Source organism: Bos indicus x Bos taurus, chromosome 4, assembly GCF_003369695.1.
Source record: "Bos indicus x Bos taurus breed Angus x Brahman F1 hybrid chromosome 4, Bos_hybrid_MaternalHap_v2.0, whole genome shotgun sequence".
NCBI lineage: Eukaryota > Metazoa > Chordata > Mammalia > Artiodactyla > Bovidae > Bos > Bos indicus x Bos taurus.
The window spans coordinates 50,715,436-50,850,340 of record NC_040079.1 but is presented as its reverse complement, the minus strand read 5'-3'; the positions used below and the strand labels follow the sequence as shown (position 1 = coordinate 50,850,340).

General features: G+C 47.4%; 9 protein-coding genes and 2 long non-coding RNA genes across 19 annotated transcripts; 9 read left to right on the top strand and 2 right to left on the bottom strand.

Annotated features, from left to right (window-relative positions):
• The first annotated feature begins 5,792 nt into the window (after window positions 1–5,792).
• On the top strand, window positions 5,793–10,275 carry HOXA10 (homeobox A10). Of its 2 annotated transcripts, none has more exons than XM_027539394.1 (2): window positions 5,793–7,525; window positions 8,736–10,275. In XM_027539394.1, the coding sequence occupies exons 1-2, from the start codon at window positions 6,556–6,558 to the stop codon at window positions 9,008–9,010; spliced, it is 1,245 nt and encodes a 414-aa protein (XP_027395195.1). In that variant the 5' UTR covers window positions 5,793–6,555; the 3' UTR covers window positions 9,011–10,275. The 2 variants fall into 2 exon arrangements, 1 of the variants encoding a protein (XP_027395195.1); XR_003510753.1 differs by lacking the exon at window positions 5,793–7,525 and adding an exon at window positions 7,560–8,184.
• Window positions 10,276–15,128: 4,853 nt separating this feature from the next.
• Window positions 15,129–18,462, top strand: HOXA9 (homeobox A9). Of its 3 annotated transcripts, XM_027539397.1 has the most exons (3): window positions 15,129–15,712; window positions 15,886–15,975; window positions 17,057–18,462. In XM_027539397.1, exons 1-3 carry the CDS (start codon window positions 15,154–15,156, stop codon window positions 17,293–17,295), a joined length of 888 nt encoding a protein of 295 aa, XP_027395198.1. In that variant the 5' UTR covers window positions 15,129–15,153; the 3' UTR covers window positions 17,296–18,462. The 3 variants fall into 3 exon arrangements, with proteins under 3 accessions (XP_027395198.1, XP_027395196.1, XP_027395199.1); XM_027539395.1 differs by having other exon boundaries at window positions 15,886–18,462; XM_027539398.1 differs by having other exon boundaries at window positions 15,303–15,975.
• Window positions 18,463–19,827: 1,365 nt separating this feature from the next.
• Window positions 19,828–27,157, top strand: HOXA7 (homeobox A7). The gene is made up of 4 exons (XM_027539392.1): window positions 19,828–20,387; window positions 23,524–23,815; window positions 24,061–24,648; window positions 25,613–27,157. The coding sequence occupies exons 3-4, from the start codon at window positions 24,270–24,272 to the stop codon at window positions 25,948–25,950; spliced, it is 717 nt and encodes a 238-aa protein (XP_027395193.1). The 5' UTR covers window positions 19,828–20,387; window positions 23,524–23,815; window positions 24,061–24,269; the 3' UTR covers window positions 25,951–27,157.
• Window positions 27,158–28,245: 1,088 nt separating this feature from the next.
• HOXA6 (homeobox A6) lies at window positions 28,246–35,340 on the top strand. Its single transcript, XM_027539393.1, has 2 exons — window positions 28,246–33,523; window positions 34,901–35,340. The coding sequence occupies exons 1-2, from the start codon at window positions 33,082–33,084 to the stop codon at window positions 35,158–35,160; spliced, it is 702 nt and encodes a 233-aa protein (XP_027395194.1). The 5' UTR covers window positions 28,246–33,081; the 3' UTR covers window positions 35,161–35,340.
• On the bottom strand, window positions 28,444–40,657 carry LOC113891401. The gene is made up of 3 exons (XR_003510752.1): window positions 40,311–40,657; window positions 29,114–29,222; window positions 28,444–28,533 (listed from the first exon to the last, which is right to left on the bottom strand). It is a non-coding gene; the product is annotated as an uncharacterized LOC113891401 (long non-coding RNA).
• On the top strand, window positions 28,455–73,101 carry HOXA3 (homeobox A3). Of its 5 annotated transcripts, XM_027539384.1 has the most exons (6): window positions 28,455–28,539; window positions 40,665–40,768; window positions 53,792–53,971; window positions 58,185–58,267; window positions 69,326–69,971; window positions 71,396–73,101. In XM_027539384.1, the coding sequence occupies exons 5-6, from the start codon at window positions 69,446–69,448 to the stop codon at window positions 72,196–72,198; spliced, it is 1,329 nt and encodes a 442-aa protein (XP_027395185.1). In that variant the 5' UTR covers window positions 28,455–28,539; window positions 40,665–40,768; window positions 53,792–53,971; window positions 58,185–58,267; window positions 69,326–69,445; the 3' UTR covers window positions 72,199–73,101. The 5 variants fall into 5 exon arrangements, with proteins under 5 accessions (XP_027395185.1, XP_027395188.1, XP_027395187.1 ...); XM_027539387.1 differs by lacking the exon at window positions 53,792–53,971; XM_027539386.1 differs by lacking the exons at window positions 28,455–28,539; window positions 40,665–40,768; window positions 53,792–53,971 and adding an exon at window positions 61,286–61,513 and having other exon boundaries at window positions 58,189–58,267.
• HOXA5 (homeobox A5) lies at window positions 36,674–39,812 on the top strand. The gene is made up of 2 exons (XM_027539391.1): window positions 36,674–37,761; window positions 38,783–39,812. Exons 1-2 carry the CDS (start codon window positions 37,200–37,202, stop codon window positions 39,031–39,033), a joined length of 813 nt encoding a protein of 270 aa, XP_027395192.1. The 5' UTR covers window positions 36,674–37,199; the 3' UTR covers window positions 39,034–39,812.
• Window positions 50,024–52,320, top strand: HOXA4 (homeobox A4). The gene is made up of 2 exons (XM_027539390.1): window positions 50,024–50,732; window positions 51,285–52,320. Exons 1-2 carry the CDS (start codon window positions 50,120–50,122, stop codon window positions 51,629–51,631), a joined length of 960 nt encoding a protein of 319 aa, XP_027395191.1. The 5' UTR covers window positions 50,024–50,119; the 3' UTR covers window positions 51,632–52,320.
• A 3,675-nt stretch (window positions 73,102–76,776) lies between the features above and the next one.
• Window positions 76,777–79,851, top strand: HOXA2 (homeobox A2). The gene is made up of 2 exons (XM_027539381.1): window positions 76,777–77,989; window positions 78,625–79,851. Exons 1-2 carry the CDS (start codon window positions 77,611–77,613, stop codon window positions 79,362–79,364), a joined length of 1,119 nt encoding a protein of 372 aa, XP_027395182.1. The 5' UTR covers window positions 76,777–77,610; the 3' UTR covers window positions 79,365–79,851.
• A 132-nt stretch (window positions 79,852–79,983) lies between these two features.
• LOC113891394 lies at window positions 79,984–83,914 on the bottom strand. Its single transcript, XR_003510751.1, has 2 exons — window positions 83,709–83,914; window positions 79,984–80,333 (listed from the first exon to the last, which is right to left on the bottom strand). It is a non-coding gene; the product is annotated as an uncharacterized LOC113891394 (long non-coding RNA).
• A 137-nt stretch (window positions 83,915–84,051) lies between these two features.
• On the top strand, window positions 84,052–86,844 carry HOXA1 (homeobox A1). 2 transcript variants are annotated; one of them, XM_027539383.1, is made up of 3 exons: window positions 84,052–84,530; window positions 84,734–84,828; window positions 85,316–85,401. In XM_027539383.1, exons 1-2 carry the CDS (start codon window positions 84,183–84,185, stop codon window positions 84,791–84,793), a joined length of 408 nt encoding a protein of 135 aa, XP_027395184.1. In that variant the 5' UTR covers window positions 84,052–84,182; the 3' UTR covers window positions 84,794–84,828; window positions 85,316–85,401. The 2 variants fall into 2 exon arrangements, with proteins under 2 accessions (XP_027395184.1, XP_027395183.1); XM_027539382.1 differs by having other exon boundaries at window positions 84,052–84,828; window positions 85,316–86,844.
• Window positions 86,845–134,905: the final 48,061 nt, after the last annotated feature.

Genomic DNA, 134,905 nt, shown 5'->3' with positions numbered 1-134,905 from the left:
GGCTGCCTTTTCCCTTTGGGGAAAGAAAGATGCTGGTTTTCTTTGTTTCCTGCCTTTGAACTTCTGCCTTAAATTTGGACATCACCCATAACCTTGAGGGGCAGGGTGAAAGGCCAGTGCCTTTTGTTTGTCCACCCCACCCCCACCCCACCCTCCACCCCCATCCCACCCACCCCCACTGCCCCCCACCCAACCCCACCCCACCCCATCCCATCCCACCCCATCCCATTCTCTCTCCCTAGCCACCCAGGCAGGATCAGAGAGAGCTGCAGAGGGGATGGAATTTGGAGAGAGGCCCCATGCCCCAGACCCCCACTTTGTTTATTTGTTTGTGTGTTTGTCTAACTGGCGCGACTGGGGAAATCAAGCTCAAATGGGAATGGGACAGACCCCGAGATGAATGTCTAGGTTGATAGACAGACACACAGAGGTGAACAAGGACTCTCCTGCGGGGCAGGGAGGGAGCGGACAGGGAAGCCTAGGATTTAAGGAAAGACTTCCTTTGGGACGGTTAAAGATTAACCAAAGTCTCACAAGTTGCTAGGGAGAGTCTAGCCAGGAGGACTGTTCGAGGGCGGGCGGCGGCGAGCGGGCGCGGGTTTGATTTCTGAGCCCTATAAAAGCCCATCCTCCGATGGCTGTGACAATGTGGTCGTAAACCCGTCCGGGGCCGGCCAATTTGCATATTTGGAATGCGCCGCTATAAACCCGGCTGGGGTTTTGCAGCAATTTCTTAGATGTAAAAATGAGATCTCTTTAGCAGCGGGCTGGGCACATTCTCTCCTTCTTGTCTCTGCCTTGAGACTACTCTCCTCTCCGGGCTGCGGGCCGGAGTTTGGGCCGGGTCTAGGCGCTCGGTCGCCACGAGATGGCGCACTTCCGATCAATGTCAAAGCCGCCGGGGAGCGGGGAACCCCAGCGCGATTCTTGGCCTTTGTTCGCTTCTGATTCTAAGAGCAGCACGTTACTTTATTTCACTTGTCCCGCTCTCCTCCGTATCAAAAAAAAAGGGGGGGCTCACCTTCAAGAAGTGGTTGGTGTTGTAATTTAAAGCAGCGCGCCTTCTCTAGGCCTCGCAGGCGTCGCGGCGCGGAGAAGCCAGCTGTCCCTTGGCAGTGATTTCGGAAATGTGTCAAGGTAAGAGGCCACAAGTTTAGCAATTTCAATCTGGCTGTGGCGGGAGCGGGGCCAGGTATCTGAGCAGGGCTGGGGAAAGTGGCTGGGTGTGTGAGCTCGGGGGTGACGCTATAGGCGCTCAACTCACCCCACCCCCCTTCTCCCATCGCTCCCTAAGGTTGGAAAGCAGGGGAGGCCCCAGTGGAGAAGTTGACGGTTTTAACTCCCTGCGCCAGCATTTCACTTGAGGCGATCTTTAGATTTTGTAGAAATACTCAGAACGGGATGAACCAGGGATGGGGAGCATCCTCCTGGCTGTGCTGGCATACCGGCTTATGGTGGTTAAAAAAAGGGGCGGGGGGAGGAGATGGCGGGACTGGGGGAAATAGAGTTTCTCCTCGAAACAATGAAGTGGTCAGCGACTGTGGTCACTGGGGCAGGCTTATTCCCTGGGGCAGAAGTCAGGGAAGTAGCTGATTTCCTACTAGATGCGTTCTCTAGGTTTGTCCAACAGACTGGAGGTAATCTTTGTTTCGAAAAAGGCCAATTCGGAGAAGTCGCATTATATTTTTGAGGCTGCCAGAGAAACCTGTGTTGCTTATTTTGACTGTACTGCTATAAACCTGGCTGGAGGTTTGCAGCAATTTCTTATATGTAAAAATGAGATATTTTGCATATTCTGCAAACATGCAAAAATTGTATTGGTAAATACCTATACATTTCCCCAAGGCTAGCAGTGAGGATAAACTCTGATCAAACAATCTCTCCATCAGAATTGTCATAAAACAAGTTTAAAATAATCATGTCACTTACATTTCGGAAGCCAAACTCAAATTCCCTCTTTTTCTATATTTAAATTTTTCATTCCAGTGTGTTTTCATTAGTTTCTTGAAATGGTTATTTTCTTTTTACAAATATACTGTGCATGGGTGAGTGGGGTGGGGAGAATCTCAGAGAAAGTAGATGCTACCGTGTATGAGTGTATAATTTTGCCGATCACAGTCACCAGTCTTTGTTGAGTATGGTCTCTCAAACTCTGCCAGAGTAAAGCAAGAAGTGGGCGCCCAGACAGTGCTCTTTGCAGCCTGAGCCTTTCCTGATATCGTTTCCAGGCCAGAGGCAGTTTATGATGGACAAAACTGAGGATACTGCAATTGAGGGGTGTATGTGAGGCGTGTACGAAAAAAGTCTCCAACACTTCCCCCATCAGGAGAGAAGGGCCAGTTCAGTGGTTGGATTTAGAAAAAACTTTTAAGCAGGTTGCTTAGGGATAGACTGATTCTAAGAAGACACATCAAATACTGTATCCCTGAAAATGTTGACATTCTTAAAGACGAATGGGAGAATCAGGTCTTTGCTCCTTCCAAAATTTAAACTATGCTGTAAATACATGAATTGAAAAAGTCCAGAATTTTTGTTAAAGCCGAATATGTCAAAGTAGCATTTATTTCCCTCTCCGGGGCTGCATCTCCAACTCCACAGCCGATCAGATAATACTGCGCCCAGAAAGCACTGAGAGCAACCTCCAGATAGGAATTGTTTACTGGCTATCTCAATCTCAGTACCTGGTATTCTTTGTAAGAATTTTTTTTGTAATAACAGTTTATTATTTCTCGTAGTTTGCAAGGGCCTACTCGTAGGAGAGGGAATGCACTATTTGGTAAACTGCAGGGTAATTCTCAACAGAGGGCTTATTTCACTAGCCTGGCATTTACTTCAGCTCCATAGCTGAATGGGGTGTAATGAACCAGGTAGAAATGAGCAATATTTACTCCTAAATAAAACATGGGCCCCGGCAACTGCACAGGCCTGGTTGAAGCAGGCAGACACTTGAGAGTTTTAGGTCAAAGGCATTCTGACCACCAAGAGAGAAATTCGGCAGCTGGGAAAGAGGAGGAAAGAGAGAAAAAGAAGGCAAATGGGTGAGAGGGAGACACTGTCCAGAAGCCGACCACTGAATTGCTTTTCTTAATTTCTTGGGGGTGGGGAACCCTGGGAAAGCTGAGATGATCAATAAATGGAATATTTTATTGAGGAAGCTAACACCTCGGTGTTACAGTCTGGGGAGTGTGGAGCCTTGGGGCGGTCGGGGATGCTGGGAGCTCCGAGACTAACTGAGAAGGTAGCAGGCATTTGACTTGAGCTTCTGCTGTGTGGATATCTTCTTGTCCAAACCAGCGGGGCAAGCCAGTCTGTGTCCCAGGTGCACCCATGGGCTCTCCATTCACTCTCACTCTCGGCTCAGCAGTGGAGGGAGAGTGGCAGACCTGAGCCAGAGAGAAGATCCCACACTGGCTTATGTATTCTGTTTTGGTTTTTTTCCAAGCAAGAAACAGCACAAACTCAACATCCCATTTGGCTTATTAGAAGGGGGTAAAAGATGCTAGGGAGAAACATCCAACTCTCCCCAAAGGTCTCTGAAGACCCAAGTGCCAATGCCATGGTCTGTGAGCTCACAGCCGGCTTTCCACCTTCTCTACTCTTCAGCTGCGGTGGCCTTATCATAACAGACACGGCACCAAACTGATATTTGTAACCTTGGTTGGAGCGTGCATGCTCTTGGATCCCATTCAGCCTAGAAGGCCATTTGGCCACCCTACAGAGCTCTGACTAGACGGGGCCTGAGCTGTCTACGGCCCGGAACCCAGCTTGTCTTACCAGTCAAACTGGCAGGGCTACTGAATTCCCAGAGTCTTGGAACATTCTGGAGAGGCCAAGGAAAAGGCTTTGAGGGGCGGAAGGGGGGGGGGTGTCTGTGAATTCCCTGAAAATGACTGGGTCAAATTGTGGGAATGCACAGATTTGCGTTTTTCACAGGGTAAGTCGGAACATGCCCTTAGATTTACCAAAGGGGGTCCAACTTTCAAAAATATTGAGAAAGACAAGTTTAGATCATTGTCTTTCACTTTATTTTATTTAGCCTCCACTATCTTAAGCATTTTTCTCCTGTGGCCACTGGCCCTTCTGAACCTGTGGCCTGGGAAGATGCTTTCTGCATCAGTTTAACTGAAAAAGCACCCAGTCCTGGCCCACTTGCCTGCTGGGGCTCATTCTTCTCAAGGGACCCTCTCCTATGCTCGGAACCTACTTCCGCCTGGGCAGAAATTTCCTGATAGGCATGAACAGTACTAAGGGGCAAAGCCCCCTTCTTAGCCAGTCCTTGGCTTTGTGGCATTTCCCAGTAGCACTGCTGAACACAACAGTCCCAGTCAGTTTCACTCTCCTGACAAGCTGGGTAAGGACCAAGCTCATCTGGGGAAAGGTCCTAAGCTGCCTTACTTTCAAACTTCTGGTCCTCAAGTTCGTTGACCTCATGGGCCTAGCCTGATGAAAATTTGCCTTGGCCTTGTGCGTTTGAGGCGTTTAAGCAATATGGAGAGCGAAGGACATTTCCTGATCTCGGCACCGACCCCTCACTTGATTCGGCGGCGATGCTACTGCCACCTCAAGATCCTGTCGAATTGCAGCGAGTTAGCGCTCTCCTTTTCTACCTCTTTCGCTTTTCTTTCCCTCTGTCTTCTCCTCTTTTCCTTTTTTCTTTTTCTGTTCCTCTCTTCTCCACCCCAGAGGCCCAGTCCGCGGAGCTGGTCTCCGCGGGGCGCAGAGGTAGAAGTGGCTGGAGCGCAGCGCAAGCGGTGGCGCGGCCTCCGGGTGCTGCGCGCCGAGCCGAGCAGCCGCTGCCGGCAGAGACCGCAACTGCGTGCTTTACATCTCAGAAGCCAGCGCCGGGGCTCTGCCGCCTGCTCTCCCGTAGGCTCTCTCTAGGTCCTCTCAGGCTCAGCTTCCTCCTCCGACTAGGTTCGTGTTGGGAAGAACAAGGCCAAGTGCCTGGCAAATCACTCGGGATGCAAGGGTCTTTCCCTGCCGCCGCCCGCCGAGGCCTGAGCGGTCTGCTTCTCGGGATGCCGGCGTCAAGCCCGCAGCAGGGGCCGGAGCTGGCGGAGCGGGCAGGCCTGGGGCATCCTGGAGAGCTCTAGCCCTAGCCCTCAGGCCCGGGACAAGGCAGCGACCACCTGGGCTCCCTGGATCCGGCCGGAAAAGGTCGCGTTTCCTGAGACATGTATGAGGCCCACACTTGGCGGGTAGCACCCTAGGCCGGCCGTTTCCAGTTCATCAAGAGCGCGGTCCCTACGACCAGGGAAGGAGAAGGCCTGGGTGTCTGTTGAGCAAAGGGCCTGGCCTCCGAACGCGCCTATAACTGGGCCACAAGCCCAGCCAGGCCCCACAGGGAACGGATTTCCTCACCGCGGGCCTCGTTAAAATGCTCACACCACGGGAGTGAGGGCTGCCCCATCCGTGGGTTTGGAGGGGAGGGGGAAGGAGGGGAGGGGACAGAGACAGGAGTGTGGTGACACTGGTTCTTGTAGCCTCCTCTGCGAATGCCAAGGCTAAAGGGAGAATTCGAGAATTGGGTGGCAGAGGTGTTCGTCGGCCTACCCCACCCAAGTTTCCCCCTCCAGGTCTTCCCCTCTGGGTAAGCCAAAGACCCTCAAGATCAACACTTCTTTCACTTCCCCCCAAAGGCGTATGAGCTTGGAGGCTGCAAGGGTGATGTGGCTGTGGGGTGCCTGGACCTGGCTCTGGCCTTGGAGTAAGGGTGGGGAAGTCTTTCAGCCAAAGCTGTCAGTCGCCTCAACCCCCCTCCCCCCCCCCCCCGCCCCCACTGATGCCAGCCCACCAAGGTTCACCAACAGGAGCTGCAGAGAAGGCAAGCCAGGTGAGCACACCATGGGCAAAGATCCTAACTGGATCTACCCACTGGCAGAGGAGGAGTGGAGGGTTTGGGGCTAAGAGGCCAGGGCACTGCATTTTGGGGGAAGTTCGGTGAGGGATGCTAGAAAGAAGTGGTGATTGCCAGTTTCCAATCTCCTCTGGATTTCGGAAACTCTGAAAATCCTGGTGATTTTAGGACTAGGTCCCCACCCTGTGATAGAGCTCCGGGTCTGGGGCTGAATGGGAAGAACTTGAGGCACTGAGGCCTCCGCCGCTTAGTATTTTAAGAGTGCACCCAAGTCTGGTGGCTGATTCGAAAAATTAAAACAGGGAGCCCCCAAAGAGGGCCGGGGTGCGCACCATAAACACCCCACTTGTTAACTGCATGGGGCCCAGGGGCCCTTCAAACAGACCCCAAAGGAGGGCGCGCGTCCGGGCATGGGCGGAGCGAGCCCAGGGGCCAGGCCCCCCACCAGCCACGTTGGGGCAGCCCCCGTCGCTTCTGGCCTTTGGGTTGAGGTATCGGGTGTGCGTCTTGCGGCCCATCAATACAGATTACATATTTATATCAATCGCGGGCTCGGAGGGCGCCCTCGGAGAGCGGCCCCGCGCCTACGAAACCAAACTGGGAGTGGTCGCGCGGAAACTCTGGCTCAGGATTGGCTGCGGGCGCCCGCCGCGGTGCGGGGGGATTGCTAATCGTATTCAGCATGTTTTGCACAAGAAATGTCAGCCAGAAAGGGCTATCTGCTCCCTTCGCCAAATTATCCCACAACAATGTCATGCTCGGAGAGCCCCGCCGCGAACTCTTTTTTGGTCGACTCGCTGATCAGCTCCGGCAGAGGCGAGGCTGGCGGTGGTGGCAGCGGCGCTGGGGGCGGCGGCGGCGGCGGCGGCAGCTACTACGCCCACGGCGGGGTCTACCTGCCGTCCGCCGCCGACCTGCCCTATGGGCTGCAGAGCTGCGGGATCTTCCCGGCTCTGGGAGGCAAGCGCAATGAGGCGGCGTCGCCGGGCGGCGGTGGTGGCAGCGGGGGCCTGGGTCCCGGGGCGCACGGCTACGCGCCGGCGCCTATAGACCTGTGGCTGGAAGCGCCCCGGTCGTGCCGTATGGAGCAGCCCGAAGGGCCGCCGCCGCCGCAGCAGCCCCAGCCGCCGCCCCCACCGCAACCACCCCAGCCCCCGCCACAGGCCACCTCGTGCTCTTTCGCGCAGAACATCAAAGAGGAGAGCTCCTACTGCCTCTACGACTCGGCTGACAAATGCCCCAAAGGCTCGTCCGCCGCTGCCGAGCTGGCCCCCTTCCCGCGGGGCCCGCCGCCCGACGGCTGCACCCTGGGTACCTCCAGCGGGGTGCCAGTGCCCGGCTACTTCCGTCTCTCTCAGGCCTATGGCACCACCAAGGGCTACGGCGGCGGCGGTGGCGGCGCGCCGCAGCTCGGCGCCGGCCCGTTCCCGGCTCAGCCCCCGGGGCGCGGCTTCGACCCGCCACCCGCGCTCGCCTCCAGTTCGGTGGATGCAGCCCGGAAGGAGCGAGCCCTCGATTCGCCGCCGCCCCCCACGCTGGCTTGCGGTGGCGGCGGCGGCGGGGGCTCGCAGGGCGACGAGGAGGCGCACGCGTCGTCCTCGGCCGCGGAGGAGCTCTCCCCGGCCCCTTCCGAGAGCAGCAAAGCCTCGCCCGAGAAGGACTCCCTGGGTAAGCAGGGCGCGCTGAAGGGCTCCGCAATCAGGCGGGCTGGCAGACAGGCAGACCCAGAGAAGGGAAGGAGCAGAGAGCCAGGAGTCCGCACAGCAGCCGGCCGGCCTTGGCCCGAGCTGCAGGCAGGCTGACCTTGTGAACTTGCTTTTTTAATATTTGGGCGTGGGGACTCAGTAAAAAAATTCATGTCCCGGCTTAGCGCCCCACACCGCGACGTTCTCTGCTCTCGCCTCCCCTCACTCCGACTGGAGCCGAGGACACCGGCGAGCAACTCCCCTCTTGTGCATGCCCTTCTCCGTGCCCCAGAGCACCCAAAACCGAGTCTGGGCCCAGCCTGCGAGGCGCGGCCCACGCGGGGGGGAGGGGGAGGGAGGGAAAGTGGCTCGCCCGCAGATAGCGCGGATGTTTGTAAGGCATCCAAAATAAGCAGCCGCCAGCACCAATAAATAAGCCCATTAACCGGCGAAGTTCGAGTTTACGATCCCCCTTGCTTTTTTCAAACTTGCTTGAGGGGCGGGAATCCTCGTTGCGGGGAGAAGAAAAGGCAGATCCGTCCCGGACGCCTGGGCCCTGATCTGAGAGTCAGAGAGGGGTCATTTCGCTTCCCCTGGAACTCGAAACCGCCCAGACTGCACGTCCCTGGCTCCTCGAGAGACGTGAGGGAGGGCCCTTGACCCCAATCAGTTTTTTGTGCCTTTTCTAGCTCCCAGCTATGCCCTTCTCCCTCTCCTCAACAGGCCTTGGGTAACCACGGGGCTGGAGTGAGACACAGCCACGTTGCCTACCCGCCCCCCCCCCTTCCAAGTGAGCACCCCTGTCCTCCCAGCCTGGGGGTTGCAGGAAATGCTTGTCTGCCTTGGGGCGAGAGGCAAAAAAAAGGCGTTAAGTTCAAGATATACAGCCTGCCCTCCCAGTCCGTTCCTTCTGCAAGCGCATGGCAGCTTTGTGCTAAAACAGGTGTTTAGGGGGAAAAGTGGAGGAAAATGTAAGAGAGTAGGTGTAGATAGGAGGCCCACTCGATTTTACACATAACTTTTGGAGGAACTGCTCTCCCTGGGCAAACTAAAAGGGGCGGAGGGCGGAGGGATAACTCTCTCTGGGTGACTTAGGGCATCCCTCATACTGTAGAAACGACCCGAATTCCACTCTGCGTGCAGCCCGCATGGCCTCGATTTAACCTTCCCCTCTTTATTCTCTCAAATGCCAGGCAATTCCAAAGGCGAAAACGCAGCCAACTGGCTCACTGCAAAGAGCGGCCGGAAGAAGCGCTGCCCCTACACCAAGCACCAGACGCTGGAGCTGGAGAAGGAGTTTCTGTTCAACATGTACCTTACTCGAGAGCGGCGCCTAGAGATCAGCCGCAGCGTCCACCTCACGGACAGACAAGTTAAAATCTGGTTTCAGAACCGCAGGATGAAACTGAAGAAAATGAACCGAGAAAACCGGATCCGGGAGCTCACAGCCAACTTTAATTTTTCCTGATGAAGCTCCAGGCAATGTGGTTCATTTCGTCCAGAGAACCGTTCTCCTCCCTCTTGTCTTCGGCTCTGCCCAGGAACTCGCACCTGTGCGGGAGCCCCCCCATTCTTCCCTCCCACACTCGCCATCTCGCTGGCCGTTACATCTGTGCAGGGCTGGTTTGTTCTGACTTTTTGTTTCTTTGTCTGTTTGCTTGGTGCTGGTTTATTTGTTTTTTTCTGGGGGAAAAAGCCATATCGCGCTAAAATTCTATAGAGAATGCTGTCCTAAGTGTCAAGTGGTGACTGGGATGGTTTGCTGTCTCGGGGTTCCACTGCTTGAAATGGCCTCTGTCCTCCGGGTGCAGCTGGTTTCCTGCGGGGCCAGCAACCTAGCCGGAAGGCGGAGGTCCCATTGTAGGCAGCTGAGGTGTCTGGCCTGAGGTCAATGGTGCAAGGAGCCGCCACCGGGCTTGCCTGCCTGGAGTGCAGGGCTGTCTTTAATCAGGGGGCACAGGCCCCTGGGTTTCTTTTCTCTTTTTTCCTTGGCAAAGAGAAGGGCTTGCAGAAATGTACATGCAGGTTGGCAAAAGGGTTGACTTTGGCTGATTGGTAAAATTGAGAAAATCAGAAAGATTCATTTTTCCTTCCCCTGTAAGATAGCTCAGCTTTAAAAGAAGAAGAAATGACCAGGAGAAGGAAACGTCTCTTCCAGTTTGTGTAAGGTCTTGCATTGTGGGACTAAATTATTTCAGTTACTTTGAATTTCCATGTCCTTCTGGCTGTAGATAAATAATAGAATGTAGTTTTGTTTATACATGCAGGTTTAGTGCATTTTTTGTCATTAAATAATTGTTACCACTGGTAACATAAGACAAGCACACCACAATTCTCCCTAGTCTGCAGAGGTTCCCCCCCTTTCCCCCCCTTTTCTTTCCAAAATTCACAGAAGCCGAGGAGGGCTGGAGCAAGCGGAATAGACTAGAGAAGGGAGACATTGCTGGGTTTCCTTTATACTGTGAAGTTACATGCATAAAAGGGTCAAACCTGTAGGTGCAGAAAAAGAAAAAACTATAAAATACAAATCTGTATAAATGTCTATTATTATGAAAAATTGCCAATCTTGTTTTATGCAAATGCATTCTATCATTATTATAAATGTTAGTTCTAGTTCTATTTACTTCTAATCTTAAATCAGAATAAATTAATATTGTAATGCTGCTGTGCGTGGAAAAAAAAGATGTTTATGTTCTTATAGAAGAATAAAAGCTGTGGAATGAAGCTTTTTAATTTTACCTCTTTTTTTGACTTCTTATCTTCACCTTCCACTTTATCCCGTCTACCGCTTTTACAACAGGAGGACTAGCCCGCGCCCTCTGCAATTACTTTAGGCATCTATTTAAATATTACCTAGACGGTCGTAATTTGTCTGGGCCCTATAGCCCTGGTGCCGTAAGGTTTGTCGGCTTTTGTTCAGTTTTATGACTTGCTAGTATATCTGGATTGTGGCTGTCTTGGACCAGTGGTTTCAGTTGAGAGGGGAGCTGCATAGACAGAGGAAGCCAAACAGGATTTGTTTCTGGAGCCCCCTGGGAGGTTCGCAGAGGCTGGCTATTTCGTGGGTCTCTTGGTCCTCGACGACCCCCAGCCTAGGATTCCGGGGAGCAGGATGGGCCCACAGCGGGTCACTAGCGTCCGCGGCAGCGGTTAGGTAGACCGCGGCGGGGCTGCACGGGTCCTCCCGCCCCCAGCACGGCCTCCCCCACCTGGTCGCCCTCGGCGGGGCCACGCGTTTCCTGCTCGCGGGAGGCGGGGGGGGGGGGGGGGCGCGACAGCATGGGGGAGGGGGCGCGGGAGCGCGCGCCCCGGCTGGCTGGCTGGCGGGGAGGGAAAGAGGGGGAGAGCAAGTGGCGGGGAGCGAGCGCGGGAGGCCGAGGCCAGACAGGGAGCCGGGCTCCGAGCTGTCCCTGGCGCTTGCGAATCGCCCTGGGCTGCCGCCGCTCGGCGCCGCGCCGGCTCGCTGAGCTGCAAGATTTGGGAAACAAGCGCGCACGCTGCTCTTTCCCTCCTCTCTTCTGGCTTTCTCTCCTCCTTGCATTTTCCTCTCTCCTTTACCTTCCTTCTCCCAGGTTTACCTTACCCGGGCCGGTGGCTTCTTCCTCCTTGATGCGTCAGCGGCAGCGGCGGGCGCAGGTTGGCGAGGGGCCAGGCGCGATCGCAGGGTTCTCACTTGGCGGCGGTGGTGGCGGCGGCAGTAACGGCGGCGGCGGCGGGCGAGGCAGCGCCAAGCGGGCAGCAACAGAACTGGTCGGTGATTTAGGTAGTTTCCTGTTGTTGGGATCCACCTTTCTCTCGACAGCACGACACTGCCTTCATTACTTCAGTTGAAATCGTCTCCAGGTACCTGTGCGCGCGGAGGCCGGGCCGGGCCGGGAGGGGCATCCAACCCCTGGTCGTGCCAGGCCTGCGGTGGCAACCTCGGCTTATCCCGCACAGGAGCCTGGACCCTGCCTCCTCAACGCTCTGCCAGGCTGCCGGCCTCATCCCCCCTTCCACCCCCCCCTACCTGGCCTGGAGCAGGTACAGTCAGGTTACCTGCTCCTTCGCGGATGCCAGGGGCGTGGTAGGAATTCTGAGCCCCGGGCCTTTCAAGGTCAGGGGCGCACGCCTCTGTCCTGGCTCTCTCCTGCTCCCGGCCTGCGCCTGGCCAGGGACTCTGCCATCCTCCTGCAAGGCCGGGGCACCTCCAGCCCAATCCGGGGCACCAGATGAGGAAAGATCGCTTTGCCAGTGGAGATTCAGCCTAAACTAGGAAGCGGACAGGGCTGACAGGGGCTGGGTCACTGGCCTTGTCACTTACCCTTCTCTCTGTAAACCTCTGTCTACTCCCAAGAGTTGCCTTTGACTCTTTCTTCTTTCTTACCTTCCCTCCTTCCTTCCTCTTTTTTCTTGTTTACTCCTTCCTTTTTTCTTTCACCTTCAGTCTGTGTCCAGTTTTCTTTCTTTCTGTCTCCTCCCCAACTATTCCTTTGGGAGGAACCCGGGGGAGAGATACAGGGCTTGTTTGGGGAGAGCGGGGTGGGGGGTGTCTTATTTTTCCATGCGCCTTCAATCAGAGGTGGCAATCTGCTGAGGAAGAGCTGGAGGGGCGCGGCTGTCTAGGGCTATGGATCTCGGCCTGGTGTGCCGTGGCCCAGGCAAGGCCTCGGTTATGATCACGACCGGATGGCGGCGGCCTGGCGTTCCTACTCCGCGGGTCCTGAACAGCAGCCTAGGCGTTCTGATTGGGGGGAATTCACGTCGTTTTTGTGTGCCCATTCCGAGGGCAAGGAGGCCTCCGCTGACTTCATTGGGGAGATGAGGCTGAGTCCTGGGCTCAGCCAGGCTCGATGGAACAACACGCAGGGAACTGCCACAAAGCTTCCTCTGCTTTCCCGGCCTGCTGGTCCAGGCTCCGGCTTTAATCGCGATAAGGGAGCCCCGCTAGGGCAAAGATTGGCTGTTTGCTTGCCAGTAGTTTCTATCAGGGTCAGAAGATGTTAGATATGACATCCTTGTGGGGACAGTACTACAGAAGGGAACCGTTCCAGTGCCAGTGTGTTTCAAATAATAGGGGAAAGGAGGCCTAAATTCTAGACACTGAGTTGGCGTTCCAAGTTGTAGGCCACGGTTTGAAGCTAGAGGGGCCATTCTCATTACCGGGAACTGAAAACAATTTCCACCCCTGGGAATCCAACACGCCTACGGGCCTTCAGGCTCAAGCACACCGAACGGTGCTTCCCTTCCCAGCTCCAGCAGCTCAGAAACTATTTTCACTGCCCAGCTTGCCCTCCTGTTATCGGAGAGGCTGTCACAGGGCATTCGCCTCAATTCCTCTCTGCCTCTCAGGACTTGAGTAGTGGATTCGTTTTGGAGGCCAAGGTTTTTGAACTCTCAGGCTAGAAAAGGCAGTTTGTAATTACACCCATTTAGTGTTTCTTTATGCACACATAATCTCTTTCACCTCCAAAATAAAAGCAAACACAAAAGCCTGAATATTCTCTCTCCAAACCTGTGGCTAAATAGGAATAATATTTAGTTTTGTGATTTCCCCCTTTTCCTGGCACCAGTAAGGACTGCTTAATTCTCAACGCCGGATAATTATTTAGAAGCCATTCTATTTGGAAAGTCTAAGGTTATTTAAAGAAACATAGCCTGTTTTATTTTAAACATTACTAACAATAATTGGTGTCTTCTTTGGTTACCACAAAAAAAAAAAAAAAAAAAAAGGAAAAGGCCACCAGGCGTGTCCAGCCTATTTGCAGACAATTACGAGTGAAGGTTTCCCCCAGAGTTAATTTTTCTTAATGAAAATCTAAGGGGTCGATATTTAGGACACCCTGGGCTGCGGTGGGGGTGGGGATACGGCGGAGGAATTTACAAGGAAAGGAAAATATTAGGGAGGAGGGGGCTGAGGCGGCCTGGACCGGCCACGTCGGAGTTCATTGTGTCGGCCACTTCCCTCTTCCGGCGCGAGCAGAGGAAGGGGCACCCGGTGCCTCTCTGCGCGGCTCCGCAGCCTCTTTCTCCGGGAGAGCCTGGCATTTGCGGGTTTTCGCCTGGGACAGGGATGTATCAGGGTTTGGGGGGATTACTGGAACTGTTGGGGAGGATGAAGGAAAAACAGAAGATGGAAGCGACCGATGCCGCCCGCCTGCCCTCGCCGCCAGGGAAGAGGGCTAATGAGAAACACACTCTTGCAGGCACAATGTTCACACGTGAATTTAATTACCCCCTTTTAGGGGTCGCCTCTTTCTGTTCGGATTGGGGGTAGGTTTTGTTTTTATTTTTTTCCCCAATTAACATACAGGCCGAGGTCTTTTACCTCTGAAAGACTCTAAGGAGTAAGAAATACCTTCCTCAATTTGGCCAAGCTAAGAAACAGGATTAAAAGTCAATGCCCTGTGCCCCTCCCTGTTTTAATTTCTAGCCCTGGACTTGATCTGCAACCCCGAGTTTTAGGCCTTGTAACTGCCGAGCCGAGGGTCGAGTGGGTAACCTAGGCGGGTCCGGGATAGTGGTCAGAAAGGAAGGAGCCCAGAAGGACTCATACGGGGGACCAGAGGCTAACCGCTCCGGAGCCGGCTTCCCAGCTACTAGAGCCAAGGGGTCTCTTAGGCGGAGCTGCTTTTTCGCCAGCAAACTCGCCTTTCATTGATCCTGCCTCGTGTTTTTTCGCAGTTCGGGTTCAGGGAATGCGACGAGGCTTGCAGAGCTCAGCGTTAGGGCCTCCAAGGTCGGAACACACGGCTGGGACGCTTGTTGGGTCCGCCCGGGGTGTGGATAGTGATTCCGGCGGACCGCGAGCTGGGCGCGCTGGTAGTGCGTGTACGCGGAGATGGAGCCGAGCGCGCGGCACAATCAGGTCCTCAAATCCGTGGCCCCAGGGAAGACTGGCCACTCTCTCCCTGGCCGCTCCTCGGTGGGGCCCTCGCTGGAGGCTCAGCGGCGATTTTGGGAGCTGCCCGGGCGCCCTGCGCTCCAGTCGGGCAGATGCCGGAGGGGAGTTCACAGTTGGTGCTGCCTTCTCTGTGGCCTGTCCCTGTCCAGCGCGCTCCGGAAGAGGTGGTGGTGGCTCAGTCTGGGACGGATACTGCGTTGAATTTGACTTTTCTCGACCAGCCCCGGGTAAACTCTCATCTCTAGGGATCGCAAGGATTATTTACAGGGAGCTCGCCAACCAAACACAACAGTCTAATTTAACCTTTCCAAGTCCTCGTAAATTTTTACAGCTGCGAGTCACGAGGAGGCAAACGAATCTGTTGGTCGTTCCCAACTTCCCACCAGCCTGTGTGGCTTCTGAACAATAACTCCTTATGAAATATCATAAATATAGATTTAAATACAGTAGAGCGAGAATGCGATTTGGCTGCCTTTTTATGGCTTCAATTATTGTCTAATTTTATGTGAGGGGCTCTGCTGGCCGCACTCGCGCGCGGGACCCGCGTCTTGCTGATGGCGTGATTAATTGTGATATAAAATAGTCCGCTTAAGAAGTGTGTGTCTGGTGGTGGCGGTGGGAGGGGAGGGAGTACAGAGGCAAGGCCAGATTTGATCTTTTAATCTTCGTTGGCCACAATTAAAACAAACCCGATCGCGGAGCGCCACGATCCCTTTGCATAAAAACATATGGCTTTTGCTATAAAAATTATGACTGCAAAACACCGGGCCATTAATAGCGTGCGGAGTGATTTACGCGTTATTGTTCTGCCGGGCGGGCACGTGACGCGCGCGGCCAATGGGGGCGCGGGCGCCGCCAACTTATTAGGTGACTGTACTTCCCCCCCTGGTGCCACCAAGTTGTTACATGAAATCTGCAGTTTCATAATTTCCGCGGGTCGGGCCGGGCCGGCCGGGCGCGGGGCACGGCGATGGCCACCACCGGGGCCCTTGGCAACTACTACGTGGACTCATTCCTGCTGGGCGCCGATGCCGCGGATGAGCTGGGCGCGGGCCGCTACGCACCGGGAGCCTTGGGCCAGCCCCCCAGGCAGGCCGCGGCGCTGGCCGAGCACCCCGACTTCAGCCCTTGCAGCTTCCAGTCCAAGGCGGCGGTGTTTGGCGCCTCGTGGAACCCGGTGCACGCGGCGGGCCCCAACGCGGTGCCCGCGGCCGTGTATCACCACCATCACCACCACCCCTATGTGCACCCCCAGGCGCCCGTGGCGGCGGCGGCGCCGGACGGCAGGTACATGCGCTCCTGGCTGGAGCCCACGCCCGGCGCGCTCTCCTTCGCGGGCTTGCCCTCCAGCCGGCCTTATGGCATTAAACCTGAACCGCTGTCGGCCAGAAGGGGTGACTGTCCCACGCTTGACACTCACACTTTGTCCCTGACTGACTATGCTTGTGGTTCTCCTCCAGTTGATAGAGAAAAACAGCCCAGCGAAGGCGCCTTCTCCGAAAACAATCCTGAGAATGAGAGCGGCGGAGACAAGCCCCCCATCGATCCCAGTAAGTGTCTCCTCCTTCCAGGCCGGCCACCGCCTCCACGCCGGCCACCCGGATCTGCCGGCCCTCCAGCTTTCTCCGGAGCCTGCCTTCGCCTTCGCTGGGAGCCTCCTGAGCAAAGGCCGGGAGCCAGAAGTTGCTGTTTAGGAAGCCTCCTCGGATGGGGCCCCCCAAGTCCAGAAAGCAGTGACAAGCCGGCCTGCCGGGCTTCGGGGGAGGGGAGGCGGCGGCTGCCTGGAGAGGGGGCGGGGCAGGCGCTGCGGGACGACCCGAGACCTGGTGACCCTCTCCTTGGCTTGCCCGGGACCAAGACAGAAATACTCTGGGCGAGATTCTTCGAAAGCAACGCGTCAGAGAAAGCCTTTTGTGCGGCTAGATTGTCCGGGAGCGGCGGTAGCAACTGCAGCCCGGGCAGCCTGACCCGGGACTCTGGGGAAGACGGCCGATTCTCTCCACTTCTTGCTTCAGCCAGTGGCGGCGTAAACCCTGCCCAAGATGCGGCTGCAGGCGACCGGGACGCGAGGGTCCCCGTGCTAGATTATTCAAATAAACTGGAGAAGTGATCTACGGCCTTGGGGTGCCTAGGGGCGCCATACCGGCCTGGCCAGCTCCCACAGCCTTCCAGGGAGGTCAAAATAAGGAATGGGGAGAGTAGATGGAAAGGTGGGAAGGAAAGAGAGTCAGTGAGAAGGAGAATAGAATATTAAGCTTGCTAAGGAACACATGGCAGCGTGGTTTCCTCCTGTGTGGCAAGAAAGAGATCTGTTTGTAAATTTCACTTCTTACACAACGTGTGGAGAGTGGGAGGAAGCAGAGGAGGGGAAAGGAGGACAGAGGAGGAGAAAGAAGGGTCTGGGGTGGGTGGGGGGAGCCGAGGTTTTCTGGCGTGCAATTGTAAGTGACCGTCCCTGCGTCTGTCTGCCAGGGTTCCATTGTATCCGAGGCTCGGCTGCCTTCCCTAACCAGTTCAGCAGCGTCCTGCACTTTGGCTGAAGACCCCAGGAGTTTTCCTAGCCCCCAGCGGAGGGGGGTGGGTGTGCTTATTCACCTCCTAAATCCCCCCCTCTCTGTCCCCCACCCGCAGGTAACCCGGCTGCCAACTGGCTCCACGCTCGCTCCACGCGGAAGAAACGCTGCCCCTATACAAAACACCAAACGCTGGAACTAGAGAAGGAATTTCTGTTCAACATGTACCTCACCCGGGACCGCAGGTACGAGGTGGCCCGACTGCTCAACCTTACGGAGAGGCAGGTCAAGATCTGGTTCCAGAACCGCAGGATGAAAATGAAGAAAATCAACAAGGACCGAGCAAAAGACGAGTGATGCGACTCGAGTTCATTTAGAAAAGAGAGAGTGAGCTAGAGAGAAAGAATTGCCCGTCCTCTTCTCCTATCCCCACCCAACCCCACCCCACCCCAGCCTCCACCACCCTAAAAAGGCGGTTGGAAACTCCAGGCCTCATGTCCTAGGCAAACCCTGTTCAGGCTGGTTCCTTGGCCTGCCACTTTGATGGAGGAGGTATTGTAAGCTTTCCATTTTCTATAAGATTAAAAAAAAAAAAAAAAAAAAAGGCGGGGGCATTAGCGCTGATGGCTATATGTGCTAGCTTGTATATATAAAAAAAAAAAAAAATCTACCTGTTCCTGACTTCAAACAAACAAAAAAAACTACCTTTTTATAATGCACAACTATTGACGGCGGGCTGTATAGTTTTTAGACTGTGTGTAGTTAATTTAATTTGCTCTTTGTGCGGCAGAGCGATCTGCCCAGATACTTGAATACTGTGTTTTATTGTGGTAATTATGTTTTGTGACTCAAACTTCTGTGATGGGTGATGCACCCGTTGTGATTGTGAAAGCTAGAATTCGATTTGAACTCAGGTTGTTTATGAGGGGAGAAAGCAGTTGCATAGAGTATAGCTCTGTAGTGGAATATGTCTTCTGTGTAACTAGGCTGTTAACCTTTGATTGTAAACTAGCTGTAAGGATTTCCCAGTGACATAAAATTTTAAAACAAAAAAAGAAAGCGTTCTCTGGGATGCATAGATTCATGATTTTCTCCATTCTTGAAATGCGGACATTTTAGTTTCTACATGCTCTCTAGACCTATCTCGTCCATTGTGTATATATAATCCACATATTAAAGAAAAAGTAAACAAGCTTGAATATTGTTTTTGCACCAAACAGTGAGGAAATTTGGAGCTATACTACGTATGTGCAGATGGTTACTACCTATGGTTTACGTTTAATTTTAATTGGGGGAAAAATGAATGCTTATTGTAATGGAGTTAATTTTATTGATAATAAATTATACACTATGAAACCGCCATTGGGCTACTGTAGATTTGTATCCTTGATGAATCTGGGGTTTCCATCAGGCTGAACGCACACTGTATATTTTGCAATAGTTACCTCAAGGCCTACTGACCAAATCGTTGTGTTGAAATGATATTTAACTTTTTGCCAATAAAATATATTGATTCTTTTCTAATTTTTGCGGGTCAGCTCTTTGCACCTTCTTCTCCGGGGCAGGGGAGCCTGGGTAGTCTGGGGGGTGGCAGACGGGCTGAAATGAAGGACAGAGCTCAGCTGTGTCTCTGGCTTGGGAGCATGAACCTGCTGCAGCCAGACCCAGGCGGCCCTCCGCTCTGCCTCCCCCGCCGGCTGCCTGGCGACTGCAGGCAGCGAGCAGAGGAAGGGTGAACAACAAGAGGCGGAGAGGCCCTGCTCCCGGCTTTGTGTCCGGTTGCGGGACTGCGGGGAGGCTTCAGAAAAGTTGGTCGGTCTGGGATGTCGCTTACGGCTGTCCAGTGGCTGGGAATGGCCATTCTTTCGTTTTGGCGCCCCAAGAATTCCCCAAACCCGGGTCCACCGCGACTGGAGGGGGCCCTGGATCTTCCCTGGCGGGGTGGGTAGGGGGAGCTGGGAAGGCGGTGGCAGGACCGAGAGCTGCCTCCTAAGGCCTCTACCAGGAGGGAATCTGGAGCCCGGTCGCCCCAACGTGGCCGCGGGCACGGACAGTTGGCGGCTCCCAGGGGACTGGATTTTGCCTGCGCCCCCGCACCCCGCCCCCCTCATCCTGCCAGGCTGGCCCGCCCCAACACCTCTCCCAAGCACAAGTCCTGACAGAGGCAGAGCCCAGGCAACCGACCAGCCCCGAGCGCCATAAAAGAAAATGAGGGCTGTTACCGTTTATGGGGTGTAAAGGGCTGCGGGGGGAACGGCCACAACTTCGGAGGCCCGAGCGCCTTCTAGATGTGGCGGAGGGTTCAGCCTCCTACCCCACTTTTCTTTTCTCGCCTCCCCGCCCCTCGCCCTCGATTTCTGCAAAGTTATCTGTGTTTGGGCGCGGAAAAGGGAAACGGGGACAACGGAGGATGGGGCGTCCGCTCACCCCCACCCCCACCCTGCCGCCAGGTTGGGACGCCCTCTGTTGTTGCAGACAGAGGAAACTTCAAAGAATGGGCAGTGAGGGTGTGCCATAAAGGCCGGGTCTGCGAACTGTCTGGAATTCGGCCCTTAATGGGTTTACAACTGTCCAACCCCAATTAAGATTTTCCACCAAAGCCCTTTCATTTGTTGGCTCTGTCTGCCGCCGATAAACCAGCTGCGGAAACAGCTCTTTTTTTTATGGGCACTGCCCTCTCGGCAGTGTAGATTCCGGGCTCCGTGCAGACCCCCCGGGGATGGGCCCTTGCCCGGCTTGGAAAGTGGTACCCCCGACCCGCGGCGGCTGCTGACGAAGTTCAGGCCGGGGCTGGGCTGCAGTGTCAAGGCACGGCCAGCAGATGGCAGTATGGCTCCACGCAAGAGGCACCGGCGCCGCCATCTCCCGCCGCCGCGACCCTGGGAAGTTCCTAAGATGTCGACTTGATGCAAGCTCTTCTGGAATGGGAGCCCCACATTTGAACGAACGGCTGTCGTATATTTTCGGTGCCGCTCACGCATGGCCAGAAGCCTCGCTGGGAAACAAAAAAAGCAAGCGGCGGGGTCTCGCCTGATCGGCACAGGTCGCGCCCTCTTCGCTCCGCTCCCCATCCTGGGCAGGGGGCCTAGGGCTGCGGTGCTGCCGCTGTCCCGAGGCTGCGGGGCGGTCGCGGGGACCGATCTAGGGTGACCGTTCCCACCCCGGGACAAGCCTCGGGGCCTCACGACACTCGGAGAACGCGACCGACCGGCGGACAGACACCAGGACTAAGGCCTACAGCCCGTGGACCTGGTGACCCTCCAGAGGGCGCGCAGAGGGCATACACAGTGGCCAAGGGTCCTGTGGCGACCCGAGAGACCCCCCGAAGGCTGCGTCCCGGTGCAGGGAGAGTCAGCACTCGCAGGCGAGCCAGGACCCCGGGACTCGGCCGCCTTAAAAACGTCACGGTACAATCAGGCGGCTGAGAACTGGGCGTAAAGGCATTCTTGGTAATTGTCTAGTGTGGGTCTGGAAGGATGGGGAATCCTGGGACCCGGACCAGAAACTGCTTTGGTTATTCTAAAATACATGATATTTAAAATAATTATATTTACATCCCAGCTCCAGGACAGGAGTTCACGTGGTGAAAGCCGCCCTTGCTTTCTCTCGTCTCCGAATTTCCTGGGTAGTGGAGGCACCAAGGCTACTCTGGCGTCCGTCCCCAGCTTAAGAGGCGAGGAGGGGGAGAGAGGGAACCCCAATCCCATTCGAGCCTACCCTCGACCCTGGGCGGGGGTATATGCCTTAGACCCTAACAGGAGGAGGCCGGGTGCGTTCCTGCGTTTTCGAGGATCAGCCCCGGGTGCAGAATAGTTTCAGAAGGAAAATGCAAAAGCAAACAGGGAACCCCTCCGAAGCACTCCTGAGCCCTGTGAATACGCCACGCGGTGCGTTTATTTGGGTTGTAATAATCTCCGCCAAGCCCACAAAATGTTTACAACCTACATCTCGGCGCTGTACACGCTGTAAAACCCAGTACTGCGTTTTTTTGGCTGACATCTCCTGGGCGTCACTACCCGTGTGTCTCTCTCCCCTCTCTTTTCTGTTTATATACACACGTTGGTATTACAGACACACGCCTTCATTATATTTCCTTACTTAATACATAAAATTTCACAGCCTTTGGTGAAAGAGGTTTTATAGCTTCCCCAAGAGTCGCCCGTGGCCGTGTCTCCAAGCCGCAGATACAAAGCTCGATTTACGTAACTTTAAATAAACGGCGAAGGAGCAGACCGGTGGTTACCGGTCACGGAGGCCCCAGGTAGGTGCAAGCCTGTCGGGAACTCAGAGGCCTCGTGGACTGCCCGGGGTAAGGCCTCTCTTGCCCTTGGCCGGCGGGTGTCTGGGAGGCGCGCAGATGGGACCCCGCGTCCTCCGGAGCGCCTCTGCACTCGTCAGGGATGAGTCGCTGTTCGAGTTGCGATGGAAGACTGAGCATTGGGTGCATAAGAGGCGCGCAACCCGAGCGCGGGGTGCGTGTGGCAACGTTTATAGAAGCAAATCTTCAGCCGCCCGACTCCTGGCAGGCTCCACTCACCGCCCCAGAGCTGGGTTTACCTTCTTAGCTGGATTTCAATATCGAGGACTTTTTGGTAAAGAGAAGCAAGGGAAACACTTTGCTAGGTAGGTAGGACCCCAGCTCCAGGAGAGCCCTAGGAAAAAGTCTTTATCTAAAGACCACTCGGCTGATAAGAAACCCGCCTTCACGTGGCCTGCTTCAGGTTGAGCGTCAACGAGTATTTGTATGAATATTATCACATTTAATCCAGCGCATGTGTCTGTTTGGCCAAATAAATAGAAAACCGGAGGCTCAAGAACACGCGTTTAAAGAGGCCATATTTGAAAGCCTGGTGTTGTCTGGCTTTTACGTTTTAAAACCCCGCTGCAGAAGGCAAGAGAGGAGAGAGAAGCTCAGAAACGAAAGAGAGGTTTCAGCACCCGTAGGGCTCGGCCGGGTTCGCTGACTTGGGCTCAAAAGGACTGAAGCCTTGCTGGCAGTATCTGGATCCTCTTTGGCCCAGGAGGAGGATCAGTGCGTTCTGCCAGGACGGCTTGGACCTACTCCCGACAAAACTCGGGCAGGGATGAGCTTGTGGCACGGGCTCCCAGACCCCTTGGCTGGGAACGGGCCCTTTCCTGTGCTCCCAGAAATCGCTCCCCCTTGGTCTGTCGGGTCGCCCCACTAGGGCAGGTTCTACTACAAACGCCATAGCTGTTGGCTGCTCCAGCCCCCGGAGTCTAGACAGACGGCGGCGGCAGAGCCGGTCTTTCTCTTTGCATCTTGCTCTGTGTCACCCGAGGAACAATTTATTGGTCTAAAGCTGTCTAATTCCGCTTCTTTGATCTCCTAGCCTTTTTGTTTGTTTGGTCTTTCTTTAATTTTCTTAGGTTTTTATTTCCTGCCAGAAAGTAATGTTATTTGGAATAGTTGTTTTTTTCATTCCTACCAGTCTTACCCCCTCCATTCCCCAACGGGGACACACTGTCACCCTGGTCCTCCATAAAGGGCATCCCTGGATATTGCCACACCATGGCCCCTGCGCCCCCAGGGGGAACCACCAGGCACCCACCTGCTCAGACAGCCCCCACTGCCCCACCTATGCCTCAGGCCGTCCACTAGGCCAGAGCTGGGACTCCGTTTTCATCCAAGCATGAACCCTCCTGCCACCTTTTGTGCTTCTGGAACCCCCTGAGAGCGTGCGGTGAACGGGATGGCCCGAACCCTCTGAAAGTGATGGGAAGTGCTTTGTACACAAGGAATCAAACTCTATAACTCAGAGGAGAATTTCCGGGGCAATTCCATTGTGAGGTCGGGTTTATGGTGTGCAATCGAGCTGAGCAGTAAAAGGCGTACTGACCCAGCCGCTGGGCTTCCATCGCTGTCTGGGCAGTTTATGAGGCATATAGGGGAAGGGTCGCCCCACCACCCTCTAGGGTGCTCCAACCCTGCCCCAGAGATTGGAAGCTTGGGAAAGTAAGGTCTTAGAGTGGGGGCCCTGGGTGGGAGTGAGTGAGACTACTTTGTGCTTCAGTCTTGGAAAAGTAAAGCTAGTCCTTGGAAAGGTGAAGCTGCCAGAGCTGGGTGGCCTTTTGGAAAAGGTCTGAAAGGGGAGGGGGGGTCTCCTCTTTTGTTTGGGGGTCTCCAAAAGAAATGGAGAAACGTAGGGGTTGTGGTCCCCAGGCCCCTGGGGCCTCTCTTCTCTTCAAATTGGCTCTAAAGCATGTTTGGCTCCTAGGCATCCAGGCCCAAGAGAAGGTAGCCGAGGCCCAGGAATGTCCCCAGTGAAGGTTACCAGAAACCTTATAGTAACATTGGCACCTGGAAAGGTGTGGGCCTGAGGTCCCAACAAGCTGGAGGAAAGAGATTTGGTTCCGTCTGAGCGAAGAGGAACCAAGAGTTGCAGGGAGGACAAAAGAGTGTCCACGCATGTCTTCGGCTGCTAGAGGCCAGCCAGGTGCCCAGGAGAGAACGCACAGAGCCTGACAGGCCAGCGGTGTTCGGGAGGAGGGAGGGAAACCTCACGTTAATAAATCTACTGGCAAATGAGGCTCATTAATAGATAAATATTTCACTGTTTCCTTTAGGCGGATAAACAGTGCGCCGCCGATTAAAGAAAGGAAGCTGGGAGACCTTGACTTTATTCCAACCACATGGTTCCAGTCAGCGGTGGCCTTCTTGCTGCAGCAGAAAGCGACGCTGCGTTGGCCCCATCTGGATCGGCCCCATCTGGATCGGAGTCTAATTCGGCCTCTGGCCCACTGGACTTGGGACGGGGAACGTAGGCAAAGAGTCGATTTGCCCAGAGCTGAAACTTGTCCGCTTGGCCACCGAGTAGAGGGCCGGTACTTGGGAGCGCAGAGACCTTCCCTGGGTTGGGTGAGTGGGCAGAAACGAGGGGCAGGGAGGACCCGCCAGCTTGGTTTAGCGTCCGGGAATAAGCAAGGAAGGGACTGCGCCCGGCCGGTTCCACGCGGCCTCTGCCGGCCAGGGGTCCGGGCTGGCGGCGAGCGGAGCCTCCACGCAGTGCCTTGGGAGTCCTTTTCCCGCGGGATGCGCCAGGCCGGCCGGGCGCGAACAGATTCGTTGGCCACATATTTGAACCTCTTTCCCTTCCATTCTAGGCTGCCGCGGGCCCAGCCGAGCGAGACCACCTGTGAGGGCGGCTGAGATTGGCGGAGGCGGTCATGTGGGCGGTCACGTGCTGCGGCGAGCTCCGTCCAAAAGAAAATGGGGTTTGGTGTAAATCTGGGGGTGTAATGTTATCATATATCACGCTACCTCGTAAAACCGACACTGAAAGCTGCCGGACAACAAATCACAGGTCAAAATTATGAGTTCTTCGTATTATGTGAACGCGCTTTTTAGCAAATATACGGCGGGGGCTTCTCTGTTCCAAAATGCCGAGCCGACTTCTTGCTCCTTTGCGCCCAACTCGCAGAGAAGCGGCTATGGGGCGGCCGCCGGCGCCTTCCCTTCGACTGTACCGGGCTTGTACAATGTCAACAGCCCCCTCTATCAGAACCCCTTCGCGTCTGGCTACGGCCTGGGTGCCGACGCCTACGGCAACCTGCCCTGTGCCTCTTACGACCAAAACATCCCGGGGCTCTGCAGTGACCTCGCCAAAGGCGCCTGCGACAAGGCAGACGAAGGCGCGCTGCACGGCTCGGCCGAGGCCAATTTCCGCATTTACCCCTGGATGCGGTCTTCAGGTAGGCGCAGCCGCTAGGCGGGCCGGGTGGGCGGGCGGACTGGGAGCTGGGAGCGCCGGGCTGGGGGAGCGGAGCGCGGAACGAGGCGGCTGCGAGCCGGCGGCCCCTTGACTCCTGGCGGCGCTGCCTTTCTGGTTTTAATTAGAGCCGAGGCGCCATAGCAAGGAGAGCTCCTAGCATTGTATGTAAATGAGGCTCATAAAACTTTTTATGGCCCAATTAATGGGTTCGATCCTCGTAAATTTATTTAACTCTATTTGCCTTGGAATCTCAACATTAAGTTGGTTTGTTCGCTATTCTCGTCTTCTCTTTCTCCCTCCCTTTCTTCTCTCTCCCTCCTCCTTTTCCTTTCAGCCTGGCTTTTCTTCTCAAAAGCAGGGAGAGCCAAACGCTTTTGGGTCCCTTATGCGCCCCTGTGCCAGGGGCCATTTAAAGGCAGGGAGGGACGGATGGGTGGGAGTGGAGACAGAGAGCCCAGTGCCCTAGGAAGGTCTGGGGATGGGGGCGCGGGCTGCTGGGGAGGAAAGGCGCCCTTGGAGTGAGGGCCGCCGGAGAGGGTCTCCCACTTGCCTAGCTAGGCGGGGAAGCGGCTGGCTCGCCTTTGGCAAAAGCGCAGCGTCTCCCACTTGCCCACACTCTATATTTACAATTTGCCTTTGTCAGGGGGAAGCAGGACATTGTGGAAGCCTAGCCGGCTGGAAAGAGCAGTTGTAAAGTTGGGATTCTGCGCCTTCCCCCCTCACAGAGCTGCCTGCGCGTCTGGCACCGCAGTCGGTGTCTTCCGCTAACACTCCCGCTCCTCCCCCAGCTCAGGTTGGGGGCGCAGGGCGGAGGGGGACTCGGACCTGGGTCAGGGCCCGGATTGAGGTGCGCGCTTCTGAATGGCAGCCGGGTTGATGCCCTGGCCTGTGTCCCTGTCGGCTTGTCTGTCCGTGTGTCCATGTGTCCATGTGTCTGCTCGCAGGGCCGGACCGAAAGCGGGGCCGCCAGACCTACACGCGCTACCAGACGCTGGAGCTGGAGAAGGAGTTCCACTTCAACCGCTACCTGACGCGGCGCCGCCGCATCGAGATCGCCCATGCGCTCTGCCTCACCGAGCGCCAGATCAAGATCTGGTTCCAGAACCGCCGCATGAAGTGGAAGAAAGAACATAAGGAGGAGAGTCCGGCCGCTTCCGGCGCCCCCGAGGGTGCCGCGCCCGCCGCCTCTGCAGCCGCCGCCGCCGCCGCTGCCGCGGACAAGGCCGACGACGAGGACGACGACGAGGAGGACGAGGACGACGACGAGGAGGAGGAGGAATGAGGCCCGGCTGCCCCAGACAGTTTGGAAAGCGTCTTTAGAGACTGATTTTATTTACAAAAGTGAAAAAAAAAAAATAAAAAGAAAATGTAAAAAAAAAAAACCCTACTCCCCAACCTGCACCCAATCTACCCCATTACCCACTCCAGCTCCCAATTTTTTTTTGACCGAGCAGTCACCAGACTGGGTCCCGTTGGGGATCCCCTCTGCCTCTGAGGACCCCCAACAGACACCCCCAACCCCAGGCCGACCAGCTCTGCGCTGGCACGGTTAAAATACTACCTAGCACAGGCCTCCTCCGGGAGAGGCACTCCCAAACTACCTAAGGGCCCAGCCCCAGAGGGCCTCCACTCCCAGGAAGCCCAGAAGTGTCCCAACACTGTCAGACCCCCAGCACCTCCCCCGGAACCGGCAAGGACCTGATTCTCAGTACTACCTACTCGCCCCAAACTACCTATTTTGTGCTCGCTGGCTCGCCTGCTACCTAGTGCCGAACCCTCCCCCCTCCTCGGCCAGGCCTCTGCTGCTTCCGGCTAGTAGCCTTTGGGGTCCCTGAGGCTGCGCTGAGAATGCGCTGGGATCCGGGGACCAGGGCATTGGCTTCTATTTAAATGGAAAAATAATATATTTATTCCAAAGCATTCTAAGTGCTACAATCTAGAATCCCTCCTTCTTTGGTCTGGGCACCTCATGTTCAGGCCCATCATCCCCTCCTTCTGGAGCATTCCCAAGCTAGCTGCCTGGGCCTCTGGGTTCGCTTCTGCTTAGTAGGACCACAGAGATGCTCCCAGCCTCCCTGCCCCTCCCCTGGCCCCTGTGTCCCACTGTCCAGCCATGTTGAATATGTGTATCCTGACTTTTCCTACAATGGCAAATATTGTATATTTGAACACGATTTTTTTTTTTTTTTTGGTCATTTATATAGTCTTGGAGCTCATTTGTAAGGCAATGTCCTGACTTGGGAAGGATGTGTTAATGGGGTGGCTTTGTAGCATGGTGTGTTGTCTTGAGCTAACTCTATAGCTGGTGAGGGGACTGATGCCCTCGCCAGCGCTCTTCATCTCCTGTGTTGTCCTGTGTCCCCCCTCATCCCTCTCAGCTCTAGCCTGGGCTTCCAGGAACGGGAAGGTACATTTTCCTACACTTTCCGTCTTGCCCAGTTAACAGTGTTTTATGTAACAGAAAAATAAAGATGCTTGATGACAAAGAACTGTGGACTGCCTTATCTGGGAGTTGCAGTGTGCTGGGGAAGAGAGGGTGAAGCATGTCTGGAGAGCAAGCCCTGGCTAGGTCTGTATGGCCAAAGGGGCTTTGGGACAGCAAAAATGGAAGGAGGGATAGGGTTCAAGTGCTGGTTGCCATGTATTAGTGTATATGCCTGTTGAATCCCTTTTTGCGTGGATCGCTATGGAGATTTATATAGGTGTGTGTGTACCTCTTTGTGTGTCTATTTTTGTGAGTCCACAATTGTATGTATTTCTGTGTCCATAATTGTGTGCACACATTTCTGTGTGTCCATAATTGTACATGTACATTTCTCTGTGTGGAGATTTTTGTCTGGTTTGGGTGTGTATACAAACATCTTCCAGATCCCTTGAAAACGGAAATCTTCGACTGATACATTATAGTCTATTCTATGAACCTCCCCCAAACCCTCCATGGATTCCACCCTTTCCTCTAAGGTTATAGAGTGGGTTCCAAAAGGTATATCGTCCTGCGACTGTTTCCGAATTCCCCAGGAGCCCTGAACCCGGCCCGGGAAAGGACGCAAGATTCAGGGCCTCTGATGCCGCCCCCAGCCCCACATTCAGGAAAAGCGAGGTGGCCCCAGAACCCAGCACTGAAGCTAAGGGGTAGAAGGGGCACTGGCCGCAGACCCCGCTGCGAAACCCTGGCAAGGGCGTCTGGATGCGGAAAAATGAGGAGCTGGGGAAGGGGCGAGGGGCGGTGGGGACAGCGCAGAACAGTGGCAGCTCGCAGGCGAAGACCTCGACTCCCGTCTCCTGCTTGGGTTGGACCGGCTTCTTATTACTCTTTTAATAAACCCCGGCACAACTGGGTCTGTAAAACCTGCGGCCCCAACTCGGGGCCGCCTCGGTGGTAAGATGGCGCCGGTGTAGGAGCTGCCTCCTCTTAGTGATGGGGAAAGGGTCATAAATCCGTTGTTGTTTATGAAAATTTACAACTTTGCAATACAACTTTATGAGTTGTTCGGCCCTTCCATTGGCCGCTGTCGGTCATGTGGATGGGAACCGTGAACATGAACTTTTTTATAATTTCCCTTGCGAGAATAGAGCCGCATTCTTTTGCTCCGCTCCGTCCTGCCTGCTTCGGAGCTCAGCCTTCCAGCCAGGCTCGGCTGTGCTTTGTCCAGCGATGGCGAGCGAGACGAGGCCCCGGCCCGGCCCGGCCCGGCCGCTCCCGCTGGAGGTGGGGTGTGCCCAGTTCCCGGCGCCGCGGCGGTCGCTTTGCAACTCGCAACCTGGCTAATTTCCTGCGTCCTCTAGCACCACGAAGGACAATTCGTCTCCCCGGGCTGCCCAAGCGACAGCTGTCAGAGGGACTGGAGCTTCTGGGAACCGCCATCTGAAGGTGAGACACGTGGGGAGATAGGAGCAAAGGTGGTGAGAAGGCAGCGGGCGCCGGCGGCATTGGGGGAGGGCACCCCAGGGTGGCGCTGAAAGGGGGCAGACCTAACCCTCTCCCACCCACTCACCTGATCACACACGCACCCCCCATCACACACACACACACACACACACACACACACACACACACACACACCCTCCCTCTCCTTTCCCGCGCGTGCTCACCTTGGCAGTCGGTGCCCTCCTTCCTTCCATGCCATAGCTCCCTGGCACGGGGCAGCAGCAGCTGAGGGCTTCTCTCTCCCATTCCCCAGCGACCTCGCAGAGCCCCCAAAAGGAAATGACCCTGCACCCTGCGTTCCCCGACAGCCTCCCGGGTTTGGATTTTTTTCATTCATGACCCAATTGGCCGGATTGAATCCCCCCAATAACTGGAGACAGTTCCCGAGGTGGGAAGATGGTAAGAGAGGAAGGCAAAGTGAATTCATCGACAGGAGTTTTTATCATAGTATCTTCTATTCCTTGGGAAGCGGTTTCTAGAGAGTAAAGGTAGAATAAGCAAAAAACCAAAAACTTACTAATTCAGCCAGAGTCCTCTGCTGAGTGCCTGCTTCGCTTCGCGTGGTTTTCCGATGAGAGAGATGTCAGGAGCGCGCGGGGAGAGGGAACAGGTTCGGGGGTGGAATTCTGTGTTGAAGGAGAGGATGGGGTTAATTGTTGGGTGTTGCTTGGCGGGAAGTTTCGGTGCAGAGGATGTAGTGGTGTTATTGTGAGTGGCAGGGGCCGCAGCTAAGGTTGAAGGAAGGACACAAACCGAGTCTGGGCGATAGGGGGACCCTCCCACCCCCAACCACCTCGGCGCAGCGGGCTGACTGGCGACGGCGCTCCCCATCTCCAGAGAGAGCTGGGAGAGGACTGTGCAGCCGCCTGGGATGAGGCGCGGAGGGTGCGGCGGGCGTGGGCTTGAAGGAGCCCCGTGGCGCAGAGCTGACTTGGCCTAGGTGAACCTCGGCCAGATTTGTCCCGGTAGCTTCCTGGGACAGCGAAATGACCCTGTGGTTCTGGGCCCGAGTTCTTTTTGTTTGTTTGTTTGATTTTGGTGGTTATTGTTTTCCCCACCTTAAGATAATGCCTTGGTATGCATTCGATACTTGAGAAGGGTCTGTGGACCTTGGGGACTTCCACTCGCGCCGGGGGTGGGGCGGGACGCGCTGGGGCGGATAAAGCGGCGTATTTGCATCGCGGGGCCGTGGGTTGCCCGACTGCGGCTGCCGCGGGCAGATAATTTATTGCGACCGTGCCGGGCGCTCGCTGCTGCCACGCTGTGGCCATCTCCGGAACCGACGCCAATAGCAGTCCCGCGTCGTGCAGCCTGGCGCGACTGCTGCGCGGGCCCCTCAGAGATTTCCAAGCAACCCTAGGAGAGGGGGGCGAGGGAGGACCTGAAGGGCGGCCTCCCAGGGCCTGACTGGCCGGGAACCTCCCCCGCCTTGACCGCCCTTGACGGGAGCTGGACGCCTGACTAGACTCGGGTCCTGCTCCCACCCAGCAACCATGGAGACTGGTCGCACAGGCCGCCTGGCACGTCATGGCTGCTTCTCTCCAAACTGCGCGTTCCAAGGCGCCCCAGGGGTGCACGCTGGTTTCGGGAAACGCGCCCGCTTTGGGATTTAGAAATTGGAGCTATCACTCGTAGTCCTGGGGCCTGCAGGCCTGACTGGCTATGGCAAGGAAGGCGGGCTTTGGCTCCACGCGAGGGCCTGTGACAGGCAGAGGCCGCACCTGTGTGCTATGGGCTCTGGCCTGGGCCAGCGAGTCCAGTGGACTCGGGGGCCCCGAAGGAGCCCCCCCGCACGACAGCAGGCCTCCCTCCACACCCGCGGAGGTCGAGGAGCTCAGTGGGCAGCCCAGGAAAAGGGCGAAATGTGAGGCTCTGCTCACCATCCCGTCTGCCTTGAAAAGCAGCTGAAAGGTAAGTGGGTTTTCTGTGTGGCTTTGACCGAGGAAAGAGCCCTGGTGGCCATTCTCACCTTCCTAGGAGAGGCTCCCTCCAGCGTCTGGGGCTTCTATTCTTGCCTGAAAGGAGCGCTCTCGGGCGCGCGCTCTCTCTCTCTCTCTATATATATATATGCAGCTAATGCTGGTTGGAGAAATAAATTGGGCAGCTGCCAACATGATATGTACTAGCCTTGGCTAACATCTAGAGATTTCAGTGTAATATATTTTTGCCATCTTAGTGCCTATAGAAGCTAGAAATACGCTGTTTTGCTGTTAGTTGACAGATCAAATATTTTGTTGACCGAGACAATGATTAGATCGAGAATCCAGGTCAAACCATAACAGATACTAATAATAGTAGTAAATTGCTCCCAGCCCCAACACTATGTGGAACCTAGAGGAATAAAGCAGACATTATAAATATAAACATTTATCAACATCTCCAAATGATTATTTTCATCTTAATAACTTGCTTGAAATCACTGTCATCTGATGGCGTTGTTTAAAGAACAACTCAAACGTTTTCTTCTAACACAGCTTTTTTTTTAAAATTTCAACTCTCGAGTTTTAATTTTCACCTATCAGATCCTTTTCCTAAAGAAATTTGAGGGCAAGTTAAAATTATATCCTGTCCTACCAGGCCCTTATTTATATATGCAACAGAGAAACTTTCCCAGGTTCAATTGATTGGGGCGCAGGCAGAAGGCATCTGGGTGCAGCCCCCATTCAGTGGGCAGCAGCTGATTTCAGGGATGCACCATAGTCTCTGGGGAGGCCAATCAGAGCCCAGTCTTTTCTCAAATTTTTTTCCTTGGTGGAAGTGAGGGGAAAAAATTGAAAAGCAAGAAAGAGATTAAGGAAGTCGTTGCCAGATTCCTAGGGGGCCCTTACCACCCCCCCAAGTTCTGAACCCCATCGGCCTGCATTCACCAGTTTTACAGATCTTATAAACACCCTCCGGAAATTCAACTAAATCATATAAATAAGTCTTTCTTCAAGCTGCACAGAATTGAGGACTTTAAAGCTAATTCAAGGGTTTTACAAGCCTAACAAATACAGTTGTAAAAATGCCACTGGAATGATACCACATTTTACAAAATGAGATTGATCTATGCACTGTAAAAGTCAACTATCTTGAAGGCACAGCTCTCAGGCAAGAGAGCACAGCCCAGGACAGGCTTTTCATGTCCTGTCTGGGGAAGGCCAGGCCTGCGACTGTGGTGAACGCAATTCAGATAATTTCTGGACCTGAAGAGACAACTGTTTCTGGTTCTGGAGCACAGTGGGTGGCAGGTTCCCCCAAAGTCCCAGAAAAGGCAGGAAAAGGGGATATCCCAGGACAGTGCCCTTTGGACAGGTGGCCCAGAAACCAATCACATTCGTTATTGCCACCACCTTGGGCCAGCAGAGCTGCCCTCTCTGCTGGGTTGAGCCAGGCACCCTGGGTCACTAGCATCTCTGAAATGAGGGCAGAGATTCCACATCTGGACCTGTCTCATCTCTGCCACCCACCCCGGAGCACGAGAGGGGAGCAGGTCCTAGGGCTGGCTTTGGAACTCAGTCTCACAGCTATTCCTCTGTAGATTCCTTTCTCGTTGAAACCAGTGGTTTCCAGCCTCTGCGTTCCTGGGTTCAGAGGCACCCAGAGCGGGGCTCACAGCTTGTGTGTGTGTGTGTGTGTGTGTGTGTGTGTGTGTGTGTGCGCGCGCTTTGAGGCCAGGCAATAGCTGGCCATTGTAAGGAGGCCTCTGGAGATGCAAAGGAGACATGTTGTACGTGGGAGTAGGGGGCCGGCAGGGGAAGAGACTAGCCTGATCCTAGTCCTGGTTGGCTCGAGGTGAGCCTTTCCCTTTGGTGGTGAGGCCCAGGCCCTTGGTGGGAGTGGGGAAAGAGAGAAGGAGATGATGCACCGATTCCTAAGGCATAGGAGAGAAGAACTGGGGCGAAGGCCTGGTTTCTCAGATCCCTTCTCCATCTCGGTAACCCGCACCCACGGGGAGAGGAGTGCAGGGGGAGGGGCAAACTCAGGGCCCTGCCGGTAGGGCAGGCCCGCCGGAGTAGAGCCATCCTTGTCACCGCCCCTCCCGGCGCGGGGCTGTCAGGTTTCCTGTTTGGAGAGAAAAACCAGCAAAATCCAACAAGGCAAAAGGGAAGGAGCAAAGAGCGGGCCTGTTGGGGCCTTTGCGGCCGCCGGGACACCAATGCCCCTACCACGGGCCGATCCGCACGCCCCTGCCCGGGCTGTGCCCGCCGCCAGCGTTGGGGGAGAGAGCCGGGCGGGTTGGTTGTGCGCGCCCATCAATCTGCCGGGCGGGCGGGCGGGCGGACTGGGGGCTGTTTGTAACTTTGCTGCCTCGGTCGCCGCGGTCCCCGGGGAGCGGGCTCCGGCGTTCGCTCCCATTGGCCGCCGCCGCGTCAGCTGGTGCGATTTGCTGCTGTCGCTTTTGGCGTTCGGCCATCCAGAAACAAACCAGTTCGATGACTACTAATAGTTATAGCCAGATGTACTAATACACAACAAATCACAGTCCTGCAGAGGGGCGCGCAAATGAGTTCCTATTTTGTGAATCCCACTTTCCCCGGGAGCCTGCCCAGCGGCCAGGACTCCTTCTTGGGCCAGCTGCCCCTCTATCCGGCCGGCTATGACGCGCTAAGGCCCTTCCCGGCCTCGTACGGGGCGTCGAGCCTCCCGGACAAGACGTACACCTCACCTTGTTTCTACCAACAGTCCAACTCGGTCCTGGCCTGCAACCGGGCATCCTACGAGTACGGGGCCTCATGTTTCTATTCTGATAAGGACCTCAGTGGCGCCTCGCCCTCGGGCAGTGGCAAACAGAGGGGCCCCGGGGACTACCTGCACTTTTCTCCCGAGCAGCAGTACAAACCCGACAGCAGCAGCGTGCCGGGCAAAGCCCTCCATGACGAAGGCACCGACCGGAAGTACACGAGCCCTGTTTACCCCTGGATGCAGCGGATGAACTCCTGCGCGGGTAAGGTGTTTCCCTGCAGCCCCTCAAAGAGTGTGGAGGGAGAGGGGGAAGGAGGCAGGGAAAGAAGGAAGGAAGGAGGAGACAGTAGAAAGAGGACATAGAAAGAAGGGAGGAAAGAATAAACAAAGTTTCTTTGGTTTTTAAAAAAAGAGGTTTTTTTTTTTTTTTTTTTTTAAATAAAAAACCCAACCCATTCCCAATGGGACAATCAGGCTGTGAAAGAGTGAAGGCAGGGCCCAAGTGCCCATGTAAGGTGACACCTTAGGGGAGCGTGGGGGGGGGGTCACTCCACGCTGTGTGAAACCCAGTGACAGGGACAATCTGAAGAGAGAGCAAGGCTGGATGGGAGAGTGCGCCTGCCCACTCTGCACCCTGGTAATACCCTGCTCAGTTCCCTAGTCCTGATGGCCTTCTGCACCCGTCCTGAGAACGCCTCTTTCCCTCGCTGTCTCCTCACCTTTCTGCCCTTCAGAAACCCATCTAGAAAGAGGCCCTCATTTGGCCCCTTGCAGTGTCTCCCCAAAGCCTTGGAGGGCCACATCCCCGGCCTCAGGATTTTTCCGCTCTCTCCTCCCTCCCCTCCTCCCCCCTCCACTCAACTGCTCACTCACAGCCAACTTCTGCCTCCTTCTGAGGCCCTGCCTGAGTCTCACACACCCAACTTGGGGGGAGCCCCCAACCCATGGGTCTTTTTGGCATCAGAATAGATAGCCCATCACAGCCCTACATTCTAGAAGCCCCAGATGGCCCATATCTCCATCTCTTTGCCCCTGATTTCCAAAACTCCACTGGGAATTCTTGGAGAAGGAAGGAGCCTAATGCGGATTTTAGAACTTACAGTCTTTTGCTTTAAAAGTCATTTGTGTTTTCAAGAGCTCTGCTTTTCTCAGAAGGGCCATACAATGGGAAGGCATTTGCGAAGATCTAAGAGGGCTGACCATTTAAAAATTTCCAAAAAGTATATTGTGTCCTGAAGTGCTGACCACAGTAATAACTCCACAGAGGTCAGTGTGTGAATTCGGAGTGTGTACCCTACTCACAGGGTTCCATACCCATCATTTCCAGACACACACACTGTACCCTCACAAAACAGGCTCAGGTGCCCGGATTTAAGAATGCTGTTCTATTCTTTTTTCTTGTAATATTTTTACTGAGCAGATTTTGCAAAAACAATCATTTCCCACCCTAAGTCGTTTTAGGTGGAAAATATCTCGCTTGGTATGAAATAATCTTCTCCTATCCAGTCCGCTTTCGGCCCCAGACATAGTGGGAGAGGCGGGTGGTTTCCAGCCCCGAGGCCAGAGCGTGGGGCTCAGGGCTGACTGGTCAGGGTGCCTGGATCCTGGCTTACTGGCGTCCGGCCATTTCTGCCCGCAGGTGCTGTGTATGGGAGTCACGGGCGCCGAGGCCGCCAGACCTACACGCGCTACCAGACGCTGGAGCTGGAGAAGGAGTTCCACTTCAACCGCTACCTGACGCGGCGCCGCCGCATCGAAATAGCCAACGCGCTCTGCCTCACCGAGCGCCAGATCAAGATCTGGTTCCAGAACCGCCGCATGAAGTGGAAAAAGGAAAATAAACTCATCAATTCCACACAACCCAGCGGGGAGGACGCTGAGGCAAAGGCAGGCGAATAGACGCCTGGGCAGGACCAGGCCCGCGCCGCAACCTCCCTTGGCTTTGCCCCCTTGCCTTCGCCTGCTCCCCAACTTTCTTCCCGCCTGCTCTCACCCGGGGGGCTTTCGAAGCTTCAGGGGAGCCCGGCGCTTTGCAAACGCCTGAGCATTTATTTCTTACAAGGAAAAAAAAAAAAAAAATCCCACACAGCCAATCCCAGCGGTAGAACGAGGCGCACTGCACACACAGTCCCGATCTCCCAGGCTGCCCAAGCCGGATCCGGATCTCCGGGCCCGCCCCGAATCCGTCCCGGGCTCTTGTTGTTAGCGCCTCTGCACGTCCCTGAGCTCGGGTCGCAGGTTTGCTGGAGAGGAAAGAACCCGGGGACCGAGCCCGTTTTGGTGTCTGGGCGTTTCCGCCTCAGTTCCTCGCCAAGTCCCAGAGATCTTGATCACTAAATCAACCCCGACCACTGGGAAGAGGGGGCCTAAAGTCTGGGGCCCCAGCTCTGCCGTGGCCTTCCAGGCCGTCCCCAGACAGGAAGACGCGCGAGGAACAAAGGGAGACGGAGAGAGCCTTGTGTCTCGGCCCTGCGCGCAACCGTCCGTGGAAAAGAAACAGCCTCAGCCCAGCCGAGCCAACCTGGGCACGGATGGAACTTCACAGCCCAGGAAGCGACTGGGCTCCCCGAAGGCTCTGAGCTCCGGATTCCGGCTCCCCACCTCCGATAGCGCCGGCGCTGCCACCACAGCAGCTTTCAGAACCTAAGGAGACGGCCCAGAGCCATGGGAGCAGCGAGAGTCCTGTTTTTCAAACGTGCCAGGGGTGCCTGAGATGCTTGGCCTCCATCGGGGAGACTCCCCTGCCTCGCCTTTAGGCTATATTTGTGATTTACTTTCGTCTTTCAGAACCCAGAAAGATAACCACGGAGGTACTAGGCACTGCCACAAAATGCTTTCATTAGCGCCCTCATTTTACTCCTGGAGGTCTAAGCAAGACCCTAATAATTCGACCCACGTATCCCCAGCCCCAAACAGCTTCTGTGGCTGTGAGGAGCCTGGGCCCACTCTCTGGGTTCACGGAGAACCCTTCGACTTGGGGCCGGGTTGGCTGGAGGAAAGGGACTGGGTGGTGAAGATTCTCCAAGCTGGATACTCAAAGCAAAGCAAATAGCAAACTAATGACAGGAGAACCATATTTACACGCAAGAAAAATCGACTCTGGTTATAAAAGTGTATGGAATTTGACCTCGCCTCGGAGAAACACTACACAAAAGCTATCTTTAATAGACGCCTGTCATTTAAGAGCGGCAGGGACACTGCCCCTCACGCGCTCGAAAAAACAGAGCCATAATTGTAACTGCTGCTGCGGGTAGGATTTATTTCTCCAATTGGCTAAATGGCCTCCCTCCCTTCCCCGAAGGTGATATCTGTATTTTCAAATTTCAGAGCTGTCGGCACGATGGGCAGAACCGACCCCAATCTCGCCACAAAAATAAGAGGGGCTACACAGCGGGGAAATAAAGTTGTTGTAAATAAAATTCAAGTCACCATCTTCCCCCAGTCCTCTGCATCCTCGCCGGGCACGCGATCGGCAGCTGACGGCCTCACAATTGGTACATCCTAATGGAACTGCGAGGGAAATGCAATAATTTTGCCATAATGGGCTGTAACCTCAATTCGACCCCGGCCCTCGCAGCCCCGGGTCGGAAGCGGAGCGATGCGCTCTGCCTCCAGCGGGTGGCGCTCGAGTCCGACTGAACGACGGCGGCGGGCGGCGGGCGGCGGGCACGCGCCTGGGGCGCGCGCGCCACCCCTCTCGCCTCCACCCAACTCCCCCATTAGTGCACGAGTTTACCTCTAGAGGTCATCAGGCAGGATTTACGACTGGACAACAAAAGCACGTGATTCGAAGTCGTACCCCATATTTGGGTGCCTACGTAGGAGGGAACCAAGTACATGTCCCAGTCATTTCCATAATTCATCATAAATTGTGCAAGGGTGCTATAGACGCACAAACGACCGCGAGCCACAAATCAAGCACACATATCAAAAAACAAATGAGCTCTTATTTTGTAAACTCATTTTGCGGTCGCTATCCAAATGGCCCGGACTACCAGTTGCATAATTATGGAGATCATAGTTCCGTGAGCGAGCAATTCAGGGACTCGGCGAGCATGCACTCCGGCAGGTACGGCTACGGCTACAATGGCATGGATCTCAGCGTCGGCCGCTCGGGCTCCGGCCACTTTGGCTCCGGGGAGCGCGCCCGCAGCTACGCGGCCGGCGCCAGCGCGGCGCCCGCCGAGCCCAGGTACAGCCAGCCGGCCACGTCCACGCACTCGCCTCCGCCCGACCCGCTACCCTGCTCCGCCGTGGCCCCTTCGCCCGGCAGCGACAGCCACCACGGCGGGAAAAACTCCCTGGGCAACTCCAGCGGCGCCTCGGCCAACGCCGGCAGCACCCACATCAGCAGCAGAGAGGGGGTTGGCACGGCGTCCGGAGCCGAGGAGGACGCCCCCGCCAGCAGCGAGCAGGCGAGCGCGCAGAGCGAGCCGAGCCCGGCGCCGCCCGCCCAACCCCAGATCTACCCCTGGATGCGCAAGCTGCACATAAGTCATGGTAAAGCCAGCCTTTTCCTAAATCCAGCCGCGGGGGTGCGACTCTCGGTCCCCCTCCCATCTCCTTTACCGCCCTCTCTCTCCCGGTCTCTCTCCTGGTTTCCCCTCTCCCAACCCGGTGGAGCCTCTCCCCGCCGTTCTCCTTCCCCTGCCTTCCTTCTTTCTCCTTCTCTTTGAAGCGCTGGGCGCTCACGAATTGGGGGTTGGGGGGAGAGGGGCCGTTGGCCAGGCAAGTTTAGACGTTGAAAGAGGGGGAAAAGGAAAAACAAAAACATATCGAACCCCAGCGCCTCAGAACGCACTGACGGGTCAGGCCAGTCGAGCAGGGAGCAGAGGGGTAGAGGATGGCAGTAGGAGCCGTGAATCGGGCTTGTCAGGGCGGATAATTTATGAGGAGGGCTACGCTGGGGAAACAGCGTTACTAATTAGAGTCCCCGAAAAGGGGCTTGGTGGGGGGGATCATCGAGGCGAGAGCTGGCGAGATGCTGAAGTTTGGGCGCAGGAGGAAGAGCAAGAAAGGAAAGGGAAGAAGAAGGGGGGTGGGGAAAAAAAAAAAAAAGAAAGCAGGCGCCCCAAGCGTGCAGGCTGGAACAGGAGGCGCCTCGCGGGGCTGGAACTTTGAGGGTGACCTGGAGGCCACTTGGGCGCTCAGAAAAGGGCCTTGCTTTGGTGGGTGTCTGAGTGTCGGGCAGCCTGAGAGGGCTGTGCCCTGCCTCGGGACGCCAGAGGCAGGTCCAAAGGGCAGGAGAGGGACGGGGGAAAGCCGGGCGATCCTCCGGGGAGCGGCTTCAACCTCGGATGGGCCGATTGTTCCCAGAGTCCAAACCGTATTGTTTTCTCTCTAGGAAGGAAGAGGGAAGGAAATTCGGGAGGGGTGGGTGGGTGGGAGGGCGAGGAGGGAGGACTTGTTGAGCATTTTTCCCCTGTTCCCTGTCCAGGACCCTGGCAGTTCCAGCTGGCAGACTTTTTGGTAGCCAGAGGCTGAGGAGTGGGTGGCTAAACCCCTGACTTTTCTGTTGCAGACAACATAGGCGGCCCGGAAGGCAAAAGGGCCCGAACGGCCTACACGCGCTACCAGACCCTGGAGCTGGAGAAGGAGTTCCACTTCAACCGCTACCTGACCCGCCGAAGAAGGATTGAAATAGCACATGCTCTTTGCCTCTCGGAGAGACAAATTAAAATCTGGTTCCAAAACCGGAGAATGAAGTGGAAAAAAGATAATAAGCTGAAAAGCATGAGCATGGCGGCGGCGGGAGGGGCCTTCCGCCCCTGAGTATTTGAGCGTTTAAAGTACTGAGCAGTATTAGCGGATCCCGCGTAGTGTCAGTACTAAGGTGACTTTCTGAAATTCCCTTGTGTTCCTTCTGTGAAGAAGCCCTGTTCTCGTTGCTCTAATTCATCTTTTAATCATGAGCCTGTTTATTGCCATTATAGCGCCTGTATAAGTAGATATGCTTTCTGTTCATCTCTTTGTCCTGAATGGCTTTGTCTTGAAAAAAAAAAATAGATGTTTTAACTTATTTATATGAAGCAAGCTGTGTTACTTGAAGTAACTATAACAAAAAAGAAAAGAGAAAAAAACACACAAAAAGTCCCCTTCGACCTCGTTTAGTGCCAATGTTGTGTGTCGCACTCGTTGTTTAACTGTGCATGTGAGTGGAAGTGTCCCTGTCTCAATAGCTCCAAGCTGTTAAAGATATTTTTATTCAAACTACCTATATTCCTTGTGTAATTAATGCTGTTGTAGAGGTGACTTGATGAGACACAACTTAACTTGTTCGACGTGTAGTGACTAGTGACTCTGTGACGAAAACTGTGACTCTGAGCGGTGTGTCCCTGCGTGCCTTTGTAGGACCCTTTGCACGAACTCTGGAAGTGGCTCTTATAAGCGCAGCTTCAGTGATGTATGTTTTTGTGAACAAAGTTACAAATATTGTCCAAGTCTGGCTGTTTAAGCAAACTGTGATCAGCTTTTTTTTTTTTTTTTGGTATTTGTTTTTAAGGAAAAAAATACTGACTGGAAACAAAAAATAAACTTTCTATTGTAAGTTCTCTTGGTCTGGTTTGTGCCAAATAGCAAGCGGCTCTTTCTGCTCTTCTGTCTGTTTGATGCGGGGAGGCAGTGAGTCTGTGGCTACCTGAGCAGCCTGCTTGTGCAAGAAGGACCTCAAATCAGCAGCCTGACCCGCGGCCTCCCTAGCTCTGACACAGCAGAGTTCAGGGCAGGAGGTAGAAAAGCCTTAGGTGCTTGCAAAGCCTGAGTTTAACCTGCCCATTTCTGAGGAAACCAAGTTAACCGGCTGGGTACAAAAAAAAAGAAAAGAAAAAGGAGAAAAAACCCAGGGCTTTGTTAGCGGCCCTCAGGGGCCCACACAGTTGCTGCCTCTCTCTGAAGGCCATCCTAGGCCTCCACTTGCTGAAAAGGCTGCTGTGTCAAGTTGTGGCCCTTTACCCCTAAACCACCCAGGCACCCTTTCCCACTCCTCACCCTCCTGAACCCAGTTGGCTTCTTTTGCTACAATTAATTTGCTACAAATGGAAGGTACTTACCCCATCCTAGCTTGAGTGGGAAACTCCTCAGAGCAGCTAAAGCAGCAACTAGAGATTTGCACATTTACCGACTGCTTACACTGATGCCGTCTTTCCTTTTAAAAGTTATAAAACAGTAAACTTTATAAGCCTCAGTTCCGGCTATATGACATTTGGGTGCCAAATGAATAGGGTTTTGTCTATGAATTAGATCGTAAAATCATCCATAGCACAGACAGATCGGCTCACTGGCTATAAAACGTCACGTGGGGCCATTAAAGTAAGTTTTATGGTTTTGGGGAGTTGACATCCAACATTATATACCACATAACATATAATCTCACTGACGCTGGACTCCATTTGACTCTTTTGCAGGCTACGTGTGCCGCCTGGTCATTCAAATTGTCAATTTTAGGTCCAGAAGTGTCCACATCACAAGTTCTCAAAACTCTCTGAAAAATGGCTACCTCCGAGTTAAGGTAAGCTCTTCCCCTGAGCGCTTTCAAGTTTATTTGTACTCTGAAAACTTTCTTTCTCCATCTTTCTTTCTCTCTCTGGTTCAGTTAACTCTGGGGTTGCCTCAGAATTCCGAAGGGGAGAGCAGACTTTCCCTCGGCTCAAATGAGGAGAGCCAGGAGCTAGCTTCGGAGGCACCACGGTGCAAGGCGCCTGTGGCCGCGCCGCATCCCCAGGCCTAACTTTAATTGCTGCACCAGCGCGGATGTTAATGACTTCCGCTGCTCTCGCCGGCGTGCAAAAAGATGATTTTTGTGTGTGAGTGGGCCTGCATGTGGAGACTGGGCAGAGTCGCCCCCATCCCGGGACTGGCGGGCCGGGCTCTACGGGGTCTGCGGAGCCCTGGGTGGGGGCTGGGAGACCCGGGGGGGCGCGGGCCGCGGGCGCCGAGGCCGCGCTGCGCCCGGGCGCGCTCGGGAGTTTGAAAGAAAAGGCCGAGCAGGGCCGAGGAGGACTCTGGCGGGATTCCTTACGGGGCTGTGGCAATACGTCTTCGCGGGCCGGGGTCATTTGGCAGCATTGAATCGAGGCGACGGCCTTCAGGGCCGAGTCGCAGGCCGGCTCGGTAGAGCCCGAGCGTGGCAGGGGCCGGGGGCGGGGGCACACCTCCAGGCTGGGCCCCAGGGTTGCCAGGCCGAGTCCAGGCCGCGGGCACCCGCGGGACCCTGGGGACCACAGGTCCCCACCTGAGGGGAGGGCTCAGTATCTCCCCCCGCCCCCCCCCCCCCCCCCCCCCCCCGCAACCCGGGATGAGGCCCTGAACCTTGTTTGCCTGCACGTTCTTTTTATTTCGGTGAGATTGTTCTCACCCGCCTGTGAGTCTGAAGCAATAAACTTTATGGCCGGATTTAACTTTAGTCTTTGAATCCCCAGTCTAAATGAAAGGAGTTACAGAGCTTTCTTTTCTTCCGCCGTGCCTTTCTTCGCCCTCTCTTCTTTCCTTTTCCTCTCCTCCTCTGCAGAATTAAACCATCCAGGCACGGGACCCTCAAAAGGCAACTTAGCCATCTCCCTAGATAACACTTAAGATTAGAGAAATTTATTCCCCCTCAATATACAGGCAAACTCTCTGTTGCAAACTGTGCCCTGAAGTTTGGGGGGAAATCGAAGTGTCTTCAAGGCCCAACTTAAAAGCCCCTAGAGCCATTAGGTTGTTTTTCCTCACACATCATAAAGGGTACTTTAGGGGAGAAATTGGTCGTTTGTCAGTAGGAGACTTCCGCCTTTCTTTTGTTAGCTGCTCTTTCTGTTTGATCCCAGGAAATTTACATAATCTATGGTTTCCAAAACAGTTCCCAATATTGCACCAATGGGTGAGATAAATTTTTCCTGGGTACAGTTGCAGCTTGGTCTCAGCCACCCTTTCTGGACCCAACCCCCTACATTCTTCAGTGGCAAAGACATGACTGGGGACCCTGTGGCCTGTCTTGGGTCCTTTCTCTGAATGGGTACCCACAAGGGATTTAGCAGATTTTCCCCATCCTGGATGAAGAACTAAGCCAAATCCCCCAGTCCAGAAATGAAACAGAAATTGGGATCTTCTGTCTCCAAATGCTTTTCTCCTTAGGGAAATTTTCTGCAAGTGCTGACTGTAAAGTAAAGTCCTTCAAGTGGAAACATTTAATGTGTAATTTGGAATTTCCACAAATTTTATTGTGCAGAGGCCACTTTCACTCAACCTAAGTCCAACAGATGTCCCCAAACTCAGAGGTCCAGAAAGCAAAACCTCAGAAGTTTTTTGAAAAACTGAAACCCTCCCACAGGTCCCACTCCTTTTGAGTAGTGGGAAGGCGAATCTCTGAAGTCCTTTCGTGTAATCTATTAAAGTGAGCATTGATAGTTAAGCACTTAGGAAGATGGGTCTGTATCTTAGTCAGAACCAGGATATTAACTTTATTTGGGTTGTCTTTTATTATATTATGTGTTTGTGAGAATTCTGGTGTCTTTGTTCTGCTGCTGTGAGTTTCAGGTTCTTTAATGGAAAACACTGGGTTAAGGTTTTACTTTGGTTACTCATTTGGTGATCCTGCATGAGTGATTTCTTGGTGACTAAAACTAGTGGCAGAAAAAAGAGGGATAGTGCTCCTGACAGGTTCATTTAGGTAACTTGCCTGGAGAAGTGTTCATACCACTTCCGTGATCACATCCCACCCTGGGATGTGGGAATGGGCAGAAAGGCTCTGGACCAGTATCACACAATATGGGGGAATCTTTCCCATGCATTAAAAAAATATATGGGCTATAAATATTGTCAGCTTGCTTAATTCTGTCTATTGTAATTATCATAAAACTTTAGAGTTTAAGAGAGCAGGCCAACGCACATGGGGTTAAACGACTTTAAAAAATACAGCATCCAGTCAGACCTATGTGAGCGGTATTGGAGGAATTTTTTTTCTTCCTATTTTCATAGGAAGCATCATAAAGAGGATGGCTGGTTATCTGCTTGTTTTGTAGATAAAGTTGTTTTTTTCTTGTGCATTCTTTTGGGGTTGTTTTTGCAGAGGAACTTACCTAAGAAAAAAAATCTCTGTCACACTGAGGGCTTTATGAAGACATCTAGTCTCAGCCCATCGGCTGCAGTGTCTGTCTGTGATCCTAGCCTTGTAAAAGGAGAAGGCATCCGAAATGTGCCGGGGCCCATTTGTTTCTACAGGCTGAAGAGACAATATTTCCTGAAGTATAAATATAATAGGAAGCTTCTGGTCACACTTACTTAGGGGTTTGTTAGGGTTTCCATGGTCTAATTTCACAACATTATGCCAAGATTCCTCCCCCTCCCCAACTCTTTCCCCCTGCTTCATTGTTGGCGTTCTGAGAGAACAACACAGAAATTTCTACTAGAAACGGAGTCATGTTCAGTTGTTGAGATGTGAAGAGTATTATATCCAAACAATTAATGAGGGAGAGCAAATTACATCCTAAAAGATAGGCTATTAAAGAGGAAAACAATTCTTTTAGCTTAAAAGGTGCCCTTCAAAGCCTCTCTCCCACCTTCACTCTGGAGTCTGTCTGAGGTTTGCCCACCATGGAGAGTGCAGAACATTGTGGGCGCCATACCTTTGGCTTCTAAGGCAGAACGTTTTTCAAGACAATGACAAAACTATACACGGGGCTTCCAGACTGGGCTGAGGGGGTCTGCCTAGGCTCCCACCCACATAGGAGAGGGGAGCCACAGTCCTAGCCATTCGAAACCCCAGGACTGGAAGGTCTGCCTAGGTCTGTTTTATTTGGTGTTTTTCCTGCAAAGAAAGCTGCCTTTCCCCCACCAGTTCCCCTCCCCACAAACCAGTCTTTTCAATAATAATATTTGTTATGAAGGTTATTGGGTAATTATTGCGATTTTGTGAAGCAGCCCTTGCTGGAGGTGAAGTCTGTCATCGCCTAACAAATGATGCCCGTGCAGTTCACTGCCGGGTTAAGTAAATGCAGAGAAGATAAATCTGCACACCCTAGGAATCGCCAGCAGAGCACGCTTTAGTACAAGTTCACAGTCAACTCTCCTGCCTGGGCCAGCTCTCCCAACAATTAGGGCTGCGTCTTTATTTTTAAATAAAGGAAAAGTCTCCAGCTTCCATTGCCTGTTTTCTCCCCATCTTCTTTTTTCTTTCACTTTTTGCGAGGGTCCCCTCGAAAAAGTCTTCTGCTCCAAATTTTCCTAGTAAATGAAATGATGAGTGATTTTAAAATAATCTCATTCCTATTTAAGTGATGACAAAAGGAGGCAGGAGGCTGATTCGACAGGAAATACAGTTAAAAACACACAAAAATATCCAATTCGCTCTCTTATTCCAAAAGGCAGTGGCAGAAGCAGGGCGTCCCTGGGCTCCTCCGGTTGTGGGGGCGCTTCCCCTTGAAAGAAGAGGCATAGATTTGTGTATCTTTGTGGTTGTAACAGCAGGTCAAAAAGTTGAGGGTCAAAAGTTTACGTTGTGCAGCACTCTTAGTCATCTGTCCAGACAGAGTTTGATGTCAATGTTAGAGCTGCGATCTTGACTATCAGCACAAAAGATAAAATGGCTCGGAGTGACGCGTGTATCACGGTATGGACTCCAGGTGAACCCTAGTGGTTGAATGACCTCAATTACGAAGGAAAGGATAGAAAATTCCTCTTTTCAAGAGTAATACGTGCTGTATTTCATCTTGAATTATCACTCCCATTCTAAGGGAATAGCAGCAGGTAAATAGGCATAGATTATTGAAACACCAACACTTAGATGCTGGAGAATCCAGGAATCTGTGGGTTTGTCTCAAAACAAAAAAGCTGAAAACTCAGTGGACCTTTAAAAAAATTATGTAGGAAGTTGCCAATGTTCCATCATACCTTCAGAGGGAAAAGAATGGAGAAGGAAACTTCCTCTCTTTGAAAACTGTCATGTTGATGGGCTAATTTTTTTTCCTTTTTAGTACCTATAATGATCCCTAAAAAGTGTGTGAAAACAAGGGCAAACACAGGCACTGATTACAAAATGTATCCTTTGCCATTTTCAAGCACAGAATGCTTTTTTTCTGAAACTTCCACTCACTAAATGCTAAGGGAAGGGGAGAAAGGAAGTGGAAACCCTCTACCTCCCCACCAATGAGAAAATGCTTATTGGTACCAGGAAAATATTCCTGTCGTCAAACGTTTTTCTTTATGCTTATTGTTAACCCTACACTGAACGGAAGAGAAATGCTACAATTTATGGGTGAATAAACTGTAAATAATATGCCATTTGGAAGGTGGAATCCACAAATGCCAGATCGCTTCATGAGACCACTGTGACAGACTTCTGTTCTCCAGAAAATACTCCTTAAAAATACATTTGGAATAAAAGCTAAGGAGGGGGGAAGCAAGCTAAGGAGGGAGGGCGGGAGAATAGGAAAGAAAGGGAATAGTGTGTGAGGGAAGCCAACTGGAACCATGCCTCGTGTGTGCGTTGCAGCTGGAGAGCTAAACAATATTTTATTTTTCATGCACCTATATTAACCTTAAGTGCTGGTGCCATTAGCATCTATTTTCTGGGGGACATGGTTTCCTTTTCTATGTATTGATCTTCAAGTAATCTATGAAGGGAAACAGAAGAGAAAGATGAAATTTTTTTCCCTAGGTTTTTCTTTTAACTTTGGAGATAAGCTAATTCAACTACTCAGAATATAGATCTTTGCAGGGACATTTAAGATCATCCCACTATAATCTGGTTGATTGGATTTGCTGGTGCCAGGTAACTTCAGTGGTATAAAGCAAATATTTCCCAAACACTGCCTTCCTGGAAGTAGTCAGATTGTTTCCACTGTGCAATGTGTAAAGTTTTCACTCTGGCCAAGAGCTTGAAGCCAAATGGGGGTGTGCCAGATGAGAACAGAGGAAAGGGAACAACTGTGGTGACTGCTGTTACAGCAGCGAACACTTTACCACATCTGGGCCAGTGAGATGAAGAAAGCAGAAACCCCCTGTATTCCTCACAAAGACAGTTATGTGTCTCTTAGAGAAAACCTTGTTATTGGTTAAAAACGTTCCACACCTTAGGAACATGTCAGCTTCAAAAAATCACAGACACCTCTTAGCTAGTTTTTCAAGTCAAAGAAAAGGTACCTGCAGAACTTATCACATTTAGAGTGCTTACTTTTTTTAATTTGGACGATTTTAATCTTTAGGCCTCTGGCACAACCCTGCTTAAAATTGATATCTAATCCAAATATGAGTTTCATATGCCTTACGCCTGGGTTGTGTTCATTAGTATAAACTACTGTTAAGGAAATTACCCCCAAAACAATTGATTATCAAATGGCTGATAAAGTATTGCTTCTCCAAAATCCTATCGAGTATAGGTGGGGGGTGGGGGGAGCCCTCAAATGCCACCATCAGGCATTCTGAAATTCAGTACTCCTGAACGCTCCAGAGACGTGCTTCAGATAGCGAACAGTCAGTCTGAGGGACTCTAGCTCTAGAGAACAAAGGACAAATACAGTCAATACATTCCATAACGTTTACATTTCCTTTGCTTCCTCCCCACCCCCGCTCCCGCCTTGATTTTCCCTGAGAAGGAGTGACCTGGGCAAAGCACCCTGCTCTCTAAAAGGCACTGTATAGACCTTTTAGAAGCGCAAAGTCCAAGGCCGAGGTGAACTTCAGGTCAGCGCGTCTAACAAATATGAAAATGTCGGCTGGTGAAGGGCGCGCCTTGTGATTTAACAAAGACTGTCAATGTGTAAGATTAATAAGAAACAAAATGCACACGGTGTCACTGTTCGGTCACTTTGAAACTTGGGACAGGGTTGCATTCAAGAGGGAAGGCTGTTCCAAATATATTCAAAATAATTCAAATCAAATTCAAACTAAGCAGCAAAACACTGACTCCCTCTCACCCTCCCTTCTCCCTGGGACTCCCTTTGCTTTCCTTCTCCATTTGGGATTTGAGGACATGATGAAAAGTTATTTCACTTAATGGGATTTTAAGAAAGCTTTCGTTAGGAATATATGTTATCCTTGCACATGGAAATGAGGAAATATGCTTACCAGTTTCCCAAGAAAAGGATAACGCTTTCACCGTGCTTGGGACTGGAGCCAGTTGGTGTGTGAAGATTAGTATGCTCCCACTCGGCTTGATTTCAGGGCATCCCATCTTTTTCTGGGCAAGATTCTGCCGGTAAACTTCAGTTTATTTATTAATTGAGTTAGTTTCTTCCTGGCTTTATGTTGGTGTCTTGAATCTCATGTGAAAGCAAGAGATTTTTCTGTTTGTTTGTTTTTTCAAAAGATTATTTCATTCAGTGGAATGATGCTATGGCTTGCAAAGAGAGATTGTGGAAGGATCAAAAAAGGTACTGAGATTGTTTATTACAGCCATAAATCTTGCAGTAAAATGTCAAAATGTCGGTGTGCGAGATAACACTTGGTGGTCCTGGCTCCGTTTGTGTTTATGATAGGAACCACAGAGACAAGTTACAGGCCTTGGGGGGATTCTGTGTAAGCCCATCTTCCTAAAGGAATAGAGCCACACGAAACACAGGCACAGTTAACTCGTTTAGGTTAACCATATACAAAACAGTGCCTGAGCCTCCTTAATACTTTTAAATAGAAACTGGGTAGAAGGTTCTGAGGCTAAACAACATGAATTTTGTGTTTTAGTATCTGTAAATAATATTGAACAGACATGGTTAAACCCTAGTCTGATGACACGAGGAGGGAGTCAACATTTCCTTGTCAGGTTTTTTCTTCCCTGAAGCTTAGTGAGCAGTTTTGCTAATTACTTTATGTATGTATATATTATTCATGTTATATAGTATACATATGTATATATTATTTTTCCTTGCAGTCCAGAGATATTGGTTTAGGCAGTTCTATCACAGGCTAGATATTTCCCTTGAGTCTAAAGAGGATGTCTCAAGATTACACTCAGTGTTGATTTCTGTCTGTGGCTTAGGTTTCATTTGTAAAAATTTTTTAGGATGCCCATGTCGATGGACAACTCTCTTCAAATGTGGAAAACCTCTTTGTACCACTTCAGGATGACTGCAGCTAGAAAGCTAACATGGTCCCCTTTTAAACCTCTTTCCCTAAGTTAGTTTAAAGATTAGTCCCATATAATAGGCTTTATGTGGCTAGGCATTAAAGACTATCCATCAAATGGATATATTCCAGCATTTAGTAACTCATATGAGTAACCCATATAAATGAAAATAGAATTGAGATTTCTTTTTAAGTGTCTCCAGGCTTAGGCTGTAACTTTCCTTGTCTGCGTTCCAGACTGTTGTGAGAAGGCTGTTTATATTGCTCTTTGAAAAATCAACTAAGGTGCACCAGCTGAAAAATACTTGCTTTGCATGCCAGTATGAAAGTATTTTTAGAATGGTGACTATGGTACTTTGCACTGCTTTAATCTAGGTTGAAAAGAGGATCTAGGTGTGTCTATTACTCAGAACTATTACTCAGAAAAGGAAAGGGAAAGTATATACTGCGAGTAAGGCATCAGTATTTACTTCAAAGATCAACATTAGGTGGAATTAATAAGTAATTTATTTGTTAATAATGGCGTAATTAGTTTACCCATCAAATTTCAATTACCAAATGGCAGGCAACAGCCCTCTCTCTCCACTTTCCAGAGCTACTGACATCGTTAATATGCTAATTTTCAGCAATTCAGAAATTATAGATTATCTTTAAATATAACTTTAACGTCAGATACAGCCTGGAAAAGCAACACCCGAAGACAAAACAAAATTCTTAGCGGGAAAAAACCTGTCGGCACAATGCCTATGCTATCCTTAGCTTGTTTTTGCTTGGAGATTGTTCTGAAGTAGGAAATTGGTGGTCTCAATGGTGGATTTTGTGAAGACATCGTCGCTTCTATCTATCCCCACCCTTGGGCCACTCTCTCACAATCGCACCTACTACATTCGAGCATATTTAATTCTGAATCGACACTTCCATCAAATGAGACGCTATTAGGAAATTCTTGTTTTTCTTAGGAAATAACCAAATCAATTCTGCTTCTAAAAGGAAAAAAAAAAAAAGCTCATCCGGTTGTACTGGAATAGTCTTGTTTCAAATCTAGGGGCCGATTTCCTTCAGCTGCTTACCCACCCACCCTTTTTGGCTCCTGCCTGACTTCTCAAACAAGGTACAACGGGCGCGGATGCGGTGAGCACGATGTGAGGAAGGAATCAGTTGGTGAGAAAACCGGTCTGTTGGCTCCATTCGTTTTATTCCGGGGCCAGGATGAAAAACGGAATACCACCCCCCTCGCCTTGGTCCCCACGCCATTCCCTCCCCTAGGCGGCCTCGAACTCTGGAGGACTCCAAACCAAGCTAGGCTGGGGCCCGAGGTCAGCGCTGGGCCGCGGCCGCATGCCTGCCCCGAGGCCTAGACCAGGGCAGGCGTAGGCTCGGTCCCGGCATGCGAGAGAACTAGAAGCCTGTGGGCCCCGAATTGCCAGCGGGACTCAAAGTTGGGGGGTTGGAGGACCAAAGCACCAGCTCCCTCCTTTCGGCTGAAGTGGGACAGCAGTATCCATCACCCGTCCGCGCGCTTCCTGATCCGGGTCCGCGCGCGCGGCGCGCACATTGGCGGGGGCGGGTCACGTGGAGGTACGGGGCGGGATGCGCGCCGGCCGGGACAGAGGGCGCGCGCGCGCGCGCGCGGGGGGGAGGAGCGGCGCGAACTTCGGTGGCGTCGGCGGCGGAGGGAGGGGGAGGGGTGGGTGCTTGACAGCGGGGGAGGGGAAGGGAGAGGAGGAAGGGGGGATGGGAAACGAGGCAGGAGGGGGAGGGGCCTCGGCGAGCCCAGAAAAACGACAACGCGAGAAAAATTAGTATTTTTGCACTTCACAAATTAATGACCATGAGCTCGTTTTTGATAAACTCCAACTACATCGAGCCCAAGTTCCCTCCCTTCGAGGAGTACGCGCAGCACAGCGGCCCGGGCGGCGGAGACGGCGGCCCGGGCGGGGGCCCCGGCTATCAGCAGCCCCCAGCGCCCGCGGCCCAGCACCTGCCGCCGCCGCAGCAGCAGCCCCAGCTCTCCCACGCGGGCGGCAGTCGCGAGCCCCCAGCCTCCTACTACGCGCCGCGGGCCGCCCGCGAGTCCTCCTATCCCGCGGCCGCGCTCTACCCCGCGCATGGGGCGGCCGACACCGCCTACCCCTATGGCTACCGCGGTGGCGCCAGCCCGGGGCAGCCGCCACAGCCCGAGCAGCCCCCGGCGCACGCCAAGGCTCCTGCGCACGGCCTGCACGCGAGCCACGTCCTGCCGCCTCCTCCCCCGCAGCATCGTGCGGCGGCCCCTGCGCCCCAGCGGCGCTGCGAGGCTGCTCCAGCCACCCCGGGCGTCCCGTCAGGGGGTAGCGCCCCCGCGTGCCCGCTGCTCCTGGCTGACAAGAGCCCGCCGGGCCTGAAGGGCAAGGAGCCCGTGGTGTACCCCTGGATGAAGAAGATCCATGTCAGCGCCGGTACGTGGCGCCGCTGGGGAGGCGCGGAAGGGTGGGCTGGGGCTGAGCCGGGTTCCAGGGTCGGGGCGGGGATCGGGGGAGAGGCCCCTAGGGGAAGAGGGCCTCGGGAGGGGAGCACTCAACTGGCCCAAGCTACAGTGGGATGTGGGTGTGTGAGCGCCAGCCAGCCGCCTGATTCCAGTGTGAGAACCCTTTTGTACCCGGGGTCCCTTTATCTAGAGATTTACGAGACGACAAACTGTTAGGGCAGTAATTATAGCCCCCATAAATTTAATTGCCCTGGCAGAGGCTTCAGGCCATGTGTCTTTGAAGCTTTTCTTCAGCCCCAATGCCCAGCACTATTCTTTATGGCTCTCGGGTGTTTCCCGTTGTCAATAGCCTGTGAAACATTTTCTTTGCCGTTTTATGTATCTTGCGTGAACTTGGTGTCAGGTTATTATATAATGATGATGTCCAATTGCTCTTCCCCACCCCACCTTCTTTTTCCTCCTCCTTTCCCTCTCCTCCACTCCCTCCTCCTTGGCTTTCTCCTTCGGGGTTATGGGCTTTCAGTCAACCCCAGTTATAATGGAGGGGAGCCCAAGCGCTCCCGAACCGCCTACACCCGGCAGCAGGTCTTGGAGCTGGAGAAAGAGTTCCACTTTAACCGCTACCTGACCCGGCGTCGCCGCATCGAGATCGCCCACACGCTCTGCTTGTCTGAGCGCCAGGTCAAGATCTGGTTTCAGAACCGAAGGATGAAGTGGAAGAAAGATCATAAACTGCCCAACACTAAGATGCGATCCTCCAACTCCGGCTCGGCTTCAGCAGGCCCACCAGGAAAACCACAAACTCAGAGCCCGCATCTGCATCCTCAACCCCACCAGGGCGCCTCCGCGCTCACTCCTTCCTCTATGTAATGTTCCAGAGCTCCAGACCAGTTCTGTCCCTCACCTGCTTTTCTCCTCTCTTCTGCCCCTTTTCCCATCCACCCGTCCCCATCTGGACTACAACAGACCCCCCAAACAAAACTCAACTTGGAGAAAAGGATGATAAAACGAAGATGTTTTGCGGGTAAGAAAGTGTGTGAACTGCTTGCCACTGAAGAGAAGACAATGACCAGGATGCTGGCTGGTGGAACAACCTGCTGGCCTGGACAAGGCTGCCAGGTTTGGGTACCTGAGAAGGACCACTTGGCATTAAATACTTTTGAGATGGCTGAAGCCAGTCACACAACTCATGTTGACTGGGAACATGTACATTTGTTGCAAGCAGAAGAAAACAGACCCTTTTCCTACATTCCTTCCCTTCCCCTCCCTCCTTAAGGCAGCTCATAAAAGCTTGTACTGAACTGAATAAATGAGTAGCCACTGTGGACCTCACAAGATTATTTAATTCTCAAAAATGTATAGACCTTGATGGTAGATGTGACACATGTTGGTTTCCCTTCCTTTCATTTATTTAAAATATTGTTATGGAGATATTGTCTAATTCTGAGGCACAATCTTGGAAGGGAGAGTGCATTTAGTCCCATGTGCAGCTGTATAAATTGTGGTGTGGCTCTGTAGAAAGCCATGTGCTAAGAATAAACTCTGTTTAAAAAACAAATTTCTAAGACATATTTGTGTGTTTCCTACTTTTAATTAAAGAAAAGTTCTCTGAATTGAAATGGTTGACCTTTCGTGTAAAAATCCTGTAGATGGTTTGGGTTGCATTCACTTGGACTGACTGCTCACATAATTTGTTCAACTTGAGCTGAACTCTTGTCAAGTTTGACCCACTGTGGGAAAAGTTCCAAAGAGCAGGAAAGCTCTTGAGCTCTGAGAGGGCTCCTCTTCTTCCCAAACTTGGCCAGGCTTTCAAGCTTCAAGTCTCTGTAAGGCATAGAAACGTGTCCTTCTCTGCAATGAAAGGTGAAACCATGCAGTGCTGCGGGCCCACGAGTTTCTGCAGCTGTTCTACATGCTGAACTCTGAGCACACTTGGAAAGAAGTGGTCCCTTTGGTATTTATTGCACCTTCACACTTAATCTGCCTGTTTCCCTGGAGATAAAAAACAGTTCGTGCAAAGAGTTGAGATTGCTTTTTGTCGCTTGGCCGTTTTTAAGGTTCCCTTCACTAACTGCAACTTGGGATTTTTGTTTGTTTTTTCATTTCTTCTTCTTCTTTTTTTTTTTTTTTCCAAGCAAGACCTTTAAAAATAAACTGAATTTTTCTGGTATACCCTCCAAAGTTTCTTGGGAGGAAAGAAGAATGACACCTTAAGCATAATGACACCATAACCAAGGTAGATCTGGGAGTATTAAGTGTTGGAAGAAAACCAAACTCTGAACCAGGGACATCTTCCTTAAATATCACCAGATCGCACTGTGCAACCTAGAGATCTAGATTCAAAAGGCTGAAATCAAACCCCACTTCTCAATCTTCATAGCCCTAGTATCTGCTTACTCATTTACAAATTAGCAAAGAGGATTTAACTTCATTGTCACTGAAGGGAGTATCTCCAACAAGACTGAGAAAACCAACAGCCCCTAGTCCCAGAATATAAGAACTATCACCTGACCTTGAATGAGTATGGTTTTTAGTTCATGTAATAATTTTAGCAGAGATGGGAAAGGGGTCTCACCCACCTCTGCAGTATCAAAGGAGTTGTAACCGCATTTCCCCATCAGAGGCTAACTACACGTAGCCAGTGGTCAGTGCTGTTAGACCTTCCTCCTCAACTGGTCTGTGTGCCAGAGGCAAGGGTGATCCGTTTTCTACCTGGGAACAAACCAGATCTTAGAGGAAAGTGGACACCAGTCTCTGAGGGGCCTCCTCCTCTCCCCAAGAAAATTCAGGAGCAAACAAATATATTCCTTCCCAAGTCAGGCCAAACCTGGCATAAAGTGCATTTTATAAGGTGTGAACAGTGAACGGGTGCCAGGGAGCTCTGGAAGCCCTGCAACTGCCGCAAAAACTTATTAACCCTCCCCCTACTACATGCACTTGTAAAACGAAATTAAATCATGCTGAAAATAGCAATTTTCCCAGGAATCATTAATCACCTCATACAATAAATACTTCTTTGTAATTCAACAGCAATTCTGAAAGGCATTCTCTGGGAAAAGTCTGTGGAGAAGCAAGGGATCTTCTTGCAAATAATGTGGTCTCGGGCAAAGACTCAGCATCTTGGCTGTCTGCTCAAAAAATGCCTAGCCTCTTGGTGGAAATTGAGTGTCGAGCTGCAAAACCTCAATTGGCAGATTATCATCATTTAAGGTAAATTCTTATATTTCTCCTTGGTAGGAAAGGAGGGATATGGGGGCATTCATTAACTTCATATGGAGGCACTTGTTTGGGGGTGGAAGGAGATTTTCTTAATCTATCCGAGAAAAGAGAGAAGATCAAGATTGTTTTTCTAATATTCCCTGACGGAATGTCAGTTTTTGCCCAAGCTGTCTTGATTATTAAGGTATTGGTAAGGGTTTACAAAGCCAAAATTACCCACAATGATCCAAATGATTATTTCATTTTTTCAAGTGATTTACCTGCTTCAGATTTGGTCTTTAAGGGAGCTTGTTATAACAGCTTAGAAAATCTCACTTTGTGTTTCAAAATCCTGCATTGTCTGCCCCTTGCTAGGGCAACCATAAGAGTTCACCCAGAGGACAAATTTTCTATCTCATTAATTGTTTTTTTTTTTTTTTTTACGTGAACCCTATGGGCCCCACAAACCCTTGACCTTTAAAGACAGTATTTTGTGTAAGCTCTGTAAGTTTCCTACCAAAATGACCCTTAAACATGGTCCCTTCTTCTTTTTCTCTTTCCCCCTTCTTCCCTCTAACACACACTCATCAGTTTTAGTCACAGAGCCACACTATGCATGACTCCAAAGATAAAAGTTTTGTCAACATCTGAAATCAACCTAAATCGGATTGGAGACACTTTAATGGTCACAGTTTGAATTAAGTACTTAACACTATCCCCCCCTGAAGAAAAATGGCACTTTGCAGGCTCTCTTTCCTAGTTTTGCTGAAATCTACAATATACCCGGTGTTTTATTACAGCAGGAATTCAACTGTGACAGGCATAGTAGAGTACTTAATACCCAGGATGGAGCTCCTGGGAAGATTACCTAGATATATGGTGAGTGGGCCCTCCAGACAGCATCTCTGACTTTATATTTAGCTGTCCCAGGATGCCCACATTCCCCCCACCTCTCAGCCTCCTCCCCTTGGAGCGGGTATCACTCTCTCTCCCTCTATCCCTTTCCATACCTTGAGCTTCCAAACTGTGCTGCTTTTCTCACCACTGCCTGTCCTACCACCCTTTCAACATAGAAACAGATCAATGGTTCTTTGAAATGGAAAGAAAGAAAACCCCAAAGAATCTATGTAGCAAACAGAAACCTAGGACTTCCGGTGTGGGTGAGTTGGTTCTTTGTACTTCCTTAGTCTCTGCATCCCTAGTTGTGGTCCGGTATGGAAGAACTCAGTCTCACCTTTCCCAACAGCTGCTCCTGTTGCCCCTTCTCTGTACTATACACCAGCCTGAGAATAATTCTGCTTCCTCTCTCAAAGAGTATGGGCTGGGAAGGAGGAGGAAGAGAGTGTGTTCTGACTCCTTGACAGTAGCAGTGAGGCTGCAGGGGCTGCTGTGAAGCATTTTAGCCTGAAACTTCAGTCTTGGAACTCTGGCATCTCTTCTTCCCAAGGTCCCAAACTCCAGGAGTAACCACTCTCCCCTATCCCCACTTTCAGGCCAGCCCTACTACTTTCAGGCCAGCCCTACTCGCTCTATGATTGATTCCTGGGGCCAAAAGAGATTCCTTGATTGAAAGAATGTCCAAGGCGAAAGAGATATGGATGCCATTTTGGTTTAGTCTTCTCAGTTTACCAATAAGGAAACTGAGGCAGCTGAATGCTTCCCGTTTATGTTCTTTATGTTAATCAGTATGTAGCTTGAATAGAGTCTTGGGTCTCATCTTGGATGGGGTGAGTGTACAGACATCTTTTCTCTGCAGAAGCCTCTTCTGCCTGGAATAGACATGTGCTTCTGGGCTTCACTTGAAACTGAGGGGAGGGCCTCAGGTGTCCAGGGGCCAGGGAACAAGGGTGGCTTCTTGCCTGATGAGCCACCAAAGCAGTTGGGGAAATTATATAACCAAACTGCTGTAGCCAGTGTGCTAAGACAGGTGGGTTGACCTCTGGACTCAGGAGGGAACGGATGTCAGGGCATCTGACTGTCCACAATTCTCCTAGTCCTGGAATGACTATTTCTAATATGCTAGCCCTGAGATTTCTGTAGGTGATTGCTGCCTCGGAGCCTGTCAATGGCGTCTGGGTTCTGGAGGCCTGGGAACTAAAAAAGCCAAACAAGGACCCTGGTTGCAGCAGATAAAGGTGTAGTGCCTGTTCCAGGGAGATATTGAAATTGTAATCTTTGTGGTCACGTGACTCATTAAATAATTAATGTGGATCGTCAGGAATGGATCGGAGTCGTCAGGGCCTCACTAGGAATGAATCTCAGAAGTGAGTCCCCCAACTTCCTATTTGATTTTTAAAAACACACACCCTCAGATTTATATCCAAAAGCTTTTTAACTGCTTCAGGAGGGGTGGAGAGAGGCCGTCAGCGGGCAGGACCCGGAGCTGGCCGACCCACGCTGGGTCGTGGGCTTTTTCCGTAGGGTTTCTGCGAGTTTGGGGAGCGCGGCGCGACCGGGGAAACGTGAGTTCGGGTTCGGGATTTCTGCGGTCACATCTTGGCTTTCGTGATGAAGTGGGACTGATGCTCAGACAGTTGGTAATGTTCTGATTCACACTGGGGAAGGCTGCAGAGATACCACAGGACGGGCGCGCGGCTTTGTTCAATTTTCCCGGTGTTCATAAATCACCCGCGCCCGGCGAGCGAGGGAGCAAGCGAGCGCCAAAAACGCCGGAGAGAGAGGCCGCAGCGGCAGCGGCAGCGGCAGCCATTGCAGGGGAGAGACCTGGGCAGCGTCTCTTTGTGACTCATTAGTCTGAACGATTTATGGTGGAACTGCAGCCATGAATATTTGACTTGGGGATAAGGAAACAGCAACAATAATAATAACCATAACAATTACAATGCTCCTAAGAGTCAGGGGGTGGGTGGCGGTGGATGGTGGCATAGTGGATCTTTCTGGGACTATGTTGAGTGGCAACTGCAGGGTAGCTAAGCCCCACCTTGCTTAGGGTCAGGCCACTGTCCGCAAGGCCAGGGGGCACTCCCTTTGGGGACACAGAGGACAAGTTTGAATAGAGGAAAGGGGCCCAGCATGGATTCGGAGTTCCAAGTGCTTGATGGACACTGGGGGCTGCAGGTCGAGGTGGTGGCAGAGAGCAGTTAAGGGCTGGTGTGCATCCACTTGTTCAGTGTGTTAGGGGTCCATGAAGCCTGAGGGTCAGGGGACTTGTGGGCTATTTGGTAGCCCCTTTTGGCACTCTTAGCAGGATTGCATGGATGCAGGACAGCCACTGGGGCTGATTTGGGCAGGCTAACAGGAACAGGGCTGTGGAAGCAACTGGACCTCAGAGTCCCAGCCCAGCAGAGAACTTCTCTAAGCCAGGGACCCAGCACCCAGGAGGATTCTTTGCCCCTCCTCAGTGTCTTCACCCTATCCCCCAAAAGCTGGCTGACTATTTGCCAGTTAGAGAGCAAGAGAGGGCTGCAAATATCTGGAGGGAGGCGGCAGCAACAGAATTAGGGCCTGGAGGGACTGGCCGCTGCTGTGTAAAGGGAGGCTGGATAGGGTCCCCAGATGGGGTATTGTCTAATACCTGCATCCTCCCCAACTTCCCCCACTTCCAGCAACCATAGCTAGCCTACTCAGAGGGACTGGGTGCTGTGGTGATCCCGCCAGCCCACTGGGGCCGAGAGAGAGGACGCCCCAGGGCTTGAATGAACCAGAAGACAAAACCTTCCAAAACTGCCCCTGGCCCATGGACTGAGCCGGAGTCTGATTTCGCGCCAAACAAAAATGAACACTATTAGTGAGGTTTCAGGAGAGCCGGTGATTGAATGCTCCCAGGCAAGGCTTCCCTTTGTTAGCAGAAGAAAATAAAGCGTGCATTCACACTCCCAAGTTGAGGTGCGAGAGCAGCTCTTGCAGCAGAGGGAGGGCACCAACAGAAAGCCTCTTCCACCTTCCCGTCTTCCTCCGCCGGCACCCCCGCCCCCCACCCCCCACCCCCGCCATAAAAAGAAAGAAAGAAAAAAAAAAAGTGTGGGTGCGGAGATGGAGTATGTATTTATTTTACAAAAATAAATCACCACCTTCAGGCCATTTGTAGACCGGAACCTTTCGAGCAATGAGTGCGCCACATGGGCGAGTGTCCTGGCGACTCTTCCGAGTCCGCGTCACCCCGGGGGCTACCCGGGCACCCGCATCGCCGGCGCCTCCAACTCTGCTCCTCCAAGTCCTTTCTTCCGCGGCCGCCCTTCACCCTCTGCTGTTTGTTTGTCCGCAGAGCCGCCGGATGCCGGAAACGGGGAGTCCCTGAGCGCCCGGAGCTAGAGACACTCTCGGCTTCAGCTTTGGACATCTTTCGAGGTAAGCGCTGCGTCCCAACTCTTCACCGCGCCGGCCCTCGCACCGGTGAAGAAGTTTACTTTCCCTGGCAGCTGCCACCCCTTGCAGCTAGCTGGTCAGTATTGAAAGAGGTGCTGGTCAATATATAACTTCTGAGGAGTTCCCCTCAGCTGCGCGCCCTGCCAGCGAGGGCTTCGGCGACAAAGCTCTACCCCAGACCGGCTTCGTGCAGGAGGGGCGGTTGCAGAAACCAAAGATGTGTGTTCGTCGGGGGCGGGGGCGAGTGGGGGGCTCAGAAGGGCGTGTGTGTTTCTTCGGGCATGCCTCAGACGAACCGAACCGCTCCACGGAACAGCAGGGCCAAAGCCTACTAGTAGAGGCCACGGGCGCGGCGGTAGCCGCGTGGGCCGCTCTCCTTGTGGACTGTTCACGGCGCCTGCGGAGCCTGGGAGTTCAGCCGTTGTGGTCAGCTTCAGGTCTGCGCGCAGAAAACGTGCCTCGACGCCTTGTAGTTTCTCCTATCGTCTTGCCTTTCCTTGGCAAGAGGGAAGTTGCTGTATTTCAAATGTGTAGACCATCGTTGGCAGCTGGGCTTCTCGGTTTCTTTAGCCGGACTGATCCACTGATCTTCCTGTGGGAAAAGCACGGGTTTTCTGTGTCTCGTCGTTTTCTTTTCCTATTTAGAACAAGAGAAAACTCTTTAAAATTCTTTCCAAGTTCTGGCTTAATTTGTTCTCTTAGTTTGGGATGCAGGGAGGTAGTTACTGTGGTTTATTACCTTGTAAAAGATCCATAAATTTCGTGCCTATTTGGGGGAGGGGCCGCTGGAATAGCTTTCAAAAGCGTGGGATGAAGGAGTGGATTTGCTTTGTTCTTTTAGGAATTATTTATTTTTAAAAGTTTGCTGAGTTTTTTTAAAATCTTCTATTCCCTAGGCCTCAGTCTTCCCTAAAATCTGCTCCTACAATAGATATCAGGTTGTTAATTAATTGAAACACTATTCACTGATGCTCTAGGGCTGATAAGGTGTTCTGGATACAATTATTACTTTATCAGATAGGAAGTAAACAGAGTAATAGTAAAGCTGGTACTTTCTCAGCTACTGTATGTTTATTTATCCCAAGTATAGATAGAGCATTTCAGGAATTTGTAACTCAGATGTACTTAGGATTTGCATTTCAGAACATAACAGAACCACCGCATGTGTAAACAGTTGCAGAGGTCTGTGGCCAGGGGTATAAAATGATAATACACATCCAAGAGAACTTGGAGCCCATTTGTACTGTAGTTGCACCCACAGGAAATATCTCATGTTAAATAATGATCTATAACCTGCCCCCCCAACCTCCCCCCCCCCCCCCACACACACAGTGGGCTAAGGGCCTTACCTGACACTGAATAGAAAAAACCACTACAGTTAAGTAAAGGGAGAAAAATGTTAAGTGTATTTTTGACGGAGAAATCAGATTACAGTGTTTGAATACAGATATAGCTAATCTGCCAACAGCCTTGCAAATATTGACTAAAGCTCTGTATCCTTGGTCACTTGCTCCTTCTAAGACAACTTTGTGCTATTTTGGCTCCATTGCATGGATCTAGGGCTTGTGTCCGAGCCCTGGCCAGGTTGAGTGGAGGAGTCAGTAAAGGGGGAACTGGCAGCTGGGTTTCCCAACCTGCGCCTAGATACTTGAGCATCTCTATTCTTGTTCTCTGGAACAAAACGGAACCATAAAAGGCCCATAGCCTTGCTTCAGGAAAGTGGGTTTCAGAGTGGTGAAGGAGGACTCTCAGCTGCTGGTTCCCTGGGGGCTTGGCCAGACCAAGATCTCTCTTAGGGAAGCCATTTTCACTTCAAAAGTGAAACTTCCTTTGACTTGTTCAGATTTTTCCCTTCACATCCCACCCAATCACCCCATCCCACTCCAAGTCGTTAATGTTAATTGTTAAACAGCAGTTGAAGCATTAACTGGGCTGTTAATAGAGGTATAGAGGCTCCTAGCTGAAGCTGAGATGCTGCTGGGCCTTTCTGGCGTTAAGGCATTTCTCTGAAGCAGGACCAAAGACTTCTCTCATTGATTTATCGCCTCGGAATTTCGGTTTGCTCCAGACTGCTCTGAGAGTTCTAAAGGGGGCCTCTTCTCATTTTTGAGTTGAAGCCTATGCAGAAACTTTAGTTGGCAAGGAAGGGAGTTTGCCAGGCTATCTGGAGAGCTCAGGGTGAAATTATATGGATGGATGGGGTAAGGGGAGCAGAGGCCAGTGTATTAGTTGTCTGAGTCCTTGGGAAACCAGAGAGTGCTTTTGAAAAGAGCCTTTGGGCCTGACCCCTACCCCCCAAACCTGAGAGAAGCTGGTTTTCGATTTGGGTTCTCACTTTGTAGCCTGTGACTTAGGTCAGAGCTGGGAAGGTTCACATAGGGGTTCTCTCCTAGCTATCCCATAGACAGAACTTTATCCAGCTTAGGCCGGGACTTACTTCCAAGGAATTAGGCCTCCTCCTTTTTTATTGCCCTTCTCATTTGGACACCCCCATGACCAGGCCTCTGCTGAGGGCCTTATTTTCTCACCAGGCGCCTTCTGTCCCTCTGCAGGGGAGAAGGGGAGGGAAAGAACCATGCACAGCTTTCTGCAGCTGCTACAAGTGAGCCCTCATGCTTAGAGAGTCATAGCCAGCTGAAGACCCACTCTCAAGGAACAAAAGAATATGGCATGAGGATCTTACCACCTCAGAGCATTCCCCAAGTTAGAAACAAAGACCTGAAAAGAGGGAGTTTTTAGATGGCTTCTGAAAACGTGAACTGTTGAAGTCAGTGGACAGAGCCCCCAAGCAGAAGGCAGGAGTTGGAGTGGGATGAGGAGGGGGAATGCCAGGTTCCTCATGAGCAGAGTTGGTCCCGTTCAGTTTCTGATGGTGGACACAGAGTTGTCTTTGAGGAGAGTGGACACACTTGTCTGCAGAAAGGGTCTTAGGTTGTCTTGTAGGTTATTTCAAGGGATGCCAGCAAACATTGGTTCTTTTTTTTTTCCCCTCTCTTGCAGCGACAATTAGATCATTTCCCCTTACATTTTTCATCATTAGAAGCCTGTAATTTCATGTATCACTCAGCTATGCACTAAGGAAATGTGTAAGTGCAGATTTGGCCTGGACACTTGGTCCCTCCAGATTTTGCAACCCTGACCCACCACTCTAGAGCCAAGCATCTCTCTTGTAGGGGGCTCCTATCAAAACCAGCTGGACTTGGAGGAGGTGCTTCGGCCTTTTGTCAGGTAATTATGGGCCTTTTGGGTTTCTCCAGTGACTGTGGTGTATGGTGTGGGTGTGAGCAAACTCCATACAATGGCAGGCCATTAGGGAGTCCACTGAAGAGGCCAGTTAGTACTGGGTTTTCTTCTGGAAACAGGGCCAGCACCTTTTGCCTTTTGATATACTGGCCAGTTGGCCAGGGGAGACTGGAGTGCTTGGGTGTTTTGGGTTCAGCTTGTGTGTAAGTGGGAGACTATAAGGAAAGTTCTTCAGACTGTGAGAATGGGGACAGAATTGCTCTTCCCTTGTGCTGACTCATGTGTACAGAAATGTAAGTGGAGCTAAGTGGCCTTGTGTGATGAGTGTTGGGATGGGGGGAGATGCCCCAGTGTCCTACTGTCCTGGATAAAACTTCCCCATTGCTGGTCAAGGTCCCCCAGTTCACCTCCCTGAAAGCTAAATGTTCTGATTGGAAACGTAGTTCCTTCAGTGATTCCCTATTTCAAATAAAAGGATTTAAGTTGACGTATGACCACGTGAGCACATAATACAGCGCATTATTGTGGCATTTGGAGCGGAGACCCAGACGGGCTTTGCCTGTGATTACGTTTTCTAGATTCTCTACAGAGCGAGAGCTTTCCCCCACCCCCACGCACCCACCTCCTCCTTCTTCCCCTTCTCCGGAGAGTGCTCTCCTAGCGGGTTGCAGTTTTCAGCGCTCATGGAGCGGTTCTGGGCGAGCTAGCCGATGGGACTCCAGGCCACACCGGGAGAATGGAATTTATTTTAAGGTATTTCTGTTGATTGTTCATATCTGGAGTGAGTTATGGCTGTGAGAGAGACAAAGGTCAGGCGAGGAGACCCTGGTTCATGGACAGGACCCTCAGCGCCTCTCTTCCTTTGTTTCTTCCTTAGAATCGAAAGCATTTGAAAGATCCCCAGTGGCGCCTCAGACTGCATTTAATTCCCTGGCAAGTGTTGGGGGGTGTAAAGGAAAGAGCATTTGGGGGCTACTAGGTGGGCCTGGTGGCCTCCAACACTCGAGTGGCTTTGTCCACTGCAGCGGGAATTGAGTCCCAGAAGCTGAGCCCCTGGCGGATGCGAGTGTTGGAGCACTGCCGGCTCCAGCCAAGGTGGCCCGAGCGCAGCTCACAGCTTGCTGGATGGAACTGCCTGGAGAGGGTGGGGGCTGAGTGAAGGAGAAGGGGAATTGCTCCGTTTAGCCGTGTTTGCTGGCTAGGATGGAGGGTGAAGGCTGACCTGGACAGCCAGAGCAGCTGGGGGAGAGAAATCAATGAGTGTCCAGATGCGCTGCCATTTTATTGATGATGCTTCGGGCCACTTTGTTCAGTGTTAGGTGGTTGCACACGCTTTCCCACTTGCCAGACTGAAGGAGCCAGACCCTGAGGACTAGCCATTGTTTGCCCGAGTACCCTTTGCCTGAACAGGGGTGGAGAAGGACAGCTCAAATCTAGGAGAGGCTTGGGCTGGGGGCAAGCATGCTGAATGCCCAGAAGCTCTGTTGTTCTAACATTCAGGAGACAGAGAAAGGAGGGAGCTGGAGCTAGCTGAGCTTCGTAAGACACAAGGCTGGGGCGCCCCCTGTTTCACCCCCAGCCGGCTAGGAGAGTTGGAGAACTGGCCGGTGTGCCCTGGGCTGGAGGGAAGTCTGAAAGCAAAGTCTGCAGAAAGCAGAGGCAGACATCTTCAGAGTCCCAGGAGCGGTGCTGTAGTCAGAATGGGGGCAGATGAGAGTTAAATAGCTTCCAAATTACTGGGAAAGCCCGAGCTAATTGGGCTTTAGGGACCCCATAGGAAGGATGGAAACTCCCTAAAAAGGTGAGGGAAATTTCACTTTCCTCTGCTGAAGTTCTTGGAGCAGAGAAAAGGGATGCCTACAAAGGAGCTGGGAATCGGATCTGTGTCCTGACTTAAAAACAAACAAACAAACAAAAAAACCCCAAAACTTTCCGCACTGGGGGAAAAAAAAAAAAAGAAATCAAATCAGATTTCCCCTACTTGAGTGAGATTTACTTCCCCAGACAGAAGGGCTGCTTCAGCCCTCCCCGCTACTGGCCCAGGCACTAACCGTGTTTAACTGAGGCCGTTTCAAGTGCTCTAAAACACCCCTTGGAAATAAAATGTAAGCTTTAATTGCTGTTCAATTACTTGTCAGCATTTCATATGATTTATGACCCAGTTCTGGCGCATTTTTGACCCAGTTAAAGACTCATAAATAATATAGTTTCACTAGAAAGAATGAGAGAAGGAATAGAGGTTTGTTAAATGCATCTTTTTATTGTCGCTTCAGTGCCAGCAAGTGGAATAAATATCTAAGGATGGACTACCGAGCTGGTTCTGTATAAAAGTGTACACAGACAGAAGCCAGTAGAGGTATTTATAGAGAACTGGTTGGTTTTTCCCACATGGAAAGAGCCAAAGCCACTCCATCATAGCTGAACTATAGCCATTAAAAAAATAAAGGCTAGTCTCCCCCTTTACCCTCAAAATGCCAACCTCACCCTCAGAAGCAAGCTTATTTCCTCATTGATTTTCTTCCCCAACCTGGGATTTCTGTGCCTTTTGTAGCCAACAGTTATTCCCCACCTTCCTCCCTGGCTGCACAGACACCCACAGGCTCTCACAGATAAGTTCATAAAGATACTTCTGTAAAGGATAGAAAGGCACCAGGGCACTTCTGATGTTCCAGACACTCTTCTAGTGCTGAAAATATGTTTTCTTCTAGTCTTCATGGGTGAGAGATGGGGGCAGGGAACAGGGCTTAAGAGTACTGGGGGAGCCAAGGGGTCCTCTCCCCAGAGAGAACCTCAGTGGTTTTGGTGGAGCCGGGTGAATGGCTGCGGGATTTACTTAGGGCGCTTGGGTAGGGGCTGAAATCGACAGGCGATATTTTCCTTTTAAAAAAGCAGTAACAAACAAAAATCCTTCAGCTATTATACATTATTATTTTTAATCAATTCACCCATCTGGCTCCAAAGATCAGTCCTTTGGATTTTAGCAGAGAGGCCTGGGCCCCAGCAATCTGCGTGCCAGGTCGCCAGACCCTAGTCTTGAGGTCCGAGCCCCACTTCTGCCCGCTGCCCAGAGGAGGTCCTGGCCCAAGCTCCCGCCCTATCTTTCCCTGGGCTCCCTGCTCGGCGGCTCCCGGCCTCTCTGGGCGCCGGCGGAAAGGTATGCGTCCCGGGTCCCCCAGCCCTCACCTCGGCGCCCCGGGCCGTCCCCTCCCCTGGCAGGTTCTCACGGAGAGCGGGCCTTCCCGGCAGCTGGCTTAGCTGAGAAGGCGGCGAGTCGCGTCAGCAGTTTGGAGGAGAAAGTGCGGGTTGATTATTGACCCACGCCTTCTTTCTTCAAATGCTACATCCGACCCAGCCGGTTTGAAGAGAAAATGCCGCCGAGCGGATTTTTGCGGCCGGCTCTTGCCTCCTACGCTGCCTCGCTCCCCCTTTCAAGTCGCGCTGCAGCAGTATGCCATAAGGAGCAAGTGTTTGCTGTTTTGTGCTCTGTTTACAGCTTTGGGGCGCCGAGTCATAAATCTTGCCCAGCCATAAATGACAAAAACCATTGGTATGCATGAGGCCACCCTGGCCCGGAGTGCTTTTTGATTTCTCCCTTTTCCCTTGGCTTTGTTTTTGCTCTAAGGTGACACTTTGGCTCCCTGACAGTTTAAACATACTACTTATATTTTTAACACCTTCCTTTGAGAAGGACCGGCCGTTGACACCTTGGAATTGCACGAATGCTCCATTTCTCTTTTGCCACACACATATCCTGACAGAGTTCACTTCCGAATCTGGAAAGTTGAGGGAGGCATTAGGAGGGAGAAAGACTATCCTCCTTAAAGTTTTGGCAAAATCGCTGGGCATATTGGGCCTTTCCTCTGCTCAGCGTCCCTATCTGCCACTAATTAGGGCAGAAAATATAGACGCGGTTTCCTATTGGGGTCAGAGGTGTCTTAGCCCGAGAGTGAGCCGCGTGTTTGTACTGTGAAATGGGTACAGAAGGGTTGGACACCTAGAATTCTAACACCTTTGTGTGTACCTGAGCCCAGAGCGGCCCGTTTTACTGCCTGGACAAACCGTATCTCCCCCAGGCTACCTCCCTCCCGGCCGCCAGGATTTCAAGGATTTCCACCTGAAAAAATATAACCAGAAAGCCCAGTTGGCTCTGGGGGAGGACTCCCAAGAAAGGAGGCCCTGTCCCAGCCCCTAGAGACTGGCTTTGAGGTTCTCAGCTTGGGGGTGGCAGGTGAGGTAAACTGCCCAAAGTCTGGGGAACTCGCTTCTCCTGGTTCTCTGCCCCGCAACTGGAAATGTTCAGAGCATGGGGTAAGGTAGTTTCTCAAACGGATTCCAAAGAAATAGAGCCCAGGAAGAGAGCCCCTTTGTGAGAGCCGTTTGTCCTCATTAGCATAATTTTCCTGGACTTTAGTGACGCTTAGGAGCGGGGAGAGGGAGGGCGTTGGGGGTTGGGGGGAGACTGCCCTCCCCCCCCCCCGCTGCCGCCGAGCTCCCCCTCTCGCTCGCCTCCGCCCCATCCCCCACGCCGGCGGCGTCCTCCCCCCCAACCCGGCCGCCTCGGCCTCCCTTCCCGCCCGCCCCCAGCACCCCCACCGCACCCCCCGACCAGACGCTGCTCCGCGTGTAATATTCATAAGAAACATACCCAAGTCGGTGCCACTAGCCCAGGCAGAGCCCCGCGCCGCGCTAGCGCTTATCTCCGGGCCGCGGCTGCTGCCCTCGGGAAGGGCAGGGGGCGGGGGTGTGGGGGAGGGGAGGGTGGGTGGGGTGGGTGGGAGGGGGGGTCCGAGCCGCCCCAGTCCGCCCTGGGCTAGCCGTGCCGGAGCAGCGAGGCGGCCAAGCTCTGCACCGCGACGTCCGGGCCTCAGGGTCTCCCTCCCGCCCGCCGTCTCGGCCGATGCTGAGGGTCGGTGCCCATCCCGCGCCGAGGGGACCCGGCCGGGCCGCCGAGCCGGGCCGGGGGCCGGAGCCCGAGCCTGCGCCCGAGCCCGAGCTCGTCAGAAGTTAAGGTAAGCAGGGCTCCAACCGGCCGCTCTCAGCGCTGAATGGTGGAGTTTACGTCTCGGTGATTTATGGCTGCAGACTTAAATCTCGGTTCAAGAAGAGTTCACAAGCCGGAGCTTCCTTCCCGGCAGTGACTGATACCCTTACACTTCGAGTTCAGGCCGCTTTCCCATCCCCGCCCCCACCTCTTCCCTCTCCCAAGCCCAGCCTGAACTTTTCGGGGTTAGGAAGGAGAGGAAGGGGTGGGCGAGGGGACGCGGGATCTCTTACCCGCCTTTCCCGTTTGAACTCGGGGTGAGGGCAGGCCGAGGAAGGGGCGGGAGTGGAAAAAGAGAGCGGTGTCTGAAGGAAGGAGGTTGAATTTGGGCAGATCTTCCAGAGAGACAATAGGGCTTGCTTCCTGCAGTCAGTTTAGCCTCAACTCTGTTTCAGTTCTTGCACCTGGGGGTTATTCTCCAGAAACGGAGCTTTTCAGAGGAATCTCCTCCCATCCCCAACCTTTGCTTGGGGGTGCCAAGCAAAGTTTCCTGGCTGGCAAATCTCCAACTTCTTTACCAGGTTGCAAACTTTGGGGGCTGGGTTGGGGTAGAGAGGAGGTTTGTGGATTGTGTGGGCCCCAAGGTGGGCCTCAAACAATAGGAAGGGCTTTGGTGGGTGAGTTCACATTTTGAGATTATGGAGTTTGTTGTTTGCTCTTAGAGGTTTAAAGGTATTTTAAATTATTTTACAAGGCAATGCATAACTTGATGAAAAGACTTAAGTAAGCCGCAGGCGGGTGTAGCCTCTGATAATGGATTAGCAAGTCACTTGAAATATTGCATGTTCAAGATCAGCTTAATTTTGTTTTATCTAATATCTTTCTGTTCAAGTGTCTGGAGTAATTTTCTTAACCTGACGTTTTATTTTACAAAGATACAAGCCCAGTATCTTAAAAATTTATAATGGCAGACATTAACACTGCCAAATGTAATTGGAACTATTTTCAGTGAAAGAACAGGAAACAGAGACATTAAATTGCTATTCTGTTTTAAATTTTATTTTATCCTTTATTTACTTTTGATCATGGGATCTGTAGCTTCCTATCTATTTCCAAAAGAGAAACCGTACAGGCTCAAGATCACATACAATAACTCCGGATAAGGGATGCTGTAATTTTTAATTTTGGTTCTGGAAAATTAATTGTGCCTGTTTTCCAGATGGTGGTCAGATTGTTGGTTTAATAATGAAATCCAAAAGAGTCTATTATTAAAACCAAAATTATAATCATTCACTGGTAGATGCTTATTACACTAATTTTTTTCTAGTTAACAAAGGGTCTGCTATTTCTGGAAATCTTTAATAACTCCAGGGCACAAATACACATAGTTGAGGTATGAAGTGTAAACCCTTTTCTTCATGAATTTGTTATTGTAATTTTCTTAAATGGTCAGAGACTAACATTCTGATTGCGTGGTGGTGGTGGGGGTGACTATATGAACTCACATGAAAGTTTTCTGAGCTGAGAGCTAGAGGTTGACCATGCAAAGGTGAAAACATAAAACAGATTTCACTTTTACAACATGCTTTCTAAATGAAAAGGGATTAAGAAGGCTTTCAGTTGCTTTTTAGCTTTCCAGGTTTGTCCTTTACTTTGTATTTCTGAAGCAGGTAAATAGGCCAAGTAGCACATAACAACAATAACAGCACACAAAGATCAGAGAACTCTGGCAGGATTTTATGGCTTGTGCTTCCATCCCTCGTCCGGAGCCAAATGACCCCCATACATCAAATTACATAGCAGTTTCTAAGACAGAACCTATTATCGTTAAGTTGGAAGGAGAGTTCAAGCGGTGGTCATGGAGATGACACTGGTTTTTCAGGTTCCTGATGTTTTTTTTTTTTTCTCTAATCCATCATGTTTTAACAGGTAGAATTTGATAGTTGTCCTGAATAACAGGACCTCAGAAAGTCCAAGGCAGGAGGGTCTGGGGACTTCTGTAACAGGGGGAAAGAGGTGGGAGTGGCTTGCTGGGACCTGCCTGAGAAATAGGGAGAGGGAGGAGTAAAGAACTGTTCAAGATTTGAGTTTTACTTTTTGGAGAGGGTCTTGTTGTCTGTCTTTTCCCACCCGGAATGTTCCAGCCACCGTTTTCTCTCCCCTTCTTGACCACAGAGGTCTCATTAGGAGGAGGTGGGTCATATCCTTACACAAGGGTAGATTAACTGTCTAACAAGCTCAGCTTCTGAAATCAACAAGGGTCCAGTCGGGCTATTGCCTGAAAAGATATTGTGCGTACCTCTCTTGGGTGCTGAAAGGTCCAAGAAGGGCCTGGATGGGAAGTCACCCCGTGTCATGGGTTCTTTTGGCATATATTAATCTTAAAGAAAATACTGGAGGAAACGTTGGTGACCCAAACTCTCCTTTGCCCCTCCCCATGATCTCCAGAAGGGAGGAATGCAAGGAGGGGAGACCCCAAGTTTCTTCTTCCCTGGAAAATAAGGGATTCGAATCCTGTTCTTTTCTAGCCCATCAGGCCTTTCTCCTTTTGAACTCCAGCCCCGGCTTCCCGACCTCTTTCTCTCCTCCTCTCTCCCTGGAAAACCCCCCAACTCCAGACGCAAGTTAAGCAAATATTTGTAGCTGCCAGTAAATTCCAGCGGCTTTTTATAGCGCGGCTCTCTGCGCCCGGGGCCAAGTCGTGCTGCTAAATATTGCTGACCACTTTTTCTTTTATGGCTTTCATGTCACTTAGCTATTGAGAGTAAGATGGATTTGCGCGGAGCCCTCACGGCGCTGCGATTCTCGCCCCCCAGGTCTGCGCGGGGCGGCCATTGGCTGCGGAGCGTCACGTGACCGCGGGGGCGTGCCAATGTGCGCCCTCACGGGTGTCAAGCCTCTGTCAGAGCGTGCGATCAAGATCGTGAAACAACGCGATGCAAAAAGCGACCTACTACGACAGTTCGGCGATCTACGGTGGCTACCCTTACCAGGCAGCCAACGGGTTCGGTTATAATGCCAATCAGCAGCCGTACCCGGCATCCACAGCGTTGGGCGCCGATGGCGAGTACCACCGACCCGCCTGTTCACTCCAGTCGCCTGCAAATGCCGGGAGCCACCCCAAGGCGCACGAGCTGAGCGAGGCCTGTCTGCGCACCCTGAGCGGTCCGCCCAGCCAGCCTCCGGTTCTTGGCGAGCCGCCCCTGGCCCCACCGCCACCTCAGGCTGCGCCCCCTGCCCCACCGCAGCCTCCAGCCCCGCCGCAGCCCCCTGCACCCACCCCTGCCGCGCCCCCGCCCCCCTCTTCAGTCTCCCCACCTCAGAATGGCAGCAGCAACCCCACCCCCGCCAGTGCAGCCAAGAGCCCCCTCCTCAACTCGCCCACCGTGGCCAAACAAATCTTCCCCTGGATGAAAGAGTCTCGGCAAAACACAAAGCAGAAAACCAGCGGCTCCAGCTCAGGTAAAGAGGTGCCTTGCGCAAGAGGGCCCTCCATCCTGGCTTCCAGCCCCCCAAACCACCTCCAGCCACAGCCAGCGGGGTCTGGGAGCACTGGAATATTTCCAGAATTCACTGCTCCTCCTTCCCCCAACCCTCAAAGGTTTCCAGAGTCTTTGCAACTAGGGAAATGATTGGACTCTGTGTGCCTGGGAAACCCTAGAGGGAGACTTGATGAGTCTTTCTGGATCTAAGAACAAGTGGGCCCTAGTGACTTTGGAATACCTGCTTGTAGAGTTAGGACCTTTGGGCAGAACAGACATGGGCACCACTGTTTCTCTTTTTAGCACAGCTCCTTATTTCTAATGAAACGGTGGTACCTACCCCACAAGGAAATGTGGCAGAATAAAAGCAGGCCTCCAAGTCAGAATCAATGGTCTGCCTATAATCAGAACCTATTTTTAATTTTTGCTCCAGCAGATGGAGTGGCTGCCTTACCTCTGGGAAGGCCCTGCTCAGACTTAGTACAATGAAGGTCGCCAGGGATTTCCTGGGGGAGGGGATTCAGCCTTGTCATCTTAATGGGAACCACATGGTCCTCCTGGAACCAGATTCCAGGACAGGCTCTGGGTCTTGTGCTTCCCAGCATCTTGGTTTCCTATGCCACTGCCTTCTCCAGTTGCTAGAGCTCTGTTCTGAACCTGAGCATCTGGAGCCATCCGGAGCCAGGAATGGGGCAGGGCAGGGGGAGGGGGGGTGGGTGGGGAGCAGGGAGAAAAGGAGGGTCAGGATTAGTGGGCATAGCTGGGGCATGCTGCTTGGTGACATGAAGAACCCTAATTAATGGCATCCAGCACCAGATGCCTGGGCCTCCCCACCAGAAACGGGATTTCTTTTCAATGGGATCTCCTTCTTTGGCCAGAGAAAGCCTTCCAGATTGGAGCTTCCACTCCAGTCCTCTTTACTGGACAGAGTAAATAAGAGGCCAGTGGAGGCAACTGTCCAATCCTTCAGTGAGATAGTGATGGAGGGAAGGTTTATTGAGTGTATATTAGGTGCCCCACATTCCAGTTACTGTAAAGGGAATAAACAGAATGAGACCTGCCCACGCAGAGCTTGTAGTCTGATAGGGCAAAGGATCAGGAGATGAACCAGAAACTGAATAGCTCCAGAAGGGAAACACAGTGTAGGAATGCAAACAGGGCGTTCTGCTTTTCTGTTCCTTGCCCCCTTGGAGAGGCTTATGACTTGCAGCTTTAGTCAGTGAGAAACTGCTGACACTGTTTCCCTACCAGGACAGAAAATAGTACCTACGTCCTTCTTCCTCTTTCTGGGCCCTGATAGATGGAGGGATCTTTGGGGCCTGGAGGAAGGAGGGGCCTGGCTAGGTCAGGGGCTGGGCGGGGCAGCCCCTGATGCCACTCTTCCTCTCTCCTCTGATCTCGCAGGGGAGAGCTGCGCAGGTGACAAGAGCCCACCTGGGCAGGCATCATCCAAGAGGGCGCGCACGGCCTACACAAGCGCGCAGCTGGTGGAACTAGAGAAGGAATTTCACTTCAACCGCTACCTGTGCCGGCCGCGCAGGGTGGAGATGGCCAACCTGCTGAACCTCACTGAACGCCAGATCAAGATCTGGTTCCAGAATCGACGCATGAAATACAAGAAGGATCAGAAGGGCAAGGGCATGCTGACGTCATCAGGGGGTCAGTCCCCAAGTCGCAGTCCCGTGCCCCCCGGCCCTGGCAGTTATCTGAACTCTATGCATTCGCTGGTTAACAGCGTCCCATACGAGCCCCAGTCGCCCCCGCCTTTCTCCAAGCCCCCTCAGGGCGCCTATGGGTTACCCCCCGCCTCCTACCCTGCGCCCCTGCCCAGCTGCGCACCGCCGCCTCCACAGAAACGCTACACGGCGGCAGGCGCGGGCGCGGGGGGCACACCTGACTATGATCCACACGCGCATGGCCTGCAGGGCAACGGCAGCTATGGGACTCCACACTTACAGGGAAGCCCCGTCTTTGTAGGGGGCAGCTACGTGGAGCCCATGAGCAACTCTGGCCCGCCCCTCTTTGGCCTAACTCACCTGCCCCACACAGCCTCGGCTGCCATGGACTACGGGGGTGCTGGGCCACTGGGTAGCGGTCACCATCATGGGCCCGGGCCAGGGGAACCGCATCCAACCTACACGGACCTTACCGCCCACCATCCTTCTCAGGGAAGAATTCAGGAAGCCCCCAAGCTCACCCATCTGTGATGGTGGGCTTGGGGCTGCGCGCCAGGAGAGTCCCCCCCCCCTCCCCCCCGCCCATCTTTCTTCATTTGCTTTTTTTGTTTTAAGGTTCTTTCTGCACCTCCCTTTCCTCTCTTCTCCACCCGCCCTGCTCTCCCCCGACCCGTTTTGTTTTCTTTGGTAACACGTTTTTATGGTTTATGTGACGTAGCAATCTTGGTTGCTGGAATGGCTGTTGGTATCAGTAGCGATATGTATCTGCTCCCGCCCCTCGCTGGGCCGTTGGCCTCGCACCCTTTACCTTCTCCACTCTTTGATCAGAAACAGGGTATATGAACAAATTTTCTAGCCGAGTTGTTCAATGTGAATTTGTTCGTACATTATGGCTCCCGAGGGGAAGCAATTAATTTTTAGTTTTTTTTTTTTTATTGCACTTCTTGTAAAGAGCGAGAAAAAATCAAAGGCGCTTTGAGACAGGGGCTCCCTGTACAAGGATGACTAAGTGTACGTCTTTCCGTGTGTGTATGCTGGTGAAGTCAGATTTATTTATATTTTTTTTGCAAGCATTGAATAAGTTTTAAATATTATTTATCCCCATCCGTCTGTATTTATATTAAAGAAATTCTGTACCCTGATTGTTCAGAAGGTTTCTTGGGCCTTTTGTTCAATGGTGTATTGGCATACATAGAAAAAAATTTTATTCGAAAGGGAAATATAATTCCTTTATAAAGATGGTAATGATGCAATAATACCAGAGAGGATCCAGCTTTTGAAAACAGTGATTTAGGTTTGTAACATCCGGCGAAACTGAAAAAAAAAAAATCTGTAAACGCGAAAAATGCTAGATTTGTTTTGAAAGTTCTACATTCCTTGCTGCTCACATTCTGAGAAACAAAACAAAAAAAATAAAGTTTATTCTGAATAATATCCGTGTTCAGAAGAGATTCTTTGGCCAAAGAGAAGGGTCTGCATGGAGTCCAGGCGGAGGCGAATTGGAGGAGCAGGCCGCGGCAGCCCTCCAGCTCCGGCGTGAGGCCTGGCCAAGCGGCTCGCCCGGGAGCGCGGCGAATTCTCGGGGAAGGCAGCCGGAGCTTCTGGCGGCGGCCGCTCTGGAAACGCCGAGCTGCCAGCCCGCTGGGCTGCCCGTTTCCCAGCTGCCACCGTGGCCAGCCGCGGGCGCAGAGGCGGCGGAGTGCTGAGTGCGGAAGGAACAAAGGCGACCCCGCTGAGACGCGGAGGGGGGCGCACAGGTGACCCGGCAGCCCCGCCAGGGAGTAAGGTAGGGCTGTCTTCTCCAAGATCTTTCTCGGATCAAAGCGGACCAGCCAATGCCTTAACTCGGGGAATCACCGGCTGCGCTGAGGATGCATTTTCTAGGAGCAACCCAACGTCCGCGGATGCTTCGCTGTTCCCTACCGCTCCAAGAGGAAAGAATCACAGCTAAAATCGCCCCTGGGAGTGGGGCGGTTCGAAAGAGACTATGGTTCACCCACGACTCCAGCAAAAGAACGGCTGAACTCCGAGGAGCCTCCTCAAGTCCTTCCATAGACTGTTTGAGTCCTAGCATTGGCTTCTTCCCGGAATATAGGATTTGGCATTCTCTGGATTTATTTCCTCTCCTTCTTCCCTCCCTGTTTTCCTTTTATGGCCCAGGGGGAGGGGGAGAGAGAGAGGAGATTGGTATCTTTCTAATAAAAATGCAGTTTTACAAGTACTTATTTTATTTGATGCTACAGGAGCTAAACATTATATTTCTATTGCTGGATTTAAGGAGGGCTGCCTACTGACTGGCTGGCAGAGGCAAAGGCAGGCACAGGAAAGGGAAATACTTTCATCTTCAGATTAAAGAATTGCTCAGAGAAGAAACCAAAATCAGAAAACGCAAACCTCAGAACTGCATCCCCATCAGCAACTGCCCCCTCCAAAGCAGAAAGTGAGGAACCACCTGTGTCTGGGTATCAGGAGCATCTGATGTGAGAAATATAACCCCCATCTCCCTGGATTGTATCTTTCAGAGGCAGAGATGGGAAATGTCGCCATTTTGTTTGCAATCCAAAATATACATCATCATGGCCTCTATCTTTCCCCTAAGAAACTCCTGAAGATGAGCTTTCAAAACAGGCAATGGGGCCATTTTAGGGGTACCTACTGGGCCTGGAGGAGCTGCTTTTAGGGAACCTCCTGAAGTCTAAAAAAAGAAAAGAAAAAGACTGGGAAGATGCAAAGCCAGGCAGCTGTAAAGCGCTGGATGTTTCACTGCTAGAAGTGCTTCCCCCAAATCTGTCCTGGAGCTCCTGCTATATTTATTTTATTTTTTTCTTTTCAAAAGAGTTTAGGATGTGGAAAAAGTAGATTTTGCTCTCTACCCAACTCCAACATCCCTGCTGAAATATGGCGCAACTCAGAAATGCAAAGTTGGAAAACCAGCCTTTTCTCCAGTTAGGACTGTAGCTTCCACCCTTTTGCTTGTTCATATATGAATACAGTAGGCTGAGCAGACAAGGGAGTCTTCTGTTAAGTAATAATTTTAGAGAAGTGTGTAAAATTACCTGGGAGAATACAGGACAGTGGGGGGAGGGGAGAAAGAGAAGGCAGAGAGAGAGAGAAAGCTACCCATCCAGAAAGAAAAAAATCTTTCAGGGATACCACTATTTATAGTTTCTAAAATCTACCCTTTAGCTGAGGAAGAACTGGTTTGGAGGTGTCCACCTTCCTTCAGGGCAGATTTTTAAAGTGAGATTCCAATATGATTTCCCATATCTTGCCAGTCAAGACATTCATTTTGACTTTCAGAGAAAAAATATCAATCTCAACCCCCGTTTTCTAGATATTAAAAAGAAATATGTATTAAAATATCTCCTGAGTTAAATAGATTTGGGGAAGATTTCAATGTTGAGTGGTTAAAAAAAACTGGGGGGGGGGGTGGTTCTTCCAGATGGTATTTGAATTAAGGCCGCTGAGGCGAGCAGAAAGCTCTCACCCACGCAGCCCCTGACAAAGCCTCAGCGATATGGGGGCAGCGTTGCTTCCTCTCCACACTCCCCCTCCCCTTAAACTCCTCAATATTTTCTGGTAAAAGCAAATGCCAAAAGTCACCATCCCAAAGTCCGCAAAGCACCTTTCCTAAAAGCAGCCCTCTAAATCTGCTGCCAAAAATATCTTTAAAAAGACTAGTTTTCCTTGTTTACTTGCGTTTCCTGCTCTCCTCTTTGCTCGGCCACATTTGATCTTGGAAAGAGCTCGAAGCTGAAATGTGTTCTTAAGGGCCAGAAGCTGTCAAGGCTTTTGGTGAGCAAGATTGATCGCACCCAGACTTCCTTCAGAGCTTTGTTTGGAATAAAAGCAAGAAAACTGAAAAAACCTCACATTTTCCAAAATACCTTCTCTATCTGTAAGGCATTGCTCTGGGCTAGTCAATGACGGAGGCCACTTTCTATCTAATTTCCAACCCAAGCCCTCTTTGATGCCAGCCTCAGAGATGGAGTCCTGTCCTTGTGGCTTGGTCAGCCTTTCTTGTTTTCTACGTAGATTTTTCTCCCCCAACAATCTCTCTCTCCCTGGCCATCAGAATGATTTATTTTCCTGCCACTGATGCCTGCCGGCCAGGGGGAGTCTGATCACTTGGTCCATTTCAAAGAAGCAAAAGCGAATCATCATCCTCGGTGTGGGGGAAAAGAGATACCTTCAGATTGCTCTCTCAGCCTCCTTCCCTTTTGCTGCCTTGGTGGATTTTTGCAGTTATTGTTTGGTATCTAAAGGTGTTATCTTTTGAACCCTCCAGCACAGTCCAAGATGCGCTCGGTCTCAAGTCTCCGAGTTGGAAAAAAAGACAGTGAACAGAGAAACAGAACCTTTATAATTCCTCCTTGGGTCGCCCTCTCTCACCCGCGGTGCTGTTTCCAACAGACCCTGAGTGCAAACATTCCTGGTGGCCAAGAAGCAGGACAGTTCAGGAGACAATTCTGGCTGCCAAGGAGCACTCACTGCATCTGAATCAACAAGCCCCATCAGAGCGACAAGGATGAGAAGAAGGGAAGGAGAAGAAAAAGAAAAAAAGAACAAGCAAGCTCTTTCTCCCTCCGTGCTGCTAACTTCCAACAGACTTCCTCGAAATCAGAAATACTTACCGCACCCGAGCCCTACGGGTATGAAACCCAGAATGCCAGGAGCCGCACGCGCCTGCTCGGGGCGGCATTTCTTTGGCTGGCCGCCGCCCTGGCTACAGGGATTTGGGCACATGGATCTGGGGTTGTTGTCTCGCTTGGCACATGCTTCTATCTTTCTCGAGCCACTCCTGAAAAGTTGATGGCGCAGGAGGGTCGGGAAGCCAGGAGAGCCGCCTCCCGTTTTCCGCTTCCCGCTGGAGCCAGATGCGAAGCTGTCGTGGAAAAGCCGGCTAACAATGGGCCGGGGTCCGGGGTCCGGGGGGCGCGGACTACGAGCTGGGCTTTGGGAGGGGGGGTTGAGAGCCTGAGGGAAGTGGGGGGAGGAGAGGTGTACAGAGGGGAAAGGGAGGAGGAAGACGGAAGAGGGAAAAAAGAGGAAAAGAGGGAAAGACGGGAAGGAAAACAGAGGCAGATCAGTTCTGAGATCCAGGAACTGGTTTTAGAAAAAGCGGAGGAGGGAAAGAGAAATAAAAGGGGGGAGCCCCCTAAATAATCCTTCTCTTTTTCTGTCCCCGACGCCCCTTACTCCGTCTCATCTCCCCTCTCCCTTTGCTTCTTCCTCTTGCCTTAGCAGAACTTGTGTGGCTGGGATGCGTGGCCCTCGGGTGTCAAAACTTTGAAGATTAATGGATTACTTTGTTAATGACTGCAGGCGTCAGACTGAGGTGCTTAAATGATTTGTGAGGTGCGAGGCGTCTTCCCGACAGTCCCAAACAATGCGCGGAGTGTGCGGGGGAGGCAGAGGGCGGCCGCCGGCGGGACCGGCAGCGGGGCTCAGCACTCGCACACTCACACACACTCCCAGGCGCACACACCACCTCCGTGTGGATCAGGAGGCAAGCAGGCACCTTCGCCCTCACGCACTGCCACGCATCCCCAACCCACACCCACATATATGTATTTTTGCCCTGAAAAAAGTGTAAATAAAGCCTCGCTGGCCCCCAATGAGGCGTTCCTTCCCGACTTTTTTGGATCAATCAAACAGACAGTGGCTTCTTTTGATTAAAGCCCAAATTGTCATTGGGCAGAAGCAATCATGTGACAGCCAATTCGGTCCAATTTCAACCTTGTCTCCATGAATTCAATAGTTTAATAGTAGCGCGGTCCCCATACGGCTGTAATCAGTGAATTAGAAAAAAAACACCCCAGCAGCGATCTTCTATGATAGATTTTTTTCCCCCTCTGCGCTCGCCTTTTTCCTGGGCCTTGCCCCCCCAAACCCCTCCAGAAGAGGGAACTTTTTCTCCGAGGGGGCTCCAAGGAGAAGGCCATGAATTACGAATTTGAGCGAGAGATTGGTTTTATCAATAGCCAGCCGTCGCTCGCTGAGTGCCTGACATCTTTTCCCCCTGTCGCTGATACATTTCAAAGTTCATCAATCAAGACCTCGACGCTTTCACACTCGACACTGATTCCTCCTCCTTTTGAGCAGACCATTCCCAGCCTGAACCCGGGCAGTCACCCTCGCCACGGCGCTGGCGGCCGCCCCAAGCCGAGCCCCGCGGGCAGCCGCGGCAGCCCAGTGCCCGCCGGCGCCCTGCAGCCGCCCGAGTACCCCTGGATGAAGGAGAAGAAGGCGGCCAAGAAAACCGTGCTGCCGCCCGCCTCGGCCGCCTCCGCCACCGGCCCTGCCTGCCTCAGCCACAAAGGTCAGTCCAAAGACTTGGCCCCAGGTCCTGGGACCCTCTTCCCCTTCTGGGTTGCCCTGAGAGCGGTTATGGGGGAGGGGAGCGTGGGCTGGGAGAGAAGGGGGAGAGGGAGAGATGCTTGGCTGCTTTCCCTTCCCCTGTGGGCTCAGGAGTGGGTTTGATGTGGAGACAAGGGATCCACAATGAGACATATATATATTTTTAAGAAGGGGGTGGGGGAACTTTCCCTAACTTGTGTAATGTGGGATGATTTATTTGAGTTGGAACTGACCTCCTCTTGTCTAGTTGTCCTAGAGTTTGGCTTTTTGACAGTAATGAAGAGTGATAGATCGCTCTTGCTCAGCTAAGCAGCTGATGCATTAATTATAAATTGTGGTGTGGCTAATATAAAGTTTGCTCCCGGATGGAGAGGTTGGGGGGAGCTACAGGCAGGAATCTGATGGAGGTGGAAGAGATGGGGTCTCCCCAGGCTAGGCTCCCAGGAAGGGCAGCACAATAGCTTTACTGCATCCAGGGGCGGCCATTTTGTTGCAGTTGATCTTTTCTGCTATATTTATTCTCCAGTGGAATAACCCCGCTCGGACCCCTCCACCTCCAACTGTGCGTGTGTCTCTTGTTGGTTTCCCTTTCCTCAGAATCCCTGGAAATCGCCGATGGCAGCGGCGGGGGCTCTCGGCGCCTGAGAACTGCTTACACCAACACGCAGCTTTTAGAGCTGGAAAAAGAATTTCATTTCAACAAGTACCTTTGCAGACCCCGAAGGGTGGAAATTGCAGCGCTGCTGGACTTGACTGAGAGACAAGTGAAAGTGTGGTTTCAGAACCGGAGGATGAAGCACAAGAGGCAGACCCAGTGCAAGGAGAACCAAAACAGCGAAGGAAAATTTAAAAGCCTCGAAGACTCTGAGAAAGTGGACGAGGACGAGGAAGAGAAGTCGCTCTTTGAGCAAGCCCTCAGCGTCTCCGGGGCCCTTCTGGAGAGGGAAGGTTACACTTTTCAGCAAAATGCCCTCTCTCAGCAGCAGGCTTCCAATGGACACAATGGCGACTCCCAAAGTTTCCCAGTTTCGCCTTTAACCAGCAATGAGAAAAATCTGAAACATTTTCAGCACCAGTCACCCACTGTTCCTAACTGCTTGTCAACAATGGGCCAGAACTGTGGCTCTGGCCTAAACAATGACAGTCCCGAGGCCCTCGAGGTCCCCTCTTTGCAGGACTTTAATGTTTTTTCCACAGATTCCTGCCTGCAGCTTTCAGATGCAGTCTCGCCCAGTTTGCCGGGTTCCCTCGACAGTCCAGTAGATATTTCAGCTGACAGCTTTGACTTTTTTACAGACACACTCACCACAATTGACTTGCAGCATCTGAATTACTAAAAACATTAAAGCAAAACAAAGCATCACAAAAAAAAAAAAAAAAAAAAAGACCCCTTTGACCAGGTGGTTTTGCCTTCCTTTATTCTAATTTTTATTTTATTTTCTTCTTGACTTACCCTCTCCCTCTTTTAAATGTTGGAAGATTTTTCTGTTTAGTGATTCCCTTGACCCAGTTTCAGAGTCATCTTTTCTCCAGACTATTTTGGAGTTTTAGTTGTTTTAAATCTAATCCAACAACCCTCTATGTGATTTCCTGAAAGCAATATATGAGGCCTGCAAGAAAGTGATCATATAATTGTATCTTCACTTTCTTTTTATTTTTGTATTACGTTAGGGTGCATTGTCATGCGTATTTTTGGTAGAATAAATTCTCCTTTGCTATAAGTAGCTTTCTTATTTTTTTCCTCCCCTTCTTTCTCAAGGCTCATAACAGTTTCTTTTTCCTCTTTTAGTCTAACTTGGTAAATAAAATTCTGGTCACAATCCACTTTCTTTTCCAATTTTAATATATTTATTGAATGGGCATATTCAAAGTCTTCAACAGACAGAAACAGCAACAATAAGGAAAGCCAGAAAAGGGTTAGGGCTTCTGAGAAGTGTGTTTTGCTTTTTGTTTTTGTTTTTTTTTTTTTTAAGGGAATGGATTAGGTTTTCAACGTAGAGGTTCAAGCCATAGATTTAAATTGGCAATAGAAACAGGATTGGGCAGCCTGAGTTGGGCCAAGCCCAAGCTTTTGAAAGTGGAGAAATAAAGTGCCTACAGAAACCTCCAACTCCAGGAAGGAGGAACATGGAGTTTCTTTAACAAGCTACCAGTCTCCAGGTCAATAACTAAGTTATCAACAATTCATTTATTTATACATGTTTGTTTCAAATATCTACATCCCAACTCCCTCCCCCACAAATGCCAAAACATTTTCAGTGTGGTTGATTAGTCTCCCAGCTGTTGATGGGTCCAGGCAAACAGGTCTAAAACAGAAAAACAAAAATAAAACAAAACAATGGTTACTAGCTGGAAAATGCACTTCAGAAAGGCTTCTTTCCAATCCTCTGGTTCAGTCATTCTAGGATTCTTTTTTTTTCCCCCCAGGGTCAGAAAAATCAATATTTCATTCTTAAATCTGTTTACATGGCAAATAATGGATCATTAAAGCTTTGAAGTCAAGTTAGCAAGATGAGATTTAAAGTGGAGTGTTTCTACACCCCAGGTTATAGATTAACCCAGTTTCTAGAGAAAGAGAAAAAGCACTTTAAATGAAATATCAATAAAATGTGATCTAGGGATGTTGCTGGGTTGTTCTGGTTTTTTTTTTTTCTCCTTTCTTATGTCTCCCCATGTTTATTTTTCCCTTACTGAGCTCTGTTCTGATGGCTACTTACCGTGAGAAAACGCAGAGTGTAAGCAACATGTGTGGGGGGTGGGTTGATTTAAGAACCCGGCTCTTAATAGCAAAGGATTGGAAGTTATGAGGAAATCGCGATCTTTCTCCACGGATTTACTGCCTACCTCCCCCACCTTTTGCCCCCTAAATCCTGGCAGCGGCGGAGGCGAGTGAGGACCCGGGTAGGTCTCCTGCCCTCGGCGCGGAGCGGAGCAGAGCGGAGCAGGCGGCCGGGCCGCGGCCAGGGCTAAGCCGCTGCTGTTTGCGATTCATCCTCCACTCATAAATCAAACGCTTTCTATGAATGAGAATGTCATCAAAGAGATCAATTGCAGGAACACATGCACAAATAAAAATCCTCTTACGTATTTGCCGGGGATCCCCGTCCGAAAGCATTAAGTTAGAAGGCGTTTAGTCATAATTCATTTTTATTGCTCTTTTAAAACAACAGCAGCTTGGCTGAGCTGCGGATGCCATGAACAGCTCCAGGCCTCGGCGGCGTTTTGTCTCTTCCTCGCTCCTTCCCTTTCTAGTACAGCCATGAAAGGCGCTTTGAGCCCAACAAGCGGCTTGCAAGGGACCGGGCTCGCCTTTCATCCAGTCTTCACGGGTGGTTTAAGAGATTTTGGCTCGAGTCGTGGGGTGCTGGCCTACATGCCCCACGGACCTCGGGTCTCCTACCCGGCGGAATGAGCCCTGGGATTTCGTGGGGGTGGGGAAGGAACCGCGCTACGAAAGCCCCCGGGCTCGAGGCCAGAGGAGGCTGCCTTTGTGAGCCGCACGGGGAGAGCGGCGCTCTGGGCGACCAGCTTGGGCGGAGTCGGCTCAGCCGCGGGAGCCTGCCTGCCCCGAGCGGTGCGCGGAGGCGTGTCGGTAGCCCGCCGCTGTGCAGCGGACTTGTGTGCGAGCGAAAGCTTATGTGTGATCCCAAGAAAAACATTCCACCCACGAAGGCCGGGAAAAGAAGCCCGGAGGGGGGAAAAGAAGCCCGGAGGGAGGAAGAGAGGTGGAGAGAGAGGAGCTCAGAGGCCCAGAACTAGCAGAGGAAGGAGAGAGGTTGCAGACTGGGGTGACTTTGTGGTGTGAGCCCTGCGGTGGAGGGGGTCGTGCAGACCCGGGCCGAGGAAGCCAACAAAGGGACAGGAGTGAGGCAAGGGCCAGAACCTACCGACGAGCTTTGGCTGGAAGAGCAGGTCGTCCGCAAAGCCAGCCTGGACCCCCTAATGTCCTGTCTCCTTCCCCCCAAGAGCCCCTTCTCTCCCCCCTGGCTGGACGCCTGGCACTCCCAAGGAAGCCACCTCCAGGAGGGCCTCCTTGCCTTTTCTCTTCTCCAGGATGAGGTTCTCTAGGTGCTGAAATGGGGGGGCGGGGGGGAGACAGGAGTGACCTTTTCGGGCCTCCCTCTTAACTATGATTGGGGATAGGTCACAGGTCACAGGAAAATACCTTTCAAAAGGAAATGTTTAGGGGAAAATGCGCCTTTGCTTCTGAAGGAATCCACAGTCAAATGTATGTCCGTTTTCCCTCTTGAGGAGACAGATTAGGAGGGAATTTGTATAGGTGGAGAACAGAACACAGAAACCTGAAAGGCTAACGCCTCTGAAATGTGCCTGCGTCAAGCAAAATTTCCTTCTTTTAACCGGGGAGGGAAAGCTGGAAGGGAGTGGGAACCCCAAAGCCACACACGATCAGATAAATTTGATCCGTTGGATCCCCATGTGGTGAACATGGTCAGAGTAATATCTGTACAGCATTGGCTGCAAAATTCTTGTATGATGTCTGGACTTCTTTTACCTAAGAATGCATCAATTCTTTGCCTCTTTTTGGCCTTTTCTCTCTACAAGCCAAAGGCTGACACGAGGCCTAATAATAAAGAGCAGTTAACGACCCCGTGGGCATCGGGGTAAGAGGAAGGTGATGGAGATCAGGAACGCTGTCCTGGGATGACGCTCAGATTTGCACGTGTCTCTCTAGGGGTAGACTGGCAGGTTTACACAAGGAACTACACAGTCAGTTACAAAAGGGAGGAGGTGTTGCTGGGGAAGAAGAGAATGTCCCGTCCACCATCAGCCATCTGTCCCCCGCCCCTCCCACCTGCCAGCTCCCACCCCCACTTGAATGGGGGGGAGGTGTAGATAAAAGAAGCTCTACCAGTTCTAACGTCCCCCTCCAGAAAACAAGAAACTTTGCGGGGGTGGGTGGGGGTGGGAAAGAGGAGTTCATCGTACTTCGCCGGAGCTGTGGTCTCACCCTTTGAGACCCGGGTGGGAGCCTGCAGGCTCCTGGTTCGTAGGGAGCCGGCAGATGGCCTGCAGTGCAGGGCCCGGCCCCCACGCTGGCCACGTCCGCTATCGTCATCTCTCTTCCCCCTCCTCCTACCCCTCAAAATCCAGCGGCGGAGTTGCTCCCCGTAGGGCTCCCGGAGCAAAGCTAAGTGGGGAGGAGAAAGGGGCGGAGAGCGAGGAGAGAGGGAGGGCGAAGAGCCGGGCCACCCCCAGCCTTGGCCAGCAAGCCTAGCTCCCAAGGCTCACCCCCTCTCCCAGGCGTTGAATTACAGAAGCTCCCGGTTGCCACACTAATAGCCAAAGGGTGGGGAGGTGTGTGTAGCGGGGGGAGCGGGGGGCGGGAGGAAAGGAGGCTTCAGGACTCTCCTTGAGGAAGGGAAGTTTCCTTTCTTGCCCTCGTTCCCTCCACGCCCACTCGGGTTCCTCCGAACCAGCCCTCTGCGTACTTCCCTCTCCATCCCGACTTTAGAGACCTAGTGGCCTAACCATGTCCTACGCCACCGTTCTCGGCCCTTCTCAAGGCACCATAGAAAGGACGAAAGGGAAAGAGCCCGGAAAGCGACCCTTTCAGTTCCTGGCTTTCCGGGCTCGGCCAGTGTGCTGGTGGCGGCCCAGCGAGCTCCTCCTCCCCACTGATTCCCAGCCCGAGAGATCGCGGAGCCCTTCGTGCTTCTCACCTTTTGCCAATTCATCTTTCTGGGCGCGGTGGAGAGGGGGGCGGTGACGGGGGATGCCTTCCAGCCCCCACCTCCCGGAGCGGGGAGGGCGATCGGAGTCGGCGCGCGCAGAAAGCAGCCTCTGCTCCCCTTCGCCTTAGCGCTCCGCTTCTGCCCCTGCGGCCGCCGCAGCTGCTGCTGCCGCCGCCCAGGCTGCCTGGGGGGGCGACTGCGCGTCACCTAGACTGAGGAGCGCCGGGGATTTAAATGCCACTGAAACGGTGATCCATCACTGCAGGAGCCAACAAACTTTCTCAGGAGGCTCCGCCATTGGCTGATAGAATCACGTGCCCCTCCCGTAGCGCCCTCCGCCCTCCCGCCCCCCCTCTTGCGCACTGTACATTCATATCATTTTTCTTCTCGGGCCCCATGGAGGAAGTGAGAAAGTTGGCACGGTCACCCAGGACTTCGCAGGACCCGGTCACTCAGTGACAGATGGACAATGCAAGAATGAGCTCCTTCCTGGAATACCCCATCCTCAGCGGTGGCGACTCGGGGACCTGCTCAGCGCGAGCCTACCCCTCCGACCACGGAATTACAACTTTCCAGTCGTGCGCGGTCAGTGCCAACAGCTGTGGCAGCGACGACCGCTTCCTAGTGGGCAGGGGGGTGCAGATCAGCCCGCCCCACCACCACCACCACCATCACCACCCCCAGCCGACCACCTATCAGACTTCTGGGAACCTGGGAGTGTCCTACTCCGACTCGAGTTGTGGTCCAAGCTACAGCGCGCAGAACTTCGGCGCGCCTTACAGCCCCTACGCGTTAAATCAGGAAGCAGAAGTAAGTGGTGGGTACCCCTCGTGCGCTCCCGCTGTTTACTCTGGAAACCTCTCATCTCCCATGGTCCAGCATCACCACCACCACCAGGGTTATGCCGGGGGCGCGGTGGGCTCGCCTCAGTACATTCACCACTCATATGGACAAGAGCACCAGAGCCTGGCCCTGGCCACGTATAATAACTCCTTGTCCCCTCTCCACGCCAGCCACCAAGAAGCCTGTCGCTCCCCTGCGTCAGAGACCTCTTCTCCAGCACAAACCTTTGACTGGATGAAAGTCAAAAGAAACCCTCCCAAAACAGGTCAGTCTTGCCATTCCATGAATGCTCCTTTATGATTCTGAAAGGAGCTGGTATGCTTAGTTTCCAAGGAAAATTAATCTTTTTTTTTTCTTAAGAAAAGTTCTGGCCTCCCACTTCTGTTATAGGATGTGGAGAGATTGCCCAGGTCCTTTGGGGGCAGAGGAGCATCTGGGACTGTTGTGTTTCCAAAGGGGCTGAATTTTAGAGGTTTAGGAAGTAGGAAGTGGGTAGGTGTGTGTGTGTGTGTGTGTGTGTGTGTGTGTGTGGAGGGCATTCTGTTAATATCTCCAGGCTCCATTAATCACGGTCTGACCATGCTAATGGTTGACTTCAGATCAACACTTTACACCTCATCACTTACCCTCCCAAGCCCGGATTAGGTTGAGAAAGTCTTGATTTCCCCCTTTACCTGAAGGTTGCTCTGAAGCATGTAGGGAATCTGATATGATTATAAACATTTTTACCTTTTCCTCTCATTGCCCCCCAGGGAAAATTGGAGAGTATGGCTACGTGGGTCAGCCCAATGCGGTACGCACCAACTTCACCACTAAGCAGCTCACGGAGCTGGAGAAGGAGTTTCACTTTAACAAGTACTTGACACGCGCCCGAAGGGTGGAAATTGCCGCCTCCCTGCAGCTCAATGAGACCCAGGTGAAGATCTGGTTCCAGAACCGCCGAATGAAGCAGAAGAAGCGAGAGAAGGAGGGTCTCTTGCCCATCTCTCCAGCCACTCCGACGGGAAGTGAGGAGAAGGCTGAGGAATCCTCAGAGAAGTCCAGCTCCTCGCCCTGTGTTCCTTCCCCGGGTTCTTCTACCTCAGACACTCTACCTACCTCCCACTGAGGCTGCCCCAGCCCCACTCAGCAGCCACGGCTACTCCTCAGGCTGGGACTTCTTACCCAAAGCACATTCTTAGCTTATCTTCCTTTCCATTTACAATCTCTCTCTTCCTTTCTGATCCTATCTGGGGAACTCCTGGCTGGGGATAATGTGTTTCCAGAGAATTCTAGATGAGAGACTTGATGGGGGGGAGGGGGAAAAGGGTGTTAGCTCCCTAATGCAGCTTGAGTGCCAGCATCAATTTTCTGATGGCCCCTAACACCCCTACTTTTAGGAGATTTCGACTGAACCTACTGCTCCTTTCAGATGCCCTTTGGAAAATAGTCTCCTTTGCCAGCAGAAATATATCAGAGGGAGGCCTCTCATCTTTTATCTATCTGTATATTTACAGTTCTCTCCTACTTTGCCCTGAAAGTAGGCTGGAGAGAGAGGAGAGTCCAAGAGCTCATGAAGAAGAGATTCTCTACGAGCGTGTTTACACAATTAATTCATCCCTTAATTTAATTTAATTCCATGTGCGTGAGTTTGCTGGTTGTAAATACTTTGTCCTGAAAGATTTATCTTTATACAGATTTTCTAGAAATGTTTAGATTAATGTTTAGATTAAAACAGGGTGGGCAAACTCTCAAAGCTGGTACAACTTTGTATGTGATTATAGGTTAAAGAATAAAAGTTCTCACTTAAAATCAATCAGATGCCTCAGAGGGTAGTCTCAGTTTGTTCTTTCAGTGAGTTAAGAAGGCCTGCAGAATACAAGGGTCAGAAACCTTGCTTCCTGGGCTAAATCTCTCCCCATCCCCACCCCTTTCTTGTTTCTCTGGCCACACTCTATTTAAAATTTGTGCTGGATTATCTGGGACCTAAAAGTATTATTCAAACCAGCTTCTTCCTTCCACAGTTATCTTAGCTGGATATGATGTATTTTCAGCTCAATTGTTAATGTGATGGATGGCACAATGAATGTATATTTTGTGTGATTCGTGAATAGTCTTTTGCATGTCGCACAATGTTTTGGTGTTCCTGAAGTACCACACTGAGTTCTATCAGTTATCCTTTTGTGATATTTCCCATTTCCTGTACAATCATGAACAGCTCTGGGATCCCGGGGTGGTGTGATCCAGAGCAGAGTTTACGGGTCTTAAGATGTCTGTAATAAATATATTCAAGTTTCAGATATGCTTCAGCATGGCTGCAATTTGCTGGTTTCTCCAAAGTTGGCTCATTTCATGTGGGGAAGGGGAGAAGCGTGGTGTGTATTTTCAAAGAGGTGGGCCTTTTCTTGAGGAAAAAAAAGTAAAAGCTTTTCATCATGTAGCTGAAGCTTCTCCTATGAGTGTAATTGCACCTAACACTGTCTATGGAATAGGTTGGTTTTCTCTAAAAGAGCAACAGTTGCTGTATTATAATCAAAGTTCATCATGGGAAAAAAAATGGTGAAGAAATTTATGAAGCAGATCTATTTTTGAAACAAACATGGATACTTCCAGCAGTTGCTATATTATAATCAAAGTTCATCATGGAAAAAAAAAATGAATGGTGAAGAAATTTATGAAGCAGATCTATTTTTGAAACAAACATGGATACTTCCTGGGTCAAGTGCTAACCTTTTCACCTCCAACTCAATGCTGACATATATATAAACAGAATCTCCTTCAAAAGCTGAAACTCTTCAGTCAGTCTTTCCTCACATCAGTGAACCAAGAGATTCACATTTAATTAGCTCCAGTATAAAGCTGTTCGTGGATGAGGTCCCCACCCCACCCCTCTTCCTTCTTTTTGGGTTGTCAGTGTGCCAAAATATTCCACTGTTTAAACTCAGTGTGGTCTGTACTGAGCAAACCCCGCATCCCTCTTCCAGTTCCTCCTGTCAATATCCACTCCTTCCTGTCACTTTTTAAACCCCAGCTCCCAATTCCTTCTGGGTTACACATCTCATTCCCATCAGATTCAGCTTTGATTTCACAGCCCTCATGGCTTTAAAGGGTCTACTGCTCTCACTTCATGCCATATAACCCAGAAAAATTTTTTTTTCTCTAGGTTCAACAGGTTCTTCCAGGTGAATTTGTGGAAGCTGCCCTGAAGTTGGTCAATATTCAAGTTGCTTCTGACCAACACTTGTATCTGCTGCTCTCAAATAGAGGAAGCCAGCAAAGAGTTCTAAGTGACCCTGCTCCCAGACCTGTTACCACGTTCCCTTTACTTTCACACAGTTTTGGAGGCTGTAGTTTAGCCCCAAGAGCAGAGCAGAAATTTTACAGCATCACAAACAAATACAGCCATATGACTTCCTTCCTTTCCGAAGGGTGTTTTACAAAGGATGGGTTGGGGTTCGGGGTGGGAGGGGAGAAATCCTACAAAAGCTTATAATTTGCAGGCCTCCTTGAGATTTCCTGTAGTTCCCTGTCAAAGGGAGCAAGCCTGGACTCTGCAGGCACGGTTGCCGCGGCCATATCAAGAGCACCCGATACCCGGAGCGCCCCCCCCCCACCCCTGCCCGGCTCCTGGGTTTTGGGGTTGCTTCTAAAAGACTCAAGTGGATGGAAGAGAACTTCAAAGTCAGTCAACTCTTTCTTTCATTTCCCGCCTGGCCATATACAGTATCTTTTGTTTATTAGTATAAGACCACACAGCAAAACAGATGGCTGGTTTTGAAATACTTTAATGTGTTAAAGTGTCATTTGCATGCCACTGCCGAGATTTCAATATCTAAAAGCAGAGCCGACCCACTGGAATCCCAGAGATTCCAATCTTCAAGGTGCTGGGTTGTTTTAATGTAGCTGAGAGAACAATGAATTATGGCAAAACATCCCAAGCTTTCTCTAGGTCATGGAATAAATCAGTTAACAAGCAATGCATTTAGGAAGCATTAATATACCTTTCAACGAGGAAAACATTTGTATCTTTTTAGTTGTCCCTATCGATTAAATCAAAGGCGCTTAACACATCTTATTTCAAGTTCTCTCTTTTTCTGTTTAGGTCTCTGAAGAGCACAGTTAGCTCCTTGAAAAAATGACAGCCAGGGTAACTGAAATGACAGAGGATAGAACATAGAAAATAACATTTTACTGATAAATTTTAAAAGGACAAGGGTCTCAATTAGGGACTTGGGCTGATCGTAGTATAAAATTCCACTTCTCAAATGCTTTTCCTCTCTTCTCTCACCTTCATTCAAAGTACTCCAGAAATTCAGGGTGTCCTCAAATAGGACTGAGTTGAAATTGGGCTGTGACTCTGAAGTCTGTTCTCGGTTTCACCTTTGAAAGTTTACTTTTGGAGGCTATTCAGATGCCCTGGTGTTTTCCTCTGGGGCAATCAGATTCAAACCGATCAATATTTACTCAGTCTGAAAGGGTTGTTGAAAAGGCTGCTAACAACAAACTGCTTAGCTGCTCACCCCTGTTTAATCTCAGGTTCACTGAAAGTTCAAGAAGAGATGAATGCAGTGATGGGTCACTTTAGAATGAGTCCCAGCGGTTTATCTGAGCTCTCTGCTAAAGGCAACAATTATAGTTCCATCCCTCTTTGAGAAAGGGATAACTTTCCTATTATTCTTTTGCTAAACGGTGTTTACTAGAAACTTAAAACACTTTCCTCTGCCTTCCTGGCTTTTTTTTTGGCAGGGGGTGAGGGTGCAGCGCATGGAGACGGGCTTTTCAGCGGCCCTCCTGCCACCTCCTCTAGCTTTCTGCCAAGCCACTAGCTTTCATTTCACTTAAAATAAATTACACTGAATATTTAAAAAATGTTAAATTAGCCTGACAGAAGAGATCCGATTTATTTCAGATGCCACAAGCTATGAAATGAAACTCTTTGGGCCATTAGAGTTTATCTTCTTTGCGAAAGTACAGGGCAAGATTGAATTGAAATCCATTTGCGTTTGAGTAATATCAACGATCAGAGCCCCAATATCCATCTGAGATGGCTGTTTAGACAGGAGTAGGGGGAACAGAGGGGGAAGTGACTTGAGCAGAAGCAAATACCTCAGGTGGAAAGTCAACTTTAAAACTGTATGTTTCCTAGCACACAAACTGCTGAGATGAGAAAGGAAGACCCAAGGAAGCCAGTGGGGAATGGTGGGAGAAGATGCTGGACACTGAAGCTAATTGCTACAGCTCTTCAGAGGTCGAAGTTCATGTAATCACTGCATAAATGCATACTAAATAGGGATTTATTAAGCTTTTCTAATGGCTGATCACGTCTGTGAAGAAAAACGGTCACTGCAGATTGTGTTTCTTCCTGAAGAATAATCATCCTTGCAGCTGAAGTCTGAGTAGGAGTCTGAGTCTTTAATTTACTATTTTGAACGACAGGCAACACTTCGGTTTTAAAATTTTTAAATTGGTACATGAACAGTATCTTTGTTTATATTGGTTGGGACTGAATAATACCTCTCTCAGAAATGCTATGGTTTTTCAATACACACAAGAACATGAGTTAGCATGCCCCTATCAGATAAGCTACTCACTAGACAGCTAACTTTGGTGACCCTCTGCTGTAAATAATCACCTTTTTGCCTGAGTTTCTGAGTACACCTAGAAGTTCTGTCTTAGGAATTCTTGTACCTAGGTGACCAGAACAGAAAGAAATCCATCTACCCAAACTCCCATTTTATGAATCAGAGAGATAAATCACCCAAAGGTGTATTGATTTGCCACAGAGCCCATAATATCAATATTCTTACTTCTTAAATGAAAACCAGAGTGGCTTAGCACCTGAGGTCAGTGCTCTGAATTTTAAATTCCTAATTTTGTTTCTTCCTATTTTATTCAATATGATTAGTTTCAGGCTGGATATTGTTTAAACTTTTTTACTTCTGGCTTACTAACCACACACTCAGTCAAGTTTTTTATTTTGAGGCCATCAGGATAACAGAATCTTTGAAACAAATCTCCCAGTATGGCAGATGGAATGTTTTTGCCATCTTGTTTGAACAACAAAATGTTGGGCTACTTGCTGTTAAACACACGTGTTCTTAAAATATAAAAAATAGAGGTAGAGCAGGCAATGTTCAACATACGTATATTTTTGTTGTTTTTAAATCTGTACTAGGGAAGAGTAAATGAAAGAGGAGTTGCCTGAACCCAAGTTCAACCTCCCTTAAATTGCAAGAGGTATCACTCGAAAGGGCTTAGAGATGCAGGAACATTCCAGGGGGTGTCTTAACCCTGACTCTTTGTGCATGTGTGTGTGTGTGCTTGTTTGTTTCTGTTTGTTTTGTGGCACAGCATATCCTCCTAAACGGTTCTGGTCCAAATTTCTTAATTTTCTCCAGGACTCACTCATGAACCTAAAACTCAGACACAGACACACACACACAAGCACACACTCTAAGACCAATTAACATCAAGTTTCCTTGCATCACAACATGCCTCGCTTTCCTTCCTCAGTGGGGTCCTTGTGATCTCAGCAGAACTTGCTGCCCAAAGAGACATCTATGCCTGTCAGTGTTTGAAGGACTGAACTGGAATCCCTAGCGTTTTACAGCCTTATTTTAAACAAAGCCAATTATCCAATATAGCTGCCTTTCAGGCTGCAGAACTGAAAACAAGTATCAATCAAGCGAAGCTACTCAGTAGACTCTAGCCTATGGTCCGTTATATCATGCAAAATAGTCGAGAAAGACTGTGTTTTTAGCTTATTTCAAATGAATGAAAAGACCAATTTTTTCCAACATTTCCAGACACATCTAAAATGTCTCCATTTTAAAACATCCCATTATATTTTTCTTGTTAAAAATGTGTTTGTAAAACGTCTAGTCACAGGGCTAATCAATAGAAATCAGATTGTTTTACGTTTTCCTTTTAGGTTTGGGTGGTTATTTGGTTTTTAAGTGTTTTTTGTTTTTTTCTAAGCACTGAGTAACTTTGCAACAGAAAATAAAGGAAAAATTATTGAATGGCTTTTTTCTTTTTAAGTCGGGAAACATTATAGCTGCGCTTGACATTTCACAAATTACGACCTGCTGCCTTTTAAAAGAAAAATCGCCCAGACCCATAACGTAAAGGCAGAAAGCAATGACTTAAGATGGTAGGGACCCTTTCCTCGCCCCCACCCAATGTCAGTAATGTTCTTGGACAGGAATTTTCCATTCTGAGGAGCAAATGGGGTCCTTGCTTCAGCGCTTACAGGGAGCAGCTGCCTGAACCTCTGGGAGAGCATCGCGGGCGCAGAGACCTGGCCTCCGGGGACCGGGTTGGCAGAGGCGGGGGAGGTGGGGGTTGCCGTCTGGTCTCCGCGGGCCCGCGGCGGGTGGAGAGAGCCCATACATCACGGCTACTACTACTTTCCGCCCTCGGCTTCCCTGCCTTCTCGCTCTGAGATCCGGAGCGAACGCCGCGGCTGCCTTTCGCGTCCTCGCGGGACCCACGCGGATCAGGAGGCACCAGCAGCCGGGTCTCGGGGTGTGCGGGCGCTGCCGATCCCGGCCGAGCGCCCGCGGGGTTGACAGTGAACGCCGCGGGAGTCGGGGCGCGTCCCCTGCGGCGGCCGAGAGCCCCGCAGTGCCTCTAGGGACCATCCCGCTTCCAGTCTCCTCCTTCTTTCCCAGCCAGCACCCCCGAGTCTGGGCTCCTGGGAGGGAGTCCCAGGGGCTGAGCTGCGGCCTACGATGCCGCAGGCGGCCGCCTAACTCCTCGCGGCCTAGGTGAGGGCCTTGTGTCCCTCCCGCGAGCGAACCCACCTGGGGTGCTGGACAGGACGTTCTCCCCGAGGAGAAGAAACCCAGGTCGGAAGCCTAGGCTTCACCTTTTTGATTTGAAAGCGGAGGGAGGCTTTACTCCCGGCCTGTCTCCTCTTTCCAGATTTTCAAAGTGTATTTAATTGAGTAATATATTAATTCCCCTTCTGGTTCAATTCAGATGCTTTGAGGGTAGAGGTGGGGGTTTGCAGGTGTGGTGAGTTTCTAAACAGTTCCCCAGTAGTGAATGTTCCTAGAGAGACAAGTACTTCTCTGCTCAGGGAAACATCCTGGGTTCTCAAATGTCTTCTTCTCATTAAGTTGTAGAGTCAAACCCCGCCTTGCTTCTAGAAGGTTCCCTGAACCACTTCCCACTCTTTCAGCTGAGTACCTTAGTACTCCATCTTTTGTTATAGAACAACTAACTAGAGTTGTATGTTAGTCTTGACTCCCCCTAAGAGTTCTTAAGCTTCCTGAGGGCAGGGCTCTTGACGTTTAATAATGATGAAATAGTCTCTTCGGAAAGTGCTCTGGACTGGAATTCAAGACACCTGTGTTTACTCTTTTCTCCTTCACAGTATAGGGTTAGATAGGATACTTAATGTTTCTGTGCTTTGAGATTCTTAAATTAGAAAATAAGATGTACGTTTTTGTTGACTTGTAAGTTATTCTGTACAATTTATGTGATTTTTCAGATTTTTGTAAATCTGGTGTTTATTTGTGGTTACCCTGAGCCAGGTCCTATGTCAGATACTTTACAGACAATAATTCATCTAATCAGCCCTGAGAAGGAAGTATTTTATTATTTTGATTTTCAGATAAGGAAATGGAAAATTCTAAGATGCTAAGTGACTTGTCCACTGAATCCAGAGCCTAAATTCTTATCCATTTTGTTGTATTGTTTCTCCAGATAGCTAACCACATAAGTCCTCTACAAAGAGTTATCAGATTCTCAACGTTTGATACAGGTACTGGCATGGATGATTGCTCACTGGTAAAGAATTAGAGAGCTGGGAAACTTTAATATCAGATGTATATGCAAACTGTGGCTGTACATGCTTGGGAAAATTACCAAATGGCAAATATCTAAATGAAAGCAAAGCTAAAGAGAGGTCAAAATTAACAATTCAGTCAGTGGGAGGATTGATTTAAGAATAAAAGATTTTTTTTTTCATATCTTACAGTAATTGGTTAAGGAAATTATTTGCAAGGAAAGATACCACTTATATTCACAAATTATGTCTGTGGCATGCCTAACATGTGGACAAAATTCAAAATATTTAATGTAAATTATAGATGTACTGTCGCTATGAAAGCTAACATCCATACAGCTGGAAACATTTGAATGCATGATGTCCCACACCCCAGTTTGCATTTGTTTATTTTATATACCGAAAATCCAGTCACAATTTCCATTAAAGAAAAAAGGAAAAGAATAATTCATCCTCACCCATAGGGGTTACTCCTCCTGTTATCTTACCACTTAACACTTGCTGACTGAGAATAACAAGAGGAACCAGATTCAACAAGAACTTAGAGGCATGAATTATGAAGCCTAAAGAGAGCCAATCTTTAGAAGCCAGTTATTCTCAGACCTCAATTTGCATGAAGTCGGGCTGAGTTCTATGTAGAAAAGTGCTACATTTGCTACAATTTACTTCCTCTTACTTTTCTAATTTCCAAAACTGAGCAAGGGCTTGGCATAATTACAAACATTACAATGTTACTGATGTTATTTAGTTTTGAATCATAGAATATAAGGTAAGAAGAGACATTGCTGCTGCTGCTAAGTCGCTTCAGTCGTGTCCGACTCTGTGCGACCCCACAGATGGCAGCCCACCAAGGCTCCCCCGTCCCTGGGATTCTCCAGGCAAGAACACTGGAGTGGGCTGCCATTTCTTTCTCCAATGCATGAAAGTGAAAAGTGAAAGTGAAGTCGCTCAGTCGTGTCCGACCCTTTAGACATGTAACTTGGTTTTTCCACTTTCAGGTGAAGAACCCAAGGCCCAGAAAGGTGCTAGCAGTGCTACTGGTAAGAAAAAATATTTACATATATCTTTAATATGTACTTAAGTGGGTATTAAAACTGGCAGGCAAAAGTTAATCTCAAGCTAGATATATTTAGTAACATTAATGATTACTCTGTTAAGTATTGTAATTATAATAATTAATCTCAATAATAATTAATTGCTGAAGATCCCAAAGTTATTAAGAAGTAGGTTTGGATAACTAGATATATGGCCAGAGGGTTTCTTCCTTCCTACTTACTTCCTAGAATCCTACAGAAAAGGTGACTGCTCAGATCCTTCCTATCCCATGGATAAAGAACTGGCGGATCCATTTCAGAAATTTTTTATTGAAACAGAGACAAAATCAAGAAAATATCAGGCTTCTTAACTGCCCTGCCCAAGCCACTCAGATGGTTCGTTAACTCCTTGGTTGTTCCCTGATTCAGGCACCATGGAAGTTGAGAGCATTCTGGTTCCTATGAACCATAAGGACTTCATTTGCAGTTCATTATCTTATTAATATATATACACTCCTTCTATGAGAGAGATCCAGACTTTAGCAAGTTGTGACAACTTATTCTTTTTATGTTAATATTTATTATTCATTTTCTTAGTACCAGATGCTGAGCTAAGAATTTTATTTGTATTATATCTAAGTTAGTCTTCATAACAGCCTTGTGATGTGGGTTTTTAAAATTTCTTTTTAATTGGAGAAAAATTGCTTTACAATGTTGTGTTGGTTTCTGCTGTACAACAATGGAAATCAGCAGTAATTATACATATATTCCCTCCCTCTTGAGCCTCCCTCCTTTCCCTCTCCTCCCTCCATCTCACCCCTCTAGGTCATCATGGGGTGCCAGGCTGGGCTCCCTGTGTTATATAGCAACTTCTCACCAGCTATCTATTTTACACATGGTATATATGTCAGTGCTACTTTCTTCATTCACCCCACTCTTTCCTTCCCTCTTTGTGTCCACAAATCCATTGTCTGTACCTGCATCTCCATTCCTTCCCTGTAAATATGTTCATCAATACATACATCAATACAAGCTTTTCTAGATTCTATATATATGCATTAATATACTGTATTTGTTTTTCCCTTTCTGACTTCACTCTGTATAACAGGCTCTACCTCACTAGGACTGACAAATTTTTGTTCTTTTTTATAGCTGAGTAATATTCTACTGTATATATGTACCATATCTTCTTTATACATTTATCTGTTGATGAATATCTAGGTTGCTTCCATGTCTTAGCTATTGTAAATAGTGCTGCTATAAACATTGGGGTATATGTTCCTTTTTCAATTATGCTTTTTTCAGGGTATATGCCCAGTAGTGGGATTGCTGGGTCATGTGGTAGTTTTATTGCTAGTTTTTAAAGGAATCACCATACTGTACTCCATAGTGGCTGTTATCAATTTACATTCCCACCATTAGTGCAAGAGGGTTACCTTTTGTACACGTCCTCTTCAGCATTTATTGTTTGTAGGTATATATATACCTACTGACTGGTGTGAGGAGATACTTCTTTGTAGTTTTTCTACAAAGATACTTCTTTGTAGATAATCATTTTTCTATGATTATCATCTTTCTCTTTGTTGAGCATCTTTTCATGTCTTTATTGGCCATCATGATATCAGTTTTATTATCCCCATTTACAGATAGAGAACAGGCTTTCCTGGTTGCTCAGATGGTAAAGAATTTGTCTACAATGCAGGAGACCAGGGTTCAATCCCTGGGTTGGGAAGATCTGCTGGAGAAGGCAATGGCAACCCACTCCCATATTCTTGCCTGGAGAATTCCATGGACAGAGGAGCCTGTCAGGCTACAGTCATGGCATTGCAAAGAGTGGGACTGAGTGACTAACACACACACAGATCAAGAAACTGAAGCTTAGAGAAGTTCTCTACATTTCTCACCATTACGTACTGAGTGGTGGGTAAAGTTGAAATTTACAGCCCATGGTTTTAATTCTCCTGTGTTGAAGCCTCATATTACTCTCACACATGACAGTAATAATGTAATGGTGGCACAGAGGTTAAAGCATCTGCCTGCAATGTGGGAGACCTGGGTTTGATCCCTGGGTCGGGAAGATCCCCTGGAGAAGGAAATGGCAACCCACTCCAGTATTCTTGCCTGATGAATCCCATGGACGGAGGAGTTTGGTGGGCTACAGTCTATGGGTTGCAAAGAGTCGGACACGACTGAGCGACTTCACTTTGACTTCCTCAGCGATCAGTGCAAAGAAATAGAGGAAAACAACAGAATGGGAAAGACTAGAGATCTCTTCAAGAAAATTAGAGATACCAAGGGAACATTTCATGCAAAGTTGGGCTTGATAAAGGATAGAAATGGTATGGACTTAACAGAAGCAGAAGACATTAAGAAGAGGTGGCAGGAATACACAGAAGAACTGTACAAAAAAGATCTTCACGCCCAAGATAATCACGATGGTGTGATCACTCACCTAGAGCCAGACATCCTGGAATGTGAAGTCAAGTGGGCCTTAGAAAGCAGCACTATGAACAAAGCTAGTGGAGGTGATAGAATTCCAGTTGAGCTATTCCAGGTCCTGAAAGATGATGCTGTGAAAGTGCTGCACTCAATATGCCAGCAAATTTGGAAAACTAAGCAGTGGCCACAGGACTGGAAAAGGTCAGTTTTCATTCCAATCCCAAAGAAAGGCAATGCCAAAGAATGCTCAAACTACCGCACAGTTGCACTCATCTCACACGCTTGTAAAGTAATGCTCAAAATTCTCCAAGGCAGGCTTCAGCAATACATGAACTGTGAACCTCCAGATGTTCAAGCTAGTTTTAGAAAAGGCAGAGGAACCAGAGATCAAATTGCCAACATCTGCTGGATCATGGAAAAAGCAAGAGAGTTCCAGAAAAACATCTAGTTCTGCTTTATTGACTATGCCAAAGCCTTTGACTGTGTGGATCACAATAAACCGGAAAATTCTGAAAGAGATGGGAATACCAGACCACCTGACCTGCCTCTTGAGAAACCTATATGCAGGTCAGGAAGCAACAGTTAGAACTGGACATGGAACAACAGACTGGTTCCAAATAGGAAAAGGAGTATGTCAAGGCTGTATATTGTCACCCTGCTTATTTAACTTATATGCAGAGTACATCATGAGGAATGCTGGCCTGGAGGAAGCACAAGCTGTAATCAAGATTGCCAGGAGAAATATCAATAACCTCAGATATGCAGATGACACCACCCTTATGGCAGAAAGTGAAGACGAACTAAAAAGCCCCTTGATGAAAGTGAAAGTGAGAGTGAAAAAGTTGGCTTAAAGCTCAACATTCAGAAAATGAAGATCATGGCATCCGGTCCCATCACTTCATGGCAAATAGATGGGGAAACAGTGGAAACAGTGTCAGACTTTATTTTGGGGGGCTCCAAGATCACTACAGATGGTGACTGTAGCCGTGAAATTAAAAGACACTTACTCCTTGTAAGAAAAGTTATGACCAACCTAGATAGCATATTCAAAAGCAGAGACATTACTTTGCCAACAAAGGTCCGTCTAGTCAAGGCTATGGTTTTTCCTGTGGTCATGTATGGATGTGAGAGTTGGACTGTGAAGAAAGCTGAGGGCCAAAGAATTGATGCTTTTGAATTGTGGTGTTGGAGAAGACTCTTGAGAGTCCCTTGGACTGCAAGGAGATCCAACCAGTCCATTCTAAAGGAGATCAGTCCTGGGATTTCTTTGGAAGGAATGATGCTAAAGCTGAAACTCCAGTACTTTGGCCACTTCATGCGAAGAGTTGACTCATTGGAAAAGACTCTGATGCTGGGACGGATTGGGGGCAGGAGGAGAAGGGGACAACAGAGGATGAGATGGCTGGATGGCATCACTGACTCGATGGACATGAGTCTGAGTGAACTCCGGGAGTTGGTGATGGACAGGGAGGCCTGGCGTATGATTCATGGGGTTGCAAAGAGTCGGACACGACCGAGTGACTGAACTGAACTGAACTGAAATTAATTTCAGATTTAAGATGTTTATATTTTAGAAGCCTAGTGTCAGATTGTTATAAGCCTGCAGGTACACTATGAATGATCTTAGTTCTGTTAAAATATATAGAATTATGCACATGCATAGAGAAAAGTTAATTTTCTATTTGGGGTTTTATTCCTGATAGAATTAAAGCTCTCAGAAAGACAATGATTTGCTTGTAATACTCATAGCCTAGTAAAGAAATAGCATGGTTCTATAATAGCATACAGATACAATTGTTAATAAAGAAAATAACCCAGTTACCATCACATTCCTCCAAATACAGCTTTTTCCTATAGTTCAGTGTTTGACCTCATCCATACTTTACTTGTGTTTCTTCCAGTCCAGCATTTCTCATGATGTACTCTGCATATAAGTTAAATAAACACGGTGACAATATACAGCCTTGACGTACTCCCTTTCCTATTTGGAACCAGTCTGTTGTCCCACGTCCAGTTCTAACTGTTGCTTCCTGACCTGCATACAAATTTCTCAAGAGGCAGATCAGGTGGTCTGGTATTACCATCTCTTTCAGAATTTTCCACAGTTTATTGTGATTCACACAGTCAAAGGCTTTGGCATAGTCAATAAAGCAGAACTAGATGTTTTTCTGGAACTCTCTTGCTTCGTCTATGATCCAGCGGATGTTGGCAATTTGATCTCTGGTTCCTTTGCCTTTTCTAAAACCAGCTTGACCATCTGGAATTTCACGGTTCACATATTGTTGAAACCTGGCTTGGAGAATTTTGAGCATTACCTTACTAGCGTGTGAGATGAGTGCAGTTGTGCCGTAGTTTGAGCATTCTTTGGCATTGCCTTTCTTCGGGATTGGAATGAAAACTGACCTTTTCCAGTCCTGTGGCCACTGCTTAGTTTTCCAAATTTGCTGGCATATTGAGTGCAGCACTTTCACAGCATCATCTTTCAGGACCTGGAATAGCTCAACTGGAATTCTATCACCTCCACTAGCTTTGTTCATAGTGCTGCTTTCTAAGGCCCACTTGACTTCACATTCCAGGATGTCTGGCTCTAGGTGAGTGATCACACCATCGTGATTATCTTGGGCGTGAAGATCTTTTTTGTACAGTTCTTCTGTGTATTCTTGCCATCTCTTCTTAATATCTTCAGCTTCTGTTAGGTCCATACCATTTCTGTCCTTTATTGAGCCCAACTTTGCATGAAATGTTCCCTTGGTATCTCTAATTTTCTTGAAGAGATCTCTAGTCTTTCCCATTCTGTTGTTTTCCTCTATTTCTTTGCATTGATCGCTGAAGAAGGCTTTCTTATTATCTCTTCTTGCTATTCTTTGGAACTCTGCATTCAGATGTTTATATCTTTCCTTTTCTCCTTTGCTTTTCACTTCTCTTCTTTTCACAGCTATTTGTAAGGCCTCCCCAGACAGCCATTTTTGCTTTGCATTTCTTTTCCATGGGGATGGTCTTGATCCCTGTCTCCTGTACAATGTCACGAACCTCATTCCATAGCTCATCAGGCACTCTATCTATCAGATCTAGGCTCTTAAATCTATTTCTCACTTCCACTGTATAATCATAAGGGATTTGATTTAGGTAACTTATATGCAGAGTACATCATGAGAAACGCTGGACTGGAAGAAACACAAGCTGGAATCAAGATTGCTGGGAGAAATATCAATAACCTCAGATATGCAGATGACACCACCCTTATGGCAGAAAGTGAAGACGAACTAAAAAGCCTCTTGATGAAGGTGAAAGTGGAGAGTGAAAAAGTTGGCTTAAAGCTCAACATTCAGAAAACGAAGATCATGGCATCCGGTCCCACCACTTCATGGGAAATAGATGGGGAAACAGTGGAAACAGTGTCAGACTTTATTTTTCTGGGCTCCAAAATCATTGCAGATGGTGACTTCAGCCATGAAATTAAAAGATGCTTACTGCTTGGAAGGAAAGTTATGACCAACCTAGATAGCATATTCAAAAGCAGAGACATTACTTTGCCAACAAAGGTTCATCTAGTCAAGGCTATGGTTTTTCCTGTGGTCATGTATGGATGTGAGAGTTGGACTGTGAAGAAGGCTGAGCACCAAAGAATTGATGCTTTTGAACTGTGGTGTTGGAGAAGACTCTTGAGAGTCCCTTGGACTGCAAGGAGATCCAACCAGTCCATTCTAAAGGAGATCAGTCCTGGGATTTCTTTGGAAGGAATGATGCTAAAGCTGAAACTCCAGTACTTTGGCCACTTCATGCGAAGAGTTGACTCATTGGAAAAGACTCTGATGCTGGGACGGATTGGGGGCAGGAGGAGAAGGGGACAACAGAGGATGAGATGGCTGGATGGCATCACTGACTCGATGGACATGAGTCTGAGTGAACTCCGGGAGTTGGTGATAGACAGAGAGGCCTAGCGTGCTGGGATTCATGGGGTCGCAAAGAGTCGGACACGACTGAGCAACTGATCTGATCTGATCTGATACTTTACTTGGGCTACCCTGGTGGCTCAGACAGTAAAGGATCCACCTGTAATGCAGGAGACCTGGGTTTGATCCCTGGGTTGGGAAGATACCCTGGAGGAGGGCATGGCAACCCACTCCAGTATTCTTGCCTGGAGAATCCCCATGGACAGCGGAGCCTGATGGTCCAAAGGGCCGCAAAGAGTTGGACACGACTGAGCGACTGAACATACCACATACTTTACTTAAAGACAATTATTGTGTATCACAATTTTGAATTCTTTTCCCCCTCTTGAAGTGAAGTGAAGTGAAAGTCACTCAGTCGTGTCCGACTCTTTGCAACCCCATGGGATTCTCCAGGCCAGAATATTGGAGTGAGTATTCCCTTCTCCAGGGGATCTTCCCAACCCAGGGATCAAACCCAGGTCTCCTGCATTGCAGGTGGATTCTTTACCAACTGAGCTATCAGGGAAGCCCACTTTTCCTCTCTTATGTTATATCATAAACATCTGTGTTTACGTGATATAATTTTTATTTGATGTTTAGGTAAAACAATGAAAGTATCATTACTTATTATATAAGATATTTTTCTTCCTTTTCCTTCCTCCCCCTCCTCCCTTTTTTTTTAAGTAGGATTGGCCAGCATGTGAACCTTTTATGTTTAGGGAATTTTTCACTATGAGCCAGAAAAGGCCATATCCTTACTTTCTCCATTTCCTCTCCTATTTCCAACATAGCCATGGTGAAGGTAGGGGAGATTGTATCCAGCAGCAGTCAGGCCTAGTGGCTTGGTGGCATCAGGGTTTGTGGTGAGGGTGGTTGTCTCACCAGACTGGCTATGTGGATGTTTAGCTCTGGCTCTGGCTGCCAAATATTCCATTTTTCAAGTTTGATTTCCAGTCTTCCTAGCAATTTTCTGAGCTATCCATGTGTCCCTTTTCCAATTAAATAACCAATAGTTAGTTTCTGTTGTTTATAAAGAAGAATGCTGATATTGTGCCATGTGACATAGCAAATAATGGTGCTTTGAATTTTTTTAGAGATTGTGACCTATGGCCTGGGATTGTGGAAGGGAAGTTGGACTATATGGTTTAGAGAGTATCTATGTAAGATGGCCAGATGGCAACTTCTTTTAATCCCATTTTCTCTCCTTCCCCAGCTTTGGACTCTTTTAACACACCCTTTTCACCTTGTGAAATCTGAACAAGTACATGAAAAGAGCCAAAGTTGGCCCTTTGTTTGTCCACCAAGAAAACAGAAATTTACCTAACTGAGTTTTAGAACAGAACTTATTTTCTATTTTATTTTACAGCTTTCCTATCTTATCACCTGGAGGAGTTATTCTGAGGCTGAGCCTATATGTAGGAGAGTAGCTGAGACGTATTGATGGCTCATGTTTTGCTAGGCACTAGGCTAAGCACTTTACTTGGATTGTCTCCCTAAACTCCTCTCCACAACATAGCTATACCCCATTCTGTTTTAAAGAAGGAAAAACTGAGAGGAGGGGTCACCCAGATAGAAAATCGAATAACATTTATTTTTCAACTTTGCAGTCTTATTCCTGAGGATTCATTCTTAGTAACATTGTATATACTCTTTCTCCTGACTTGCTTGACTCATCCCATTGTTCTTTTCCTTACGTTTCCTCTTTCTCATCCTCTAATTTTTTCTTTCTATTTGAGAATGACACAAAGGCACCCCTTGCAGTCTCTAACTGAGCATCTATAACTGTGGGAGGTGAGGGATTCAGAACCTATTGGTTGCAGGTGCCCTTGAGAATACCTCTAGTTTTGCTTTCCTGGCTCCAGGAATTCCTCTGGCTTCACCTCTCCCTGACCTCCATCCCTCCTCCCACATGGAATTTCTGCTTTCTTGTCATCTGGTTTCTTTCTTGCTACCTTCTATTGAATCCTGTCTTATGACTCTGCTCCTTCATTAATTAAAATGTTTATTCAGAGATGATGCAAAATTTTAGAGAGAAGATGCCATCTCCTTTCAAGGAGTTTACAGATCATAATGAAGTATATAACTTGATTTATGTTGTATAACATTTTAAATTAATATTTTTATTAGAATTTAGTTATACATTTAAACTTTAAGGATTTTATTGTAAAAGTCTTATAGAGTAATTGCAGGTGACATTCTTTTCTCCCCAAAATGTGTAACTTGAGAGTAAGCCTTTAATTCTGGTTGGGACTGTGATCAACATGTCATTTGAGTCAAATGCTAAGGTTTTATGATGACCTTTGCCGGAGAAGACAAGACGTAGGGGAAATGTCAACATAAGCTTCATGCCCCCTATTTGACTGTGACAACCAAGGGAATGGAAAGAGAAGAGGGTCAGAATTTTATAAACTTGGGGCTTTTAGGGTTTTGTGAATTAGAAAGGATGAAAATGAAGGATGAGATAGATGGAACAGATCCTTGTGAAGTTGTGTGCTTAGGAAAAAGAGGATTTAATTTGGGGAAAATTCTATAGATAGAATCTAGGGATGCTACCAAGTAAAATAGGATTCTTATGGTTTCAAGGTGATCCAGTGCTGGAATATGTGAGTGACTAGAAGGCAATGGCACCCCACTCCAGTACTCCTGCCTGGAAAATCCCATGGACGGAGGAGCCTGGTAGGCTGCAGTCCATGGGGTCGCTAAGAGTCGGACACGACTGCGCAACTTCACTTTCACTTTTCACTTTCATGCATTGGAGAAGGAAATGGCAACCCACTCCAGTGTTCTTGCCTGGAGAATCACAGGGACGGGTGGGCTGCCGTCTCTGGGGTCGCACAGAGTCGGACACGACTGAAGCGACTTAGCAGCAGCAGCAGCAGAGGAAGTTTAAAAAAAAACCTGCTTTAAAAAAAGAACATAGAGTTAGGAACAACTCTAAAAGCAAGATAATTTAATATATCTATGCAGCAATACATATATGTGGGTATCTCTTTAGGAAAACCTTTCCTTCTAATGCCACACTACTCACATTGTTCACTTGCCTTGAATTCTGTACAAAGAGCCAATCTCTTTCTTGTCTCAGGGACTTGCAACCTGGAATCAAGGTTGTCCCATTTTTTCCTAAGATCTTGAGGCCTTAGCTAAAAATATATATTAAAAATAGATATATAAATAAAAATATGTTTAATAAATATGAAAGTGAAAGTGTTAGGCACTCAGTTGTGTCTGACTCTTTGCGATCCAATGGACTGTAGCCTGCCAGGCTCCTCTGCCCACTGGAATGGGTTGCCATTCCCTTCTCCAGAGGATCTTCCTGATCCAGGGATTGAACCCAGTCTTCTGCATTGCAGGCAGATTCTTTACTGTCTGAGCCACCAGGGAAGCCCATTTAAATAAAATAAAAATATATTTATATATATAACTAAATATATATATTTAGTTAGTGTTAGTCTCAGTCATATCTCTTTGCAACCCCATGGATACACACACACACACACACACACACACACATACACACATATATATGTCTCTTCTTCTAGACCATGGTGACCTATGCCCAGAGAGCTTTTCTGTCCATTCATTACTTTATGTTTCCTCAGCATACTGTTCTTGTCATATAGGAAATGCTCAATGGACATTGAATGAATGTTTATATTAACTATGGTCGAGCTAAATTGCTGTTAAAAAGAAATCTAAAAATACAGTGGCTTAAATGTGGCTAAATTTAATTCTCTTGCATGTAAATTTTCAGAAAAATATAAGAGCTCAGACTGCTGATGTGCTTTAGTTTCATGAAGCCATTCACAAGCTGGGTTTCCTCCACTGTGCTGTTCCTACATTCCTTAGGTCTTTCCTGCATAGTTGAAGCTGTGTTACCTTCACATTTCAGTTTTTAGGAAGAGTAATAGAGGGAAAGTGAAAGACAAGCAATTTCCTACAAAGTAAGTGACTTGTAAGTGGCACATTTTATTGTGATGAACTTAGTCACATGGCCACACCTAGCTGCAAAGTATACTGGAAAATGCTGTCTTTGGGTGGTGCCCATAGCCATCTAAAATGGAAGAAAAAGTGAATGGGTCTTTGGGGGATAAGTAATCATTTGCATCACTGTTGGCTAAATGTTGAAAGAATGAATATTCATTCTTACATTATCAGAGTTGGAATAACATAAGGGTTTGAGGGCTGTTTTAGAACTCTAGAAAAATATTTGTGATACAAAAATATTAGATACAGACTAAGATAACATCAAATATGTTTTGTGACACAACCTATTCACCTGCAAATTTTGGAACAAGAGAGTTTAAAGGTCTAAGAAATTTGTTCAAGCCAAGAAATTGAGCAAAGAGAGCATGGGCAGCTTTGGGTCTTGTGGGTGTGTACCTGGCTTTGTTTGAATTGGGGGATGAATTCTCTGTCTTCAGTAAGCGCCCAGAAATAAACTTTTAGCTGCTATAGTTAGGGACCAGAAGGGAGCTTCCCTGGTGGCTCAGACAGTAAAATAATCCTCCTGCAATGTAGGAGACCTGGATTGGGAAGATCCCCTGGAGAAGGGAATGGCAACCTATTCTGGTATTCTTGCCTGGAGAATTCCATGGACGGAGGAGCCTGGTGGGCTACAGTCCATAAGGTCACAAAAGGTCAAACACAACTGAATGACTAACACTCCCTAATCAGAAAGGAACTAGTCTGAAGCAAGGGCATTACTTGATTACCAATTTTTCTTTGTTGACTTAGATTTGACTCTAACAAAAGCTTTGAATTTCTAAGGACCAAAATAGAGCAAAACAAAATAGTAACTATTTTTAAAAATAATTTTATTTATTTTTGACTGTTTGGGTCTTCATTAGTGGTGGCTGCTCTCCAGTTGTAGTCTGCAGGCTTCTCACTGCAGTGGCTTCTGTTGTTGGGGAGCATGCGCTGTAGGCCCGTGGGCTCCGTAGTTGGGGCTTCCAGGCTCTGGAGCACAGGCTCAATAGTTGTGGTGTGTAGGCTTAGTTGCTCTGTTAGTTTTATGTGGGATCTTCCTGGACCAAGGATCAAACCCGCGTCTCCTGCGTTGGCAGGTGCATTCTTTACCACTGAGCCAACAGGGAAGCCCCCAAATAGTAATTATTTTAAAGAATGTGGATAAAATTTATGTTTCAGTGATGTGTCCTGATAGAGAAATCACAGTTTTATAAGTGTGGCTTGAGTGTGGAACTGCATGACAGTCCTTGCACGTGTCCTTCTCTTTGAGTGACTCAGGGCATCTTGGCTTATCATCAACTGGCCTGGTCAGGTGACTAGAGATGAAAGGAAGGGGCCCAGCTGCTGCCACAGCCCAAGTCCTCTTTGTTTGTGGCTGCAGGAGACCCTTCCTGCCTTCAATGCTCCTTGCACAAAAAAGGTTACCATTCCCCTCCCATCTCCCCAATATATTTGGCTAAAAGATTCAGGGAACCCATTTTGCCCCCTTTCTGTGTTGTGATCTGTCAAACTCCTTCCAGCTGAGCTCATGGGTCTGTCTTCTGTGAAACCTGCCCCAGGAAGAGTGAATCATCCTCCTTCAGCATTTTATTTGTTAGAGCAGTTCCTACTTTGGGGCATTAAATTATTTTAACCAGTCTGTTACTCTTCTTTGTAAATTACTCCAAGATAAAGACCACATCTTATTAATCATTCTCTGTGCCTTGTACAATCCCTGGTACATGGTAGACACTTGATAAATGTTTGCTGAATGCATGAATGGGTGAATGAGTGAGTGGGTGAGGGAAAAATTCTTTGGGTTCTTTCTATAGCCTCTCAGCTATTCTAATGTGGCTCATGGCTTACCAAGGCTGAGTCCACAGAGTATGATCTCAAGTTCTTCCATGTTTCCAAAATATTTTCTTACTTGCTTACTGAAGTTAAATAGAAGTTCAAAATACTTTCATACTTCATTATACAATGGAATGTAAAATGGTTTAAGTGTAAATGCTGCTTGAATTAACATACCCACCAAAGCTTATTGAAGCTAAAGTGTAACCAATCAGTCAAAAAGTGTAAATAACTGATACTAGAGCCTTTTCTGTTTTGAGAGGGATTGGGGGGTGAGCAAGGTGGGGGCGTGGAGTAGAAGTTAGAAGTTGGTGCTCTGGCCTTAGAGGTGGCAGGAAAGGGTGGGAGGTCAAAGGGTCATCTAGGTAGAAGCAGAGCACAGAAAGGGGATCTAGGGGTCACTGATTGAGCACTTCCTTAATGTCTCCGTTTTAGAGAGGAGCATGGCATGGCCATTCAGGTTTGTGCTTTTGTTAGGACAGTGTTGGACACTATGGGGTATGTGAACGCTGCTTTGTAAGATTTGTTAAGATCTGTATGTGTATGTATGTGTGTATGTAAACAAGCTGACTTTGTTGCAGAGGAATTACATTTTCATAGGAGTTGATTAAGGGTCATACAACCTAGATTATACCCTAAAATAACTCTCTGAGGAGTAGAGCAGTTTGTGTACTTTGCGTGACTGACTGAACAGTTTTGGAGATGGCCCTGGACACGTAGGGGATATGCCAAGACTGGATTTTGAGTTGGAGCTCCCTAAATGGGGACTGCCATCCTCTACATTTTATGGTAAATTGCTGTTATCAAAGGATCTCTGATACCTCAGATTATTCAGGTAGAGCTGCTTAAATAGCTCAAGGCACTTTGCAAACTTCTGATTCCTTCTCTTAGTATCTTTGGAAGTGGAGCGCAAATATGTACCAACAGAGACACAGTGCTGTACAATTGGTTGAAAATGTGCAGCTTATGCAGTGCCAGATGATCAGTTTGACTTTTCTTTCTTTTCTTTTTAAAATATCCTTTTAACTGGAATTGAACTTGAGAGTCAGATGTCTTAGTTTTTAGTTTCTGGCTCCACACTGAGTAGCTGTGTGGCACACCACAGATCGCTTCTCCTCTCTGGGGTGATGTGAGCCTGTGTGAATCTCAGGGCTCATTTCAGACATAATACTGTTTCTACTCAGTTGCAACAACTTGAGTATTTGACACAGCAAACTGGTATCAGAGTTTGGACTGGAACACAGGTCTTAGGACCCACTTAACCTCTACTTAGAATTTTTAAGTTTTTCTATTTTTTATTGAAATATAAAATATACTTAGTATAGTAAGCGTATAAGTTGCACTAATCTGAAGTGTACAGATTGTTCAATATTTTTAAAGTAGGTATTGAGTTATAATTTAGTTATGTTAGAAAATAATTTAAAAAGACAACTCAAGTTATACAAATAAACTTATTTAACAGTTCAAGAAGTGAATATTCTCCTTTTGGAGAACTGCAAAGTGGATGCTTTAACAGGGTAAAGAACTAAGAACAAGGAAGAGACAAATAGAAAATATATGATTGCCTGGGGCCACATAGTCAACCTTGTCTGGGATGAGAAGGCCAAGAGTTGGCTTGGCCCTTGGGAGTTGGCTGACCCGGTGCACTAAGCTTCTGGTCAAGTGGAGCAGTCACAGGGACACAAAAGTTATCTAAGTTCTGGTTTGCTGACACAGCATTCCAGGCAGGAGTGGCTCCATCTTGGGCCTAGAAAGTTATTTCAGCAGCTATAAGAAGATTCAACCTCTTTAAAATATATAGTTTGGTGAAATTTGATAGCTTTATTCTGTCATGTAGCACCACCATTGTTAAGATATAGGCTATTTCCATCAACCCCCAAAGTTCCTTTGTGTCCCTTTGCAAGTCAGTCACCTCCTTCCACCTTAAGTTCCTGGAAACCACTGATCTGTTTGTATCCCTGTAGTTTCGCCCTTTCCAAAATGTATAAGTGAAATCATAGCCTATGTAGACTTATCTGTCTGACTTTTTTCCATAATGCTTCTAAGATTCATCACATATTTGTATAGTTGCCACCTAGATCAAGATCTAATACTGTCTCAGCACCCCAAAAGCTTCTCTCCTGTGCTTTTCCAGTCAGTACCCTCCTCTCACTATTCTGACTTCTACCAATGTATTAATTTTATCTGTCTCATATCTAATATAAATGGAATTATACAGTAGTATAATGGCTTTTTTTGCCTAATGTAATACTTATAAGATTCACTCATGTTACAACTAATAATAATAGTTTTTTATTTAAAAAATCACTGTATAGTATTCCATTGTATGAATATACCACATTTCATTTATCCATCCTACTGTGATGGCATTTGGGTTGTTTCTAACATTTGGCTATTTTGAGGAAAGTTGAACATTCTTGCTGATGTCTTTTGTGAAAATGTACACTCATATCGCTTTGATATTTTCGTAAGAGTGTAATTGCTGGATCATGGGCTAGGCATATACTTAGTTTTAATGTATGTTGCCAAATACTCTTCTAAAGTGGTTGTACCAATTTGCACTCTCATCATCAATGTATGAGAGTTCTAATTACTCCACATTCTTGCCAACACTTGGAATTGTCAGTTATGCTTTAGCCTTTATAGAGAGTTGTAGATTAGAGTACCACTATCCTTTTTTCCCCCCCAATTTTTATATTGTGTCAAAATACACTTAACATAGAATTTACTGTCTTAACAAGTTTTGAGTATATAGTTCTGTGGTTTTAATACATTCATAATGTTGTGCTACCATGACCACCATCCATCTCTAGAACTCTTCATCTTATAAAACTGAAACTCTATGTCCACTGAATAGTAACTCCAATTCCTCTCTTCTCTCCAGCTCCTGGCAACCACCATGCTCCTTTCTGTCCCTATAATTTTGACTGCTCTCATATAAATGAGATGATACAGTCTTTGTTTTTTCTGATTGGCTTATTTTACTTTCATAATGTCCTTAAGTTTCACCCATGTACCTTCTTTTTTAAGGTTAAGTGGTATTTATTATATGTATTTAGCATATTTTGCTTATTAATTCACTTATCATTGGACACTTGTGTTACTTCTATGTTTTAGCTTTTATGAGCAATACTGCTATAAATAAACATGGACATACAGATATCGCTTTGATATCTGTCCCATTTTACATCCCATTTTACATTCTCACCAACAGTGCACAAGATTTCTAATTTTCGATATCCTTGTCAATACTTGTTTTCTGGGACTTTTAAATAGTAGTCATCCTAATGAGTGTGAAGTGGTATCTTATTGTAGTTTTTTAAAAAATTAATTATTTTAATTGGAGGCTAATTACTTTACAATATTGTGGTGGTTTTTGCCATACATTGACATGAATCAGCCACGGGTGTACACATGTCCCCTATCCTGAAAATCCCTCTCACCTCCCTCCCCATCCCATCCATCAGGATTGTCCCAGTGCACCGGCTTTGCGTGCCCTGTTTCATGCATCGAACTTGGACTGGTGATCTATTTCACATATGGTAATATACATGTTTCAATGCTATTCTCTTAAATCATCCCACCCTTGCCTTCTCCCACAGAGTCCAAAAGTCTGTTCTTTATATCTGTGTCTCTTTTGCTGTCTTGTATATAGGGTCATCATTACCATCTTTCTAAATTCTATATACATGCATTACTATACTGTATTGGTGCTTTTCTTTCTGGCTTACTTCACTCTGCATAATAGGCTCCAGTTTCATCCACCTCATTAGAACTGATTCAAATGTGTTCTTTTTAATAGTTGGGTAGTATTCCATTATGTATATGTACCACAGCTTTCTTATCCATTCAACTGTTGATGGACATCTAGGTTGCTTCCATCATTGTAATTTTGATTTGAATTTCCCTGATGATTAGTGATATTGAGCATCTTTTCATGTACTTATTGGTAATTTGTATATCTTCTTTGTAGAAATGTGTGCCAAGTCCTTTGCTCATTTTTGAATTGTCTTTCATTGTTGAGTTTTAACAATTCTCTATAGTCTGGATATTAGTTATCATTGCTTTTAAATAGAGTTAAATTGCATGTGCAACACCAGTAGTGCAATTCAGACATGTGGAGAATCTGGAGTGATCAGTAGGAAGACAACCAGCAAGGGTAAGCAGTGGTGGAGCTACCATGTGTGCTAAGAAGACCCGAGGGGTTTTTTAAATCATTTTTGTGTCACTAAAAAGTAAAAGTGGTGGTAGTGAGCCTTGCCTCCCTGATTCAATCATACTTCATCCCTTTTAATATTTATTTAATCCCATTTTCCCTGGGAGAAAATATCTGGGCAGTTGGTTGCTAGGGATTCCCCTCTTTCAGCCTTATTGAAAGAAATAGATGAGTTTATTCCTCCTTCATTTGAGATGGTCTTTAGAAGCCTGTATCAAACCTCCACTGAAATCAGAGTAATAATTATTCAAGAATGGTAAAGCAAATGTAGAGAATCCACAAATGGAATATGGATCCATATGCATGTCTGCAGCAAAAATTTGCTTTATATTGTCAATAGTTTTCCAGGAAACATAGTGAAGCTGAAGGGTCCTTTTAGGATTCAGCAGTTACTCTTTTTTAAAAAAGTTTTTGATTTATTTGTTTATTTTTGGCTGCATTGGGTCTTCATTGTGGGTGTGCAGTCTTCTCTCTAGTTGCGACATATAGCCTCTGTACTTGCAGCATGCTGATTTAGTTGCCCTGCTGCATGTGAGATCTTAGTTCCCTGAGCAGGGATTGAACCCACATCCCCTGCATTGGAATGCAGATTCTTAGCCACTAGACCACCAGGGAAGTCCCCATCAGCTATTATTTTTGATGTTGCTAGCACAGCAGATTTGAGCTTGTGGGCTGTGGGTGGGCCTTGCAATGTGATTGTTCATCTAATAACACACCTATCAAAGTACACCCAAAACTGCCTGATTTTTTGTACTCTAAACCTAATGTAACTGATATAATGGAGTTTTTATGTGTACCTAAGAATCACTATGCATTTTAGTATATTTCTGGCTACTCTACAAATACATGAATCAGATTAAGGAATAGTCAGTCAGATGTGAATTAAATATATATTCCCATAATGGTGATTATCTTTTTTTTCATGGCTTGACATTATTATAGCGAGCTAAAATAATAGGAGATAAGTAGTTATTATAAATGAACCATTAAAAGCAACAGTAAGCTAAAGTTATCATTGATCTCTCCCTGTCTCTTACTTTATAAGAACTAATGTAGTGAATTGTCATGGAGTTGCCTACTTTAATAATAAATCTGTTGTGTCAGGGCAATGACCTGATGTTTTCTTTTACATATAATTTATAGTCTATTGATTTAATTCTCTGAATATCTCATTCTATGGGCGTAGCATAAAACCATTTCTTAACTGAAAGACAAAGGAAGCTTGGGATAAAACCAAATGGCAGAATATTTTTATTGAAGATTTCTACTTGATCAATAGCCAAATAAATATGAGCTTATTTTCAATGACAGTTTCAAGTTTAAAAGACCAAAAAAAAAAAAATGCTTTGATTCATCATCTATTTGAGTAATCGATTTATAGATTTACTTAGAAACTTAGATTTTCTCCATGGGCTGGGAAAGGAGGCTTATGGAGACATTATAAGAAGATACTAGCTCCTATTTTCAGTGAGTCATAAACTAGAATGTGGAAAATGAACTCAAGTAGCAGACAGTTTAATGTGGCCAAATAAAACATTGATATTGTGCTGTTAAAGCCCTTCCCTCAACTTGTGGAAGGGAAAGCCAGCTCTTTATGTTCTTCCAGCCAGTATCTGGCAACTTTCCACTTGGCTACATGTGCCAAGATGCCAGGCACCTCACCACCACTCTCTCTTGAATAGAGCTGCTGATTTCTTCTTGTTGTCAGTTTTGAATTTATGACGATGACTGTTACCATAGCCATGTCATACCTCCTGTACATCTGCACACATCTTAAGCTTAGTGCCTAGTTCCTGAGATATTTATTTACTTGTTTCAGGCAAAAGTATAATGAGTATCATTAAATATTGCTGAGAAAAAGCTGAGGAATAGCAAATATGTCAGAAATTAAACATAGGATTCATTTGGCAGAAAACTTTTCTAGTTTTGTCCACTGACCCATTATTTATTTCTTTTTCTATGACTGTCACAGATCTTACCCAGGCAAGCTTAAAAAAATGACCATGCATCACTGTCATGTCACAGTCATATCTCAGTTTGGAAGGAAGAAAGTTTGAGGATGGGTATCCTATTACCATGCTTTATTTTCCCTTCGCCTAATGCAGATAGCTGTAGAGAATATGGAAGAACACCTTAATACTCACCCCTTGAGGAGAAAGCAGTGATTTTTTATAGTGCTCATAACCCATGCCATCAATTTTATCTGTGGTAGGTCCATGTCAAAATTGGAGTAATTAAATGGAATGACAATCCTATTAAATGTGTTCCTGCCATTGCATTGGCAATAAAGCATGTGCAAATTTACAATTAAGGCTCATCTTTCTCCTTAGTCACAGAGAATTGTGACAACCATTAAGTTGCACAAGCCTAAGGATCCAAATGGGTATTCATCAAAATAAAAACACAAGGTGGGTACTTTCAGGATCATATTGTCCTCTTATGCAATTATTCTTTTCACTGCATATTTTTTGACTGAATAATAATTACTTTTGTACTGAGAAAAGGCAAAATCAGCTAGTTTCAACTTGTTTTATTACAACCCCTCCTTTAAAAACTTTGCAGGGCAGCATAGAACCATATGGTTTATTCAGACAAAAGTGTGTATTTGTTCCAGTTCTTAGCTTTCAAAGGGTAACAGACTCAAATACAGCACACTGAGCTTTAAATGCAGTCACTTTGGTGCTACAAAACACACCATTAAGATGCATATTGATGGTGTGGTTAAGTTCCCAAGATATCACTAAGAATCATTAATATGACAGAGATAAAGGAGACTTGAAACGCAGCCCATGCAGTGAATTGACAGCCATCTTTAACCACTGTGACCTAAGAATGACCCTGAGCTCTGCTGGATGCAGGAGTTAGATATGTCGCAGAGCACAGGAATCAGATATCTAACAGACTTGGAGGGCCCCATTGTGAGGCAACTGCAGAATCACTTGCAAGGGCTGATATACACATAGGTGACAAGGATGCCACCTCCATGCCAACTCCATGAAATAAATTTCTGAGGGTTTAATGTTGGCTTTAGATGCTCCTTGCTTTGTAAAGTTAAGATTCATAGAGGAACAATTAATAAGTTTTCATTGTATTTAAAATATTCTAATTTAACCATGTCTTCAAATACTTGTACTTGAGTGTGTATACGTTTTACACATACATACATCAAGAGTTAATTTTACAGTGGTGGAACAACATATTCTAAAGTGCTTAAAATTACAAATGGCATTTTATGGTAAAATTTAGCCTTTGTTTTGTTTTTGGTAGCTCTTTATCCCTAAAAGTTGCTTGCATTTTAAATTTCTTGCTTAAATCTTTATAGCCTGGTTAAAAATGATAGTTTAGGGGAAGCACACCAAACATACCAAGGGCTGCAGAATATGGATTTAGGCTTGACTGTCATGCTCCCTTGCTGTAAAAATGCCATGTGAAACAGTTATTTTCATAAAGCAGAATTGTTAGTAAGAGGATAGACATTTGGAGGAGCTAAGCAACAGGGATGTAGGTTACAGCATTAGCTTTCAATGACTAAAGTGGAGAGTTTTCTGTTGTTTTCTCTTGTAACACTTTTCCCCTCAGATTCTCATGCATGAAAAATAGATACACTCACCTTAAAAAATGAGATGAGAAGATTGGATGGCATTGCCAACTCAATGGACATGCGTTTGAGCAAATTCCGTGAGATAGTGAAAGACAGGGAAGCCTGGTGTGCTGCAATCCGTGGGGATACACAGAGTGGGACACGACTTAGCAACTGAAGAGCAACAACACCTTAAAAAAGATAAATTATTAGCACATGCATAATTACTAAAATGTTTACAATCAACTGGTAAAAATACAAATATCATATATGTACAATCTCTTCCAGGCGTAAAATGCACTTAACAATTATTCACAAAAAAATTGTGGTAATGGTTTAGTCGTTAAGTCGTGTCCAATTCTTGTGACCCTGTGGACTGCAGCCTGCGAGGATCCTCTGTCCATGGGATTCTCCAGGCAAGAATACTGGAGTGGGTTACTGTTTCCTTCTCCAGGGGATCTTCCTGACCCAGGAATTGAAACTGGGTCTCCTGCATTACAGGCAGATTCTTTACCAACTGAGCTGTGAGGGAAGCCCTAGTCACAAAAAATAAATAATTATAAAAATCCTCTGTTTCTCTGAATTTTTTTCTCATTTTTAGCTTTTCAAAGACCACTGCAGCTCACAAACTGACCCTGCTTTTAGAATTTTCCAGAGTCACTTTGAAAGTTTCACTGCAGCAGCACTGTAGGGACTGGACTCCCAGGTCTTTTAGAGGTCTGTGAGGCAGGGCTAAACACAGGACGGAGCTGGCGCTCCCATCTGATTCCACTGGAAAAAAGAAAAAAGCCCTCTGTGTCCTACTTGCAGTGCTGAAAAATGGTACAGGTTTTGAGTCAGATCTTCACAAATACCAAGTTTTAGCTGAATTACCTTCCCTCCAGGGCCATGACAGGACTCCAAATTCAACTGCTATATTTACTTTCAAGCCTGTGCTTTCCCCAGGATATTTCATGGTTATTATTCCTTGCTGTGCTCTTAATGAGAGAAACAGGTAGTGATCTGCATACTCCAATTGGCCATGTTTTCTAATAATATTGTAATCTGGGTTTATAGAATTAGTTTTCTGAAAAGTGTGGAGGGATCTGTGGCTAAGGGAAGAGTATTACCTCCCTGGCTCTGTGACAAATGAGGATTTTAATCTGATTCATAACCTCTTATAAACAGTTCCATCTTGATGAGACCACTGTATTTGGTAACCTATTCAATTTATTAATATTTCACATTGTGTCTAAGTGCCTACAATGGGGAAACGACAAGTGAGGACCAGTAACCTCATTAACTTGGCTAACACTTCTAAATGGATGGCTTGGCATTAGGGAAGTTTGCCTCATGGAAACCCTTCTACCTGAGGACAAAGATAGAAGAGTAAGACCCTATCAGCTGCTGCAGAGATATGTATGTTTTGCTGCTTTGCTCATTTGCACACACCCCAGTGCTCTTTATTTTATGGGTATTATCATTTGTGTCCAAATGACCCCTCCCTATAAATGGAATTCATGTTTGGCTTGACTTGTTTATCATCACAAACCTGTAATGCTTTAAGAAGTAGGCTATTTCATGGTTCAATTTCAGGAAGCAGAAACCATTTCACTCTTTTAAGGAGAGATTTAAATATAGAGTATTCTGTTTTTTTAAGTTTGGAGTTGTGAGCACATTGCTGGGCCTGCAGGAGTGACTCCCAGAACTGCTGAACTGGCGTGAAATTTTAGCTCCTGTTTGATCAGGAAGATGGGGAATCAGTATGGAACTGTGGAATTCAAGAACACCCCACAACAGCCTCACAGATCTTGTGACTGCACACTGGGATTATGCTGCAGAAAAACCCAACATGTCCCCCCTCTGACCACTCCCCCCACAATCCTACTTGTCAGCAGCTAGCAAAGCAAGAGCAGAGTGACTGCTCTCATCTCCCTCCACCTTCCAAATCTCATGCAGTTGCATCTGTTTGGTGGGTCCTGATTCCAGAACTCTTGCTACAAGGGAATGTAGGGAACTACGCTTTTGAGTTTTCTAGTCTCTGCACCACTGGAAGGCACACTAGAGGGGAACTGGGATGGATGTTGATTGCTAATCCACCCTTTTCACCTCATGGTCTAAAGAAGCAAAAAAGGTGTAACAGGATAGAAAATCCACGTGATCTTTTTCTCTTTCTAATGTCAATTGATTTTCATTTTGACAAATGAATTTTTTTTCACTAGTATAGTTAAAATAATGATAATTCTACAATATTTTTCTTATTGTTCATCTGAGACAGCTTAGTACCTTCATAGCCCTTCTCCAGGTGTGAAAACCTGGGTCTCAGAGGCTTTCTTCCATCTTCTGTTCCAACCAGTTGCTCCTGATTTCTCCATCAGCTCCTATTTGTTTTTGTCTCTCTCTGTGCCCATCCCCCTCAATTTATTGCTTTGGTGGGATTGTGTTGCTTGGTCTCGGCTTTCTTTCTGGAAATTATCTTCCTTGTTCTAGGGTCACAAGCCAGAGGAAATCTTAAGCAAATGTCTACTCCTGTTTTTCTAGCCCCATCTTGGATGTCACAGAGACTCCCAGTTATCTAGGGGGAGATATGAAGTCAAGAACCATCCTGAAATTTTGGCTATGTTTCAGTGTTCGGGGCCACAGGTCCAGTTGGCTCTCTGAAAGCACTTTATTTTTCTTTTTTTCCCCATGAAACAAATGATATTAAAGCTGAGAGCCAGCTTTAAAGACGTGAGTCTAGAATCAAATTGAAGTGACCCATAATGCAACACACCCTGCAGTTCTCAAAGATGATTCAGGACTCTGGGCACAATTTGTCTGGATTTTAATTTTTAATTTAAAATTGTTTTTACAATAATGTAATACTTAAAAATTCAAACATACACAAATGTAGAAAGGTGGTGTAATGAACCCCTGTAAACTCACTACCCAAATTCAATTACCATCTGGATTTTGTCATTTTCTTTACCTACTATCTCCTTTTCCCCTTTGCTGAAATATTTTAAAGGAGATCCTGAATTCATGCCATTTTATCCCTAAATACTTCAGTATCAAATGCCCCCTTTTTAATAACCTTGTTTTGCTATTGTTATTTAATACAAATAGAAATGATTCAGCTATACATCCAAGTATTCTGGGGTTTAAGGATTTTAAACTCCTTTCTCCTAAAACCACAGAAGCCAATCTCTAACTCAGTACCAGGCCTACAGAATATTCCTAATACTGAAAGATTGCAGCATTCCATACAGTAAGAAAGGAATTTTAAAAATAGTTACGTTCTAGGCCTACATGGGCAGGACTTTGGCTAGCTTTCTGTTGAAGCAGGCTAGACATCTGAAAGATACCATAGCTGCCACATGTGTGGGTCTGATCATCTTCAGTCTTTTTATCATGGGATTGAAGTTTTCTTTTTTGAGGTTTTTATGTGATTGTTTTCTTTTCTAGAAATTGCTTTCCTTAGAAACCACTTATAAAGTGAATGTGAAGCTCAAAGTTTATTTTAATGTTAATAGTCACTTGGGTTTCAACACAGGCACCCCAATCTGGTTATCTTGAGCCATTTTCTTATGTATAGTTTGATATGTGCGGATTGAAAGAAAGTAGAAAGTATTAGTCACTCAGTTCAGTTCAGCTCAGTTCAGTCGCTCAGTCATGTCCGATTCTTTGTGACCGCATAATTTCACGGCTCAACCACCATCTGCAGTGATTTTGGAGCCCCAAAAATAAAGTCTGACACTGTTTCCACTGTTTCCCCATCTATTTGCCATGAAGTGATGGGACCGGATGCCATAATCTTTGTTTTCTGAATGTTGAGCTTTAAGCCAACTTCTTCACTCTCCTCTTTCACTTTCATCCAAAGGCTCTTTAGTTCTTCTTCACTTTCTGCCATAAGGGTAACCTCATCTGCATAAGGGTAACCTCATTTGCATATCTGAGGTTATTGATATTTATTTCCCAGGCAATCTTGATTCCAGCTTGTGCTTCCTTCAGCCCAGCGTTTCTCATGATGTATTCTGCATATAAGTTAAATAAGCAGGGTGATAATATACAGCCTTGACGTACTCCTTTTCCTATTTGGAACCAGTCTGTTGTTCCATGTCCAGTTCTAACTGTTGCTTCCTGACCTGCATACAGGTTTCTCAAGGGGCAGGTCAGGTGGTCTGGTATTCCCATCTCTTTCAGAATTTTCCACAGTTTATTGTGATCCACACAGTCAAAGGCTTTGGCATAGTCAATAAAGCAGAAATAGATGTTTTTCTGGAACTCTTGCTTTTTCGATGATCCAGCGGATGTTGGCAATTTGATCTCTGGTTCCTCTGCCTTTTCTAAAACCAGCTTGAACATCTGGAGGTTCACGGTTCATGTATTGCTGAAGCCTGCCTTGGAGAATTTTGAGAATTACTTTACTAGCGTGTGAGATGAGTGTAATTGTGTGGTAGTTTGAGCATTCTTTGGCATTGCCTTTCTTTGGGATAGGAATGAAGACACCTTTTCCAGTCCTGTGGCCACTGCTGAGTTTTCCAAGTTTGCTGACATATTGAGTGCGGCACTTTCACAGCATCATCTTTCAGGATTTGAAATAGCTCAACTGGAATTCCATTACCTCCACTAGCTTTGTTTGTAGTGATGCTTTCTAAGGCCCACTTGACTTCACATTCCAGGATGTCTGGCTCTAGGTGAGTGATCACACCATCGTGATTATCTGAGTCATGAAGATCCTTTTGTACAGTTCTTCTGTGTATTCTTGGCACCTCTTCTTAATATCTTCTGCTTCTGTTAGGTCCCTACCATTTCTGTCCTTTATTGAGCCCATCTTTGCATGAAATGTTCCCTTGGTATCTCTAATTTTCTTGAAGAGATCTCTAGTGTTTCCCATTCTGATGTTTTCCTCTATTTCTTTGCATTGATCACTGAGGAAGGCTTTCTTATCTCTCCTTGATATTCTTTGGAACTCTGCATTCAAATGGGTATATCTTTCCTTTTCTCCTTTGCTTTTCACTTCCCTTCTTTTCACAGCTGTTTGTAAGGCCTCCTCAGACAGCCATTTTGCTTTTTTGCATTTCTTTTTCTTGGGGGTGGTCTTGATTCCTGTCTCCTGTACAATGTCACGTACCTCCATTCATAGTTCATCAGGCACTCTGTCTATCAGATCTAGTCCTTTAAATCTATTTCTCACCTTCTCAGTTGTGCCCAACTCTTTGCAAGCCTATGGACTGTAGCTCGCCAGGCTCCTCTGTGCATGGGATTCTCCAGGCAAGAATACTGGAGAGGTTGCCATTTCCTTCTCCAGGGGGTCTTCCCAATCAAGGGATTGAACCCCGGTCTCCTGCATTGCAGGCAGATTCTTTACCATCTGAGCCACCAGGGAAGAGAAACTTGTGGTTAGAATTTTTATGCTAAAATATTCGATTGGTATTGTTGTCTGAGAGACTATAATTAAAAGTTTAGAAGTGGTTTAGCAGTATCTCTTTAAGTGAAATAGCTGATATAGTTTGTACAAAGTTGCCAGTGAACCTTGTTCGCTGAACCTATAATTCAGAAGATCCCCATGAGGCTTTGATCTTTGGCAGCATTTCCATTGCTATTGATCTAGGTGAAACAAGGCAGAGGTGGAAAGAGCAGCTGGAAATAGCTATTGATTTATTCATTTGACAAATATGTATGGAGATTCTGTTACATGCCAGGCACTATGCTAAGTCCCTGGCATAGGAGGGATGATAAAGACCTTGGTTACAAGTAGCTTATAGTCTACCTTAGATAAGAGCTTTACACAAAGTACATGAAGTGTCATAAAAGAAATACAGGAATTCTGTAGGAGAAAAGATTTGTTACTTACAGATTCTGGGATCTGAGACAGCTGCAGGGCAGAGAGGTGGCAGTTAAAATGAGCTGGGGGTATATTTTGGATTTGGTCAGGCAGTCTTGGGCAGGAAAGAAAATAAAGGGCCTGAAGATCATTATGAACCATTATATCTTTTACAAAGGAGCCTAGGGAGGCTCCTGCCATGGTCCTTTGGTTGTACAGACAAACAAGGGTATTGCTGTTTGTCAACTTGTATCTTATATGTTACTTTTGTATTCAGTTCAGTTCAGTTCATTCGCTCAGTCGTGTCCACCTCTTTGCAACCCCATGAATCGCAGCATGCCAGGCCTCCCTGTCCATCACCAACTCCCGGAGTTAGATACAACTTATACCATAGCTGCCACATGTATGGGTCTGATCATCTTCAATCTTTTTATTATGGGAATGAAGTTTTCTTTTTCAAGGTTTTGATGTGATTGTTTTCTTTTCTAGAAATTCCTAGAAAAATAACTTATGTAAAATTTATAACAAGGACATTGTAAAAAGAACAAAAGAAATTACATGTCAAATATTCTGATGCTTTATCTGATCAATATTCTGTGAATCGGTTATAGCTTTGCTTCTGTAATTCTTCCAAGATTTGGGGATGAACAGGGAGCAAGATAAGATATTGCTTCCATTAGTCTTTAATGTGAAACTTTAATTCACAAACTTTGAACACCCTCCTCTTATGTAAAATACACAAAAAGTATAAATAAAAGGGGACAGGATATAGTAAACGGCAATGATTAAGTTCTGTTTTATCCCCTTAGGTAAGGTAAGGTAAGTCACTTCAGTCGTGTCTGACCCCATAGACGGCAGCCCACCAGGCTCTCCCATCCCTGGGATTCTCCAGACAAGAACACTGGAGTGGGTTGCCATTTCCTTCTCCAATGCATGAAAGTGAAAAGTGAAAGTGAAGTCGCTCAGTTGTGTCCGACTCTTAGCGACCCCATGGACCACAGCCTACCAGGCTCCTCCGTCCATGGGATTTTCCAGGTAAGAGTACTGGAGTGGGGTGCCCTTAAGTCTGTCTTAAATCTGTTTGTTTTTCTTCATGTTTATTGTCGCTATTGGACTTTCCTTGTGGCTCAGCTGGTAGAGAATCTGCCTGCAGTGTGGGAGACCTGGGTTTGATCCCTGGGTTGGGAAGATCCCCTGGAGAAGAGAAAGGGTACTTATTCCAGTATTATAGACTAGAGAATTCCATGGACTATATGGTCCATGGCGGACGCAAAAAGTTGGACATGGCTGAGCAACTTTCACACACACATATGTTGTCACTATCAAATTCTAGATCAATAGTTCTCCCTGCCTTTAGTTCTGATCTCTTCTATTCCATTCAGCATCCAGTGGAGTGAAATTTCTAAGACACAACCTGATAATATTCTCCTTGCTTAAGAACCAACCCCTCAATGGCGCTGCATTGCTCTTAAGATAAAATTTGAATTTTGTTACCATTGTTTGCAAGGTGGCTCAGAGGTTAAAGTGTCTGCCTGCAATGCGGGAGACCTGGGTTCTATCCCTGGGTCGGTAAGATCCACTGGAGAAGGAAAAGGCAACCCACTCCAGTATTCTTGCCTGGAGAATCCCATGGGCGGAGGAGCCTGGTGGGCTACAGTCCACGGGGTTGCAAAGAGTTGGACACAACTGAGCGACTTCACTTTCACTTTCACTTTCCATGATCATTTGATCAGGGTTGATGTGTGTGATCAAAAATATAAGCAACTGAAAAAAAATAGTTGTTTATGTTACAGAATAGTAAATAGTAATAGATACCACATTATGATACATTTACTCTGACTATATTTTGTTAATATTTTTTCCTATCTTGTTTCTTACATGAGCTATTTAGCTAAAGTTTGCTTTATGTAAGAGATGAATTCTTTCCTCTATAAAGTGAACTTTTATATTTTAAGTGCTTTCCATACCAGATCTCACTATAGAATTAGAAATTGGTCCTTCTGAAAGCACTGTTGACTTTAAGATTTGAAATTTTAACTTTTAAACATTATCTGTCAAAGGGAAATGAAAATATAGTAATTTAATTCAAGTTTAATATATACATTTATGTATATTTAAAGTATAAATTTAAATAAGTTAGGATTATTTCTATTTTTAAAACAATGAAATAAAGGTAATTCTAGAAAGATGCCAATGACATGATTGACTATAGTACTGCAGAATGAATATCTTAATAATTAATCAGCCTCCAGATCTCAATAATCTACGGTAGGATGGCATGTGGTTTTCCATATTTTGTTTCTTGATGACTTTAGGAAACAGAAGTTAATCTGGGCAAAAAAGGGAGGAAATTACAGAAAAATCTAATGCAATGATTTAAAATAAAGAATGAATCTTATAAACTGAATAATACATTTATTGACACGTTTTTGAGGGAAACAAAGTGATAAGAAAGTAACATCAAAAAGATGTTACTAAAACATAGGCCAAGAAGTCCTGACTTTTGAACAGTCTGCTGAGTTGATGCTTTCATTCATTCAAATGCTTATTCAGTTCAGTTCAGTTCAGTAGCTCAGTCGTGTCCGACTCTTTGCAACACAATGGGCGCAGCACGCCAGCCCTCCCTGTCCATCACCAACTCCCAGAGCCTACTCAAACTCATGTCCATTGAGTCAGTGATGCCATCCAACCATCTCATCCTCTGTCGTCCCCTTCTCCTCCTGCCTTGAATCTTTCCCAGCATCAGGGTCTTTTCAAATGAGTCAGTTCTTCGCATCAGGTGACCAAAGTGTTGGAGTTTCAGCTTCAGCATCAGTCCTTCCAATGAATATTCAGGACTGATTTCCTTTAGGTTGGACTGGTTGGATCTCCTTGCCATCCAAGGGACTCTCAAGAGTCTTCTCTAACACCACACAGTTGAAAAGCATCAATTCTTCAGCGCTCAGATATCTTTTTGTCCAACTCTCACATCCATACGTGACTAATGGAAAAACCATAGCTTTGACTAGACAGACCTTTGTTGGTGAAGTAATGTCTCTGCTTTTTAATATGCTGTCTAAGTTGGTCATAACTTTTCTTCCAAGGAGTAAGCATGTTTAAATTTCATGGCTACAGTCACCATCTGTAGTGATTTTGGAGCCCCCCAAAATAAAATCTCTGACTGTTTCCACTGTTTCCCCAACTATTTGCCACGAAGGGATGGGACTGGATGCCATGATCTTAGTTTTCTGAATGTTGAGTTTTAAGACAACTTATTCACTCTCCTCTTTCACTTTCATCAAGAGGCTCTTTAGTTCTTTTTCACTTTCTGCCATAAGGGTAGTATCATCTGCATATCTGAGTTTATTGATATTTCTCCCAGCAATCTTGATTCCAGCTTGTGCTTCCTCCAGCCCAGCGTTTCTCATGATGTACTCTGCATAAAGTTAAATAAGCAGGGTGACACTATATGGCCTTTATGTACTTCTTTCCCAATTTGGAACCAGTCTGTTGTTTCATGTCCAGTTTTAACTGTTGCTTCTTGACCTGCATACAGATTTCTCAGGAGGCAGGTCAGGTGGTCTGGTTTCCCATATCTTGAAGAATTTTCCACAGTTTGTTGTGATTCACATTGTCAAAGGCTTTGGCATAGTCAATAAAGCAGAAGTAGATGTTTTTCTGGAACTCTCTTGCTTTTTTGATGATCCAACGGATGTTGGCAATTTGATCTCTGGTTCCTCTGCCTTTTCTAAAACCAGCTTGAACATCTGGAAGTTCATGGTTCACATACTCTTGAAGCCTGGCTTGGAGAATTTTGAACATTACTTTGCTAGTGCGTGAGATGAGTGCAATTGTGCAGTGGTTTGAACGTTCTTTGGCATTGCTTTTCTTCGGGATTGGAATGAAAACTGAGCTTTTCCTGTCCTGCGGCCCTGCTGAGTTTTCCAAATTTACTGGCGTATTGAGCGCAACACCTTCACAGCATCATCTTTTAGGATTTGAAATAGCTCAACTGGAATTCCATCACCTCCACTAACTTTGTTTGTAGTGATGCTTCCTAAGGCCCACTTGACCTCACATTCCAGGATGTCTGGCTCTAGGTGAGTGATTGCACCATCATGGTCATCTGAGTCATGAAGATCTCTTTTGTATAGTTCTTCTGTGTATTCTTGCCACCTCTTCTTAATATCTTCTGCTTCTGCTAGGTCCATACCATTTCTGTCCTTTATTGAGCCCACCTTTGCATGAAATGCTCCCTTGGTATCTCTAATTTTCTTGAAGAGATCTCTAGTCTTTCCCATTCTATTGTTTTCCTCTATTTCTTTGCATTGATCACTGAGGAAGTCTTTCTTATCTCTCCTTGCTATTCTTTGGAACTCTGCATTCAAATGGGTATATCTTTTCTTTTTTCCTTTGCCTTTCACTTCCCTTCTTTTCACAGCTATTTGTAAGCCCTCCTCAGACAACCATTTTGCCTTTTTGTATTTCTTTTTCTTAGGGATGGTTTTTTTTGTTGTTGTTGTTAGGGATGGTCTTGATCACAGCCTCCTGTAAAATGTCATGAATCCCCATCCATAGTTCTTCAGACACTCTATCAGATCTCATCCCTTGAATCTATTTGTCATTTCCACTGAGTAATCATAAGGGATTTGACTTAGGTCATACCTGAATGGTCTAGTGGTTTTCCCTACTTTCTTTACTTTAAATCTGAATTTGACAATAAGGAGTTCATGATCTGAACCACAGTCAGCTCCTGGTCTTGTTTTTGCTGACTGTATAGAGCTTCTCCATCTTTGGCTGCAAAGAATATAATCAGTCTGATTTCGGTGTTGACCATCTGGTGATGTCCATGTGTAGAGTCTTCTCTTGTGTTGTTGGAAGAGGACGTTTGTTATGACCAGTGCATTTTCTTGGCAAAACTCTGTTAGCTTTTGCCCTGCTTCATTCTGTACTCCAATGCCAAATTTGCCTGTTACTCCAGGTGTTTCTTGACTTCCTACTTTTGCATTCCAGTCCCCTATAATGAAAAGGACATCTGTTTTGGGTGTTAATTCTAGAAGGTCTTGTAGGTCCTCATAGAACCATTTAACTTCTGCTTCTTCAGCATTACTGGTTGGGGCATAGACTTGGATTACTGTGATATTGAATGGTTTGCCTTGGAAACGAGTAGAGATCATTCTGTCATTTTTGAGATTGCATCCAAGTACTGCATTTTGGACTCTTTTGTTGACTATGATGGCTACTCCATTTCTTCTCAGGGATTCTTGCCCACAAAAGAAAATATAATGGTCATCTGAGTTAAATTCACCCATTCCGGTCCATTTTAGTTCGCTGATTCCTAAAATGTCAATGTTCACTCTTGCCATCTCCTGTTTGACCACTTCCAATTTGTCTTGATTCATGGACCTAACATTCTAGATTCCTATGCAATCTTGCTTTTTATTGTATCGGGCTTTACTTCCATCACTAGTTACATTCACAACTGGGTGTTATTTTTGCTTTGGCTCTGTCTTTTCTTTCTGGAATTAGTTCTCCACTGATCTCCATTAGCATATTGGGCACCTACTGACCTGGGGAGTTCATCTTTCAGTGTCCTATCTTTTTGCCTTTTCATACTGTTCATGGGGTTCTCAAGGCAAGAATACCAAAGTGGTTTGCCATTCCCTTCTCCAGTGGACCATGTTTTATCAGAACTCTCCACCATGACCCATCTGTCTTGGGTGGCCCTACACACTTATATGCTTATTCAGTGTTCATTCAAAAATATTTATTATTTTATTATCCAGTCCTAGCACAGTAAGTAAGCTCTGGAGTTGTAATGGCAAAGAAGTCAAAGGTCTAACTATTTTAGAAAATTTGGAATCCAGTATGGGGTGAGTGGAATGGGTGTGTGAAAATAGTAAGTAAGAACATAATAAATAAGAATGTTAATTTTTTTAGAGGTGAATAACATGAAGGAAATAAGGGTGAGAGATGATAGAAACTTTGGGGAGAGTGGTTATTTTGTATAGGTTGGTCAGGAAAGGAATTTCTATGGACAAATCAGAGAACTTTATGATGAAATAGAGCCATATAAATAAAGGACTGGGAGAAGAGTGTTTCTGGTTGGGGAGTGGGGAGTGGGCAGTGGGTAATAAATGCAAAGGCCAGGAAATAAGAATAAATTTGGAATGTTTGCAAGAAACTCAAGGGTGAGGGGGGTGGTTATGAGGTGGACAGGAAGGAAACTAGGTCACATCAGGCCCTGTAGACCATAGTAAAGAGTTAGGATTTTTTTTTTTTTAATGAAATTATTGAAAATCTGCTATTTGAGATACTATCTTCAAGGGATTCAAACTCTAACAGAGGAGACAGACATACAAAGAAATAATGACAAGTTAATAAGATAACTTTGGAAATAGTAGTTAATTTCTACCTCTTTTTTCAGTGTTTCTCAGTTCAGGCAAAGTAGAGAAAGTTAGAAACTGTCAATCCATATGCCTGGGTGCCATCGCCAGAATTTCTCATGTTAATTGAACTGGGTTGAAGTTGGAGTCCATGTGTTTAAGAAGCCATAAATGCTCAGTCACTCAGTTGTGTTCAGCTCTTTGTGACTCCATGGACTGCAGCCCTCCAGGCTCCTCTGTCCATGGAATTCTCCGGGCAAGAATACTGTACTGGAGTAAGTTGCCATTTCCTCCTCCAAGGTAGCCCCATGGGTGATTCTAATGCCATCAGGTTTATGAACTACTGCTGAGGACAAAGGCTTGGCTCTGGTAGGCAAATGTTGGTAGTTTCCAGGCAGGTTCACACAAGAAATCACAAGCCCTGGAAAGTTTCCTTGAAGATCAAGGCTGGAATCAAATAGTTTATATTAATATAATATCCAGAAGTTCATGTTTATAAACAAATGTGTTCAGGGTATAATCAGAAAGCCCAGAGGAGATAGCTTGATGAGTCTTCTGTAAAGAGAAAAAATTAAAAGAGCAGCTTTTCAATAGAGAAATGATACAAGAAGAAAATCAAAGGTAACGTACATATTTTAGAAGAGAAATAAAAATGAAGCTGTCAATTTGACAGTCAAAATTATTGAGTCCTGATGTTCAGCCACTACTTGATGTTCCAAATAGTGTGAGACATCTGCCCTACAGCAAAGGAAGAACAAAGAGAGCTATAGAAATGTTAGCTTTTTAAAATGGAACTTTGGCAGATGCTGTCTTCTGCAATCCAGTGATTCATCCCATTATTTGTAGGACTGCTCCTGGTACATTCATCCAAAATAAGTAAGAGTTTATCAGTCTTCCTTTTTTCTCTTACTGCCTACTCTGAGAAAGCCAAGGCAGTGACAAATTATATTTGGGTCAGTGTCATCATCAAAAATTAAAATTGGGGCACTACTAACTCAACTTACAAAAATATTAAACAAATAATATCTCACTGACTTGAAAAAATTAGAAGCAATACCTCAAGACTTACTCTTTTCCTTAGGCTTAGTGAACAGCACTGTTGAACAGGGTATACATAATGTATTGAGTTAATTTTGAAATGTCAATATTGCCACTGAATATGAGTATGTGTGTGCATGTGGGTGTGTTTGGAAATGATTTGAACCATTGAAACATATCCTAGTCATTCTATTTGTCTGTCATATTTTCCATATTAAATTATTCTATGCAATAGGTTCTCCTTTTTATATATTTTTAGCTTTTTACATTTTACTAAATTGCCTTTGCTAAAATCTAGTAAGGAGTTGTCAACAAATAATGAGCCTCTAATCTGTCACAATTATACTGCTCCAATCTTACCATTCTGTTACTTACAGACCATTCCAGTTGCTTATGGAATTAAATATATACTTTTCTCTAGATGACATTTAGGACAATTATTTCTAAACTTTTGGATTTCATACACTTGTAAAAGTTTAAAATAAGAGAACTCATATGGTTTCAAATGTGTTATTTTCCCAACTAAGGCTTTAAGGAAAATAAATACCATCTAATAGAATCATCAGTTCATTAAAAATTGTTGTAGCTTAGCTGGTAAAGAATCCACCTGCAATGCAGGAGATGCCAGTTTGCTTGCTGGGTCCAGAAGATCCCCTGGAGAAGGAATACTGGATTATTCTTGGGCTTCCCTGGTTGCTCAGTCAGTAGAGAATCTCTCAATACACAGAAATCCCTTGCATTCCTATACACTAACAATGAGAAAATAGAAAGAGAAATTAAGGAAACAATTCCATTCACCATTGCAACAAAAAGAATAAAGTACTTAGGAATATATCTACCTAAAGAAACTAAAGACCTATATATAGAAAACTATAAAACACTGGTGAAAGAAATCAAAGAGGACACTAATAGATGGAGAAATATACCATGTTCATGGATTGGAAGAATCAATATAGTGAAAATGAGTATACTACCCAAAGCAATTTATAGATTCAATGCAATCCCTATCAAGCTACCAACAGTATTCTTCACAGAGCTAGAACAAATAATTGCACAATTTGTATGGAAATACAAAAAACCTCGAATAGCCAAAGCAATCTTGAGAAAGAAGAATGGAACTGGAGGAATCAACCTGCCTGACTTAAGGCTCTACTACAAAGCCACAGTCATCAAGACAGTATGGTACTGGCTCAAAGACAGAAATATAGATCAATGGAACAAAATAGAAAGCCCAGAGGTAAATCCACGCACATATGGACACCTTATCTTTGACAAAGGAGGCAAGAATATACAATGGATTAAAGACAATCTCTTTAACAAGTGGTGCTGGGAAAACTGGTCAACCATTGTAAAAGAATGAAACTAGAACACTTTCTAATACCATACACAAAAATAAACTCAAAATGGATTAAAGATCTAAACATAAGACCAGAAACTATAAAACTCCTAGAGGAGAACATAGGCAAAACACTCTCCGACATACATCACAGCAGGATCCTCTATGACCCACCTCCCAGAATATTGGAAATAAAAGCAAAAATAAACAAATGGGACCTAATTAAACTTAAAAGCTTCCGCACAACAAAGGAAATTATAAGCAAGGTGAAAAGACAGCCTTCAGAATGGAAGAAAATAATAGCAAATGAAGCAACTGACAAACAACTAATCTTAAAAATATACAAGCAACTCCTACAGCTCAATTCCAGAAAAATAAATGACCCAATCAAAAAATAGGCCAAAGAACTAAATAGACATTTCTCCAAAGAAGACATACAGATGGCTAACAAACACATGAAAAGATGCTCAACATCACTCATTATCAGAGAAATGCAAATCAAAACCACTATGAAGTACCATTTCATGCCAGTCAGAATGGCTGCGATCCAAAAGTCTACAAGCAATAAATTGCTGGAGAGGGTGTGGAGAAAAGGGAACCCTCTTACACTGTTGGTGGGAATGCAAACTAGTACAGCCACTATGGAGAACAGTGTGGAGATTCCTTAAAAAACTGGAAATAGAACTACCTCATGATCCAGCAATCCCACTGCTGGGCATACACACTGAGGAAACCAGAAGGGAAAGAGACACGTGTACCCCAATGTTCATTGCAGCACTGTTTATAATAGCCAGGACATGGAAGCAACCTAGATGTCCATCAGCAGATGAATGGATAAGAAAGCTATGGTACATATACACAATGGAGTATTACTCAGCCATTAAAAAGAATACATTTGAATCAGTTCTAATGAGGTGGATGAAACTGGAGCCTATTATACAGAGTGAAGTAAGCCAGAAAGAAAAACACCAATATAGTATACTAACGCATATATATGGAATTTAGAAAGATGGTAACAATAACCCTGTATATGAGACAGCAAAAAAGACACTGATGTATAGAACAGTCTTTTGGACTCTGTGGGAGAGGGAGAGGGTGGGATAATTTGGGAGAATGGCATTGAAACATGTATAATATCATATATGAAACGAGTCGCAAGTCCAGGTTCGATGCACGATACTGGATGCTTGGGGCTGGTGCACTGGGATGACCCAGAGGGATGGTATGGGGAAGGAGGAGGGAGGAGGGTTCAGGATGGGGAACACATGTATACCTGTGGTGGATTCATTTTGATATGTGGCAAAACCAATACAATATTGTAAAGTTAAAAAAATAAAATAAAATTAAAAAAAAAAAAAAAGAATCTCCCTGCAATGAGAAAGACCTGGGTTCGATCCCTGGGTTGGGAAGATCCCCTGGAGGAGAGCACAGCAACCCACTCCAGTATTCTTTCCTGGAGAATCCCCATGGAAAGAGGAGCCTAGTGGCCTGCAATCCATGGGGTCGCAAAGAGTCAGACACGACTGAACAACTAAGCACACACACACCAAAAAAATAAGAAATGACTGCTTTGATACTCCTTCTAATTTTAAAGTTCTATTTTAAAAGTTGATGTTGACTTACTTTGATGTGAGCTATTTATGTATGTTGGATATTAACTCCAGTAGTTTTTATATCTTTAATTTATTCCATTCTATCCCTTAAGTACTGTAATCATTTCTTTATGCAATACTTTGGAAAGTTGGTGTAAAAGTTCAGGTCACTTCTGAGGGAAACAATACAGGTGTTTAAATGTTTCCCAGTCTTGCTTTGATCTGCAGGCTGCATGCTGCTATTGACTGCCAAACTGGATACAAGTGATTTAGCTCATTACTCTTTCATTGAAAGTTATGGCAATTAGGATCAAGAAACCACAAACGGATTTAGATTTTACCCCAGATGAAGAAAAAAAAATGTAATAAACGTAGTATTGGCTTACTGAAAATATTCAAATTACAAAGAAATATTTAAAGTAAAAGTTCCCTCCTGATCATCCCCTTTCCCTACTACTAAGAGAAAACTCTTGCTAATAATTTGGTATTTTATTCTGATACACACTCATACACATACTAATTTTCATATAATTATGCTTTTTAAAAATTGTGGTAAAAACTGGTAACGTAGATTTACCATTTTAACTATTTTTAAGTGTACAGTTCAATAGTATTATGTATATTCACATTGTATAGCAGATTTCCAGAACTTTTCATCTAGCAAAACAGAGACTCTATACCCACAAAACAACTCTCCAATTCTCCCTCCCCTCAATAACTACCATTCTACTTTCTGTTTCTATGGATTTGTTATTAAAAAACAAAAATAGAATCAATGTACATCTACTATTAAATGGTTTGTTTTTTCTATTTGACCATATATGAAGAACTTTCTTCCATCTCCTCATTTTTTAAAAGATAAAATTTGCTTGCAATTCCCAACCCAATGATTTTTTATGGTTATAAAAATACTCCATTCTCATTATAAAATGTTTAGAAAGTACTGAAAAATTTTAAGAACCAGAAAAAAATCACCTACAATCTCCTCAATCTAGAAACTACCCCTACTATTTTTTTTAACACAGTTTCTTTTGATCTTTTTTTAAAAATTCACTTTCCTATCTGCATTCACATTTAGATTATAAAACACATGCAACTTAACTTTATTATTATTTTTAATTGAAGTATAGTCAATTTACAGTGTTGTGTTAGTTTCTGGTATACAGCAAAGTGATTCAGTTATACATATACATTATTTTTCATATTCTTTTCTATTATGGTTTATTACAGGCTATTGAATATCCTTGTGCTATACAGTAGTACCTAGTTGTTTATCTATTTTATATATAGTAGTTTGTATCTGTTAGCCCCATACTCCTAATTTATCCCTCCCCCAACCCGTTTCCCTTTTGGTAACCATAAGTTTGTTTACTATGTCTGTGAGTTTGTTTCTGATTTAAAATTAGTTCATTAGTGTCGTATTTTAGATCCCATATGTAAGTGATATCATGTGGAGTTTTTCTTTCTCTGACTTCCTTCACTTAGTATGATAATTTCTAGATCCACCCATGTTGCTGCAGTATTTCATTCTTTTTTATGGCTAAGTAGTATTCCATTGTAGTATATATACCATATCTTTTTTTAAAAGTTTTTATTTATTTATGACTGTCCTGGGTCTTCGTTGGCTGCATGGGCTTTTCTCTAGTTGTGGTGAGCAGAGGCTACTCTCTAGCTTCAGTGCACAGGCTTCTTATTGTGATGGTTTCTCTTGTTGTGAAGCATGGGCTCTAGGGTAAATTAGGAGTATGGGACTAGCAGATACAAACTACTATATATAAAATAGATAAACAACTAGGTACTACTGTATAGCACAAGGATATCCAATAGCCTGTAATAAACCACAATAGAAAAGAATATGAAAAATAATGTACAATTGAATCGCTTTGCCTTATACCAGAAACACAACACTGTAAATTGACTATACTTCAATTAAAAATAATAATAAAGTTAAGTTGCATGTGTTTTATAATCTAAATGTGAATGCAGATAGGAAAGTGAATTTTAAAAATAAGATCAAAAGGAACTGTGTCCAAAAAGTAGTAGGGGTAATTTCTAGATTGAGGAGATTGTAGGTGATTTTTTTCTGGTTCTTAATAATTTTCAGTACTTTCTAAACATTTTATAATGAGAATGGAGTATTTTTATAACCATAAAAAAATCATTGGGTTGGGAATTGCAATCGAATTTTACCTTTTAAAAAATGAGGAGATGGAAGAGAGTGGAATATAGAGATTAATAAGTATAAAAGCCATCTGAAATGGCTTGACCAGGAAAATTTTGAATAAACTCCTACAATAAAATTGAATAAGCTCCTACAATAAACTCACTTGAATAAAGTGAAAGCAAGTTTTATTGTGAAGTAAAGATCAAGGACTTTTATTTAAATGGGTAAAAACATTTCCATTTAATTTTAATGTCTTTAAATGATGCATTTCCTACTGTTAATGGCCGTAATCCCCATGGAGAATAATGTTCTTGTTAAAGTCATAATAGATCTCTGTTCACTCATTTAACAGCTTGAAGGTACACTTTTAGACAATAGAATGGTAATTAATCTTTGCTGCAATATTTCTTCAATTACTTGTGAAAAAGTAGGAATTTTCTAAGAGTATCATCACAGTGATATGTGAATCTGTGAAATTATTACTATACATTTGAAAGGAAGTATAAAATTTTTAGTTTGAGATTGCCACTTGCTAATTAACAGTCATCTTTACCAATTAATTGGAGAAGGACATGGCAACCCACTCCAGTACTCTTGCCTGGATAATCCCGTGGACGGAGAGGTCCATGGGGTTGTGAAGAGTTGGACACGACTGAGTGACTTCACTTTCACTTTTCACTTTCATGCATTGGAGAGGGAAATGGCAACCCACTCCAGTATTCTTCTGGAGAATCCCAGGGACAGAGAAGCCTGGTGGGCTGCCGTCTACCGGGTTGCACAGAGTTGGACACGACTGAAGCGACTTAGCAGCAGCAGTTACCAATTAATTCTTTTCTTTACAACTTTTTTTCTTTTTTCTTTTTCTTTACAATTGTAAATCCTATCTTTGGGCCATGCAAAGAATTATATATATTTACATGTCATACTATGTCTCTTATTGAAAATTTATGTCAAAATATTATTCTGATATTTATTAATATGTTTTTAATGTACTAACAGTCTAATTTACATTCCAGCCAATAATCTTAGTTATAATCCAAGAACACATTTCTATCAAATTAAAATTTCATGTATTAGAAAAGTTGACAGACTAAACTGGGTCTTTATAGTATACTCATTTATGTTCATTTCTCATTTTTCACTAAAGGCTCTTAATAAACTTTATAGGTATTTTCCTAATTCAACAATTACTATTATTCATTTTGAAAAAGAAACTGGGATGATCGATGTTAATGGCTTGACAGGGTCATAGAATTAAGAGGAAGATACTAAGATTGCTGATTCAGTTCTTATCCATTAGACCACACTGTTAGTATATAATGATATATAACAGTTGTTAACCTTTCAGAATCTGTGGAAAACACATATGTGCATATGAAAGGGGACATGTTTTAAATCAATGCACAGCTAAACAAAATTTGATTCAGGAAGAGCTCACTAAAAAGGAAGCATGGATAACTACAATATTTTTCACTGAGTTATTTCAGCATATTGCAAAGTATTGTCTTATGATAAATAAATATTATAATTTCCATTTCCTTATCAAAGTGTGAAAATAGATTTTTTAAGAGAAAATAATTCCATAATCACATTAACTGAACTATTCACTTGTGTATAAAGTGCATTGCTCACAAATACTATTTTGTTCAAATCTGGTACTTTAATTTAAAAGCAATTCTTTATAAACATCTCTTCACCTTCAAGAAAATAAAATACATTAGTAATGCAAAAAATAATATTAAAGGACATTGCTGTTTGTAGATTGTCTTTCAGGCTTTGCTCACATCATAATTATTTTACATAATTGCAATCATAATATACATATAACTTTTACTACAGATTTTTTCAAATTTTGTTTTACATTGAGATTTTAGTAGTTCCCTAAGGATCATATGAATTGAAAATTCATAAATTCATAAACAGAGTCCAAGCATTCTAATAATCTCTCACATACTGATATTATATTGAAGTACAGACTATTTTATTTTATTTATTTATTTTTTACTTTACAATATTGTATTGGTTTTGCCATACATCAACATGCATCTGCCACGGGTGTACACGTATTCCCGATCCTGAACCCCCCTCCCACCTCCCTCCAGACTATTTTTTTAAACCTTCTTGACTTCATACTGAGAACCCACTAGAATCATGTAATTAATTCTTTTTTTTCATGGAATTAGTTCTTTAGATATAATTGTAAAAGGAGAACAGCAATGCAGAAGTCCTCAATAATGTTTTAGAATAGTCAGGCATGAACAGGCTACCTGGGGCAGAAATGTCAAGGTGGGA

Bases quoted from the DNA above. Each gene is read 5' to 3' on its own strand.
- HOXA10 (XM_027539394.1), top strand. From the start codon at position 6,556: ATGTCAGCCAGAAAGGGCTATCTGCTCCCTTCGCCAAATTATCCCACA. The intron at 7,526-8,735 runs GTAAGCAGGGCG...CTCAAATGCCAG, and splicing joins GCCCGAGAAGGACTCCCTGG to GCAATTCCAAAGGCGAAAAC.
- HOXA9 (XM_027539395.1), top strand. From the start codon at position 15,154: ATGGCTTTTGCTATAAAAATTATGACTGCAAAACACCGGGCCATTAAT. The intron at 15,713-15,885 runs GTACATGCGCTC...GTTCTCCTCCAG, and splicing joins GCGGCGGCGCCGGACGGCAG to TTGATAGAGAAAAACAGCCC.
- HOXA7 (XM_027539392.1), top strand. From the start codon at position 24,270: ATGAGTTCTTCGTATTATGTGAACGCGCTTTTTAGCAAATATACGGCG. The intron at 24,649-25,612 runs GTAGGCGCAGCC...GTCTGCTCGCAG, and splicing joins CCCCTGGATGCGGTCTTCAG to GGCCGGACCGAAAGCGGGGC.
- HOXA6 (XM_027539393.1), top strand. From the start codon at position 33,082: ATGAGTTCCTATTTTGTGAATCCCACTTTCCCCGGGAGCCTGCCCAGC. The intron at 33,524-34,900 runs GTAAGGTGTTTC...TTCTGCCCGCAG, and splicing joins GCGGATGAACTCCTGCGCGG to GTGCTGTGTATGGGAGTCAC.
- HOXA5 (XM_027539391.1), top strand. From the start codon at position 37,200: ATGAGCTCTTATTTTGTAAACTCATTTTGCGGTCGCTATCCAAATGGC. The intron at 37,762-38,782 runs GTAAAGCCAGCC...TTTCTGTTGCAG, and splicing joins CAAGCTGCACATAAGTCATG to ACAACATAGGCGGCCCGGAA.
- HOXA4 (XM_027539390.1), top strand. From the start codon at position 50,120: ATGACCATGAGCTCGTTTTTGATAAACTCCAACTACATCGAGCCCAAG. The intron at 50,733-51,284 runs GTACGTGGCGCC...ATGGGCTTTCAG, and splicing joins GAAGATCCATGTCAGCGCCG to TCAACCCCAGTTATAATGGA.
- HOXA3 (XM_027539387.1), top strand. From the start codon at position 69,446: ATGCAAAAAGCGACCTACTACGACAGTTCGGCGATCTACGGTGGCTAC. The intron at 69,972-71,395 runs GTAAAGAGGTGC...CTGATCTCGCAG, and splicing joins AACCAGCGGCTCCAGCTCAG to GGGAGAGCTGCGCAGGTGAC.
- HOXA2 (XM_027539381.1), top strand. From the start codon at position 77,611: ATGAATTACGAATTTGAGCGAGAGATTGGTTTTATCAATAGCCAGCCG. The intron at 77,990-78,624 runs GTCAGTCCAAAG...CCCTTTCCTCAG, and splicing joins TGCCTGCCTCAGCCACAAAG to AATCCCTGGAAATCGCCGAT.
- HOXA1 (XM_027539382.1), top strand. From the start codon at position 84,183: ATGGACAATGCAAGAATGAGCTCCTTCCTGGAATACCCCATCCTCAGC. The intron at 84,829-85,315 runs GTCAGTCTTGCC...ATTGCCCCCCAG, and splicing joins AAGAAACCCTCCCAAAACAG to GGAAAATTGGAGAGTATGGC.